Here is a 144,179-nt window from a genome sequence, read left to right as displayed (position 1 = left end):
CTGTTACCAAACCAAACTTGGGGCCACTTGCCCAATGCACTCAATCTACTGATACCAGGTTGTGGTAAAGAAAAGTACAAAGTTTATTGCAAGGCACCAAAGCAAGGAGTATAGGAATCTAAATGTTCAAAAGATCTTAAATCGCCCATGGCTTATAGAAGGTATTTTAAGGCAACATTAGGAGTGGGGCTTGCAGAGCGTATGATCAGCTCATGGAATTTCATCTCATTGGTAGGCAGTGAGGCAAACCATGATGTATCAGAATCTTAATCACCAACCTTCTGGTTCCAACTGGTATGGGATCTACAAGCTTGCGGTCAGTATGCAGTTAATTTCTTCCATCAGTTGGGATTGTAGTACATTCAAAACAACTCAAAAATATGGCTCAGGATATTATCTATAGCCCTAGAAGAGGAACTAAAGGTACTTGATTTTGTTTTATAGCTGAACTATCATTATTTTGTCATGATTCACCACTTTCCTTAGTTTTTGCAGTTTCTCACTTTTATGAATAAATTTTCTGTTTGAAACTCAGGCAAGGCCTAGGAGGCTAAAGCTTTTCTACAAATGACTGGCAGGGGACATAGAGTGTCTGACCCTGGGAAGGTCCCACAGGGTCCTTCTTGGTTTCAAGGCAAAAGAAACAAACATAAACAAAGGGGCATCACAAAGCACCAGGCTGGGCTCCTTGTGTTATAAAGCAAATTTCCACTCAAGAGAGAGGGTGTTTATATATAATTATGACTGAATTGCATTGTTGTATGATAGAAAACAACATGACATTGTAAAGCAATTTTCCCCCAACTAAAAAATAAATTTAAAAAAATTAGCAAAAATGTTATAAAAAATAAAAAAGTAATAATCACAGAAAAAATAAACAAAGGGGACTACATCAAATTAAAAAGCACTTGGACAGCAAAAATACTACCAACAAAAGTAAAAGACCATTTGATGAATGGGAGAGGATATTTGTATGCAATATATTTGATAAGGGATTAATACCCAACATATAAAGATATATAAATAAGTCAGATATAAATAAGTACACAGATATATAAATAAGTATACAAATTATAAATAAGTCACACAACTCAGCATCAAAATATTGAATAACTCAATTAAAACTGTCCAGGGGATTTCCTCTCTGATCTACCTCTTAGAGCAATGGAAATGAAAAAATAAATAAACAAGTGGGACCTATTAAACTTAAAAGCTTTTTAACAGCAAAGTAAACTGTAAACCAAGTAAAAGACAACCCTCAGAATGGGAGAAAATAATAGCAAATGAAACAACTGACAAAGGATTAATTTCCAAAATATACAAGCAGCTCATACAACTCAATATCAGAAAGCAAACAACTCAATCAAAAAGTAAGGAAAAGACCTAAACAGACATTTCTCCAAAGAAGACATACAAATGGCTAGCAAACACATGAAAAGATGCTCAACATCGCTTATTAGTAGAGAAATGCAAATCAAAACAACAGTGAGATACAAAACCACAAACCACATCACACTGGACAGAATGGCCATCATCAAAAAGTTTACAAACAATAAATGCTGGAGAGGGTGTGGAGTAAAGGGAATCCTGTTACACTGTTGGTGGGATTGAAATTGACACAGCCACAGTGGAAGATGGTATGGAGATTCCTTAAAAAAAATAAAGCTAGGAAGAAAACCAACCTATGGCCCAGCAATCTCATTCCTAGACTTATACCCTAAGGAAACCAAAGCTGATATATATATATATATATATATATATATATATATATATATATATATCCCAATGTTCATTATAGCACTATTTACAACAGGTAGATCATGGAAGTAACCTAGATGTCCATTGACAGATGAATGGATAAATAAGCTGTGGTGTGTGTGTGTGTGTGTGTGTGTGTGTGTGTGTGTGTTCCTTTTTATTGCTGAGTAATATTCCATTTTATGTGTGTATTCACTATGGAATATTACTCAGACATAAAAAGGAATGCGTTTGGGTCAGTTCTAATGAGGTGCATGAACCCAGAGCCTATTATACAGAGTGAAGCAAGTCAGAAGGAGAAAGTTAAATATCATATACAAACACATACATATGGAATCTAGAAAGATGGTGCAAGCTACTTTATTTGCAGGGCAGCCATGGAGAAACCACTACACCATTCAGATATAACATAAATCAAATCCCTTATGATTATACAGTGGAAGTGACAATAGATTCAAGGGATTAGATCTGATAGAGTGCCTGAAGAACTATGGATGGAGGTTTGTAACTTTGTACAGGAAGTGGTGATCAAATAATCCCCAAGAAGAAATGCAAAACAGCAAAACGATTGTCTGAGGAGGTCTTACAAATAGATAAGAAAAGAAGAGAAGCCAAAGACAAAGGAGAAAAAGAACGATATATCCATCTGAATGCCGAGTTCTGAAGAATAGCAAGGAGAGATAAGAAAGCCTTCCTAAGTGATCAGCGCAAAGAAACAGAGGAAAACAATAGAATGGGAATGACTAGAGAGCTCTTCAAGAAAATTAGAGATACCAAGGGAACATTTCATGGACAAATGTGCACAATAAAGGATGGGAACAATATGAACCTAACAGAAACAGAAGATATTAAGAAGAAGTGGCAAGAATACAAAGAAGACTATACAAAAAAGACTCAATGGGCACGAGTTTGAGCAAACTCAGAGAGCTAGTGAAGGACGGGAAAGCCTGGCATTCTATAGTTCATGGGGTTACAATTAGACACGACTGAACAGCTGAATTGACCTACTGAATGGAGAAATAGACATATAGAACTGTCTTATGGACATGGGGGTTGAGGGGAGGAGATGGTAAGATTTATGGAGAGAGTAACATGGAAACTTACATTACTGTATGCAAAATAGATAGCCAATGGAAATTTGCTGTAGGACTCAGGGAACTCAAACAGGGGCTGTTTCAATGTAGAGGGATGGGATGCAGAGGGAGATGGGAAGGAGGGAACATATGTATACCTATGCTGATTCATGTTGATGTTTGACAGAAAACAACAAAATTCTGTAAAGCAATTATCCTTTAGTTAAATAAATAAAATTTTAAAACGTACTGGAGATCTGAATAGACATTTTTCCAAAAGAACACGGACATATGGCCAATAGTCACATGAAAAAGTGCTCAGCATCACTAACCATCAGAGAAATGCAAGTCAAAACCATAATGAGCTATCACATCACACCTGTCAGAGTGACTGTTATAAAAAAGACAACAAATAACAAGGATTGGAAAGGATGTGAAGAAAAGTGAATCCTTCTACACTGTTGGTGGGACTATAAACTGGTATAGCAACTACAGAAAACAGTGTGGTAATTCCTCAAAAAATTAAACATAGAACTCTAACATGATCCAGTCATCCATATTATTAGATATTTCATGTGTGGATCAATACTTCTACTATTTTTATTTTCAAGTAATATTGCATTGTGTGGATATACCACTATCTATTCACCCATTCATCAGTTGATGGAGATAAGTTGTTTTCCAGTTTTTTGCTATTATGAATAGCACTTCAAAGAACATTCACATGAAAATCTTTGGGTAAACACATAAGAGTGGAATTGCTAAATCATATGGCAAATTATGTTCAACTTTTAGAAAGCACCAAATTGTTTTCCAAAGCAGTTATATATATCATTTCACATTTATTTCTACCAGAAATATGTGAGAGCTTTCCTTTCCACATTCATTGTCAATATTTGTTATTGTCCGTCTTTTTTATTACAACCATTTGAGGTTTGATTTTTTTTTCATTAAATTAAGGAGAAAAAATGGGCAGAATGTTTAAATATTGTATTATATAATATGTAAATAAAGTGAAGGAAGAGGTTGTTGGCATATTTAGGTTATTTGACCTAAGTGTTTTAAATCTTCTTATGCTATTTGACTGCTAAGTATGCAACAGCCTATATAATTTGAACTGTGGGAAACATTTTGAATTAATATTTTCCTGTGTTGATATTTCTTAGAAAAGACTGAAATGTCAATTCAGGAAATACTTATAAGCGAAGATTCCCTGGCCATTGGCTAGTATTTGATCATGCCAGATTTCCAAGAACTAATGACAAAAGAATTCTTTGGACAGTAAATTAAATATATTTCTTTGGAGTTAGTGTCATCTCCTTCTCAGGACAATGATCCAATGTTTTTTTTTTTTTAAATTTATTTATTATAATTGGAGGCTAATTACTTTACAATATTGTAGTGGGTTTTGCCATATATTGACATAAATCAGCCATGGGTGTACATGTGTTCCCCATCCTGAACCCCCCTCCCACCTCCCTCCCCATCCCATCCCTCGGGGTCATCCCAGTGCACCAGCCCTGAGCACCCTGTCTCATGCATCGAACCTGGACTGGTGATCTATTCCACATATGATAATATACTTGTTTCAATGCTATTCTCCCAAATCATCCCACCCTTGTCTTCTCCCACATTTTGATAGAAGACAAATCAGACACTCAGTGTAACACTACAATGGACAGACATATAATCTGTTCCTTCTCTAATCTAGAGGGTTCTCCACTTGTTTTTGAGAAAAATGTGTACCTTTTAAGTATTTTTATGGCCTTGAAATTATTTTGGATAGGCAAAAGGTAGGATATATCAACAGTAGCTAACAGAGTCCTTGAGGAGTTCCTCCACCCATTATTTCCTTTTTCTTTCTGAGAAGCCCAGGGACATTACTTAGAATAGTGGTGGGGACTTGGAAATCCAAATCTATAGCTAGTGACCTTAAAATCTAGCTGAATGTAGCATAATTTTATGCTATACTTATTGTTGTTAAGTTGAATATTGACCTTACACTCTCTTTGAAACCTTTCCAATAAAACTTTTTAGAGAAAAAAAAAAAAACTAAATTATGCTTAGTGTCTTAAACCAGGAATTAGCTCTGATGTATAACTTGTGTTTCTGAGGAAATTTGGATGATGATTTTCAGATGCTTATTCCTCTGGGATTAGAAAATTACCAGTTAACCCAGAGAGTAATATTATAGAGAGGAAAGCAAGACCTGATTAAGGAAATATTTTCCTTACACCTTCACTCCCAAACGTTATCATTCTCATAGACCACAAATACTTGCCTTTATTCTCCCTCTGTGGTCTTCTGAAAATGAGAGCCAAAAGTAAGCTCTTTAAGTAGGGTGAAACCTCCTGTTGGCACAGAACTGCAGGGAGAAAAAAGAGAGAGCGAGAAATGCCTTCATTTCCTGAAACTAGGAGGGTTTGTGTGCTTCAGCAGAAATATTACTAAATTAGAGCCACAAAGGCACTATCTTCAGCAAATCTGTACCCATGAAAACCCTGAGTGGCACGAGGAGGAAGGGAGTTTGCCTTAGTTTCACCTACATCAGCAGTGTTTACATTTGTCTGTTTACATGCTTTATCATTTTATATTTATACTATTCCTTGTTTTTCTTGCCCACTCCCAAAGATACAAATGTCAGATTTGAGTCTTGATAGATCTTTTCACATAAACATCTTCCTGAGAAACACATCCAAAAAGGAGCCCTGTGAACTGTCTCAACCTGGTCCCAAACTTCACTGCAGACCATGACCTTGGATCTATATCAAAATGCACTAATATAGTTAATGAAATAATCTTTATACTTCAGGGAACTGAAGCTTCTCAGAACCTTAAATGATCATAGCAACCGTCAGTTATGATTATCCTGAATAATTTTAACATTAAATGCCAGAGTTGGATACCCACCAAAGCTGATTTCACATTCTGTTAGATTGAAAATGCTATGGGGAAGGCCAAAGGCTTCCTTTGTTACTGGGCTATAAAAATCTACTGGCATCTGAGCCTCTTGAAATAAGGATCAATAGTAGTAGTTGTCAGTAATACCATAAATGACTTTCAAAGCACCTGATTTTTCCTAATGAATGGAACCATAAATTAAAGTCAATAGCTGTTCCATAGGGTAAAGTCAAAATATGCAACTTTTTTTTGTTTACTGACACCTGATATATGTCTTCTTCCTGCAAAACTTGACATTCCTATCTAGTGATGAGATTAAGACTGAATGTCATTCCATGGGAGGAATAGTCATTTTAAATCCAAAATTGCGTGTGTGTAGATTCTTATAGAGAGGAAGACCCTAGAAGTTGTTTGGATTAGCCAGCTACAATGTTGCAGTCCCTTGTACCTCAATGTGTTCTGATAAGAGATATTTTGGAATGATTTTATTTTCTTGCCTGACACCACATGAACAAAAGCACATCCTTTGTGCTGAAAGCTTCCCTGGGTTGAAGAGTAATTCATATAGGATTCATAGGATCTAATCCAGACTATGTTGTTTTTTTTTTTCCTTTCCCCTTCAATCCTTCTTTTCTAGGATTCTTCAGACTACAAACAATGGTTAGAGACTTGAAAGAGGCTTACTCTGCCTGAATTATAACCAATGAATTATGCACTAAAATCTTATGAATAACACTAGGCTTTATTGTCAGGAAGTAAAATATATGTAACTAGAAAATGCCATATGGTTTGTGGTTTCTTGATTAAGGATGACATCATCTGTTAAATGTATTACATTTGGGGTAGTTTATCAAAGACGAAATCTCATATTCATCTTGAGGTTATGTGTCTCCTGGCTGTTAAATTATTTTTTTTTTCCATTTTTCTTGCTAACAGAACTTATTGACTCCTCACTCCTCCACTTGTCATTTAAGGGATGAGATGCTCATGTAATGTATTGGATCTAAAGCAGTGAAGAAAAAGTCTTTGCTATCAGAAAGAAAATGAATTTTGAGCTTGATTGTATCAATGAGGTAAGCATATGAATTAATTTTTAATATTTTATTGCATTATGAAGGTGCTTTAACAAAAATAGATAATGAAATATGAAAATTGACACTAAGGATAATATTAGGCCTGAGATTCAAGAATATTTTAATTCTTATCTTGGCTTTTTCAGTGATTTATTGTATATGATTTTTGTGTCTTTATTTTCTAAACTGGAAAATAAAAAAAGCTATTATAGTCTCTCTTCTCCAATACTATTAACAAAACTTATTTGATATTATGTGGTGTTTATACTTTCTTCAATAACATATTATATATATATATGTATATAACATATATAACAAAATAATGAAGGTAGCCATTGTGCAGAATTGTGATTATTTAATAACAGCTTTTCATTTATGTAAAGTCCTCTTCTTGTCATATTATTCTTTGCTATTGTGTAAGTTACTTTTCCCCATAACTAAAGTTTTGAAACTTCAGTTCAGTTCAGTCACTCAGTCATGTCCGAGTCTGCGACTCCATGTATCGAAGCATGCCAGGCCTCCCTGTCCATCACCAACTCCCAGAGTTACTGTATTTAGAAAATCTTGTTTATAATGTTTTTTTTTTCTTCAGTCAGTCAGTCCTGAACTTCCCACTTTGATGATTAATGAAACTGAAACTTTATTCAATAGGGATGTAAAGGCAGAAATAACTAAGATTCATTCCTCTTTTTTTAAATTGATTTTTATATACCACCCAGCTGCAAGAACCTGAGTTGTACCCATACTGAAGAACACCATGATAGCTGGTTATTAGCAAGAAAGCTTTTCAGTTAATTAAATAAAACAGGATGGCTTAAAGCACACCATATATATCCTCCCACTGCCTTACACATACTTTTTCTCTTCTGCCTTAATATATTGACTAATTACCAAAAAGTCCAATTTAAATTAGTTTTTTTTAAGTATTTTGTTACTTTTATACACACACAAGATACATAAGAGATAGGTAGTGAAGTAGAAATTCTTTACAAATGGCTATTGATCAAGTTAATTGACAATTTTTCCTAAGTAAACCATTGCTTTTATTAATTGTTTACTTTATGAATTATACAAAGAGGAATTTTATTCTGTCTCTGCCTTTATGATCAAAACCTGGAAATATGTCTAATTCAATGGACTTTTATTCTAATAAAATGTTAAATAACAGAAATTTCTTAAGTATTTGCCACGTGTAGCTAAGGAGATTGTGGAGCATAATTAAGGAAGTATTTTTCAGAGGGAGAGGGAGAGGGTGGGATGATTTGGGAGAATGACATTCTAACATGTATACTATCATATGAATTGAATCGCCAGTCTATGTCTGACGCAGGATGCAGCATGCTTGGGGATGGTGCATGGGGATGACCCAGAAAGATGTTATGGGGAGGGAGGTGGGAGGGGGGTTCATGTTTGGGAATGCATGTAAGAATTAAAGATTTTAAAATTAAAAAAAAAAATAAAAAACGTAGAAAATGAAAAAAAAAGAAACAAGAACATAAAAAAAAAAGTATTTTGTCAGTCAGAAAAAAATAATATATATGTGTATATGTATATACCGACACACACACACACACAAATAAATACAGCTTAATTGCTAATATTGCCACATTATTAACTTGCTTTATTTTTTAACATTGCCTCATGTCCAAGGCTACTTACTTCATCTTTTATAATTTTGTAATATTTTAATAAGAATGTATGATAAAGGGTAAATCTGTGCATTTTAGACTGTGTCATGGTTAAATATCTAAATGTTAAATACATTACTGCACCAATATTGAATAAGTAACCAAATTTAAGCTATACAAAAAAAATCCATTTCAACCAGACAGAGTTAAGTAATGAAAGGTCATAATTATAACTGAAAATTACCTTTGTTAGTTCTTCCTCAACTTCCTAGGAATAGCAAGGAAACTTAATACCTGGCAGATAATTGTCTTTAATGCTGCTCTTACAGGTTTCCTTTTTTAGTTTAAGAAGGTCTTATTGTTGCTGTTATTAAAAAAAAAAAAAAAAAAACTTGCTTTCCCCACAATAGTATTTCTTCAGCTAAGAAAGATTGTGTGTGTGTGTGTGTGTGTGTGTGTGTGTGTGTGTGTGTGTGTGTGAGAGAGAGAGAGAGTCAGTTGTGTCTGACTCTTTGTGACCCCATGGACTATAGCCCACGAGGCTCCTCTGTCCATGGAATGCTCCAGACAAGAATACTGAAGAGGGTAGTCATTTCCGTCTCCAGGGGATATTCCCAACACAGGGATTGAACCCTGGTCTCCTGCATTGCCGGCAGATTCGTTACCATCTGAGCGACCAGGGAAGCATGGGAAGATCTCTAGATGCAAACTATTTTTTTTTGGTCATTGACCAAAAATTAATGAAACTAAATAAACCCTGATACCCATTGGTTCTTGCTATATTATTTAGCCAAGATGACTTGAAAGAAATTTTCTTTCTGCCAGACAGACTAGATATATTTGATGAGCCTTATTATTCGGGTTCAAAAATTCAGGTTCAAATTTGATATTTTCTATATTAATTTCTGTCTTGGCAGATAAATATGGGTCAATATTCGTTCAAAGACTTGGGCCTACATCATGCAGTTGACTCTTACTGCACCATCAATTGATTTTCTCCCTTCTATCTAAAGAACAGTTAGTGAAGAAAACTATAATCTTTACAAAATAAATGGAAACATCTTTGCCTCAGTTTTGTTAATCTGTCAATGTATTAACATCATTTCTAAAGACTGGTTGTTAAATATGCCAGTGCTTTTTCTTTCTATCTAGAGATTAGGTTTAATGAAAAATTAAGGAAGGATAAGTCCACATGGAGTTAATTGAAAAAAGAAAATGAAATCATGTTTGTAGAAGGATTAGAAAACTTATGTTTTGGTCTTAAGACTGTTTAGATGACTCCGGGAAAATCACTTAATTCTTTGAATTTGAGTTTACTCTTGTGTAAAGAAAAGTTAATAACTTACATTTCTTGCTTCATAAGTTCTTGTGAATATCAAATGAAAAATCTATATGAAAGAACTGCTTTATGAACTTAACAGAAAATATATTATGATGTTTCTGATCTGACAGCAAAGCAATGAAAACAATATTATCAAAGGGATGCACTATTACTTTGCATGATTTCCAAGAAATTCTTTTGTAGAAATAATGCTGGAAATTAGACAAGAATCCCTTTATCTTTGGCTATCTAATGTTTGTTTTATTATCTCTTAACTACAGTAATTATAAAATGTAGTTAAAATTGTTATCTCTTGGTACTTCACTGTTGTTCAGTCGTTCAGTCATGTCTGGTTCTTTATGACTCCATGGACTGCAACATTCCAGTCATCTCTGTCCTTCATTTACTCCCCGAGTTTGCAAACTCATGTCCACTGTGTTGATGATTCCATCCAACCATCTCATTCTCTGTTGCCCTCTTCTCCTGTTCTCAATATTTCCCAGTATTGGAGTCTCTTCCAATGAGTCAGCTCTTCACATCATGTAGCCAAACTATTGGAGCTTCAGTTGCAGCATCAGTACTTCCAATGAATATTAGGGATAGATATAATTTAGGATTTACTGGTTTTATATCCTTGCTGTTCAAGAGACTCTCAAGAGCCTTCTTCAACACCACAGTTCAAAAGCATCAATTCTTCAACACTCAGCTTTCTTTATGGTCCAACTCTCACATCCATACAAGACTACTGGAAAAACCATAGCTTTGACTATAAGAAACTTGGTTAGAAAAGTGATATCTCTGCTTTTTAACATGCCATCTAGGCTTGTCATAGCTTTTCTTCCAAAGAGCAAGCGTCTTTTAATTTCACGGCTGCAGTGACAGTCCACAGTGATCTTTGAGCCCAAGAAAATAAAGTCTGTCACTGTTTCCATTTTTTCCCCCATCTATTTGCCATGAAGTGATGGGACCGAATGTCATGATCTTAGTTTTTTGACTGTTCTGTTTTAAGCTAGCTTTTTAACTCTCCTCTTTCACTGTCATCAAGAGGATCTTTAGTTCCTCTTCACTTTCTGCAATGAGAGTGGTGTCCTCTGTATATCTGAGATTATTGATATTTCTCCCAGCAGTCTTAACTCCAGCTGGTGGTTCATCTAGCCCAGCACTTCACATGATGTACTCTGCACAGAAGTTAAAGAAGCAGGGTGACATTATGCACCCTTGAAGTATTCCTTTTCCAATTTTGAACCAGTCTGTTGTTCTTTGTCCAGTTCTAACTATTGCTTCTTGACCTGCACAAAGGTTTCTCAGGAGGCAGGTTAGGTGTTCTGGCATTCCCAGTCCTTTAAGTATTTTCCAAACTTTGTTGTGATCTACAGAGTCAAAGGTTATAGTGTAGTCAATGAAGCAGAAGTATTTTTTTTTCTGGAATTTCCTTGCTTTTCCTATGATCCAATGGATATTGGCAACTTGGTCTCTTGTGTCTTTGCCTTTTCCAAACCAAGTTTGTGCATCTGGAAATTATTGATTCATGTATTATTGAAGAATAGCTCAGAGGGTTTGAGCATCACCTTGCTAGCAAGTGAAATGAGCACAGTTATATGGTACTTTGAACAGTCTTTGTCATTGCCCTTCTTTGGGATTGGAATGAAAATTGACCTTTTCCAGTCCTGTGGCCACTGCTGAATTTTCCAAATTTGCTGGCATATTGAGTGCAGCACTTTAACAGTATCATCGTTAAGGGTTATAAATAGCTCAGCTGGAATCCCATCACCTCTACTAGCTTTGTTCATAGTAATGCTTCCTAAGGCCCATTTGAATTCACACTCCAGTACGTCTGGCTCTAGGTGAGTGATTACACGACTGAGGTTATCTGGGTCATTGAGAATTTTTTTGTATAGTTCTTTTGTGTATTCTTGCCACCTCTTTTTAATATCTTCTGCTTCTGTTATACCCTTAATTTTTCTATCCTTTATTGTGCCCATGTTTGCATGAAGTGTTTCCTTTGTATCTCTCTCTTGAAGAGAACTTTAGGCTTTCCCATTCTATTGCTTTCCTCTATTTCTTTCCAGTGATCACCTAGGAAGGCTTTCTTATCTCTCCTTGCTATTTTTTGGAACTCTGCATTCAGATGGATATATCTTTCCTTTTCTCCTTTGCCTTTTGCTTCTCTTCTTTCCTCAGCTATTTGTAAGGCCCCCTCAGACAACCATTTTGCCTTCTTGCATTTAGTTTTCTTGGGGATGGTTTTGGTCACCACATCCTGTACAATGTTATGAACTTCTATCCATAGTTCTTCAGGCACACTATCATATCTAATCCCTTTATTTGTCACTTCCATTGTATAATCATAAGGGATTTGATTTAGGTTATACCTGAATGGCTTGGTGGTTTTCCCTACTGTTTTCAATTTAAGCCTGGACTTTGCAACACGAAGCTCATGATATGAGCCACAGTCAGCTCCCAGTCTTGTTTTTGCTAACTGGATAGATCTTCTCCATCTTCGGGAATTCATGATCTGAGCCACAGTCAGTTCCCGGTCTTCTTTTTGCTGACTGTATAGAACTTCTCCATCTTTGGCTGCAAATAATATAATCAATCTGATTTATGTATTGACCATCTGGTGATGTCCAAGTGTAGAGCCATCTCTTGTGTTGTTGGAAGAGGGTTTTTGCTATGACCAGTGAATTTTCTTGGCCAAACTCTGTTAGCCTTTGCCCTGCTTCATTTTGTGCACCAAGGCCAAACTTGCCTGTTACTCCATGTATCTCTCGACTTCCTACTTTTGTGTTTCAGTTCCCTGTGATGAAAAGAGCACATTTTTTCTTAGGGGGGGAGTGTTAGTTCTAGAAGGTCTTGTAGGTATTCAAATAACTGTTTAGCTTCATCTTCTTCAGCATTAGTGGTTGGGGCCAAGACTTGGATTAGTGTGATGTTAATGTTTGTCTTGGAAACGAGCTGAAATCATTCTGTCATTTTTGAGATTGCACCCAGGTACTGCATTTCAAACTCTTGTTGATTATGAGAACTACTCCATTTCTTTTAAGGGATTCTTGGCCACAGTAGTAAATATGATGGTTATGTAAATTAAATTTGCCCATTCCCTTCCATTTTAGTTCACTGGTTCACTCTTGTCATCTCCTGTTTGAACACTTCCAATTTACCTTGAGTCATGGACCTAACATTCCAGGTTCCTATGCAATATTTTTTTTTTTTTATAGCATTGGACTTTAGTCTTACCACCAGACACACCCACAACTGAATGCTGTTTCCACTTTGACTCAGCTTCTTCATTCCTTGTGTAACTCGTTTTCTGTTCTTTCCTGGTAACTTATTGGACACCTATTCATCTGGGGCTTCATCTTTCAGTGTCATATATTTTTGCCTTTTCATACTATTCTTGGGGTTCTCAAGATTTAATATCTAGAAAGATATTCAGACCACACAGAAAAGATACAGACTACATCAAAGTCAGAGGGGAACTGATAACAAAATTTATTTTTTAGATTCCCAACATTCTTCCAAACATATTATTTTCTAGAATAGAAACTTTAAATAACACAAAGTATGGCAATTTTCTAAATAACTAACAAATCTATGTAGTTTTATCTTATTTATAGCAAATGAATTGTGTCATTCCAGGGTTTCCTGGGGCAATTAGAACTATTTTTGTGAGCACGATTTTAAAAAATATTATTAAAAGATGGAAATATTGATTAAAAACAGAGTAGAATGAACAAAGTAGTAAAGCTCACTGATTAAAAGCTGTTAACCACTACTTTCTTTCCTATTGCTATGAGTCTTTTCATTTAACAAATTTTTATTGAATGCTTACTCTGTACCAAGTCCTGGGGATATAGTGGTGAGCAAGACAGAACCCCAGCCCTCTTGGAGCCTAGTCCATTAGGGCAGTCACACTAATCACACATATGACTGGATAATATATGTGACTGGGTTTTATACACACACACACACACACACACACACATATATATATATATATATATAAAATTTTCTTTGCTCATTCATCTCTTGATGTTCAGTTAGATTGCTTCTGTATCTTCGCCATTGTAAATAATGCTGCTATAAACATTGTATCTTTCTGAATTAATGTTTTTTTTTTCCTGATGTATACCCAGGAGTGGAATTGCTGGATAATATGGTATTTCTATTTTCAGCTTTTTAAAAGAAACTTCCATATGGTTTTGCTAAGTAAATGCACCAATTTACACTGTCACTAACAGTATATAAGTTTCTTTTTCTCTCCATCCTTACCAATATTTATTATTTGTACACTTTTTGATGATAGCCTTTCTGACAGATGTAAGATGGCATCTCATTCTGTTTTTGATTTTCATTTCTCTAATGATTAGTGATGTTGAGCATCTTTTTTTAATATAAATTTATTTATTTTAATTGGAGGTTAATTACTTTACAATATTGTATTGGTTTTGCCATACATCAACATGAATCCACCACAGGTATACATGTGTTCCCCATCCTGAACCACCCTCCCTCCTCCCTCCGCATACCATCCCTCTGGGTTGTCCCAGTGCACAAGCCCCAAGCATCCAGTATCATGTATCGAACCTGGATTGGTGATTCATTTCACTTATGATATTTTACATGTTTCAATGCCATTCTTCCAAATCATCCCACCCTCGCTCTCTCCCACAGAGTCCAAAAGACTGTTCTATACATCTGTGTCTCTTTTGCTGTCTTGCATACAGGGTTATCGTTACCATCTTTCTAAATTCCATATATATGCATTAGTATACTGTATTGGTGTTTTTCTTTCTGGCTTACTTCACTCTGTATAATAGGCTCCAGTTTCATCCACCTCATTAGAACTGACTCAAATGCATTCTTTTTAATGGCTGAGTAATACTCCATTGTGTATATGTACCACAGCTTTCTTATCCATTCATCTACTGATGGACATCTAGGTTGCTTCCATGTCCTGGCTATTATAAACAGTGCTGCAATGAACATTGGGGTACATGTGTATCTTTCAATTCTGATTTCCTCGGTGTGCATGCCCAGCAGTGGGACTGCTGGGTCATAAGGCAGTTCTATTTCCAGTTTTCTAAGGAATGTCCACACTGTTCTCCATAGTGGCTGTACTAGTTTGCATTACCACCAACAGTGTAAGAGGGTTCCCTTTTCTCCACACCCTCTCCAGCGTTTATTGCTTGTAGACTTTTGGATCGCAGCCATTCTGACTGGCATGAAATGGTACCTCACTGTGGTTTTGATTTGCATTTCTTTGATAATGAGTGATGTTGAACATCTTTTCTAGTGTTTGTTAGCCATCTGTATGTCTTCTTCAGGGAAATGTCTATTTAGTTCTTTGGCACAGATCATGAACTCCTTATTACCAAATTCAGACTTAAATTGAAGAAAGTAGGGAAAACCACTAGATCATACAGGTACAATCTAAGTTAAATCCCTTATGATTATACACTGGAAGTGACAAATAAATTCAGGGGATTATATCTGATACAATGCCTGAAGAATTATGGATGGAGGTTCATAACATTGTACAGGAGGTTTTGATGAAAGCCATCCCCAAGAAAACGAAATGCAGAAAGGTAAAATGGTTGTTTGAGGAGGGCTTACAAATAGCTGAGAAAATAAGAAAAGCGAAAGGCAAAGAAGAAAAGGAAAGATAGATCCATCTGAATGCAGAGTTTCAAAGAATAGCAAGGAGAGTTAAGAAAGCCTTCCTAAGTGATCAATGCAAAGAAACGGGGGGGGGGGGGAATAAAATGGGAAAGACTGGCAATATCTTCAAGAAAATTAGAGATACCAAGGGAACATTTCAGGCAAAAACGTGCACAGTAAAGGACAGAAACTGTATGGACCTAACAGAAGCAGAAGATATTAAGAAAAGGTGGTAATACACAGAAGAACTATACAAAAAAGATCTTAATGACCCAGATAACTACCATGGTGTGATCACTCACCTAGAGCCAAACATCCTGGAGTGCAAAGTCAAGTAGGCCTTAGGAAGCATCATTACAAACAAAGCTAGTGGAAGTGATAGTATTCCAGTTGAGCTATTTCACATCCTAAAAGATGATGGTGTAAAAGTGCTGTACTCATTATGCCAACAAATTTGGAAAACTCAGCAGTGGCCACAGGACTGGAAAAGGTCAATTTTCATTTCAATTCCAAAGAAAGGCAAAGCCAAAGAATGTACAGACTACTTCACTATTCCATTCATCTCACATGCCAGCAAAGTAATGCTCAATATTCTCCAAGGTAGGTTTCAACATTACATGAACTGAGAATTTCCAGATGTTCAAGCTGGATTTAGAAAAAGTAGAAGAACCAGAGCTCAAATTACCAACATCCATTGCAACATAGAAAAAGCAAGTGAATTCCGGAAAAACATCTATTTCTTCTTTAACTATGCTAAAGCCTTTGACTGTGTGGATCACAACAAACTGTGGAAAATTCTTCATGACATGGAAATACCGGAACACCTTACCTGCCTCCTGAGAAATCTGTATGCAGGTCAAGAAGCAACAGTTAAAACCAGACATGGAGCAACGGACTGGTTACAAATTGGGAAAAGATTATATCAAGGCTGTATATTGTCACCCTGCTAATTTAACTTATATACAAAGTACATTATGCAAAATATGGGTCCAATGAAGCATAAGATGGGATCAAGATTGCCGAGAGAAATAGCCATAACCTCAGATATGCAGATAACACCATCCTTATGTCAGAGAGTGAAGAGGAACTAAAGAGCCTCTTGATGAAACTGAAAGAGGAAAGTGAAAAAGCTGCATTAAAACCAAACATTCAGAAAACTAAGATCTTGATATTCCATCACCTAATGGCAAATAGATGGGGAAACAATGGAAATAGTGACAGCCTTTATTTTCTTGGGCTCCAAAATTACTGCAGATGGTGACTGCAGCCATAAAATTAAAATACACTTGCTGCATGGAAGAAAAGCTATTACAAACCTAGACAGCATATTAAAAAGCAGAGACATTACTTTATTGACGATAGTCCATATAGTCAAAGCTATGGTTTTTCTGGTAGTCATGTACAGATGTAAGAGTTGGACCATAAAGAAAGCTGAGCACCAAGGAATTGATTTTTTTGAACTGTAGTGTTGGAGAAGACTGTTGGGAGTCCCTTGGACTGCAAGGAGATCCAATCAGTCAATCCTAAATGAAATCAATCCTGAATATTCATTGGAAGGACTCATACTGAATCTGAAGCTCCAATATTTTGGAGCTTCACATCCACCTGATGTGAAGAACTGACTAATTTGAAAAGGCCCTGGTGCTGGGTAAGATTGAAGGCAAGAGAAGAAGGGGATGATGGAGGATGAGATGGTTAGATATCATCACTGATTTGATGGACATGAGTTTGAGCAAGTCCTGGGAGTTGGTGATGGACAGGGAAGCCTGGTGTGCTGCAATTCATGGGGTCCCAAAGAGTTGGACATGACTGAGCAACTGAACTGAACTAGACTTCCAGTTGGTCTTTGTGTCTATGTCTCATTTTATATTCTCTGTTTCCTGAAAACATGAATACTTTTTACTCACTTTTGCAATTCTGTCACCAGCTTAGTTTCAGGCACATGGTAAGTACTCAAGAACTGAATGAGTACATGGACAGAAGAACAAAATCCAGCAGTGAGTAGTTTTTGAGAAAAATATAGAGTCTTATTCCTTAGACTATATAGCCTCTGTGGGCTTCCCTGGTGGCTCAGTGCTAAAGAATCCACTTGCCAGTGCAGGAGATGCAAGAGACCCAGTTTCAGTCCCTGGGTCAGAAAGATCAACTTGAGAAAGAAATGGCAAGCCACTCCAGTATTCTTGTCTGGGAGATCCCATGAACAGAAGAACTTGGCAGGCTACAGTCCATGGGGTCACAAAAGAGTCAGACATGACTTAGTGACTAAACAACAACAAATGCTTTAGATACAGGTTTGATTGATGTTTGAGCCAGGAAGAGAATGGAACAAGATCTTAGAATATTCATACATTTACTCACTCAACAGATATTTATTAACCCTGAGTGTTTCTGTTCTAGGAACTCATGACATCAGTAAACATAATACACAATATACCTGCCTCAGGGAGTTCACATTCTAGCAGAAAATAAAATTTAGAATCTACCCATCAATGCAGGAGACACAAGAGATCCTGATTCAGTCCCTGGGTCAGGAAGATACCCTAGAAAAGGGAATGGCAACACACTCCAGTATTCTTTCCTGGTGAATTCTATAGACCTAGGAGCTTGGCAGACTATAGTCCATGGGGTTGCAAAGAGTCGACATGACTGAGTGTCTAACACCTGCCTTCTGCTCAAATATGTGGGATAATTAAATTTAGACTTAAGGACATGGATAATAAAAAGCCAGATGAGGAGGAGAAATTGGTGAGGAGCTTTGAAGACTGAGAAAAGATAGAAAAAAGTTTTTTTCTTGTAGATTTAAAGATAAATTTGAGGTTGCTATGTCCATGAGGAGAAACTGTTAAGAGACTAACAGTGAGCTACACAGAACCTCAATAAGAAATTTGATCATAAGAATAAAAGGGTGAGAACAGCACAATGAGGCACCTGGAAAAGGAGAGGAAAGAAAAAGGAAGAGTACATACTACCTCTAAGATTAAGGATAAAATACTAAGTATAAGTATTGGAAAACAATTGTTTAGAACATTTCTGTTGATCATGTTCATGAGGGCATGTTATTTTTGTCCATTTCAACATCCGTGCTCCAGCTGAGCTTTGTCAGCTTTTGCCATTTCTGCTTTGCTTTCAAACCAGTGAGACAGAAGAAACTGATTTGCTCAAGAGTTCTCAACTTTTGTGGTCAGTGAAAGCCCATGACCTAGTAGGACACACTCTTGGCTCAGTTCAGAAATATCCCCAAACAGAACATAGGGAGTTCTACTTCCACCTTCTAGTCCCTAAAGTGAAGAAATATTCTTGGTGTGTGAAAGTTAATGGCTGTGCAAGGGACTAAGGGGATACACCAGGGAAAGTTTACTTGCTCTCCACTTGAACTAATCTGGAGAATGTCATATGATACGAAAAAGCACAAACTTGGAAGCACAAAGAACAGGTTTAGATTCCTGGTTCCACTATGTTTGACCCTGACCAAGTTACTAAAGTTAAGAGCCTCTGTATCATATAAAGTGATAATAACAACAGATAGAGTTTGGATAATGATGTAAAAATATTTCAGTTTCAAATAATCCTTAAGAATAGAGATCTAAGGCTTTTCCATCTAGTATGCACTTTTGTAGGTCACCAGATACTCTTCCTCATAGGGAGGTTTTTTAATTTCTACTGACTTTACTGGCTACTCTGATAAAGCCACCAAACCATTATATGAATGTAGGTTGTCTATTTTTTTCTTCACCGTTTTCTCTGATATCAGAAAAATGCATGAAATTGTTAAAAATCAGAATAATACAAAGCAGAAATAGCTGATATTTATTGAGCATTTATATTCATTTTCCATTTTACCTTCAACACAGCCTTATGAAATATGCACAAAGTTTAGCTCTCTATTACATATGTGAAAACTTAGCTTAGAGAGATGAAGTGATTTACATAAGGTCCTAGGCCTTAGTAAGTAGCATATCTAGGATTAAAAATCAATCCTCCTCCTTTGTACAAAGTGAAAGTCTCCTGTAAATCCACCCTATAGATTACAGTTTAAAATTTGCCCCCCATGTATATACATATATGTAATATATAAAAGAACTCATGCATTCTCTTTTAAAATTTGCTCTTTATTCAGTTAAAAATATATTGTAGACTTCTTTCTGTATCTATGAATATAGGTTGACCCCTTTCATTTTATTATTTTTTTAGTTATTAGGTGGGGGGAACTTAATAAGATGGCATCAGTCAGGCTCTCTTTCCCCACATTCTCACACCCTCTAGCTCCGTGTTCTGTAAACAATGACTTTGCAACAGGTGAGATCACATATAGCACTGCACATGTACATCACAAGATACTCACTTGGTCGTGGGCTTCTTTGTACAGTACATTTATATATGGGCTACTTTGTGTGGTACACTTATATGGGCACCATCTGGGAAGGTTTTGCTGCTGCATTGGGGCTACATTAGAGTGACATCATGGTTATGTTATGTGAGGTTATGCAATGGCTACATTATGGTTATGTTATGATTGCTGCTACAGCTACTGCATCAGCAAGGAAAGAGGCTGTGTTATGGCTGCCATGCCAGCCAAGAGTGAATAAATGTCTCTGCATTTCCTACGGTTCCTTGCTTTGTCTTCCAGCCTCTTAGCTTGAGCCTTACCTACCCTGTGTTCAGCAGACTGTGTGAATAGTATGTTTTTGTTGTTTGAAATTTAGATCCCTAGATATTTGCTTTCGAAATGTAAATATGAGCAAATAAGCATTGTGTCCATTATTAAATATTAAACACTGCTATGTGGAGATAACTTTATCTCCCCCTTTCTTTATATATGCTCATGTATTCTTTATTATAGTGATAAACTGCAATTTATTTAAATTATATTAAATTATTTAAATAATTTTAAATTATAGTTTGTATCAATGGACATATTCACTTTTATATTAATTTGCTCCTTCTAATTTTCCCTATTATAAGGAATGATGCAATAAACATCTTTTTTGTATTTCATTGTATCATGTCTAAATGTTTCTGTACAATGCCTTAAAATTAATATCTTAAATTAATGTCTTAGTGATGTCTTAAAATTAATTCTAAAAATTCAATAGCTCAGTAAATATGCTTATTTCATACTGATAGATATTGCCCATATTGTCTTCCAAAATGGTGGCACATGTCTACACTCTGGCCATCCTCATGGGAGACTGCCTCTTTCCCCACACCTCCACCAACAATGGGCAATAACAACTGTTTTTATCTTCTGTCTATTACAGGTGACGTTTAGCATATTTCCTTGTGTTAGCTAATCAAATGTATTACTTCTTGTGAATTTGTCATCTAACTATTGCTAAAATTTTCATTGGTTCATATCAGTTCAATTACTCAATTATGTCCAACACTTTGCAACCTCATGGACTGCAGCATGCCAAGCTTCTCTGTCTATCACCAGCTCCTGAAGTTTGCTTAAACTCATGTTGATCGAATCAGTGATGCCATTCAACCATCTCATCCTCTGTTATCCCCTTCTCCTCCTGCCTTCAATCTTTCCCAGCATCAGGGTCTTTTCCAAGGAGTCAGTTCTTCACATCAGGTGGCTGAAGTATTGGAGCTTCAGCTTTAGCATCAGTCTTTCCAATGAATATTCAGAACTGATTTCCTTTAGGATTGACTGGTTTGACCTCCTTGCAGTCCAAGGGACTCTCAAGAGTCTTCTCCAACACCACAGTTCAAAACCATCAATTCTTCAGCCCTCAGCTTTCTTTATGGTCCAGCTCTTACATCCATACATAACTACTGGAAAAACAATAGCTGAGCATAGGCCGCAGGGGTCAGACTCTCAAAGAAATCAGGACTAAAGGTGGCTGGGGGTCCAGACACAAGCTACCATCCTAATTACACCTGAGGAACCCTGTGTATTAATAACTGCGGGGGGAGGGACAATCAGTCGATTTCCTTTTGGACACTGAGGCAACATTTTCTGTGATCAGTGAAGCGCCTGGTCCACTTTTCTCCTGACCCACTACCATAATGTGGCTGTTTGGATAGGCCAAGCATTATTATTTCAGTTTTCCTCTAAGCTGCAACTTGGACTCTGTGCTGTTTTCTCACGAGGTTCTCATCTTGCCAGAGTCTCCCTCACTCCTTCTGGGGATGGATACACTGAGCAAGGTTTAGGCCTCTCTTTTCATGAATATGGAGCCTACCCTTTCTCCCATTAATTGAACAAAATGTAAATCCTAGAGCATAGACTGATGGGAAAACTATGGGTTGAGCACAAAATGCTGTTCCTGTGGTTATCAAGTTCAAAGACCCTCACCTATTTTCACATCAAAAGCAGTATCCACTAAAGCCTGAGGTTTAGGAAGGGTTAAAACTCATCATTGAAAATTTGAAAGAACAAGGGCTATTAATTCCCTGAACAGTCCTAGTTCCAAATAGGAAAAGGAGTACATCAAGGCTGTATATTGTCACCCTGCTTATTTAAATTCTACGCAGAGTACATCATATGAAATACAAGACTAGATAAAGCACAAGCTGGAATCAAGATTGCTGGGAGAAATATCAATAACCTCAGATATGCAGATGACACCATCCTTATGGCAGAAAGTGAAGAGGAACTAAAAAGCCTCTTGATGAAAGTGAAAGTGGAGAGTGAAAAAGGTGGCTTAAAGCTCAACATTCAGAAAACGAAGATCATGGCATCTGGTCCCATCACTTCATGGCAAATAGAAGGGGAAACTGTGGAAACAGTGTCAGACTTTATTTTGGGGGGCTCCATCACTGGAGATGGTGACTACAGCCATGAAATTAAAAGGTGCTTATTCCTTGGAAGGAAAGTTATGACCAACCTAGATAGCATATTCAAAAGCAGAGACATTTAGTTTTCCAGCAAAGGTCCATCTAGTCAAGGCTGTGGTTTTTCCAGTAGTCATGTATGGATGTGAGAGTTGGACTGTGAAGAAAGCTGAGTGCCTAAGAATAGAGTTGGACTGTGAAGAAAGCTGAGTGCCTAAGAATAGATGTTTTCGAACTGTGGTGTTGGAGAAGACTCTTGAGAGTCCCTTGGACTGCAAGGAGATCCAACCGGTCAATTCTGAAGGAGATCAGCCCTGGGATTTCTTTGGAAAGAATGATGCTAAAGCTGAAACTCCAGTACTTTGGCCACCTCATGCAAAGAATTGACTCATTGGAAAAGACTCTGATGCTGGGAGGGATTGGGAGCAGGAGGAGAAGGGGACGACAGAGAATGAGATGGCTGGATGACATCGCTGACTCGATGGACGTGAGTCTCAGTGAACTCCGGGAGTTGGTGATGGACAGGGAGGCCTGGCATGCTGTGATTCATGGGTTCACAAAGAGTTGGATACTACAGAGCAACTGAACTGAACTGACTGAACAGTCCATGCAACACTCCTACTTTGGGTGTAAAAATGTCAAGCGCTAAGTGAAGACTTGTTCAAGATATATGAATCATAGGTACCTAATCCTTATACTTTACTGTCTGAAATTTCTGAATGAACCAAATATTTTTCAGTCATTGATTTGAAGGATGCTTTCTAGAGTTAAGCCTATACTAAATAATCCTCTACCTATGACTTCAAGACTACTAATAGGATTCTTGGACTTTACAGTCTATTGCCGCATTTGGATTCCAGATTATGGGGAACTTCTCTTGTTTTTATATACACTTCTAACTGAAACTCAGCAGGCCAAGACTGATAAACTGGTTTTGTCACCAAAGACTCAAAAGGCTTTTAAGACTCTTCAAGCTGCTCTCTTACAAGCTCCTGCTTTAAGCACCCACAGGGTTAAAGGTTAATCTGTTTGTTACTGAACAAAAAAGGTATGGCCTTGGGAATGATGACACAATCCCAAGGGCCTCACCTGCAGCCTGTAGCTTCTATTGGTTTGCTAGTGCCTGAAGCTCTTAAGTTTACTAATGGGTGAAAACTTACTGTACTAACTTCTTATGATATGAGCAGAATCTTAAACTCTAAAGTTCAGAGTGACAGTGGCTCCAACTTTAAAGCTGCTGTAACTCAAAAGATTTTTATTTATTGATATATATTATTATATACAATGGGTATCTTATAGTTTTTTAAATGCTTTTAAAAATCTGTTTATTAAAATAATGCATTTTAATTTCAGAAAATTATGAAAAGTAACAAGTACAAAAGAAAATATTTCAGCCTGCCAACGAAAAGAAAATATTAATATTTGATGCTTATTTTCCACTTAGTATAATTACAAAATATAAATTATTAAAGAAAATATATGATCATTGAGAAAAATGGGAAAATTAAAAAAAAACTTTAAAGTTGTTTTGAAACATTATAGGCATGTACATCATATATTTAATCAATTAGATCATAGCATGTATAGTTTCATACTATACTTCATTGCTTAATATTAGATTATAAGTTTTTTCCTAAACCTTTAAAAATTTCTCCAAAATTTACAGCTTTATTGATATATATTTCACAAACTATAAAGTTTACTTATTCAGAGTATACAATTTAATCATTTTAATATATTCACAGAGTAGTATAATCATGATAATAATCAATTTTAGAATATTTCATAACTCCCAAAAGAAAACTTTAGCTATTAGCAGTCGCTCCTTATCCCTTCCCCTATCTCCGAGTCCTAGGCAACAACTAAATCTATCTTCTGACTCTGTATATTGTCCTATTTGCTAATGAAAACTTAATAATGACTTATTTGTTTCTACCTACCAATATGGGTACAGATATTTTCTTAAAATCCTCCAGATGATATGTACTTAGGGAATGTAAACTTATGCTTGGCACAGTAGAAATGTTATCACATGGTGTGCAATTATGTAGCTTTTGGTGTGTCACAGGTCAAATCCTGTCTGAAGGCAAAATAGTATCTCATATCTGAAGGCTAAAATCTAGCATATTAGTCAAGTGCTGAAGAGGAAGTCATCCATCCATGCAAAAGAGGCCCTGTTCCACCCTGAACTTGAGCTTGAAGAAACCACCATTCCCCCCAATTCTTCCTATAGAAGATCCATCACGTCTTCAAAGTTCATTTCAAATGTCACCACATTCTGTTCAAAAGCTTTCATAATCTTTGGGGAATTTAATTATTCACTCTGCTATGACTTTATAGTATTTTAAACTCTTAGCTATATCACCTTCTAAGTTCAATTTTGTTAAACCTATCAGACACTAAGCATCTGGTACATACCAGGTCCTTGGCTGGGCCCAGAATTATATAGATTCAAGAGGGAGGACACATATGTACACCTGTGCTTCATTCATGTTAAAATACAGCAGAAATCAACACAATATTGTAAAACTATTATCTTTCAGTTAAAAATAAACTTAAAAAAAAACTCATAGTACAAGACACAGTATTGATAGGAGTAACGCAAAATATGGACTCTGACTACAGACTGCATAGGTTCAATTCCCAACTCTGATTCAAATTAGCTATAAAACCTCAAGAAAGCCATCTACATTCCACAATGTAGATATTTTACCCTGATCACCTCTAAAATATGAATAAAATTAGTACCTTCCTCATAACCTTAAGGTTTAAGTGTTAAATAAGGGACATAATCCATATAAGGAACCTAAGACAGACCTGACACAAGTCAGTAATCAATCATCTTAGTGAAATGAATTGGGGTTAAATTGAAAGTCCATTCACAAGAGGGATGAAACTCCAGTACTTTGGCCACCTGATGCGAAGAGTTGACTCATTTGAAAAGACCCTGATGCTGAGAAAGATTGAGGGCAGTAGCAGAAGGGGATGACAGAGGATGAGATGGTTGGATGACATCACTGACTCAATGGACATAGATTTGGGTGGACTCTGGGAGCTGGTGATAGACAGGGAGGCCTGGTGTGCTGCAGTTCATGGGGTCTCAAAGAATTGGACATGACTGAGCGACTGAACTGAACTGAACTGAAGGGAAAGATTGGCAGGCCCAGACTGTCAGGGATCTTCCTAGACAATAGGATGTCAGGGTTTCTTACTCAACTCTACAAGTCAGTGGGTAAAATGAAATGTGGACAGTGTGTATGCATCACATCCACCCACTTAGCCAGCACAAATGTCTCACTTCCCTTTTTCTGTCACTATAAGAATCAGAGTAAGAGGAACTTTGCTTTTTATTGCTCAGTCAAAAAAAAAAAAAAAACCTGGTGGCATATATTAATGCTTGCTTCATTTTTAATTTTTTTTGTTTTGCATTCTTTGAACATACATGCAACCAATGAATCTAGTCTTGTGTGTGTGTTTATAACATCCCCACACTTAAGGTACAGATATATCAACTCCAAAACTGTTTTTCCCTCTTGAACTTCGGATTTTTCCTACTTAGCTCCAAAAGACGTCTGACAATTCTTCTGTGCTTTTCAGAAATATTTTGCTTGGCTTCTTATTTTTTTACATACCCTTGTCCTTTCTATTATAAGTGTTCAGTCATAGAAAGAGCTTTGGAATCAAGCGCAGTTGAAATTGTAGCTCAAATTTGCTTTGTTCCAAAGCTCTTTCTATGACTGAAGTCAATATGCATACATATATGGGACTTCCCATGTGGTGCTAGCTGCGTGGTGTGCTACTGCTACCGCTAAGTCACTTCTCCATCCTCTTTGCCTAGCTAGTGCTAACAAAATTTCAGGTTCCAGTCCACATTTCAGCTACTCTCAGAAGTCTTCTTAAACCAGTGAAGTCCATAGGAATTTTTACCATCTCTGGGTACCCACTGTACAAATAAATTTCTATCATTCTGTTATCATTTAGTATGTGAGGCCTGTTGTTAGTTTACTTTTAAATGGATCTCCCTCTTTTTCATGTTTCTTTGGTTAATGCTTGGGTTATGTTTTATATGTGTGTGCGAGTGTTTGCACATGCATACACATGCTTCTACTGTTGTCTTCTGTTTTGCTTGGATATATGGGTCTGTGTTTCAACGCTTGTTTTTGAAAGGGTTGAAAGTATTTAGGTTGTCCTATGGTTTATGGCTTCCCTGGTAGCTCAGTGGTAAAGAATATGCCTGCAACAGAGAAGTTGCAGGAGACACGGGTACAATCCTTGTGTGGGAAAGATCCCCTGGAGGAGGACATGGCAACCCACTCCAGTATTCTTGCCTGGAGAATCTCCATGGACAGAGAAGCCTGGTAGGCTACAATCCATACAGTCACAAACTGTTGGACATGACTGACAAAAGTTAGCACAGCACATGGTTCTGTGTTTCAACCCTTGTTTTTGTGTCCATGTGTATGTCTGTGTATATTTGTGTGTCTATAAGACTGTTTTATGTGTCTGTATTTTGTTTTTTTCTGCATGTATATTTCATCTATTTGTGAAGAAGGAAATGGCAAACCACTCCAGTATTCTTGCCTGGAGAATCCCATGGAGGGAGGAACCTGATAGGCTACAGTCCATGGGGCTGCAAAGAGTCGGACACGACTGAGTGACTTAATGACACAATGACAATTAATATTTATGCTTATGGTCATTATATACACATATGTATACATACATATGCATACATATATGGGACTTCCCATGTGGTGCTAGCTGCGTGGTGTGCTACTGCTACTGCTAAGTCATTTCAGTCATGTCCGACTCTGTGCGACCCCATAGATGGCAGCCCACCAGGCTCCCCCGTCCCTGGGATTCTCCAAGGAAGAACAATGGAGTGGGCTGCCATTTCCTTCTCCAATGTATGAAAGTGAAAAGTGAAAGTGAAGTCGCTCAGTCGTGTCTGACTCTTGGCGACCCCATGGACTGCAGCCTACCAGGCTCTTCTGTCCATGGGATTTTCCAGGCAAGAGTACTGACGTGGAGTGCCATTGCCTTCTCCATGCATGGTGTGGGAGTGACTTTGAAGAGATACCCCACGTCCAAGGGCAGAAAAGTCCCAGCAAGACAGTAGGTGTGGAGTGGTGGCTGCACAGTGCTCAATCAACTGTGAAGAGATACTTCATGTCCAAGAACAAAGGAGAAGCCCCAGCAAGACAGTAGGAGGGGCAAAATCATATTTAGAATCAAATCCCATGCCTGTCAGAAACACTCAGAGAACTCAAACAAACCTTGTGTGCACCAAGACCCAGAGAGCCCACAGAGACTCTACGGGTCAGCAGCAGACTCCTGCAGGGGCAGGGGATCTGAGTGTAGCAGGCCTGGGTGAGGCATAAGCCTTCTTGGAGGAGGTTGCCATTAACCCCATCATAGAGCCACCAGAACTTACACAGGACTGGGAAACAAACTTTTGGAGGGCACAAACAGAAACTTGTGTGCACCAGTACCCCACAAGAGACTGACCCAAACTTGCCCAAGAATGTCCAGGAGTCTCTGGCAGAGGTGTAGGTCAGTGGTGGCCTGCTGCAGGGCCGGGGGCACTGAGTGTAGCAATGCATGCATGGGACCTTTTGAAAGAGGTCACCATTACCTTCATTTACCTCCACCATAGTTTGGCGCAGGTCAAATAACAGGGAGGGAACACAGCCCCACCCATCTATAGAAAATTGAATTAAAGATTTACTGAATATGGCCCTACCCATCAGGAAAAAAAAAACCAATTTCCTTCTCAGTCAGTCTCTCCCATCAGGGAGCTTCCATAAGCCTCTTACCCTTCTGCATCAAAGGGCAGACAGATTGAAAGCCACAATAACAGGTAACTAACCAATCTGATCACTTGGACCACAGCCTTGTCTAACTCAGTGAAAGTATGAGTCATGCCGTGTAGGGCCACCCAAGATGGACGGGTCATGCTGGGGAGTTCTGACAAAATGTGGTCCACTGGAGAAGGGAATGGCAAACCACTTCAGTATTATTGCCTTGAGAAACCCCTTACACAGTAGGAAAAGGCAAAAAGATAGGACACTGAAAGATGAATTGGTAGGTGCCCAATATGCTATGGGAGAAGAGTGGAGAAACAACACCAGAAAGAATGAAACAGATAGATACAAAGAGAAACAAAACCCAATTGTGGATGTGACTGGTGATGGAAGTAAAGTCTGATACTATAAAGACTAATATTGCATAGGAACCTGGAATGTTAGCTCCATGAATCAATGCAAATTGGAAGTGGTCAAACAGGAGGTGGTAAGAGTGAGCATTGACATTTTAGGAATCAGCGAACTAAAATGGACTGGAATGGGTGAATTTAACTCAGATGACCATTATATCTACTACTGTAGGCAAGAATCCCTTAGAAGAAATGGAGTAGCCATGATAGTCAACAAAAGAGTCCAAAATGCAGTACTTGGGTGAAATCTAAAAAACGACAGAATGATCTCTATTCATTTCCAAGGCAAACCATTCAACATGACAGTAATCCAAGTCTATGCCCTCACCAGTAATGCTGAAGAAATTGAAGTCGAATGGTTCTATGAATACCTACAAGACCTTCTAGAACTAACTCCAAAAAAAAAAAGAAAGAAAGAAAGAAAGAAAAAAGAAAAATGTCCTTTTCATTATAAGGGACTGGAATGCAAAAGTAGGAAGTCAAGACATACCTGAAGTAATAGGCAAATTTGGCCTTGGAAGACAGAATGAAGCAGGGCAAAGGCTAATAGAGTTCTGCCAAGAGAAAGCACTGGTCACACCCTCTTCCCACAACACAAGAGACAATTCTACACATGGACATCCCCAGATGTTCAGTATAAAAATCAGATTGATTATTTTATTTGCAGCCAAAGATGGGGAAGTTCTATACAGTCAGCAAAAAGAAGACCAGGAACTGACTGTGGCTCAGATCATGAATTCCTTATTGCCAAATTCAGACTTATATTGAAGAAAGTAGGGAAAACCACTAGATCATTCAGGTATGTACTAAATCAAATCCCTTATGATTATACAGTGGAAGTGACAAATAGATTTAAGGGATTAGATCTGATAGATAGAGTGCCTGATGAACTATGGGTGGAGGTTCATGACATTGTACAGGAGTCAGGGATCAAGACCATCCCCAAGGAAAAGAAATGCAAAAAGGTCAAGTGGTTGTCTGTGGATGCCTTACAAATAGTTGTGAATAGAAGAGAAGCAAAAGGCAAAGGAGAAAAGGAAAAACATATCTATTTGAATGCAGAGTTCCAAAGAATAGCAGAGACAAAAAAGCCTTCCTCAGCGATCAATGCAATGAAATAGAGGAAAATAATAGACTGGGAAAGACCAGAGATCTCTTCAAGAAAATTAGATATATCAAGGGAATATTTCATGCAAACATGGGCACAATAAAAGACAGAAATGTCATGGACCTAACAGAAGCAGAAGATATTGAGAAAAGGTGACAAGAATACACAGACGAACTATAGAAAAACTATTTTCACGACCCAGAAAATCACGATGGTGTGATCACCAACCTAGAGCCAGACATCCTGGAATGCAAAGTCAAATGGGCCTTAGGAAGCATCACTATGAATGAAGCTAGTGGAGGTGATGGAATTCCAGTTGGGCTATTTCAAATCCTGAAAGATGATGCTATAAAAGTGCTGCTCTCAATATGCCAGCAAATTTGGAAAGCTCAGCAGTATCCACAGGACTTGAAAAGGTCAGTTTTAAGTCCAACCCCAAAGAAAGTCAATGCCAAAGAATGCTCAAACTAGCACACAATTGCACTCATTTCACACGCTAGTAAAGTAATGCTCAAAATTCTCCAAGCCAGGCTTTAACAGTACATGAACCATGAAGCTCCAGATGTTCAAGGTGGATTTAGAAAAGTCAGAGGAACCAGAGATTAAATTGCCAACGTCCACTGGATCATCGAAAAAGCAAGAGAGTTCCAGAAAATCATCTATTTCTGCTTTATTGACTATGCCAAAGCCTTTGACTGTGTGGACCACAACAAACTCTGGAAAATTCTGAAAGAGATAGGAATACCCGACCACCTGACCTGCCTCTTGAGAAATCTGTATGCATGTCAAGAAGCAATAGTTAGAACTGGACATGGAACGACAGACTGGTTCCAAATCAGGAAAGGAGTACGTCATGGCTGTATACTGTCACCCTGCTTATTTAACTTATATGCAGAGTACATCATGAGAAAAGCTGGGCTGGATGAAGCATAAGCTGCAATCAAGATTGCCAGGAGAAATATTAATAACCTCAGATATGCAGATGACACAACCCTTATGGCAGAAACCAAAGAACTAAAGAGCCTCTTGATGAAAGTGAAAGAAGAGACTGAAAATTTTGCCTTAAAACTCAAAATTCAGAAAACTAAGATCGTGTCATCTGGTTCCATCTCTACATGGCAAATAGATGGGGAAACAGTGGAAACAGTGTCAGACTTTATTTCCTTGGGCTCCAAAATCACTGCAGATGGTGACTGCAGCCATGAAATTAAAAGATGCTTACTCCTTAAAAGAAAAGTTATGATCAACCTAGACAGCATGTTCAAAAGCAGAGACATTACTTTGCCAACAAAGGTCCGTCTGGTAAAGGCTATGGTTTTTTCAGTAGTGATGTATGGATGTGAGAGTTGGCCTATAAAGAAAGCTGAGTGCTGAAGATGATGCTTTTGAACTGTGGTGTTGGGGAAGACTCTTGAGAGTCCCTTGGACTGTAAGGAGATCCAACCAGTCCATCCTAAAGGAAATCAGTCCTGAATATTCCTTGGAAGAACTGATCCTGAAGCTAAAACTCCAATACTTTGGCCACCTGATGTGAGGAACTGACTCATTTGAGAAGACCCTGATGCTGGGAAAGTTTGAAGGTGAAAGGAGAAGGGGATGACAGAAGATGAGATGGTTGGATGGCATCACCAACTCATGGGCATGAGTTTGAGTAAACCCCAGGAGTTGGTGATAGACAGGGTGGCCTGGTGTGCTGCAATCCATGGGGTCTCAAAGAGCTGAACATGACTGAGTGACTGAACTGAAGTGAATTGATGTGGTACTAGTGGTAAAGAACCCATCTGCCAATGCAGGAAACATAAGAGTTGCCAGTTTGATCCCTGGCTGAAGAAGATCACCTGAACGAGGGCATGGAAAACCACTTCAGTATTCTTGTCTGGAGAATCCCCATGGACAGAGGAGCTTGGTGGGCTACAGACCATAGTTCCACAAAGAGTTGGTCACAACTGAAGCAGCTTAGCACACACACATATATACACATGCACATATGTATTTGTCCTTATGTATATGCATCTATGTTTGTATATGATATTTATGGGTTTATGGGTTTATATGTATGCATGTTCTTGAGCAGGACCTGTGTGGATTTCTTTTTTGCACCACTGCTTCCTTCCAGCTCAGTAAAACCCAAGGTACTTGTACACACTGTGGTTAACAATAACATTTTTGGAGACATACAGATATGTGTTTGAATCTTGTCTAGGTAGCTCTATACAGGTAACTGATTTCAGTATTCTGGGCTTCTGTCTCATTTTTAAAATGGTGACTTGTGGAATTCATTCATGAAAAATCTTTATTGAGTATCTATCATATGTTAGCCACTTTTCTAGGCACTGGGGATATCGTATCAAACATGTCTTCATAGTATTTACATTCTAGAGTGGACAGACAACAAACAAATAAACCAGTAAATATACAATCTGCCAAGTAGTGACAAGTTCTAGAAAGAAAAAAGAATAATAGCATAAGGAAGAATAGAATGACAAAAGATACACAAGAGTACAATAATACCATAATACCTACCTAGGAGACTGTAGATACCAAATGAAATAATCTGCACTAAGTGCTTAGTACAGTGCCTGGAAAAGCAAATGATTAAGAAATAGTATCTGTCATTGTTATTCTTGTTATTGTAAGTATATTATAGTTTGATTTTTAAAGATCAGAAAAGATACGAATATCAAGTTTAGAAATGCTCATGTTACAATTGGGGAAGTTGAGGCACAGAAATATTTAACTTGTCTAAAGTCTCAGAAAGATGCAAAGTCAGGTCTGTCTCTATGATTTCTAACTTCACCTTCAATGGAATTTCTAACTTTCCCTTCAATGTTCTTCTTTCTCAGCAGTTACTGAGCCTACTGCAGGGCTGTAAGTCTTCCCTAGAGAAATGCTGTGCATGCTCTCAAGGACATTTATTTATTGCCAGATCTAGAAGATCCTAACAAGAGGCAAGAGGCAGTTCAATAATGCAATCACCAGGCAAGACAGAAATTGACACCAGTCCAGGGGGGCATGGGGTTCTAGCTCTTCATCAGGAAAAGATTGTGTAGGTGAAGAGGTGTGTGTGTGTGTGTGTGTGTGTGTGTGTGTGTGTGTGTGTGTGTGTGTGTGTGTGTGTGTGTGTGTGGATGGTGGTGATGGTAATAGGATGTTGGTTGGGAAATACAAAAGCAGGGTTTTCCAAAGTTCAGCGTTCCCTGAGTGATGACCTGATGGGAAAGAATCACTAAAAGTTCCAGTGAGGTAGACTAAATGAAGTGACCAAAAAGCAAGGGACAGCCAAGGAGAGACTGAATTTGGAAGCCAAAGGGGCTTAACAGAATCCCATGTGATAATGGCAGAATCTGAAATGCTAGAGTCTCCTCAGCCCTTGTCAAGCCTCAAATCATCTGTATGTAATCACTCCTTGACAGGCAATAGGAGTGGTTACACACAGGAGTGGAGGAGACAATGTCTCTCTTTGGAGACCCACTTCAGTGTGAATTCGTTGGGTGTATTTTCCCTCTTGGAAGTGTTTATATTTTCAAAGATTAGTGAATTGTTAGCAGTGCCAAACCTAGAGGTAGACATCTAGTGGACTTAAAGTCACACTGAGACCTGTGAAGAGAAGTAATTAAGCTTCTCATAAGGCCTAATATCACTCTTATGGGTCAGGTGTATGTATCAATGTAAAACCATTTAAAAGGTCAATCTGATAGAGCATACCACTGTCAAATCAATTGCCAAGTACACTGGATGTCAGACCTAACTTTCCAACTAAAGAAATAAATAAAAGATTCCTTGTGAGCAGTAACAGAAACTTTACCCTTACCACCAAAGAGGTAGAGGTATCAGAGAAAGTTTCCCCTATAGGAGATGTGGGGGTATATCCCCCCATAACAGCATTATTCATGAGCTTACAAATTATTTAAGCACTAATATATAAAAATATCTTTCATAAACTTAATCTCTTGCATTCTGAGGCCCATAGACACCCATTCCCAACTCTTTGTTTTTTTTACATAGACTGAATAGACAGGGGTTAACAGTACGACTGCTGAATATTGCATAGGCCGGCAAAGTTGATCTATTCTTCCTGGGCACACCAGTAAGGAAAATACTCCCATAGTGGAGGAAGCACACTCATCCCAAACGTTATTCCTCAACCTCATCTTGTTGAGGAAACACAATAAACACAGCTTAATCAAAGACCAGAAACTCCTATTGGCTGCAAGGAAAGTCAAGTCAATATTTTAGCAACGGGAAGAATTGCTTCACTCACAGTTAAAACTCCAACCCCAGGCAGGGTAGGGAGGGGGAGCTCATGTGACTTGTACTGAAATAGGGAAGGAAGGGGAATGTTAGATGCGACTGGGAGTCCATGTGAGAGATATAAGGAAGAAAAGGAAGTAAGCAAGCACAGACTCTGGAAGCCATCAGGAGTTCATCTTTTTAATATCAGGAGGCAAGAAGAAAGGACAGAAGTGGCTCTGGCTGTGATGGGGCTCTTACTGGGCCTGCTGCTCCTGAGCCACCTACTGGTGGTCATCTATGGTAAAGTAGTAAAAGGGGGTCTGGCTGCCACTTTTGGCACAGGCAAAAATGGGGGAGTGGGGAGAGGTGGGATTGAATGCCTACTGAGGAAAGCCTACACCTGCTAAATGAGTCACTGTTCTCAGCCAATGCTCCAAATTCTGTCAGCTTTGGGCAGAAGGGAGGGAAGTGGTTGAAGCTTATTGAGGAAGCCAGGAGATAAGTTTGGGTAGAAACTGGAAAGGATCGTCCCCTGTAAAACATACACATTATTTTCTAGTATTTATTATATCTCAGGGACATTACAAAATGTTCCCAACATCATTTAATTCCCTTCCCCACTTATTGCCCTTCACCTAAAATTCTACCACTATATGTTTACCTCTATGCTCCCCGGTTTGGATCTTTGTTAAGATATACAGGCTCTGAATAAGTAATGTTGTTAGGAGCTAGATGGGACCTTAGAAGTAACTTAGATCCACCATTCAGTGTTATGGACAAGTGCTCAGAATATTTGTTCACATACTTGCAGTGACTGAGAATCCACTATCTGTCCAGACCATCTAGTCTATCCAATCAACTGTTGGAAAATTCTTCCTTGTGTTGAACTAAATCAATTCCCTTGTGTCTTCTTTCAAAGGATCCCAGCCTTATTTCTTGGAGACACAAAGAATATATCTTCTCCATGTTCTGACAGGTCTTTAGAATGCTGTGGACAGAAACAATATTCCTTTGGTTCATCTCTTCTCTAAGTTGAACAGCTTTAGCTTCTTCAAGTGTTCTTCACAAGACTTGGTTTCTTATCACTTCCTGGGATGACTCACTTCCCTGTGGACATGCCACAGTTTGTCTGGGGTAATTTGTCCAACTTAATGCTGAACTTATATATCAAAAGAGGATTGACTATCTCATAGCAGCATTATTTTCTGAAATCCTACTGTATCTTCATTTATATCCTTGAGAACTGAAATAGCCTTTTAGGAAACTGCTGCTGCTGCTGCTAAGTCACTTCAGTCGTGTCTGACTCTGTGTGACCCCATAGATGGCAGCCCACCAGACTTCTCTGTCCCTGGTATTCTCCAGGCAAGAATGGAATGGGTTGTCATTTCCCTCTCCAATACATGCATGTGTGCTAAGTCACTTCAGTCGTGCCTGACTCTGCAATCCCATGGACAGCAGCCCTCCAGGCTCCTCTGTCCATAGGATTCTCTTGACAAGAATACTGCAGTGGGTTGCCATTTCCTTCTCCCTTTAGGAAACTAAGCCTGAGCAATAGCTAAGTGAAATTCGCTATAGGGTAAAAGGATCCTTGATTCATCCCTGCTTATTCCATATCCTTAGAGGGATAGACTAGATGGGTGCTAACTTGGTGCTATTTAGGTGGTTAGAAAGAATCCAACTTCCCATAACTGACTCAGATCAAGTCACCTTGTCCTGGAGCTCTGTCATCCATCAAATTCTACAACCTCAGAGTTAGAAGAGACACTGAATTAAGTCACCCAAGAAGGAAAATAATTTGTTCCAGGCCACAGAGCATTAGCAACAAAGTTAATGCTCCCTAAAAATGAGTGTTCTTTCTACAACTACAATGTTTTCACTCTCTAATACATTTTAGAGTGCACCTCTCTACTTTCTCCAAATCAGTTGATTTGAGCTTGGAATTAAAGAGAAAGGACTGGAGCTCAGAGGACCATTTTGTAAATGTTAAATTCAAATCACGTGTGTGTGTGTGTGTGTGTGTGTGTGTGTGTGTGTGTGTGTGTGTGTGTATTGTTCCCTCTATAGCCTGTGGAGGTCATTTAGACCTAGAAGCAGGTCTATCATTTGTGTGGAGAGTCTTACACCACAGACCTGAGACTGAGAAAAAACTGGCCTATAGCACCTTCCTTCTCCCTTAATCTCAGTGTCCCCAGCTCATCTGTATAGTGAAGAGATCAGTTTGGCTGATCTCAAAACACCCTGCCAGGTGGACAACTCTGGAGGACTGTGGTTTCACTTCTAAAAAGCCTCTCGATTTAAGACATATGTTGAAATAATAAAAATAAATCCTAATATTTGCATTTTATAAATACTATCAACATTTTTCAAATATCTATTATGTACGCTAATTCTCTATTGTGTGGGCATTATGATAGGGGGAGAGAGGCCAGACAGAGATGTTCAGGGTCATCAGAAGATCTCACTGCCTGTTTGATAATATGAGGATGAAAATTTTAAGTGGAGCCCATAATAGATCTCATAACCACCCAAACCAGGCCTTTCCTTGCTTTAGGATCATCACACAAGCCACAGTTATCTTTACTTTTTAAAGTCCAGGTCCCAGGACTAGTGTGGGCCCCAGTACTAGCCCTTCTTTCTCAAGTCGAAACACTTTCCAACAAAACCCTTTGAGTCAATGCCCAGCCCTTTTCTTTCTTCTGAAGGGATGAAATAGTTGAATAATATTCAATCTCCTGAGGGAGGATAGCTAAGCTCTGAAGTTGTGAGAAAGATTTCTCAGAAAGCAGTTGGCAGATGAGAGAATCACTTTTTAGGCTGTCAAGAGGATATTTTCTAGTCCTAGGATAGCACTATTAAGCCATATCAAATAGATCCAGATAAGAAGGTGCTTGTTTCAGTTGTAGTTGGTAGATTAATCAGTTTAAAAAGTAAGGAGGCAGTGTGGCATCTGAAAGACTTCATTCTAGTCTTCCAGGCTTGGCTGTGCCCCTACTTTCTGTATGACTTTGAGTAAGCATCTTTCTTTCACTGAGCCTCAGCTTGTCCATATGTACCATGAGGGAATGTGACTAAGTGGATTCTATAAGCCCTTCTAGCTATGCCATACTGGAAGTCTCCAAATTCCATCCTGCCTGGTACTTCAAACCCTGTTGTACCAAGTACCTCACCATTTGGTGGTTTGCAAGGATCCATAATGGGCAAAGTGTGTCCCCAAGAGTTGGGAATTTCCTGAAATAGATCTTCCCCTACCCAACTTTCCAGGAAAGTGATTAGTATTTCTTAATTTGACCTACATTTCACATTGACTGCCAAGCTGCCTTGTTACTAAAGTGTCCTCTCTAGTTTTCCTACAACCAAGGGATGACCTATGACCTGTCCATAACTCGATAGGTCCCAGCTGGTTGTAAAGAAGTTTTACTAGAGTCTCTGTTGAGGGCACAGGCCAAAGGCTAGACTTTAGCATTCCCATTGATAGAAGCCCCGGTATTTGGCAATACATTCTGGGAGCCAGAACACATTCCCCCACTCTATCTTTTGTCTGTTTGATTAAAGCCTGGGAATTTTAGGCTATATAAAAATCTTTATTTGATAAGGGTTTCCCTGGTGGCTCAGTTGGTAAAGAATCTATCTACAATGCAGGATACTTGGGTTTGATCCCTGGGTCAGGAGCATCCCCTGGAAAAGAGAATGGCTACCCACTCCAGGATCCTTATTTGGAGAATTCTATGGACAGAGGGGCATGGTGGGCTACAGTCCATGGAGTTGCAAAGAGTCAGATATAACTGAGCGACTAACACTTTTAGTTTCTACACTTTGAAACTACCTCTCCTAAGAGAGATATAAAGACATATCTAAATACAATCCTTCGCTCCTGACTCCAGTTAAGTAAAACACAAAATCCTCAAGATAGAAGCTTATGGATGGAAATTGTTAATGGAAGGTGGTATCTCTCTCAACACCCCCAACTTTTCCCCCTTAGTTTCCTTTCTCAGCAAGCCAAGAAACAATCACCCTTTGGCCCTACCACCATTCCTACCAGGCAGCTCTAGGATTATACTCAGAGCCTTTGCTCGTCCAGATATTTTCCTCTCCATTCCTCCTCAAGATGAAATTTTCCAATGTACTTTTGCTGAGAACTCAGAGAAACCAAAAGGAAGATAAAGAAAGGATAGAAATCAGAAAAAAATATCAAGCTTACAAATTGCATGTTTTCAACATTTAACAATAACTAATGATTTTGCTAAACAGAAATGCATCTTATACAAGTTTCCACCCTGAGAATTGTCCTTTGCCTGCCTCTTTCTTCCCTTCCAGAAAATAATTTTACTGCAAGGACCCAATCACGGAGCCTTTCTGAGGGAGCAGTGACGAATAAGCAGGGTAGATAGTCCTTTCTTTCTGAATCCTAAAGCCACTGCATTTCTCCAAGTACATAATTACATGCAGTAAAATAGCTCAGACCCGATTGCTCAGTGTTTGCTCCCATACTTCTTTTGGAAAGTGTTGAAAGGGTTTTTTTTTTTTTCATGGATTTGCAGAATATTAGACTTTGTAGGATCCTTAGAGTTCATTCCATTCAGAATTTCTATATAATATATGAAATAAATAGGTCCACCATGGTGTAAATGGACTTACACATGGTCACTTCAAAGCAAGGAAGTAACAGGAAAAGAACCTGAAACTCACAAGTGCTAAAAACAAACAAACAAACGAACAAAAAAACTTTAGGGCTTTCCTTCTAAGGACTGGTTCTGATTGATGAGAGAGCTGGCAGAGAACAAAAGATCATGGGAAATCCGAACCTATGAGTTAAGGGTGTGTTTCTCAGATCCCTCTTGCAGCCTGCCACTGCCATCTTTGATCTCAGATGAGTGTACCATCTGTGTCTTCTTCCTTCTTCTGTTCCCCCCTCTTCAGGACATCCCATCCTGGAAGTGCCTGAGAGTGTGACAGGGCCTTGGAAAGGGGATGTAAATATTCCCTGTACCTATGGTCCTCTGCAAGGCTATACACAAATCTTAGTAAAGTGGCTGGTAGAACGTGGATCTGACTCAGTCACGATTTTTCTACGTGACCCCTCCGGAGACCATATTCAGCAAGCAAAGTACCGGGGCCGCCTGCATGTAAATCATGAGGTTCCAGGAGATGTGTCCCTCCAACTGAATACCCTGGAGATGGATGACCGGAGCCACTACACATGTGAAGTCACTTGGCAGACCCCTGATGGCAACCAAGTTGTGAGAGATAAGATCGTTGAACTCCGAGTCCAGAAACGTGAGTTACTATGGGTGTTAAGAAAGTACTGGTAAGCAAAGACCCAATAAAGGACTGCAATCCTAGCAAGTCCTGAGAAACCCATAGACCTTAGTTTACCTCTACATAGTCTCTCTTCAGCTATATGTGCTAATCAGAAGTAGTGAACAGGATAGTTTCAGGGTTATCACTCTAGTGGCAGAATTTAATAAATGTTGGGAAGGTTTTCTGGCCTTCAAATCTCTACTCCTTCAAGTGTTCCAGAAATTCCAGCACCCATAGCCTGATTGTATCCTTGGACTCTCTTAAAACTCATAAAAATAAGTATATCTGATCAGGTTATCAGAGAATGTATAAATATTAGCAGAGAAACTCTGGGGAAGGGTATGCATGGATTAGTCAAGATAAGCTAAGCTAGCTTGACAATTTTACAAAAATCTGACCCCTGGTCATCCAAAACCTCAGATAAACCAAAAACTCTGAACAAAAACAAGCAAACAAAGCAAAATGAAAAATGAACCCAAAACAAAAAAGTTGTTTGGGCTTTGTTTTAATCAGTTTATTTTTTTAACTACAGATAGCAAAAATCCCCAAATAATACAAAATGATAACTTTTTCCAAGGTAATTCTTTTCATTTAAGTTGTCTTATTCCCTTTTATTCCCCACATCAGCAGCCCTTTATAGTTCCCTTTGCAGAGATATTCATAACCCTAGACTCAACATGGATGACAGCCTTGTGTTCTCATATCCTTGCAACTTCCCAGAGCCTCCTCTTTTGTCTTCCCTTTTCAATACCTGTTTCTAAACACACAGTGATGTCTGACAGTGGCTGTGGCTTCACAGTACCCAAAGGAATGAGGATTAGCCTTCAATGCCAGGCTTGGGGTTCTCCCCCCATTAATTATGTTTGATACAAGGAATAGACTAACAACCAAGTACCCATCAAAGTAGGAATCTTCAGCATCTTACTTTTGAAGTCTGCAGTGGTAGATACTCAGGTTTCTATTTCTGTACTGTCAAGGGCTGGTTAGGCTCTGAGCACCGCAGTCACACTGTGAAATTTGTGATCAAAGGTGAGCAACATTCTTTCTTGGTGAGAATCTCAGTGGACTACCTTGCTCCAGAGATATATCAACATAATGCCCTTATCCCGGAGAAAATCGATTGGGGCAGAGTGGGGAGGGAAGGTTGTTCATTTACTAAAGAAAAATTCTAGACTGGTGCAATAACACTGGAGACATTGCCTGTCATGTTGTAGGTTAAGTAGATGAAAATGGTAAAGGGAAAAGTAATAGTTACTAAGTACCCTTATTTGCCATATACAATGCACAAGAAGTTTGCACATGTTTTCTAAATGAATCCCACAATTATCTCATGAGATAGCTATCACTACTCTTATTTTACAGAAGAAGAAACTACAGGTCAGAAAGGGAAATCTACTTGTCCAGGGGCTTACTGCTTGGAAGTTCAAGGCAGGATTTATACTCAGATTTCATGTTCTTCCACTATGTCTGATTGCCTCTCGTGATTGAACCTATACCAGTTTCTGGGCACCTTTTGGGATACTTTTTATTGGTTTGTTTTTGTTGTGCTTTGTTTTTGTTTTTTGTTTGTTTGTTTGTTTGTTTGCTGCTGTTGTTTTTATTTTGTTGCTTGATTGTTCAGTTTTGCTTTATGAAATAAAGCCCAGATCTCTGCACAGTTTCTTTAAATCTCCCCTCTTTTTCCCTAAAGCCAAATGCAAATTCTGGTTGAAGTCTAATCAAGGTCTGAATGTTTATTACAGAATTATTTGGAAACACTGCAAATTGTGTACATAAAGATTGTAGACTGGAATTTAAATGAACAGCCCAGCACTGATATGGCCAAATGAATCTTGTTGCCCTTCAAGAAATCTCCTTGGAAGGGAAGATACTTATTCCAAGATGGTTTTTATTTCCCAAAACAAGTTGAGGGCTAACTTCCTTTAGGAGATTATCCTCAGAGCCTCCTGAAAATTATTATCCTCAGAGGATATCTGTGTGTAACAAAAAGTAAGAAACTGTCTCCTTCCATTTGGGTTCAGTTCAGTTCAGTCACTCAGTCGTGTCCGACTCTTTGCGACCCCATGAATCACAACACGCCAGGCCTCCCTGTCCATCACCAACTCCTGGAGTTCACTCAGACTCATGTTCATCGAGTCGGTGATGCCATCCAGCCATCTCATCCTCTATCGTCCCCTTCTCCTCCTGCCCCCAATCCCCGCCAGCATTAGAGTCTTTTCCAATGAGTCAACTCTTCACATGAGGTGGCCAAAATATTGGAGTTTCAGCTTTAGCATCACTCCTTCCAATGAACATCCAGGACTGATCTCCTTTAGAATGGACTGGTTGGATCTCCTTGCAATCCAAGGAACTCTCAAGATTCTTCTCCAACACCACAGTTCAAAAGCATCAATTCTTAGGTTCTCAGCCTTCTTCACAGTCCAATTCTCACATCCATACATGACCACAGGAAAAACCATAGCCTTGACTAGATGGAACTTTGTTGGCAAAGTAATGTCTCTGCTTTTGAATATGCTATCTAGGTTGGTCATAACTTTCCTTCCAAGGAGTAAGCGTCTTTTAATTTCCTGGCTGCAGTCACCATCTGCAGTGATTTTGGAGCCCAAAAAGATAAAGTCTGACACTGCTTCCACTGTTTCCCCATCTACTTCCCATTAAGTGGCTGATATTGGTTTGAGACTCCTGTTTGGCTTTGGCCTGCAGGGATTTGTTTGCCAAAGTTTAGATGTAGTGAGAATGTGTGTGCTGTAAGTTTTGGTCTGTTAGTTTAGGAAGGAATAAAGGCAGTCTCATCCTGAGAGAAATTTTTGGACACTGGTCCAGTTATTTGAGAGATGACAGTCTGGTCAAGCAGAGAAAGACATGGCCAGAAAGTTAAAAAAAAAATGTGTACTTCATAAAAAGACAAGTTGAACATTCTCATCTTTCTATATTTCTAGCCCATTTAGGCATGACATTGCTCACAACCAATCAGCCTGTCTATTCCTTTTCCAGTCCATGTTTACAGGCAATAAAACTGTTAGGCAGTGCTCACAACTGACCTCTACTGATGGATAAGGAAATTGAGGCCCAGAGAAATTAAATCCTTTCCTGCTCTCTGATCCAAGTTACTTTCTCTTGGCTTCCTTACCTACCTTCTCTTCCACCTCAACATGGTTCCTTAAGCCTGGTCACCTGATTCATCTCTGTCCTACATATACTTCACACTCTGTGTTATTCCCCAATTCTGGAAAAAGTACAGAGATGCATTGGCCTCACTTTAGTTTCATACTCTGTCATCTACTGCTTGTCCCTGTGCTATATGTCAGTCAATTTCCTCATCTATGTCCCATTTCTTATAGCAGCTATTCAGAACAATTTCTGCCTTATTTCATATTTTAACCTTGCTCCCAGAAAATGAGGTCACCTTCTCCTTACTTGAGAAGATCCAGATCCCCACCCTCAAATGTGAATTCTTTCAAGCACCCTCTCTGCTTCAACATTCCCTTGCTCATTCCCTCTTGGCTCAGAGTAAGATATATCTTTTTCTCCACAGAAAAATCCTTTACCTCAGCTCTTAACCTCAAGTACTCTAACTCCCTGCTTCATCCATTATCCTCTACCTAAACCTTTATATATATATATATATATATATATATATACATACACACATACACACACACACACACACACATATATATATATATAATAGATGTATATGTGTATTATGTGAGCTTAATGTACATATATATGTAAATAACATCCACAATGGCTCAGATGGTGAAGAATCTGACAGAGAGACATGGGTTCAATCCCTGGGTTGGGAAGATCCCCTGAAAGAGGGCATGACAACCCACTCCAGTATTCTTGCCTGGAAAATCTCATGGACGGAGGAGCCTGGCTGGCTATAATCCACGGGGTTACAAAGAGTTGGACACGACTGAGTGACTAACACCTTCATTTCAACATATGTGTCATTAAATAAAATTTTACATCTGCCACCCCATCTCTCACTCGTGGCCACTACCAATCTACTAAAACAAGTAGCTTTTATTCTGTCCCACCTTATTTAGTCCAATATAACTTTGTAAACTGGAGTCATCAGTTACTTCCAAATCTCCAATTTCACATCTTTGCTCCTCCTCTCTATTCACATCTTTGCTCCTTTGTCATGAATTAAATGTCCATGTAAGTGTGAGCTTATTTTTAGGCTCTCAATTTTGTTTCATTGATCTGTGTGTCTGTTCTTGTGCCATTATCATACAGCTTTGATTACTATAGTTTTGAAGTATAGTTTGAAATCAGGGAACACGATGCCTCCAGGTTTATTCTTCTTTCTCAAGTTTGTTTTAGGTTATTCTGCATTTTGGGGGGGTTCCACATAAATTTTAGACTTGTTTGTTTCAGTTCTTTGAAATGTACCATTGGAATTTGGGCAAGGATAGTACTTAATCTGTAGATTATTTTGTGTAGTATAGATATTTTAAAAATATTAATTTTTCCAATCCAGAAAAATGGGATATCTTCTTATTAAGTTGTGTTTTCAATTTCTTCTGTCAGTGTCTTACAGTTTTCTTTGTACATGTCTTTTAACATCTTGGCTAAATTTATTGCCAAGTATTTTAATTTTGATACAATTATAAATTGGACTATTTTTTTCACTTATCTTTCTGAGAGTTATATAGAAATGCCACAAATTTCTGTATATTGATTCTGTATTTTATTATTTTACTGAATTCATTTATTAATTTTATTTATTTCTTTTTTGACTTTATGTTTTTATTTTTATTTATTTTTTAATATAAATATTTTCATTTTAATTGGAGGTTAATTACTTTACAATATTGTATATGCTTTGCCATACATCAACATGAATCGGCCACAGGTATACACGTGTTCCCCATCCTGAACCCCCCCTCCTTCCTCCCTCCCCGTACCATCCGTCTGGGTCTTCTCAGTGCACCAGCCCCAAGCATCCAGTATCATGCATCAAATCTGGACTGGCGATTCGTTTCATATATGATATTACACCACTGCTGGGCATACACACTGAGGAAACCAGAATCCAAAGACACACGTGTACCCAAGTGTTCATCATAGCAGGACATGGAAGCAACCTAGATGTCCATCAGCAGATGAATGGATAAGAAAGCAGTGGTACATATACACAATGGAGTATTACTCAGCCATTAAAAAGAATACATTTGAATCGGTTCTAATGAGGTGGGTGAAACTGGAGCCTGTTATACAGAGTGAAGTACACCAATACAGTATACTAATGCATATATATGGAATTTAGAAAGATGGTAATGATAAACCTGTATGCAAGACAGCAAAAGAGACACAGATGTATAGAACAGTCTTGGACTCTGTGGGGAAGGGAGATGGTGGGATGATTTGGGAGAATGGCATTGAAACATTTATTAATTTTAAAAGATTTTTGGTGGTCTTTAGGATTGTCTTTATACAGTATCATGTCTCTTTTCAAATAGTAAGAATTTTACTTCTTCCTTTCCAATTTGGGTACCTTTTTGTTTTCAAAATTGTTTCCTTAATTTTATTTTTGGGGTTTTCATTGCTAGGGTGCAGAAGTACAACTGATATTTGTATATTGATCTTATATCCTACAATTTTGCTAAACATTTATTCACTCTAATCATTGTTTTGTGGATTCTTTAGGTTTTTCTTTATATGATTTTGTCATCTGAAAATAGAAATAATTTTATTCCTTTCTTTCCAATTTGGATGCCTTTCATTTGTTATTCTGGCACAATTTCTCTGGCTAGTACCTACAGTTCAATGGTGAAAAAAGCATGGCAAGAATGGGAATCATTGCCTTCGTTGTGATCTTACAAGAAAATATTCTTTATTTCAACATTAAATATGATGACAGATGCCTTTATTTTGGTAAATGTTGCTTGGGTTGAGAACATTTTCTTATTCATAGCTTTTAGAGTGCTTTTATAATCAAAAGGTATTGAATCGTGTCATGTTCTGTGTCTATTGAAATGATTGTGTATTTCTTTTCTTCTTTATTTTATTAAGAGAGTGTATTATCTTGACTCATTTTCAAATGTTGAAGCAATCTTGCATTCCTGGATAAATTGATCATGGTACAGAATCCCTTTAATATCCTGCTAGATTTGGTTTGCTAGTATTTTGTTATGGAATTTTGCATCTATATTCATAAGGAATATTGGTTCTTAGTTTTCTTTTGTTTTTATGTCATTATGCAATTCCATGTGATATGATAAAAATGATCTCATATACTGAGCTAGGAGGTGCTACCATACCCATTCTTTGAAAGAATTAGTGAAGAGTTGGCATTATTAAAAAAAAAAATGGTTTGTAGAATTCACCAGTGAAACCACACCTGGGCTTAATCTTTACTTTATATGAAGTTGTTTGATTAGCAATCCAATCTTTTCACTCATTAAAAATCTGCTTTTTTGATTTCCTATTTCTTCTGTATTCAGTTTCAGTAGATTGTGAATTTCTAGGAATTCACTGTTTGTATCTTAGTTAATCTATTGTCATACAGTTATTCATGGTATTCTCTTGTCATTCTTTTTACTTCTACAAAGTAGATATATCCCCATTTTCATCAAACATTTTAATAATTTGAGCCTTCTTTCTTTCTTTCCTTTCAGTTTGGTCTTGCTAAAGGCTTGCCAATTATTTTGATCTTTTTCAACAATCAAACTTTGGTTTTGTTGGTTCTCTTTATTTCAATTTTCTATTTCATTTATCTCTGCTAAATATTTGATTTCTTCAATATGCTTATTTTCTGCTTAGTTTTCTCTTCTATTTTTAATTTTCTTTTGAAGGTGAAAAATTAAGTTATTAATCAGAATTTTTTTTTAATTTTTTGGTGTAGGTATTTATGGTTAAGTACTATTAGCTATAGTACCTAAGTAGTACCAAAATACTATTTTCACTGTGTCCAATAAGTTTTGATATGCTGTGTTTTTATCTTCAATAATTTGCAGGTATTTTCTAATTTCCTAATGATTTCTTATTTAATCCATTGATTATTTAGAAGTGTTTAACTTGCACATATGTTTACATCTCCCTAATTTCCTTCTGCTCTCTTTTCTAATTTTATTGTATTATGATACATTATTATAATTGCTTCAAATTTATTGAGACTTATTTTATGGCTTAACATATATGGTCTATTTTGGATAATGTTCCATATGCACTTAAACAGGATGTGTATTCTGCTGTTGTATTGTGGAGTGTCCTGTAAATGTCTTTGGGTCTGTTGGGTAACAGTATTTTTCAAGTCTTTGATGTCCTTGCTGATCTTTTAGCTCGGTATTCTATCCATAGCTGAAAATGTGGTATTCAAATCTCAAGCTGTCACTTTTAACCAACTACTTCTCCTTAAATTGCACTCACTGTTTGATTCATGTGTTTGGGGGCTTTGTTGTTAAGAGCAAACATGTTTATAATTGCTGTGTCATTGATTGACTGATCCTTTCATAATTATAAAATGCACATTTTATAATTATGAAAGGATCAGTCAATCAATGACACAGTGAGTGCAAGAAGCACAAGCTGAAATCAGGATTGTCGGGAGAAATATCAATAACTTCAGATATGCAGATGACACCACCCTTATGGCAGAAAGTGAAGATGAACTAAAAAGCCTCTCGATGAAAGTGAAAGAAGAGAGTGAAAAAGTTGGCTTAAAGCTCAACATTCAGAAAACGAAGATCACGGCATCTGGTCCCATCACTTCATGGGAAATAGATGGGGAGACAGTGGAAACAGTGTCAGACTTTATTTTTTGGGGCTCCAAAATCACTGCAGATGGTGACTGCAGCCATGAAATTAAAAGACACTTACTCCTTGAACTGTGGTGTTGGAGAAGACTATTGAGAGTCCCTTGGACTGCAAGAAGATCCAACTGGTCCATTGTGAAGGAGATCAGCCCTGGGATTTCTTTGGAAAGAATGATGCTAAAGCTGAAACTCCAGTACTTTGGCCACCTCATGCGAAGAGTTGACTCATTGGAAAAGACTCTGATGCTGGGAAGGATAGGGGGCAGGAGGAGAAGGGGACGACAGAGAATGAGATGGCTGGATGGCATCACTGACTTGATGGATGTGAGTCTGAGTGAACTCCAGGAGTTGGTGATGGACAGGGAGGCCTGGTGTGCTGCGATTCATGGGGTCGCAGAGAGTCAGACACGACTGAACTGAATTGAACTGACTGAATAGTATAGCTACTCTGGCTCTATTTTGTTTGCTGTTTACATGGCATATTGTTTTTGCATTTTTTAAAATAACAAATCACTTGTGTATTTTGAATCCTAAATATGCATAGCTTGTAGTTGAATTATGTTCCTTATCCATTGTTCAAATCTCTGCCTTTAAATTTGAGAATTTAATGTTTACATTTAATGTAAGTGCTGATAAGATAGGGTTTTTGTTTGCCAATGTGCTATATATCTTGTCTTTTCTCATCCCTTTATTCCTTCATTACTTCTGTTTTGGGTATTAAATAGATATAATATAGTGTACTATGCAATTCCTTTTGTTGTTTCTCCCATATATATTTTGTAACTTTCTTGGTGGTTGTCATGGGGATTATTATTAATTCTTAATTTACTACAATCTAGTTTGAATTCTTGCCAACTTAATTTTAATAGCATCTACAGCTTCATTTCTACATAATTCCATTCTCCCTCTTTATACTGTTATTGTAACAAATTACATATTTATGTATTATAACAATATCAGCATAGGCTTTTAATTATTGTTCCTGTATTTGTCTTTTAAATCAGATAGAATAAAGGGGTTACAAATAAAAAAAATACATTTATACTCTTTCTACATTTACTTAGATTAATTACCTTTATTTGTGTTTTATTTCCAGAGAAGGCGGTGGCACCCCACTCCAGTACTCTTGCCTGGAAAATCCCATGGACAGAGGAGGCTGGTAGGCTGCAGTCCATGGGGTCGCAAAGAGTCGGACATGACTGAGCGACTTCCCTTTCACTTTTTTTTTTTAATTTTTATTTTTACTTTATTTTACTTTAAAATACTGTATTGGTTTTGCCATACATTGACATGAATCCTCCAAGGGTGTACATGCATTCTCAAACATGAACCCCCCTCCCATCTCCCTCTCCATAACATCTCTCTGGGTCATCCCCGTGTACCAGCCCCAGCATCCTGTATCCTGCGTCGGACATAGACTGACCGACTGAAATGAACTGAACTGAACTGAACTGATTACCATCTTTCTAAATTCCATATATATGTGTTAGTATACTGTATTGGTGTTTTTCTTTCTGGTTTACTTCACTCTGTATAATCGGCTCCAGTTTCATCCACCTCATTAGAACTGATTCAAATGTATTCCCTTTAATGACTGAGTAATATTCTATTGTGTATATGTACCACACTTTTCTTATCCATTCATCTGCTGATGGACATCTAGGCTGCTTCCATGTCCTGGCTATTATAAACAGTGCTGCGATGAACATTGGGGTACACGTGTCTCTTCCGATTCTGGTTTCCTCAGTGTGTATACCCAGCAGTGGGATTGCTGGGTCATATGACAGTTCTATTTCCAGTTTTTTAAGGAATCTCCACACTGTTCTCCAAAGTGGCTGTACTAGTTTGCATTCCCACCAACAATGTAAGAGGGTTCCCTTTTCTCCACACCCTCTCCAGCATTTATTGCTTATAGACTTGAACCCAAAGATAGCAGCCATTCTGACTGGTCTGAAATAGTACCTCATTGTGGTTTTGATTTGCATTCCTCTGATAATAAGTGATGAGCATCTTTTCAAGTGTTTGTTAGCCATCTGTATGTCTTCTTTGGAGAAATATCTGTTTAGTTCTTAGACCCACTTTTTGTTTGGGTCTTTCATTTTTCTAGAATTGAGCTGCAGGAGTTGCTTGTATAGTTTTAAGATTAATTCTTTGTCCGTTGCTCTGTTTGCTATTATTTTCTCCCATTCTGAAGACTGTTTTTTCACCTAGAATCAGTGAACTAAAATGGACTGGAATGGGTGAATTTAACTCAGATGACCATTATATCTACTACTGCAGGCAAGAATCCCTTAGAAGAAATGGAGTAGCCATGACAGTCTGAAATGCAGTACTTGGAAGCAATCTCAAAAATGACAGAATGATCTCTTTTCATTTCCAACGCAATTCATTCAGTGTCACAGTAATCCAAGTCTATGCTCTGACTAGTAATGCTGAAGAAGCTGAAGTTGAAAGGATCTATGAAGACTTACAAGACATTCTAGAACTAATACCCAAAAAAGATGTCCTTTTCTTTATAGGGGACTGGAATGCAACAGTAGGAAATCAAGACATACCTGGAGTAATAGGAAAATCTGGCCTTGGAGGACAGAATGAAGCAAGGCAAAGGCTAATAGAGTTTTACCAAAAGAACACACTGGTCATAGCAAACTCCCTCTTCAAACAACACAAGAGAAGACTCTACACATGGACATCCCCAGATGGTCAATACCGAAATCAGATTGATTATATTCTTTGCTTCCAAAGATGGAGAAGTTCTATACAGCCAGCAAAAACAAGACCAGGAGTTTACTGTGGCTAAGACCATGTGCTCTTTATTGGCAAATTCAGACGTATATTGAAGAAAGTAGAAAAAGCCATTGGACTATTCAAGTATGACCTAAATAAAATCCCTTACGAGTATTCAGTGGAAGTGACAAATAGATTCAATGGATTAGATCTACTAGATGGAGTGCCTGAAGAACTATGGACGGAGGTTCATGACATTGTACAGGAGGCAATGATCAAGACCAACCCCTAGGAATAGAAATACAAAAAGGCAAAACCGTTGTCTGAGGAGGCCTTACAAATAGCTATGTAAAGAAGAGAAGTTAAAGGTAAAGGAGAAAAGGGAACATATACCCATTTGAATACAGAGTTGCAAAGAATAGCAGGGAAAGATAAGAAAGACTTCCTCAGTGATCAGTTCAGTGAAAAGAAATAGAGGAAAAGAATAGAATGGGAAAGACTAGAGATCTTTTCAAGAAAATTAGAAATTTCAAGGGAACATTTCATACAACGATGGGCACAATAAAAGATAGAAATTGTATGGACCTAACAGAAGCAGAAGATATTAAGAAGAAGTGGCAAGTATGCACAGAAGAACTATATAAAAAAGATCTTCACATCCCAGATAATCATGATGATGTGATCACTCACCTACAGCCAGACATCCTGGAATGTGAAGTCAAGTGGGCCTTAAGAAGCATCACTATGGACAAAGCTAGTGGAGTTGATGGAAAAAAAACAGTTGAGCTGTTCCAAATCCTGGAATATGATGCTGTGAAAGTGCTTCCACTCAATATGCCAGCAAATTTGGAAAACTCAGAAGTGGCCACAGGACTGGAAAATGTCAGTTTTCATTCCAATCCCAAAGAAAGGCAATGCCAAAGAATGCTCAAACTACCACACAATTGCACTCATTTCACATCCTAGTAAAGTAATGCTCAAAATTCTCCAAGCCAGGCTTTAACAGTACATGAACCATGAAGCTCCAGATGTTCAAGGTGGATTTAGAAAAGTCAGAGAAACCAGAGATCAAATTGTGAACATCTGCTGGATCATCAAAAAAGCAAGAGAGTTCCAGAAAAACATCTATTTCTGCTTTATTGACTATGCCAAAGCCTTTGACTGTATGGATCACAACAAACTCTGGAAAATTCTGAAAGAGATAGGAATACAAGACCTCTTGTCCTGCCTCTTGAGAAATTTGTATGCAGGTCGGGAAGCAATAGTTAGAACTGGACATGGAATGACAGACTGATTCCAAATCGGGAAAGGAGTATGTCAAGGCTGTATATTGTCACCCTGCTCATTTAACTTATATGCAGAGTACATCATAAGAAATGCTGGGCTGGATGAAGCAAAGCTGGGGTCAAGATTGCCTGCAGAATATCAATAAGCTCTGATATGTAAATGGAACCACCCATATGGCAGAAAGTGAAGAAGAACTAAAGACCCTCTCTATGAAAGTGAAAGAGGAGAGTGAAAAAGTTGGCTTAAAGCTCAACATTCGAAAACAAAGATCATGGCGTCTGGTCCCATCACTTCATGGCAAACAGTTTGTGAAACAGTGGAAACTGTGAGAGACTTTACTTTTGTGGGCTCCAAAATCACTGCAGATGGTGACTGAAGTCATGAAATTAAAAGATGCTTGCTCTTTGGAAGAAAAGTTATGACCAACCTAGACAGCATATTAAAAAGCAGAGACATTACTTTGCCAACAAAGTTCCATCTAGTCAAAGGTATGGTTTTTCCAGTAGACATGTATGGATAAGAAAATTTGACTACAAAGAAAGCTGAGCACCAAATAATTGATGCTTTTGAAATGTGTTGAAGAAGACTCGAGAGAATCCCTGGACTTCAAGGAGTTCCAACCAGTCCCTCCTAAAGGAAATCAGTCCTGAATATTCATTGGAGGGACTGATCCTGAAGCTGAAACTCCAATCCTTTGGCCACCTTATTTGAAGAACTGACTCATTTGAAAAGACCCTGATGCTGGGAGAGATTGAAAGTGGAAGGATAAGGGGACGACAGAAGATGAGATGGTTGGATGGCATCACTGACACAAAGTAGATGAGTTTGAGCTAACTCCAGGGATTGGTGATGGACAGGGAGCCCTGGCTTACTGTAGCATATGGGGTTGCACAGAGTTGGACATGACTGAGCGACTGAACTGAACTGACCATTTTCTAATCAAGTTACTTTCTTGTTGTTGTTATATTGAATTATATGAGCTCTCTATATGTTGGGCATTAACACTTTATCTTTTTTTTTTTTAATTTTTACTTTTACTTTATTTTGCTTTACAATACTGTATTGGTTTTGGCATACATTGACATGAACCCGCCACGGTTGTACATGAGCTCCCAAACATGAACCCCCCTCCCGCCTCCCACCCCACATCATCCCTCCGGATCATCCCTGTGCACCAGCCCCAAGCATCCTGCATCCTGCATCGAACATAGACTGGCCATTCTTTCCTTACATGATAGTATACATGTTTCAATGCCATTCTCCAAAATCATCCCACCCTCTCCCTCTCCCTCAGATTCCAAAAGCCTGCTATACACATCTGTGTCTCTTTTGCTGTCTTGCATACAGGGTCATCATTACCATCTTTCTAAATTCCATATAAATGTGTTAGTATACTGTATTGGTGTTTTTCTTTCTGGCTTACTTCACTCTGTATAATCGGCTCCAGTTTCATCCATCTCATTAGAACTGATTCAAATGTATTCTTTTTAATGGCTGAGTAATACTCCATTGTGTATATGTACCACAGCTTTCTTATCCATTCATCTGCTGATGGACATCTAGGTTGTTTCCATGTCCTGGCTATTATAAACAGTGCTGCGATGAACATTGGGGTACATGTGTCTCTTTCAATTCTGGTTTCCTCGGTGTGTATGCCCAGCAGTGGGATTGCTGGGTCATAAGGCAGTTCTATTTGCAATTTTTTAAGGAATCTCCACACTGTTCTCCAAAGTGGCTGTACTAGTTTGCATTCCCACCAACACTGTAGGACGGTTCCCTTTTCTCCACACCCTCTCCAGCATTTATTGCTTGCAGACTTTTGGATCACAGCCATTCTGACTGGTGTGAAGTGATACCTCATTATGGCCTTGATTTGCATTTCTCTAATGATGAGTGATGTTGAGCATCTTTTCATGTGTTTGTTAGCCATCTGTATGTCTTCTTGGAGAAATGTCTATTTAGTTCTTTGGCCCATTTTTTGATTGGATCGTTTATTTTTCTGGAATTGAGCTTCATAAGTTGCTTGTGTATTTTGGAGATTAGTTTTTTGTCAGTTGCTTCATTTCCTATTATTTTCTCCCATTCAGAAGGCTGTCTTTTCACCTTGCTCACAGTTTCCTTTGTTGTGCAGAAGCTTTTAATTTTAATTAGATCCCATTTGTTTATTTTTGCTTTTATTTCCAGTATTCTGGGAGGTGGAACATAGAGGATCCTGCTGTGATTTATGTCGATGAGTGTTTTGCCTATGTTCTCCTCTAGGAGTTTTATAATTTCTGGTCTTACATTTAGATCTTTAATCCATTTTGGGTTTATTTTTGTGTGTGTTGTTAGAAAGTGATCTAGTTTCATTCTTTTACAAGTGGTTGACCAGTTTTCCCAGCACCACTTGTTAAAGAGATTGTCTTTACTCCATTGTATATTCTTGCCTCCTTTATCAAAGATAAGGTGTCCATATGTGTGTGGATTTATGTCTGGGCTTTCTATTTTGTTCCATTGATCTATATGTCTGTGTTTGTGCCAGTACCATACTGTCTTGATGACTGTGGCTTTGTAGTAGAGCCTGAAGTCAGGCAAGCTGATTCCTCCTGTTCCATTCTTCTTTCTCAAGATTGCTTTGGCTATTCGAGGTTTTTTGTATTTCCATACAAATCTTGAAATTATTTGTTCTAGTTCTGTGAAAAATACTGCTGGTAGCTTGATAGGGATTGCATTGAATCTGTAGATTGCTTTGGGTAGTATACTCATTTTCACCATTTATCATTCTTAGTTACAAATATTTTATCTCATTCAGTAAGCAGTCTTTTGTTTCATTGATGTTTTTATTTTTTTTTTTGTACAAAAGGAATTAATTAGGTCCCATTTGTTTATTTTTGCTTCTTTTGTTTTAGGGGACAGATGGAAAATAATACTGCTATGTTGTTTTTCAGTTGCTAAGTCATGTCTGAACCTTTGCGATGAGACCCCATGAACTGCATAATACCAATCTCCCCGGTTCTTCACTATCACCTGGAGTTTTCTCAAACTCATGTCCATTTGGTCGGTGATGCTATCTAACCATCTCACCCTCAGCCTCTCTCTTCTCTTTTTGCCTTCAATCTTTCCCAGCGTCAGAGTCTTTTCCAATGAGTTGTCTTTTCACATGGGTTGGGCAAAGTATTGGAGCTTCAGTTTAAGCATCAGGCATTCCAATGAATATTCAGAGCCGATTTCCTTTAAGATTGACTGGTTTGATCACTGTGCAGTCCTAGGGACTCTCAAGAGTCTTCTCCAATACCACAATTTGAAAGCATCGATTTTTCAGCACTCAACATTCTTTATAGTTCAACTTTCATATTTGTACATGACTATGGGAAAAACAATAGTTTTGACTGTACAGAACTTTGTCGGCAAACTTGTGTCTCTACTTTTTAATATGCTCTCTAGGTTTTTCATAGCTTTCCTTCCAAGGAGCTAGTGTCTTCTAATTTCATGGCTGCAGTCACCATCATCAGTAATTTTGGAAACCAAGAAAATAAAATCTGCAACTGCTTCTTCTTTTTTTTCCCTTCTAATTGCCATGAAGCATGGGACCAGATGCCATGATCTTTGTTTTTTGAATGTTGAGTATTAAGCCAGCTTTTTTATTCTTCTCTTTAACCTTCATCAAGAGGCTTTTTAGTCTCTCTTTGCTTTCTGCCATTACAGTGGTATCATCTTTGTAAGTATAGTGATGTCTCTGCATTTTAACACATTGTATGTGTATTTATTTAACTACTATGCAGAGTACATCATGTGAAATGCCGGGCTGGATGAATAACAAACTGGAATCAAGATTGCCAGGAGAAATATCAACAACCTCAAGTATGCAGGCAATATCACCCTAATGCCAGACACCAAAGAGGAAATAAAGAGCCTCTTGATGAAGATGAAAGAGGAAAGTGACAGAGCTAGGGTAAAATTCAGTATTTAAAAAAAATGAAAATCATGACATCCAGTCCCACTACTTCATGGCAAATAGATGGGCAAGCAATGGAAACAGTGACAGATTTTATTTTCTTGGGCTCCAAAATCACTGTGGATGGTGACTGCTGTCATGAAATTAAGACATTCTCTCCTTTGAAGGAAAGCTCTGACAAACCTAGACAGTATTAAAAAGCAGAGAGATTACTTTGCCTACAAAAGTATTTTTAGTCAAAGCTATCATTTTTCCAATAGTCATATACAAATGTGAGAGTTGGACCATAAAGAAGACTGAGCACCAAAGAATTGATGCTTTTGAATGGTTGTGTTGTAAAAGGCTCTTGAGAATTCTTTAAACAGCAAGGAGATCAAACCAGCCAATCCCAAAGGAAATCCGTCCCAAATATTCATTGGAAAGACTGGTGCTGAAGCTGAAGCCCCAATACTTTGGCCAAAAAGACTCATTGGAAAAGACCGTTATACTGAGAAAGGTTGAGAGCAGGAGAAAGGGATGACAGAGGGTGAGATGTTTGGACGACATCATGGACTTAATGGATATGAGTTTGAGCAAGCTCAGGGAGATAGTGAAGGACAGGGAAGCCTTGTGTGCTACAGTCAATGGGGTTGCAAAGAGTCAGATGGGGCTGCAGTCAATGGAGTTGCAAAGAGTCAGACACAGCTGAACAAGAATAAAAAAGTAATAAAAATAAAAATGTCAATAAAAAATAAAAATGTCAAAAGTTTTTTGACATTACATAGCATTTTAAAATATTTTGTCTATGCTTTTCTATCCTCTTCAGTAACTTCCATTATGTGTATATTGGTACATTTGATAGTGCCCTGCAGTTCTCTGAGGTGCTGGTCATTTTTCTTCATTCACTTTCCTTTCTGTTTCTCTAATCCGCTAATTTCGATTGTCACCAGTTTTACTGATTCTGTCTTCTGCCTGTTTAAATCTGTTTTAGTGAATTCTTCTTTTTAGTGGGTTTTATTCTTTCAGTTGGGCCTTCCCAGGTGTCAGAAGTGGTAAAGAACCCAACTGTCAATGCAGGAAACATAAGAGATGCCAGTTTGATTCCTGAATTAGGAAGAGCCCTTGGAGGAGGGCATGCCTACCCACTCCAGTATTCTTGCCTGGAAAATCTCATGGAGGGAGGAACCTGACAGGTTACAGTCCATAAGATTGCAAAGAGTCATACATGACTGAAGCAACTTAGCATGCATGCATTTTTTCAGTTATTGTATCTTTCACCTCCAGGATTTCTAGTTTGTTCCTGTTTTATAATTTTTGTTTAATGACATTTTATACTTGGTTTGAAGTTTGTAACATTGCAAAGGAGGACATGACCAAAACTATCCCAAAGAAAAAGAAATGCAAGAAGGCAAAATGTTTGTCTGAGGAGGCTTTCCAAATAGCTGAGGGAAGAAGAGAACTGAAAGGCATGGGAGAAAGGGAAAGATATACCCAACTGAATGCAGAGTTCCAGAGAATAGCAAGGAGAGATAAGAAGGTCTTCTTAAATGAACAATGCAAAGAAGTTTAAGATGACAATAGAATGGGAAAGACGAGGTTTCTTCAAGAAAATCAGAGAGATCAAGGGAAATTTTCATGCAAGTTTTGGCATGATAGATGACATAAACGGTAGGGAGTTAACAGAAGCAGAAAAAATTAAGAAGTGGCAGAACTCTGCAAAAGAGGTCTTAATGACCCAGATAACTATGATGGTGTGTTCACACACCTAGAGCCAGACATTCTGGAGTGTGAAGTCAAGTTGCCTTAAGAACATGACCACAACAGACACAGCTAATGAATATGATGGGATTCTAGCTGAGTTGTTTAAAATCCTAAAAGATGATTCTGTAAAAGTTCACACTTAATATGTCAGCAAATATAGAAAACTCAGCAGTGGCCACAGGACAGGAAAGGCCAGTTTTCATTCCAATCCCAAAGAAGGGCAATACCAAAGAATGTTCAAACTACCATACAGTTGCACTCATTTCACATGCTAGTAAGGTTATGCTCAAAATCCTTCAAGCTTGACTTCAGCAGTACTTGAATTGATAATATCCAGATGTACAAGCTGGGTTTAGAAAAGGCAGAGTAACCAGAGATCAAATTGTCAACATTTGGTGGATCACAGAGAAAGCAAAGGAATTCCATGAAAATATCTACTTCTGCTTCATTGACTATACTAAAGCCTTTGACTGTGTGCATCACCACAAAGTGTGGAAAATTCTAAAAATAATGGGAATATTCATTGGAAGGACTGATGCTGAAGCTCCAGTTCTTTGGCTATCTGATACAAAGAGCAGAGTCATTGGAAAAGACCCTGATGCTGGGGAAAATTTGAAGAGAAAAGAAGAGCATTTCAGCAGATGAGATGGTTAGATAGCATCACTGACTCAATGGACATGAATTTGAGCAAACCCTGGGAGATAGTGAAGGACAGGGAAATCTGGTGTGCTGCAGCCCATGGGGTCACAAAGAGTCAGACACAACTGAGTTACAGAACAACAACTTGGTTTGAATTTCCCTCATTATTTTAGTTTTTTGGACATAGTTTCCTTTATTTCATTTTTTTAAATAACAAATTTAGTTGATTTAAAGTATTTTTTTCTAATGAGTCCAGTATCTATACTTCCTCAGAGAAAGTTTCTATTCATTGCTTTTTTTTTTTAACATGTTTATGGACTATATTTTCTAGTTTCTTTTTTTTTAATTTTAATAAATTTATTTATTTTTAAATTAAACAAAGATGAATATTTTTAAAGATAAAAAGTACAACTCACAAAAATAGATATCATAAACCATGAGATACCTAACAGCAAAAAAACAAAAATACATAAAGCAAAAACCTCAGAAGAAATATAAGGGAAAAGAAAAAATATGTAATCATAGTGAGACATATTAACATTTCTCTGAGAATATTTTATCAAATGCAGAAAAAATAAAAAAAAGGAGCATCTTGATGATGTAGTCAATAATTTAAATACAATTGATTTCTATTTATATAAATTTACAATAATTTTATATCTTACAAAATGTATTTAAAATTTTATCTCATATGTTGCTATTAGATATCCATAGGACATTTAGAAAAACTGGTAAACAATACTAAATTTCAAAATGTAGAAATTTTTGTGTGATTCCCTTATACATATATGCATATATTATCTTTGAGATTATTTTCCATTATAGGATAATATAAGATATTGACTATATTTCCCTCTGCGACACAGTAAACCTTTGCTGCTTATTGATTATCTATTTTCTTAAATTATAAATCTAGCATTCTATTCATACTAAATCAAATAAGTGGAATCAAACTGTCACAAAATTTTTTTAGTTAGGCAGAAGTTCATAAGTTTTCTAATATATATATATATATATATATATATATATATTATACATATTATTTACAGTTGTCTAAGCCTCCTGATGGGAGGGACTGGTGGTGGGAAAAACTGAATACTCTACTCGGCAAGACTCTCTCCTTAAGATTTGATGGAGAAATCAAAAGCTTTCCAAACAAGCAAAAGTTAAGAGAATTCAGCACCACCAAACCAGCTTTACAACAAATGCTAAAAGAACTTCTCCAAGCAGGAAGCAAGAGAAGGAAAAGATCTACCTACAGTAAATGAACCCATATGAAAAGACTCTGGGCATTGATGAGATATAACTGGGGTTCGAATATTTCCAGAACCAATAAAAAACTTTTTTCTCATCACAAAAAAAAAAAAAAAGAAAAGAAAAGAAAATGAACCCAGAACACAAAAACTGTAGTTTTGCACTTAAATGCAAATGAGTTAAATGCACCAAACAAAAGACATAGACTAGCTGAGTAGATGAAAATATGTGCTTCCACTTATCACTCTGCTTGATCCTCCCCCCTGAGTTGTATGTAATTGTTTTATATTATTAGGCTAATCATGTTCCCATTATGGCTTGCAATTGCAGTTATTTATTTATTTATTTATTTTGGTCCATCTATCTTCATTTCTTTTCATTCTTTTCTCTATATTCTGTTCTGCTGCAGTGATTTTCACCTTTCTGTCCTCCAGGTCAGTTATCTGTTCTTCTGCCTCAGTTCGTCTGCTATGGATTTCTTCTAGTGTATTATTCACCTGTTTGTTCTTCAGTTCTTATAGGTCTTTGGTAAACATTTCTTGCATCTTCTCAATCTTTTCCTCCATTCTTTTTCTGAGATCCTGAATCATCTTCACTATCATTACTTTGAATTATTTTCCTGGAAGTTTGCCTATCTCCACTTCATTTAGCTGTTTTTCTGGGGTCTTCTCTTGTTCCTTCATCTGAGACATAACTTTTTATTTTTTTCATGATGATTAACTTTCTGTAATTTGGTAGCCATCAGACTGTGCATCTTCTCTCTTCTCTGTTTGCCCTCTGATGGAGGAGTATAAGAGGCTTGTGTAAGCCTCCTGATGGGAGGGACTGGTGGTGGGAAAAACTGGATCTTGCTCTGGTGAGCAGAGCCTTGCTCAGTAAAATTTTAATCCAATTATCTGCTGATGAGTGTGGTTGCACTCCCTTCCTGGTAGTTTTTTGTCCAGAGGTGACCCAGCCCTTGGGTCTACAGGCTCAGTAGTCTGGCTAATGGCAACCTAGGAGGATTTACACCAAGGAGGACCTTCCCAGACTGATGTTGCAAGTGCCCCCATTCCTGTGGTGATCCCCTGCAGACCCACACCTCCACAGGAGACTCTCCAACACTAGCAAGTAGTTTTGATTCAGTCTCCTGTGGGGTCACTACTCCCTTCCTCTGAGGCTTAGTGCACACAAGCTTTTGTTTATGCCCTTAAGACTGGAGTCTCTGTTTCTCCCAGTCCTGTGGAAGTCTTATGATCAAATACTGCTGGCCTTCAAGGTCAGATTCCCTGCATTTTCCCAGTCTGTTTGTTGGGTCCCCAGGCTGGGGAGCCTGACATGGGGTTCAGAATCTTAACAACAGTGGGAAAACTTCTCTGGTATAATTTCTTTCCAGATTGTGGGTCACCCACCCGATGGGTAAGATATTTGATTTTATTGTGATTGTACCCCTCCTCCCATTTTGCTATGGCTTCTTTGTCTTTGGATGTGGGGTGTCTTTTTTTGATAGGTTCCAGCATCCTCCTGTTGATGATTGTTCAACAGCTAGCTTCGATTTTGGTTCTCTTTCAGAAGGAGATGGTGCTCTACTCTGCCATCTTTAACCAGAAGCTCCATACTTTCTAGTTTCTTTGTATGTCTCATATTTTGTTGGAAATTTGACTTTTTAAATAATATAATGTGACAAATTTAGAATTATGAGTCTCTGTCTCTCTCCAGGGCTTGCTTTTGTTGCTGCTTTCTGTACTAATTGCTATTTGTTTGTTCAATAACTGTCTGAGCCAATTCTATGTAGTCTCTTATATTCTTTGTCATGGATTGCCACTGAAGTCTCTGATCAATTTAGTGGTCAACTATTGACTGGACAGATATTTCTTTAAATACTTAGAATCAATAAAACTCCAAGGGTTCTGTTGCCTGTTTAACTGTTTTCAATGCTTACCCAGGAAGTTTATAACTGTGCTGTAGCCTTCATTTCCTGCTAATGCAGAGCCTCAAGACTAGTCAGAGATAAGAACATATGACATTCTCATGTCTTTCCTGAGCATGCACACAATCCTATGCATGTCTTGGCTTTCCAGATTTCATGAATGTGTCAGAGATTTTCAAAGTCTCTGAACATTTAATTACTTTGTTGTTGTTGTTATTTTTTTTTCTTTTAAGCTTCTTTGCAAGTCTCTTGCTTATCTAAATTGTTGTCTAATGCTCCAGGCGTCTGTCTGACAAATACATCCCTTCCCCGGCAAGAGTTTTAGCACTGGATAATCAATGAAGACAAGCCTTTTGAATCAGGTCTTTCAGGGAACTTCCACAGAAGTCAAATAATGACAATTTGGGGGGGGGGGGTTAAATCTGTTCTCTTCAGTCTAGCACCTTGAACAAGGCTTATTTTCAAGGCTACTACTGGCTTGGGACAGGGTAATAGAGCTGGGGTAAATTAAAATGCAACAATACTTGCTGTGCTTAACAAGATTGGAGTGTTTTTCTTCCATAAATGCTACCTGGGTTGATTCAAATCTTTGGCTATTTTTCCAAAATCTTAAAGAAAAAAAGTTATGAAAAATTTTTGTCAGTCATTTTACTGCTTTTGTGAAGAAGTAAGTGTTTGGAGGTTATTACTCTATTATCTTTACTAACTCACCACAACCACCTTCTTTGTAATACTTCTAAGACCCTCTCAAGACAATAAGTAGCTAAATATCAACCGAGAGTTAGTTAAAACAAAATATGTTCCCCATCCAGATTAATTAAGTATCTGACTGGCCATTACTTATTTCCCATTTTTTCCTAAAACATTCAACTGTTCACTCAGGGGTGCCAGGGCCCTTGAGTGGACTCCCTTTTCCTTGCAGATTCCTCAAAGCCACTTGAGACCAGGACTAAGTCACTTCCAACCATGCAAACCCCCTTGGAAGGTGAGTTTTACTGGGATTTTGTGGGAATAGGGAAGGTCTGAAATGGTGTCATGGAAGCCAAGGGAGGAGACTCAATGCCATTAGACAGGTAATAAGAAGTCACTGGGTTCTTCAAAAGGAACATAGTAATAAAGACATGGAAATTAAAAGGCCTAAGGGTCATGAAGAAGTGAATCATCTATATATATATATATATCTGTAAAAATGTCTGAGGCAAAAAGAAGGAGAGAATTTGAATAATCCTAAAGGAAAACTGGAAAAAGAAAACTGACTTCTGCTCTGCTCCTAGTCTGAATTGCTATGGGACTTCAGGTATATTTTCTCTCCTCTATGGGCCTTCTTCCTACCAACAGTAAAAAAAAAAAAAAAAAAAAAAAAGCTATCACATTATTGTATTGAATTGGCCAAAAAGTTCAATCAAGTTTTTCTGTAAGATACTATGGAAAAACTCAAATGAACTTTTTGGCTAACCCAATAATAGTGGTCAATGACATGGCCAAAATGGAAATCTTAGCACAGATACCCATAGAAGAACTGCAATCTTGAAAGTTCCATCTTGAAAGTTTCACCTTCCATCTTGAAAGTTCCTATCTGGAATAGAGGCTTCTGACGCTAATAATCCTGTTTTTATAGCAATATCCACAGTGAATACATCCTGGGGCAGAATAACTGAAGTGGATGGTGATATTGGAAAGACAAGTGCTGGACCAGGTAAGGGAAATGTTAACACTTCTGTTCTTCCTTTTTGGCTCTTAACTTTGCAACAAAAACTTTCCACTATACACACTATTCTATGTCATTCTACTCTGTAAACTGTTACCTCCTATGTACCAGGCTATGATCAAAAGTCCTAGAGACAGATAAGATGGATAGAATGGAGAAAGGAGAGGGAAAGATACAGATATGGTGATGTTCAAAGTCAGAATGGGTTTAAGGATAGTGATATATGTGTTCTTAGTTCTTTTTTTAAATTTTTTATTTTTACTTTATTTTAGTTTACAATACTATATTGGTTTTGCCATACATTGACATGAATCCACCACAGGTGTACCTGCAATCCCAAACATGAAACCCCTCCCACCTCCCTCCCCACAACGTCCCTCTGGGTCATCCCCGTGCACCAGCCCCAAGCATGCTGTATCCTGCATTGGACATAGACTGGTGATTCGATTGTTACATGACAGCATACATGTTTCAATACCATTCTCCCAAATCATCCCACCCTCTCCCTCTCCCTCTGAGTCCAAAAGCCCGCTATACACATCTGTGTCTTTTTTGCTGTCTTGCATACAGGGTCATCATTGCCATCTTTCTAAATTCCATATATATGTGTTAGTATACTGTATTGGTGTTTTTCTTTCTGGCTTGCTTCACTCTGTATAATCGGCTCCAGTTTCATCCATCTCATCAGAACTGATTCAAATGTATTCTTTTTAACTGCTGAGTAATACTCCTTTGTGTATATGTACCACAGTTTTCTTATCCATTCATCTGCTGATGGACATCTAGGTTGTTTCCATGTCCTGGCTATTATAAACAGTGCTGCAATGAACATTGGGGTACATGTGTCTCTTTCCATTCTGGTTTCCTTGGTGTGTATGCCCAGCAGGGGGATTGCTGGGTCATATGGCAGTTCTATTTGCAATTTTTTAAGGAATCGCCACACTGTTTTCCATAGCGGTTGTACTAGTTTGCATTCCCACCAACAGTGTAAGAGGGTTCCCTTTTCTCCACACCCTCTCCAGCATTTATTGCTTGTGGATTTTTGGATTGCAGACATTCTGACTGGTGTGAAGTGGTACCTCATTGTGGTCTTGATTTGCATTTCTCTAATAATGAGTCATGTTGAGCATCTTTTCATGTGTTTGTTAGCCATCCATATGTCTTCTTGGGAGAAATGTCTATTTAGTTCTATGGCCCATTTTTTGATTGGGTCGTTTATTTTTCTGGATTTGAGTTGCCTAAAGTTGCTTGTATATTTTTGAGATTAGTTGTTTGTCACTTGTTCCATTTGCTTTTATTTTCTCCCATTCAGAAGGCTGTCTTTTCACCTTGCTTGTAGTTTCCTTTGTTGTGCAGAAGCTTTGGATTTTAATTAGATCCCATTTGTTTATTTTTGCTCTTATTTCCAGAATTCTGGGAGGTGGATCACAGAGGATCCTGCTGTGATTTATGTCGGAGAGTGTTTTGCCTATGTTCTCCTCTAGGAGTTTTATAATTTCTGGTCTTACATTTAGACCTTTAATCCATTTCGAGTTTATTTTCATGTGCGGTGTTAGAAAGTGATCTAGTTTCATTCTTTTACAAGTGGTTGACCAGTTTTCCCAGCACCACTTGTTAAAGAGATTGTCTTTACTCCATTGTATATTCTTGCCTCCTTTGTCAAAGATAAGGTGTCCATATGTGTGTGGATTTATCTCTGGGCTTTCTATTTTGTTCCATTGATCTATATGTCTGTGTCTGTGCCAGTACCATACTGTCTTGATGACTGTGGCTTTGTAGTAGAGCCTGAAGTCAGGCAAGTTGATTCCTCCTGTTCCATTCTTCTCTCTCAAGATTGCTTTGGCTATTCGAGGTTTTTTGTATTTCCATACAAATCTTGAAATTATTTGTTCTAGTTCTGTGAAAAATATGGCTGGTAGCTTGATAGGGATTGCATTGAATTTGTAAGTTGCCTTGGGTAGTATACTCATTTTCACTATATTGATTCTTCCTATCCATGAACAAGGTATATTTCTCCATCTATTAGTGTCCTCTTTGATTTCTTTCACCAGTGTTTTATAGTTTTCTATATATAGGTCTTTAGTTTCTTTAGGTAGATATATTCCTAAGTATTTTATTCTTTTTCTTGCAATGGTGAATGGAATTGTTTTCTTAATTTCTTTTTCTACTTTCTCATTATTAGTGTATAGGAATGCAAGTGATTTCTGTGTGTTGATTTTATATCCTGCAATTTTACTATATTTATTGATTACCTCTGATAATTTTCTTGTGGAGTCTTTAGGGTTTTCTATGTAGAGGTTCATGTCATCTGCAAACAGTGAGAGTTTTACTTCTTCTTTTCCAATTTGGATTCCTTTTCTTTCTTTTTCTGCTCTGATTGCTGTGGCCAAAGCCTCCAGAACTATGCTGAATAGTAGCAGTGAAAGTGGGCACCCTTGTCTTGTTCCTGACTTTAGGGGAAATGCTTTCAATTTTTCACCATTGAGGATAAAGTTTGCTGTGGGTCTGTCATATATAGCTTTTATTATGTTGAGGTATGTTCCTTCTATTCCTGCTTTCCGGAGAGTTTTTATCATAAATGGATGTTGAATTTTGTCAAAGGCCTTCTCTGCATCTATTGAGATAATCATATGGCTTTTATTTTTTAATTTGTTAATGTGGTGAATTACATTCATTGATTTGCGGATATTGAAGAATCCTTGCATCCCTGGGATAAAGCCCACTTGGTCATGGTGTATGATAGTTTTAATGTGTTGTTGGATTCTGATTGCTAGGATTTTATTGAGGATTTTTGCATCTATGTTCATCAGTGATATTGGCCTGTAGTTTTCTTTTTTTGTATTATCTTTGTCAGGTTTTGTATTAGGGTGATGGTGGCCTCATAGAATGAGTTTGGAAGTTTACCTTCTTCTGCAATTTTCTGGAAGAGTTTCAGTAGAATAGGTGTTACCTCTTCTCAAAATTTTTGGTAGAAATCAGCTGTGAAGCCTTCTGGACCTGGGCTTTTGTTTGCTGGAAGACTTCTGATTACAGTTTCAATTTCTGTGCTTGTGATGGGTCTGTTAAGATTTTCTATTTCTTCCTGGTTCAGTTTTGGAATATTGTACTTTTCTAAGAATTTGTCCATTTCTTCCACGTCCATCTTATTGGCATATAATTGCTGATAGTAGTCTCTTATGATCCTTTGTATTTCTGTGTTGTCTGTTGTGATCTCTCCATTTTCATTTCTACTTTTATTGATTTGATTTTTCTCTATTTGCTTCTTGATGAGTCTGGCTAATGGTTTGTCAATTTTATTTATCCTTTCAAAGAACCAGCTTTTGGCTTTGTTGATTTTTGCTATGGTCTCTTTTGTTTCTTTTGCATTTATTTCTGCCCTAATTTTTAAGATTTCTTTCCTTCTACTAACTCTGGGGTTCTCCAATTCTTCCCTTTTCTAGTTGTTTTAGGTGTAGAGTTAGGTTATTTATTTGACTTTTTTCTTGTTTCTTGCAGTATGCCTGTAGTGCTATGAACTTTCCTCTTAGCACTGCTTTTATAGTGTCCCACAGGTTTTGGGTTGTTGTGTTTTCATTTTCATTGTTTCTATGCATATTTTGATTTCTTTTTTGATTTCTTCTCAGATTTGTTGGTTATTCAGAAGTGTGTTGTTCAGCCTCCATATGTTGGAATTTTTAATAATTTTTCTTCTGTAATTGAGATCTAATCTTAATGCATTATGGTTAGAAAAGATGGTTGAAATGATTTTAATTTTTTTTTTAATTTATCAAGGTTAGATTTATGGTGCAGGATGTGATCTATCCTGGAGAAGGTTCCATGAGCACTTGAGAAAAAGGTGAAATTCATTGTTTTGGGGTGAAATGTCTTATAGATATCAATTAGGTCTAACTGGTCTAATGTATCATTTAAAGTTTGCGTTTCTTTCTTAATTTTCTGTTTAGTTGATCTCTCCATACATGTGAGTGGGGTATTAAAGTCTCCTGCTATTATTGTGTTATTGTTGATTTCCCCTTTCATACTTGTTAGCATTTGTCTTACATATTGCGGTGCTCCTATATTGGGTGTATATATATTTATAATTGTTATATCTTCTTTTTAGATTGATCCTTTGATCATTATGTAGTGGCCTTCTTTATCTCTTTTCACAGCCTTCGTTTTAAAGTCTATTTTATCAGATATGAGTATTGCCACTCCTGCTTTCTTTTCGTCTCTATTTGCGTGGAATATCTTTTCCAGCCCTTCACTTTCAGTCTGTATGCGTCCCTTGTTTTGAGGTGGGTCTCTTGTAAGCAGCATATAGAGGGGTCTTGTTTTTGTATCCATTCGGCCAATCATTGTCTTTTGGTTGGGGCATTCAACCCATTTATGTTTAAGGTAATTATTGATAAGTATGATCCCGTTACCATTTACTTTATTGTTTTGGGTTCGGGTTAATACACCCTTTTTGTGTTTCCTGCCTAGAGAATATCTTTTAGAATTTGTTGGAGAGCTGGTTTGGTGGTACTGAATTCTCTCAGCTTTTGTTTGTCTGTAAAGCTTTTGATTTATCCTTCGTATTTGAATGAGATCCTTGCTGGGTACAGTCATCTGGGCTGTAGGTTATTGTCTTTCATCACTTTAAGTATGTCTTGCCATTCCTTCCTGGCCTGAAGAGTTTCTATTGAAAGATCAGCTGTTATCCTTATGGGAATCCCCTTGTGTGTTATTTGTTGTTTTTCCCTTGCTGCTTTTAATATTTGTTCTTTGTGTTTGATCTTTGTTAATTTGATGAATATGTGTCTTGGGGTGTTTCGCCTTGGGTTTATCCTATTTGGAACTCTCTGTGTTTCTTGGACTTGGGTGATTATTTCCTTCCACATTTTAGGGAAGTTTTCAACTATTATCTCCTCAAGGATTTTCTCATGGTCTTTCTTTTTGTCTTCTTCTTCTGGGACTCCTATAAACCGAATGTTGGAGTGTTTCATATTGTCCTGGAGGTCCCTGAGATTGTCCTCATTTCTTTTAATTCGTTTTTTTTCTTTTTTCCTCTCTGATTCATTTATTTCTACCATTCTGTCTTCTATTTCACTAATCCTATCTTCTGCCTCCATTATTCTACTATTTGTTGAGTCCAGAGTGTTTCTGATCTCATTTATTGCATTATTCATTATGTATTGACTCTTTTTTATTTCTTCTAGGTCCCTGTTAAACCTTTCTTGCATCTTCTCAATCCTTGTCTCTAGGCTATGTATCTGTGATTCCATTTTGATTTCAAGATTTTGGATCATTTTCAGTATCAATATTTGAAATTCTTTCTCAGGTAGATTCCCTATGTCTTCCTCTTTTGTTTGGTTTGGTGGGCATTTCTCCTGTTCCTTAACCTGCTGAGTATTCCTCTGTCTCTTCATCTTGGTTATATTGCTGCGTTTGGGGTGGTCTTTTAATATTCTGGTAATTTGTGGAGTTCTCTTTATTATGGAGCTTCCTCACTGTGGGTGGGGTTGTATCAGTGGCTTGTCAAGGTTTCCTGGTTAGGGAGGCTTGTGTTGGAGTTCTGGTGGGTGGAGCTGGGTTTCTTCTCTCTGGAGTACAGTGGAGTGACCAGTAATGGGTTATGAGACGTCAAAGGTTTTGGAGTAGCTTTGAGCTGCCTGTATATTGAAGCTCAGGGCTGTGTTCCTGTGTTGCTGGAGAATTTGCATGGTGTGTCTTGCTCTGGATCTTGTTGGCTCTTGGGTGGAGCTTGGTTTCAGTGTAGGTATGGAGGCGTTTGATGAGCTCCTATTGCTTAATGTTCCCTGAATTCAGGAGTTCTTTGATGTTCTCAGGCTTTGAACTTAAGCCTCCTGCTTCTGGTTTCAGTTTTATTTTTACAGTAGCCTCTGGATTTCTCCATCTATACAGCACTGATGATAAAACACCTAGGTTAAAGATGAAAAGTTTCTCCACATTGAGGGACTCCCAGAGAGGTTCACTGTTTTCAAAGACAATGATCTGCTTTTCTGGTTGCCTGATGTCCTCTGCCAGCACTCAGAAGTTGTTTTGTGGAGTTTGCTCAGCGTTGAAATGTTCTTTTGAGGAATTTATGAGGGTGAAAGTGGTCTTCCCATCCTATTCCTCCACCATCTTAGGACCACCCTCCATGTTCTTAGTTCTCTGTTGGCATAATAATGTACTTCCTAAATGTTCTGTGTAAGAATTGGAGTGGGACTATGACTTCAGCCAGCTCTCCCAGGGAGACAGGCATTGGACCAGGTAAGGGTAGTGGCAAGGCTTCATTACTTGAGTTATTCTTCAGAGGTCACCAAGCAGCTTGTAGCTGATTTCTGATTCCTTCAAAGTTTCAAGAATCCCTAAGTCAAAGTCTCAGAGATGCAAACCCCAAAGATAAGTTCTTTGGGTTTTCACCTGGAGCTAATAGCTGGTATGCAGTGGTTTGACTACATTGATTATTAAAACAATGAAATACTTCTATTTTATATCATTTTATTTCATCAACAATACCAGTTGATGCTAGATGTTTCCCTTAACCACTGTTTCCCATTATCACCTTGGCTGCCTTGGCCCATCCCTCAGAACTCTCTAGACCACCCCCATGGTCCTGCAACAAAAGTATTGATGCCTGGAGACCTCTAAGACTCCAGGTCTACAGTAGGTATCTGTTTCAATTGATAGGTACATAAAAGTTTGATGACTATCACTCCTGGTCTTATCCTCTGGTTGTGTGTCATTGATGGTGGACTTCTTAATGCCTCTGTACTTCTGCCCTCCTGGTTGCAGAGTTTCTTGGTTGTCTCAGGTCACAGCTTAAACTTGTTTTGTGTTCCATTTTTGTGTTGTCACTTTTGGCTTGAAGACTTCCATAGTCCCATGTCTCTCCTATGGCAATATCCATAGAAGAATGGGGGCAAGAAGATACTTCTTAAGACAGTTGATTTGAGAAGATGAGAAAATAACTTTTGGAGGAATGGATACTCTAAGATTTGGAGTTTATGCCCTACATCCTCTATTAATTATTTTACAACTTGACTTTCTCCAATGAGGAACCTTCCCTTGATCTGTATCATTTTATACCTTGGGTTCTCTCAACTCCAATCAGAGCTCTAAGGACCACAAATACCAGCTTTCTAAGATATAATATTTTGGGATCTAGAGAAAACAAAGTCAGTTGCAGCAGTAAATCCTAAGAACACTGAGATTCCTTTCCCTCTCCATCCATATCCCCTGACCTCATTCCCTAGATTCAGAATATTATAGCTACAAGTGCATTAGACATCATCCAATCTTTTCATTGAACTTATGGGGAAACTAAGGTATTAGTCAGAAATCTGATTAAAGTCACTGTATTTATTCTTCTATGACTTCTATGTATTTAGCCTTCTAGGACTCCTGAAAAAGTACCCCATACTTAGCATCTTAAAATAACACAAATGTATTATCCTATACTTCTGGACATCAGAAGTCTGACACACTGGGCTAAAATTTTGGGCTATGTTATTTTTGGAGACTGTGGACAATCAGTTTCTTTGTCTTCCTTTCAGTTCCTAGAGGTTACCTTCTTTCTTTGGCTTCTGGTTACCTTCCACCATTTTCAAAACTAGCAATGTAGCATCTTCTAATATCTCACTATCATTCCCTCTTCTGTTTCCTTCTTCCACTTTTGGGAGACCCTTGAGATTCCATTGAGCCCACTCAGATATTTCAAGATAATCTCCCCACTTCAAAGTCAATGAATTAACAACCTTAAATATATCTGCAATCTTAATTCTTCCCTACAGTGTAAACTAACATACTGGGGATATGAATATGAACATCTTTGGAGGACCTTTATTCTGCCTACCACAGTCATGCAGCAAATCAATAACAGATCCAGGAACAGAAACCTAATCCAGGGGTTTCCTTCATGATTTAGATAGGTAACCCAGGAGATTCAGTGGAAATATGTTTTGAGGATTAAGAAACCTGAATGCTTGGACAGAGTGTTTGAATAAAAGAATCATTATGACTAGAAGTAATTGATCATAATCTCAATACACTAGTATTTCTGTGAAGCTAGGAAACACTTTCTCCTAAGAAAATGTGAAAAACCTCTTGTCTTGGCCCCATGGAAAGCATGGAGTACTAGTTCAAATGCCCAGGCCAATCAGCCATCAATGAGTGGATCTGAAATAGCTTGCATATACATTGAGTCTCTAGCTTCTCTCAAGTCTTTCTCATGGATCCAGGGTTTTGTTTGTCTCTCTGGCTAGCTAAATAAGTTAGGAGAAGATGGAAAAGAAAGAACTGTGAACTAGTCTGGACTGATCCTTGGAGTCTCTGTTTCTGGACTGTTTTCAACCAGATACCACTTGGTCTTGTTTTGCCTCCTAGGTAAAGGCCTGTCTATCTTCGCCATAATTCTCATCATCTCCTTGTGCTGTATAGTGTTTATCACCATGACTTATATCATGGTCTGCCAGAAGACATCCCAACAGGGTGAGTGATGAATATGAATGGGTGGCTTTTGCTTATTTGTTCATTCAGCAGCACAGTTGAGCATAAACTCTGTATCAAGCACTATGTTAGGCACTTCAAAGAGTCCCCAGCCTATCCTGAAAGTGAGGATAGGGAATTCATGGAGACAGACATGCAATAAAAGTACAACATATGAAATTTAATTCACAAATTTTTTTACTCAACCTGGCACAGCATCTATATAATGGATTTTTAATGAGGATGCAAGAGAAGGAGAAGTAACAATTACTTGCCTCAAGTTATTTACAGTTCAATTAATGTAATCAAGGTAGAGTCATGGAGTTTATCAATAACAATACATAGCTATAAAGGTTATGAACTCAAAGCTTGGAGAAGACAATCAGTGCTAAAGGGATCCAAAGGATAGGCTAATCAGTTAGGGGTAGAATAATTATCAAGGGCTTTCAGGAGGAGGCAGGACTTAGACCATACATTGGGGGATGAAAGCCATTGAAAGGGGACAATATTCTACAAATACAAGAAATTACATGAATAAAGGGGTGAAATTGTAAAAGATAAATGTGAGAGGAGGCATCAATAGAGAAAATTCATGTAGCCAAGCAATAGGGAAATACTAAGGAAAAGATAAGTTCATTCCTGATTCTAGAAAGTCTTGAATGACAGGTTAAGGAATTTGGAATTTCTTGTCTAAGTCTTGCATTAAAAATCACTTAAAAAATTTAAGCCAGGCAGTGACATGATTGCAGTGTAGTTGTCAGAGTCATTTAACATCTGTTTGCCAACAGAAGAAAAGGAGACTCTTAATGTTTACTTCTAAGTAAGCCTAACTACACCTCAATTCCTTTTGCACTAGTCATTACTAGCATTTATGTGTCTCTTCCTTTGAAGCAGCTCCTACTCCCTAATAGTCTGATTTCTACCACAGGTCTCTCCAACCCCAAAAGAGGAGGAAGCCTTGAGTTTCTCCTTGTCCTGGGTTTGAAGTAAAAACTCTTGTCTTGGCCAATTACCATGGCTATGATCCATGAGGCTAAACTTGGAAGTGGAGATATCTTAAGTTGCCACAAATCCTAGGAGTACTAAAACTAAAACATTCATCATAGTCTCAATAAGACTGAGTACAAACTGTAACCATATTAGAATATTTCTCTTTCAAAAACAGTCCAGTGTTCCCCATGACTCAGAGGACAGAGGTCAAAATGTAGCATACCATTGAAGGCCCTCTATAATGTGGCTCTGGCCTATCTTGTCAACCCCCACCATTCTCTTGGACCTAATTTCATTCCCAGTCACTGGAGTCAAACAGGAAAATATGTGACACACCTCATGTCTTTATACTTTTTCCTCCCTGGAATGCCTTTCCAGAATTCCTGCATTCTATCTCTCTATAAGGGAGATAGCCTCAGGCATCTTCTCAATTTAACATGTAGCTTCTGAGTACCTACTATGTACCATGCACTAGGCATATAAAAATGAAAAATATCATACAGTATGAAAGCTGCAGGGCCAATCAGGGAGGTAAGACATGGAAATGTAAGTCTTTATCACAAAACAAAAACCTGCAGCATTCTGTTTTTGCTTTGTTGTGGTTTAATGTTTACATTCCCAGTTGCATCTCTGAAAGATTATAAGCACCTAGAGGGCAGTACTAAGAGACATTCATCTTTGTACCAGACTATAGAGCTTCCCTGGTGGCTCAGAAGTTAAAGTGTCTGCCTGCAATTCAGGAGACCCAGGTTCGATCCCTGGGTCGGGAAGATCCCCTGGAGAAGGAAATGGCAACCCACTTCAGGATTCTTGCCTGGAGTATCTCATGGACAGAGAAGCCTGGTAGGCTACAGTCCATGGGGTTGCAAAGAGTCGGACACGACTGAGCAACTTCACTTACTTACTTATAGAACTTCTAAACCTATGTAGAATGGAGAAGGCAATGGCATCCCACTCCAGTACTCTTGCCTGGAAAATCCCATGGACGGAGGAGCCTGGCAGGCTGCAGTCCATGGGGTCGCGAAGAGTCGGTCACGACTGAACGACTTCACTTTCACTTTTCACGTATTGGAGAAGGAAATGGCAACCCACTCCAGTGTTCTTGCCTGGAGAACCCTAGGGACGGGGGAGCCTGGTGGGCTGCCGTCTATGGGGTCGCACAGAGTTGGACACGACTGAAGCGACTTAGCAGCAGTAGCAGCAGCAGAATGTAGATATTTCTCCTCCATAGACACTAGGGGGCAATGGTGACTTATTCCAAGATCTTCCCTGGATGCAAGATGGGGAGAAATGCACTTGAGAATGACTCAAGCTAGTCTCAGGCATCCGACTGATAATTCAGACCCTTTTGTCTGGGCTCTGAATGGCTGCCAAGTTTTTCATAAGGACTCCCTGAAGGATAGTTGGCAAGACTCCTGGGTGGAGAGTGGATCCAGTCCCAGTGTCCCTCCCCTCATCACACCAAGCTCTAGCCCAATGTCCAGAGTCAGATTGTGCCAAAGAAGACAGATCAATGTGCTTCCTATTCCTTTTCCGGATAAATCTGCATCTGTTGAAAAACAGGTAAATCTGTATTTCAAACCACCTTCCTAACAGCTCCTAATGATTGGAAGGCTGAGACATATTGAGATCCCCTTTCTGTCTCCTCTTCCCTTTTCTTTTCACAAGAACTTGCGTTTGGCCCTTACCCATTCCATATGGAGACTTCTGACCTGATTCTTCTTTTTTTTTTTTTTTTTCCTAGATCATGTCTATGAAGTGGCCAGGTAAGATAGCTTCTCATCATCTATCTTCTGACCTGTTCCTTGTCCTCAAGTTTGTTGATTATTGGCATAGAGGCAAGTGGGTTTGGTACAGGCCCAATATTAAGCCCAGAGGCCTTCAAGGTCAGGGCACAACTTTCTTCCCTCTCAGAAGCACCACCTATGGTACTGTCCTAACCCAGTGAATACACAAAATAATCCAAGTCCACTATCCCTCTGTTCCAAGAATCCTTGGGTGGCAGATGCTTGATGGTCAGTTGTCAATAACTGGGGCAGAAAAGTGGGAAACCAAGGTACCAGATTCAAGTTTCTTCTCATGGGTGGTGGGCTCTTGAACCACAGGTTTCATGCCAGGGAGGCCAGTGACTCTGGTGAAACAATGAGGGTGGCCCTCTTCACAAGTGGCTGCTCCAATGAAGAGCCAGATTCCCAGACTCTGGGCAATGACTACTCTGACGAGCCTTGCCTGGGCCAGGAGTACCAGATCATCACCCAGATCAACAGTGACTATGCTCGTCTGCTGTATACAGATCCCCTGGACTATGAGCTTCTAGCGACCAAGGGCAAGAATGTCTGCTAAAAATGTCTTACTGGGCCATTCTACATGGCCCCTTTCCCTGCTGTTTCTTCCTGGTTAGTCCAACATGTCTTCCTTGCCAACAATGGGGTTGCTAAGAGTAACTGGTTTTGCCTAAGAAGTTTCCATATGTACCTCAAGCAAGCCTGCCTCTGGGTCATGCCCTAGACCCTTCTAGTATTCCTGCCTACAGCTTCCATTGCTTTTCTCCAAACATCAGAAGAACGTGCCCATAGCACTAGGACTTGGTCACTATACCTCCAGATGCCATTCAACTTTGGCCTCTTACCACTGAACGGCCAGAGGGAGGCTCAGCTCCACCAGCTCAGAGGATGAGTTGGGTTCAGGTCACTTCCCTTTCTCTAGTGCCAGATAGCTTTGAATCAAGATTATCATGAAACAGAGCAGGGTTCAGATCTGCTCCTGTCCTAAGAGCCTAGTGCTCTGGTATTCTTTTGATGCTCAATAAATATCTAAGCATAATAACAACACTGGTCATTTTGGTCCTCTCTCAAGTATCTACCAAGAGTGATTAAAGTGAGATTAGTTGAGATGGTTGAGGTCCTGGGAGTATGCATAGAACCTTTTCTTTTTTGGTTTTTCTTCCCTCACACCCATGCTATCTTTACTTCATTTCAGCAGTGAGCTCACTGAAACACAATAAATCTTTGGTAAAAGAGTACTCAACTGCCTTCTGCTGCTGCTGCTGCTGCTGCTGCTGCTGCTGCTGCTGCTGCTAAGTCGCTTCCGTCGTGTCCAACTCTTTGCGACCCCATAGACGGCAGCACACCAGGCTCCCCCATCCCTGGGATTCTCCAGGCAAGAACACTGGAGTGAGTTGCCATTTCCTTCTCCAATGCATGAAAGTGAAATGTGAAAGGGAAGTCGCTCACTCATGTCTGACTCTTCGCGACCCCATGGACTGCAGCCTGCCAGGCTCCTCCATCCATGGGATTTTCCAGGCAAGAGTACAGGAGTGGGGTGCCATTTCCTTCTCCCAACTGCCTTCTATTCTCCTCTTAATTATCCTGCCAGCTCCACCTGGGTGACTCTTCCCAGGTTAACTGGAAACCATAAAAAAAGGAGTCTTTCTTTTGTCTTAGGGACTGTGGGTGCACAGATAAAGAGCTCTCCTTTCCAAACTATGGATGCATCACCCTCAGGGATTTTTACTTCCTAGATTTCTGAAATCTTTGGAAAAGTTATAATTTTCATAGATCATCTTTATCTCCTGATCCCTTCTTACAATGTGGGGTGAAGATCACAGCATGGAAGTCTTTCTTCTCAAGCAGGAATAAACACTAGGTCCTGGGGATGGAAGTGCCTGAGCATGTGTATGTGTGTGTGTGTGTTTGTTTATCTTTCTGAATATGTGCACACACAATGTACTTTTTAAATCATTCTCCTCAGTGAAGACCTGTTCTGGGCAAGTTCAACTTTTCTCAGGGAATTCATGTCAAATCGACTTCTTAACCCTCTATGGAAGCTGACATGCACCACTTTTGATTACAATGCAACCCAAGGTCATTTCAGATTTAACTAACAGCTGCCCCCCATAAACAGATTACAAAAGTCAAAATTATACACAAAAGTGAACAAGGAGCCCTTTGTTTTACATGAATGAAAGTAATGAATCAAAGAACACTTCCATCCCCCAGGCCTGTATGCCTTTTGTTGTTGCTACATAAATTGTTCCAGAGTAGAAAAAATTGAAAGCAAACATCTAAATCATTTTAATGATCCCAGTTAACATGGATGCCAATTTGATTAAATGTCACACAAAAGATAAAATTACAGACCCGGATCATATATATATTACAGCAGGAAACTTTCAGAGATCGTCTCTGTCCAAAACCTGATAAATTTTTACATATAAAATAAGTCAGTAAGAAAGCCTTAGGTATAGACCTAGTCCAAATATACAGTATAGACTAAATAAAGATGATGTGATAACATTGGATCTGTCTTAGGCAACTAGCTGGTTGGGAAAAAGACAAGATCTCCAGAAGAGAGGAAACATATAAAGCTCCTCTAAGGTAGTTTCTCAAATTTTGTTCCATGAAATACAAGACCCAGGAAATGGCCCACAGAAAAAAATTCCATAATCAAATAGGCATGGGGAATGTTTCACTCCATAGCTCTTTCTTAGAGACTTCCAAAGCAATATTTCAATATTAAAGTCTCTGAAAAATCCTGCAATAAAGTATCTATATAACCTTTTGCTACCAAGTGATTACAAAACTTACTTTCTCTCTGGGTCTACTTTTCTGCCCTGATCCTCTGACTTTTGACCCTATTTCTCAGGGATAAAACCCTCCATGTTCGCAGTAACCTCACACACCCTATAGCATTGTAGTTACCAAAATTTAATTGCTTTTTCACAAAGTTCCTGGGTAGCATTTGACCCAAAGCCCCAAAGCTAAGGGACTAGTGGAAAGTATTTCAATCAATAAGCATTTTTAAAGTATTTTGTGTAACTAGAGTACTGTGCTGAGGTTGGGGTAGGGATGGAATGGGGAGAGAGCAATCACGGAAAGAGTACTGTTCTCTAGGAGTTCACAATCTAGTGGGGAATTAAAAAATACCTCCCTTAGAAGTTCACTAACAATTCAAAAGGTATCATTGGGCAGTAAGAAATAAATGGGTACATACAAGCACCCAGGCAAGGAGTGTGTTGAAGAACGAAGCAGGAAAGAATATAAGTTAACTTTCAAAAGTCTTTGGAGATGCTGGACTTTGGCTGGCTCAGGAAGTATGGCAAAGAACTGGATGAGACGAGAGAAATAAAGAAGGTATTCCCAAGAGGAGAAAGAGCATAAGGAAAAGGAGAGAGATAAGTAAGGTCAAAGTGTTTAGAAGTCAAGATTAAGTGTCAAGAAATTGGGTGCCTAAGTCCTCATGTCCTTGCTAGGTGACTCTGGGAAGGGAGTGTGAAGGAAGAAAGTATGAATCAAAGAACATTTACATACCTTGAAAGTGCCCAAATGCCTTTTCAAGACTACTGTGTCCCCCTAGGGCTCCCACTGTGTGTAGCAGAGCTGCTTCATCTTTCCCCCACACCTTCACATATAATGGTTTATTTCCCTCAAAGTCACCAAAAATAACTTCTGAGAACTTAGTTGGTATTTGCTGAGTGTTCTTGTATCCAACTGTCTCTCTTCTGTTGTATCTCAAGTGTCCCAGCCTGGAGCTGCTAGGCATATGCCGCACTTGGGGTATTTGACAAACTGACACTACTACATGGAGTGTCCAACTCAGCTTGTCAAATACACAGAGCATGGCACTGCAGAAGGCTGGGCCAGGGGCTTCAGTAGGGAGGCGAGATCTTCCTGGAAGATGTGACCTTGGAGGGAAAGAGAGAGAAAGGAGTCACACCCTGAGCACCAGGGAAACTGCAGAGGCTGTAGGGACTAGGTGAATCACCAGAATAAGGAAAATGAGCAAAATAGGCAATAAGGCTTTTAACCAGTAGAAGGATCTTTATGGTATATGTGGTAGGCTCAGTTGATAATGCAGGTGAAGTCCCAGTGCCCAGTTGAGGGTTTCTCAGGCCTGAGTCCTATAGCTATGGCATTTCTAGGGGTCCTTAGTAACAGTGAGGTTCTCTGTGCAGGAAAGGACTAGGTCCCAGAGTTAAAGTCCATGTCTCACCTTCCTATGGTTCTCACAGTATTCTCAGTGTTCTCACATTTCGCACAGTGTTCTATGCTATGTGTGCTATGTGTGCTACTCAGTGTGTTATGTTCTCACAGTGTTATGGCTATGAACAAAGGCTTTTAGGATAAGTGTGAGCATGAATTCTGGCTCTTCCATTAAGTAGTTGAGAAATCTTGGATAAATCATTCCATTTCTCTGAACTCTAGTTTTCCACATCCACAAAATGGGTGTAAGTATTGTTGGCAGTGGACTTGGCAGTCAGGTACTGGGATCATTCAATGCAGTCATATGAAAAATAAAGAAGCTACCAGGAGCATGATCATGCATGCTTGGAACTTCTGAGGGAATTCGTTAGCAATGCCCAAATCCTGTTGTTAAAAGTTCCGGGTGGTCTGTGTCAAATTCTTCCCCTCCCCAGGTGTGATAGTTGATCTATGAGAAAGTAACTGGTTTATATTAAATACTGGCATAAAAATCGCAAACATTCCCAGGAATATAAAAATGCCCCATGAGGCGAGAAGGTCTTATCACAGATAAGAAAAGGCAGAGGGACTTCTCTGTCAATGAAACAGCAGAGTGTATTTTTGTAAATAAATAAATAAATAAACTTTAACTCTTTCAGTTGAATATATGTTGGTAAGGGGATGATGTGTGTGCATGCGTGCTATGTTGCTTCAGTTGAGTCTGACTCTTTGCAACCTTGTGGACTGTAACCCACCAGGCTCCTCTGTCCATGGGATTCTCCAGGCAAGAATAGTGGAGCGGGTTGCCATACCCTCCTCCAGGGGATCATGCCACCCCATGGATCGAACCCACATTTCATGTCTCCTGCATTGGCAGGCAGGTTCTTTACCACTAGCACCACCAAGAAGTCTCAAAGGGGTGACATGTTCCTCCAATTTGATATCTGAAGGTAACTTCAAACTTAAAGCTCTAAACAGTATTTTCCACCTTCTACCTCTCTACCTATCCAATCATTTCCCTCTCTACCTACCCAATCCATTCCAAGCGACCCAGAAGTGTGGCTTTTTCAGCCAAAGCAACAATCATGATCACCAGATATGCCATAGTGGAAAGAATCAGACAAACTTTGATTCTAATGCTGCTGTGGGCACCAATTAGCCAACCTTGGCTTTGGGAAAGTTTTCCCTTAGGTTTCAGTTGTCCTTTGATCTTCAGTTATCTCCCCTGGAAATGGTAACAAGAAAACTTACCTGGAAAAATTGTTGTAAAAGTGTCTGATGACCTTTCCAGAGCCTTTTGTATGGGAGCTCACGGACAGCTTAGCTCAGTCCCTGGAGAAACCAGCCAAGGAAGCTGATTAATAGAGTTTGAGTTCAGGGTGGCTGGAGAGAGAGAACTGTACTGATGCCTTTCTTCGATTATCATCCTTATTGACTAGTAGTCAACAAGGATAAACTGGAGATGCCCACAGCCTTCTGAACACATTTTCTGACTTCATCAAAAAGGAAGAGAGATATGAAGAGGTTAAAGATTCTTTTTTAGTACATAAAACTTAAGAGCCTTATAGACCATTTTGTCCCAGTATTAATGGAAAGAGTCAGCAGTTGAGCTGAAACTATATTGGTTTTATTTCCACTTTTGATGTTCTAGTCCATGCCTCTCTCGTAGAGTATAATGAAAGCAAGTTTAGCTGAGAAAAGCTGGCCAAACCCATAGAAAGAAGAGGTGGATATCTATATGGAGTGGTATTGAGGGACACTGAAAACTTTTCTCTTGGTCTGTTACACTACATAAAATATCATCTGTTCTCTGCCTACCCTGGGAGGTCTAACACACCAAGTAGTAAGATTTGCCCTGCAACTGACCCAGTTGGGCCTCCTCACACTGGGAGCAGTATGAATTTTTTTTTTCAGGCATAGTTAAACCCCCTGCTCATCCTCACTGAAAGATATTTACTCAGCATCATTTCCATATCCCTTCTCAACAGAGGGCTGACAACCTTCAAAATAAGAAATATAAAAACTAAAAGAGTCTCTGGACACAATTCATCTAATCCTCCCCCTCCTATTTTTTTGCAGAAGAGGCCAAAAATATGTGTCCTAGAATAGAGAAAGGACTTGTTCAAAGATACATAATAGGTAAACAGCAAAACCAAAACTGCTATTTAAATATCCTGACTTCTGGTTACAGAGAACTTTCCACTCCCATTTGACTGTCTTCTAAACTGTCTGTTATTACCATTTTAGATTTCAGGACATAAGGGGACCAATGGGACCCTTCTTTTCCCCCACCCTTGATCCAGGATTCATGACAAGTGTCCAAAGAGAATGAGATGAGTAGATCCAAGCCACCTTTAGTAGCCATGGACACTGTCCCAGTTTGGGAACCCAAACAGAGAAGGCAAGTGGATACTATACCTGTTACTGAATTGGTGCCTTCATCTTGTAGAAGGCATAGGTTCCCTGGTGATGAGCCATCCTGCAGAAGTCAGAGGGAACTGGACTTTATGCGTTGAGCAGGAAGGTCCTATGTTTTGAAGGGCCTTTGGTGTCTTCAAGAGGAAACAGAAATGAGGAAGATAAGGCTGAGGTTAGCCAACGGAAATCTGAGTGCAAAATGACAAAACAGTGCCGTTGTGAAAGGGTCTCCTACTGCAGCAACAGCCCCCACTGCTATGCCCTTGCCCACTGCCACTGAACTCCACCAGGTACTAATTTCCCAAGCTTAAGAATGTCGGAGTAGAGAGCTCTGGCTGCCCTAGGTTCTGCCTATGGCCAGAGAGGTTTCCTCAAAATTATTGAAGGAGTCCTGAAATGTCAAAGCTAAGACATTGTCAAATGAAAATTGTCAAAATTTAGAAACTGATCCTCTGAAGGATAAAAGGAAATGCCTGATATAAAAAAGCAAATTAGTGGCATACATAGAACTTGAATCTATTTCTGTCAACTCCACATTCATGTGTTCTCTCACCCTGTCTAAATTTTTCCTGTTCCTGAAACATTCATTTGAACTATATTGGCACAAAACAATTTACAGGGGTAAATTTGCAGGTGCAAAATGAAGAGCTCCTTGTAAAAAAAAAGAAAAAGAAAAGAAAATCAAGATGGTGACAGCAGAATATTAAGCTAAGTTTGGGGTCTTTTATAAACATGAAGCCCTGTGAAACTTTACAGATCACATACCTTTGAAGCTGGCCTTGCCAGCAGAGTTCTGCCCACAGGTTGCATTTTGGCATCTAGGGAACTTAAGACAGAATGAAAAAAGAAACTTCACACTTACAAAGCATTTATTATATGTTTTTGCATAATGCTTTTATTATGTGTTTTGCATGTGTTATTTAATCAACAACCATTTAGTATGGTATTATCATTATTCCTATTTATAGGTGAGGAAACTGAGACACATAGAAGTAAAGTGCCTTGCTTAAAGAAACAAAACTGGGAAATAATTGAGAAGGCAGAATTTGCATTCAGGTCTTTATGATTCCAAATATTAGGCTTTTTCTACTCTCTCATGTTGATTACAAAGAAAGTAATTGACCTTGAGAAGGAAAATTTAAGGTCAGACCCTTAAATTCAACTGTGACCTTCAGGATTCATGAGGAACATGATAGTCATGAGAAGAAAGCAAATGATTTCCTAGATCCTCTTGTTTGCAATCCTTGGGCAGTTCCCATCCACAGCCAGGAAGACTGAATTCCCAATATGCAGGACAATACATCATGAAACCTGATGACATGGCAGATGGCATGTCATAGAGACAAGTCCTGCTATGCTTTCAGGCTATATTTGCATGATCACTCTCAATGATTACAGTGCCCAAGTCTCAGTCCTTAGTCTATAGAGCAGAAATACTCTGCTCTTGAGTACTTGCAATACTCAAGACTCAGTGAATAATCTATCCAAGCCACATACAGTAGTATAAATTCAGGTTCAAGAGAAAAAAAAAAAAAACATCCTAGGAGCCAGGAGTTTTGTGTCCTACTCCCAGATCTGTCAACTCTGTTCCCTCCCTTAATCTTAGTTTCCCATTTAACCAAGAGATTGAACTAGATGATCTTGGTGGCCTCTCCAACTCAAACATTCCCTGGTTCCTTTATAACTCTTCCATTGCTGCCCCTCTCTTACTATGGTCTTTTCTGCATATGCAGGGCCTAGAGGCTCTAGGGGATAGCTTGAATAGGGATTCACTCACATTTACACTGCTCTGTAGAAAACTTTCTTCTACCAGAATAATTTATTGACTTAGTCCTTGAGACTAGTTTCCCCAGATCTATCTTCTAGAAAGATTTAGTTCCTTTTTTTGTTGTTGTTGTTTCTTACTAAAACTTGGGGTGGAGTCAGGGTTGTCCCTTGAGCACTATCCTAAGGAGGGACCCTTCCTCTCTACTTGTATCCTAGAGATCGAGTAATTTCAGCTACCCACTCTTTTCTCTCTCTCTCTCTCTCTCTCTCTCTCTCTCTCTCTCTCTCTCTCTCTCTCTCTCTCTCTCATTTATCAGTTAAGGTACTGTCCTAGATTTTTAACAGAGACCCTCTGGAAACAACATCTTCAGTTAAAGCAGCAATTGCTGTTATTGAGTTGCTAACTCATGTTTGACTCTTTTCTTTCCAATGGACTGCAGCATGACAGGCTTTCCTGCCCTTCACTATCTTGTAGTTTGCTCAGATTCATGTCCATTGAGTCGGTGATGCTATCTAACCATTTCATCCTATACTTCCCCCTTCTTTTGCCTTCATTCTTTCCCATCAGAGACTTTTCCAATGAGTCAGCTCTTCACATCAGGTGGTCAAAGTATTAGAGCTGAAGCTTCAGCATCAGCCTTTCCAATGAATATTCAGGGTTGATTTTCTTTATGATTGACTGGTTTGATCTCCTTGATTCCCAAGGGACTCTAGAGAGTCTTCTCCAGCACCACAATTTGAAAACATTAGTTCTTCAGCACTCAACCTTCCTTATGGTCCAACTCTCACTTCCATATATGACTACTGGGAAAACCAGAGCTTTGACTACACAGACTTTTGTTGGCAAAGAGCTGTCTGCTTTTTAATGCTGTCTAGGTTTGTCATAGCTTTCTTTCCAAGGAGCAAATGTCTTTTAATTTCCTGGTTGTAGTCACCATCCACAGTAATTTTGGAGGCTAAGAAAATAAAATCTGTCACAGCTTCCACTTTTATCCTTTATATTTGCTATGAAGTGATAGGACTGTATGCCATAATGTTAGTTTTTTGAATGTTGAGTTTTAAGCCAACTTTTTCACTCTCCTCTTTCACTCTCATCAAGAAGTCCTTTGGGTCCTCTTCACTTTCTGCCATTACAGTGATATCATCTACATGTCTGAGGTTGTTGATATTTCTCCCAGCAGTCTTGATTCCAGCTTTTGATTCATCCAGCCTGGAATTTCATACTCTGCATGATGGCAAATTTGAGCTTCAAAGTAGGTCCATGAAAAAAGAGTGTTCAGAGTCAGGAGGATCTACAACTCGTTCCTACTGTGCAAAAGGTGTGAATTACAGTAAATATCATGGGGCTCCTCAGAGCCTCTTTTTACCTCAAAAACACAAAGTATGTTGGGAAGGGCCAAATTTGCAGAATAAACAAAAGGGACTTTTCCTTTAGGTCTGTTGTCCAACCAAAAGACACAGAATTCTTTCATTTTGGATATTCTTTGGCTTGACTGTACTTATGAGACAAGATATAGGGGAAGAGAGGTGGATAAGGGGAGCAGGCAGACGGTGCTGGAGTCTCACACTGTAGATGCATTCATTTATTCACTCAGTGCTGGAATGAAAAAATAAAAAGCACTGAATTTTGAGTCAGAATTCCTATGTCTTAAATGCTGTGTTATAGCCCCTGGGTTATAGATCCAACTCTGAAACTCATTAATTGTATGTCTTTGAAAAATCATGCACAGCTTGTTTAAGCACCAACCACCACATTATATCAAGGAATTCTCAAGCTAGAGAGGAAAAGGATGAAGGCATGTATCCAAGGAAATAAATATTTCTATAGTGTGAGACAAGTGATTTGATGAAGGTACAAAGTGCTATCAGAAAACTGAGTGAGAAAGCCATGATTCTTCCAGGGCAGGGAGTAAGAAGGCAGTGGTGATTAGAAAGGTTCTTTTTTTAAAAAAAAAAATTATTTTTACTTTATTTTCTTTACAATACTGTATTGGTTTTTCCATACATTGACATGAATCAGCCATGGGTGTACATGAGTTCCCAATCCTGAACCCGCCTCCCACCTCTCTCCCCATATCACCCCTCTGGATCATCCCCGTGCACCAGCCCCAAGCATCTTGTATCCTGTATCGAACATAAACTGGTGATTCGTTTCTTACCTGATAGTATACAGGTTTCAATGCCATTCTCCCAAATCACCCCATCCTCTCTCTCTCCCACAGAGTCTAAAAGTCTGCTCTATACATCTGTGTCTCTTTTGCTGTCCTGCATAGAGGGTTATCATTACCATCTTTCTAAATTCCATATACATGTGTTAGTATACTGTATTGGTGTTTTTCTTTCTGGCTTACTTCACTCTGTATAATAGGCTCCAGGTTTATCCACCTCGTTAGAACGGATTCAAATGTATTCTTTTTAATGGCTGAGTAATACTCCATTGTGTATATGTACCACAGCTTTCTTATCCATTCATCTGCTGATGGACATCTAGTTTATTTCCATGTCTTGGCTATTATAAACAGTGCTGCGATGAACATTGGGGTACACGTGTCTCCTTCAATTCTGGTTTCCTCAGTGTGTATGCCCAGCAGTGGGATTGCTGGGTCATAAGGCAGTTCTAAGGTTGTTAGAAAAAGAAGGATTTTACCTATATTTCTAAAGATGCTTAGAGAAAGTAATGATGATTACTGTGACCACCCACTCTTGACAAAATTAATTGCTCCTGGCTTTGCCTGCCTCTTTGCCAGACCAAAAACTGCTAAATAGAGACTGTATCTGATCCCTTCCTTTCTTCACAGGACCAAGAATGAAATAGTTGCTCTATAACTGTAAGTTGAATAAGTAAATGCATCAGTGCATAAGCAAATGAAGGAGCACAAGATCCCCACATTCTTTAGCCTACCTCACCCTCATAAAAAAAATGAGAAGCCCCTCTCAACACTGAGTTCAACTTCTTGCTCATTCACCCCCATCCACTATAGGAAGGCTGTCAAGAAAAGGCCCCAGGGACAATTGCAATGCTAAGGCCACTTCCTGTGCAAGAAGCCAGTGTCCACACACTCCACCTCAACCTTGGTGATTGTTGTGTATATGATTGCACTGGGGCTTCCTCAGAAAGGAAACCCAAAGGCTGATGCAATGCATGGGGCACCCTCAGGCCAAGATCGAAGAACTTCATGTACTCATAAGCTTGAGGGCAGATGGTTCACTGTGAGGTTCCCCAAAACCCAGTGAGAGTAACAAGAAACATGGCAGCAATTAATATACCAACTATAGCTCAAGCTTATTCAACATGTGTGTGCCAAGTACTTATCAGCTGTGAAGCTCTATAGTTGGTACCAAGGGTAAAATACATATATATACAACAAAGCAGTAGTATACATCCGATAGAAATATAACATAAGCCACAAAGTTTCTAAGAGCCACATTAGAAATTTAAAAAAAACTAAATAGATGAAAGCAATTTTGATAGTATATTTTATTTAACCCAATGCATCCAAGATGTTTTCTAAACCAGTAAGCAATGAAAACATGTTTTAATGAGGTAGTCTACACTCTAAAATGTTGTGTGCATTTTAAACTTACAGTTCATGACAATATTCAATCACCACATGTAGCTAGTAGCTACCACAATTGGACAGCAAAAGTACAAGATGTAGTCCCTGCTCTCAAGGAATTTACAGCCTATCCTAGAACCCAGATTAATACAAAGAACAAGTACTATAGTGGAGTGAATATAAGGAAAAGAGCACTACACCTAAAGTCAGGAGATGTAGACTACAGTCTTCTCTGCCACTGACTCTTTATGTGACCTTGAGTAAAACCCTCTCCCTCTATGAGCCATATCTAAAATGAGGCTGGACTAGATTCATTCACTCAACAATTTTTTTTTTTTAATATCAGGCATGATGTGAGGCACTTGGAATACAGAGAACAAGACGCATAAGATGCCTCCCTTCTTGGCACTTTCAGTGTGGTGAAAAATAGTTGTTGAACAAATAGTTACAAGTAAATATGACATGAAAGGAGGAATCTCAGAAAATTAGGACACAGGGAACCTAATCCACAAGGCTTGGATAGGTCAAGAAAACCTCTCAGAGGAAGTAACTTTTGAAGTGAGACTGATGAATAAGAAGGAATGAGCCAAGCAAGTAATTGTGAAAAGCTATTCTAGACAGAAGAAACAGCTTATGTAAAATCTCTAAGGTGGGAAAATATGGGGCATATTCCAAGAAGATAAGGAGGCTGATGTAGTCTAAAATAGAGTAAGAAAAGGAAAGAATAGCTCAAAGCAATGTAAGAGAAGTAAAGAGGATATCAAACTGAAGAAGCCCTTGTATACTGTTGAGAGTTTGAAACTTATCCAATGAGACATGAGAAACCAGAGAAGGAACAGGTGGTTCAGTACTCTTTCAAGACAAGGAACTCTGGAGGCAAGGGTGTGGAAAAAAAATTAATTCAAACTGCTTGGAGACTTCACAGAAGAGGCAGCATTTATTTTATTTATATTTTTTCTTACCAGTATATTATATTTTATTATTTTTTAAATATAAATTTATTTATTTTAATAGGTTAAGTACTTTACAATATTGTATTGGTTTTTCCATACATCAACATGAATCCTAAAAAGAGCCTTGAAAGATTATTAAGATCAATAGTCAGAAAAGGACATTCCAGGCAGAAAGAAGAACACAAGTAAAATTGCAGAGGTAAAAAAGAACATGGTGAGCTTGTATGAATGGAGGGACCACTGATATAACAAGGTAAATATAGCCCAAGAATATCTTTAAATATCTATAGATATACTAGAGTAAGAGCAGCCCCAAAGCCTGTCTAACTCATCAAACGTGTTCTGGGAGAAACAAGGCAAAGGCCTTGTACTTAACCAAGAAAATTTACTAAGTGCCAGACACTGTCTAAAGCCCTTTGTATGTATTAGTTTATGCAATATCCTCACAACAACCTTATGAGGAAGATACTAAAATTAACCTCGTATGACATATGAAGAGCTGAAGTTCAAGGAGGTCATGTCATTTGCCCAAAGGCTATGCAACAATTTATGAAAGGTGAGATTTTTAAAGCAATCTACAAAAATATTTAATATGACTCTGGTTAACAAACAGCAAACTCAAGTCAGTTATCATCTCACTCTACAAGGGTAGTCTTATCTAGAAAAATCTCAATTAATTTCCAATTTATGACAATTTCTGAGCTAACCTTTGCTTAGTTTCTTGGAAAGAAAAAACTAAATGTATGAATGGGAATTCCCTGGTGGTTTGGTGGTTAGGATTCCATGCTTTCCCTGACTAGGGTGAAGGTTTGATGCCTGAAAAGGAAACTAAGACTCCACAAGTCAAGCAGTGCAGTCAAAAAAAATAGTAAATAACAGGAGTTCTAGAGAGTTGTTTAAGACTTAGAAAAGCAAGTTGGTTGTACTCTTCACTTCTTTTTAAAATTTATTTAATTGGTCAATAATTATTTTACATTATTGTGATGGTACCTTACCACCAGTCAGAGTTCTTTAGAAGCTTCCATTTATGACAGAACTAACTGAAGAAACTAGTCAAATACTCCTACAATGGTTCACCTAAAGGTAAAAACCCATAGACAACAGTTGTGGACAGTGAAGGAAGGAGGAAAAACTTGTCATAGCCCATTGCATATATTTGGAAGGAATAAAATTGCATTTCTTTTCTTATTTTTATTTTTATTTTTACTTTATTTTGCTTTACAATTCTGTATTGGTTTTGCCATACATTGACATGAATCCACCACAGGTGTATATGCGTTCCCAAACATGAAACCCCCTCCCACCTCCCTCCCCATAACATCTCTCTGGGTCATCCCCGTGTACCAGCCCCAAGCATGCTGTATCCTGCATCGGACATAGACTGGCAATTAGATTCTTATATGATATTATACATGTTTCAATGCCATTCTCCCAAATCATCTCACCCTCTCCCTCTCCCTCTGAGTCCAAAAGTCTGCTATACACATCTGTGTCTTTTTTGCTGTCTTGCATACAGGGTCATCATTGCCATCTTTCTAAATTCCATATATATATGTGTTAGTATATTGTATTGGTGTTTTGAAATATGTAGTCTCTAAATTCAGACTGGGATGGTTGCTCCTGGTATCACTGACTTGGCGTGCAAACCATGTTCATCCCATTTTCATCTTCCTAGTGTTTCCTCTGACTAAACAAATGGCAAGAATGGTGCATTTATGGGGACAAAAAAAGAATTTTGGCCAAACCTTTGTGCTTACACCACAGCTAATAATCACCATGAACTCTTTTCATTAATGTTCCTGTTCTGTATCGGCATGTTAGTTTCCACAGGCTTATCTAAGGAGTGTCAGCAATTAGTATAATAGGTAGTTCAGAATCTCTAATTAATATCCTGAACTTTTCTAACCCCTAAGAAGGTGTTATAATGTAGATGGTCAAATGTCTCTTGCTAATAGTGTTACAGTTAGATTAAGTGACAAATAACAAAGATGCTAAAAGTGGGCACTCGATTGGTGGCAGGCATTGAAGATTGTCACCTAAAGCCTTGTACTATAGTGACAAAAGCATTGAATTTGAAGTTCAAAGACCTGAATTTGAACTGCAGTTTGCCACTTTACAGCTGTAGGTAAGTTACTAATGTTTCTGACTATGCATTTCCCTATCTCAAAATGGAACTAATAAATAGGTACTTCATGGGACTCAGCAGAATGACATAGCTGAGAATTCCTTCAAGGCCAGACATTACAAGGTAAGAAGGAAAGGAAGCTAAATATTCGTGGAAGAAAAGGCACTGCTCCTTTATTCTCAGTTCTAGGCAGAATGAGATGTGGGAAACGGAAGGGAAAAAAAGTATTATTGAGTGCTTATTATATACTTCATACTCTCACATCTATTTTATCATTCCTCTCAATAAACTTGCAGAATTAGAATTATTCTCTGTTCACAAAATGAGGACACAGAAGCTCAAAAAAATTAAGCAATTTCCCTAAGAGTCACATATTTAGTGAGTGACAGAGCTGGGATTTAGACTTGTATTAGCGGTGCACCTAAGAAAGCATAAGAAGAACTACTCAAAGCTCACCATCTCCTTTGGTCTCTTAAAACCATGTTGTCCAGCCACTCTCCCTAGCCTTTGAGAAAAGGGGGTTCTCCCACTACATTACAAGTATCATGAGGTCAAGAACCATCTCTGTAATATCCACTTTTCTATAAAGTTGCTGATTTATTTTTCCTGTGATTGAGAGTTATTTATATATTAGATAGATTTCTCCTTTTGTAAGTAATAAGAATTGCAAATGTCAATAGTTTAGCATTTGTCTTTTGACCTTGCTTCTAACATTTTATATTTTTTTCATTGTATGTGTCTTCTACCAAACTCCAGGAAGGCAGTGATTTTAGCTTATTCACAGCTATAACTCTAGTGCCTTGCTTATAGTAAAAGTTCAATAAATATTTGTTAATGAAAAATAATTAATCTTGTTGTACAGGCCTGAAAATGAGATGACATGTAGATACTGAATGCCTTGACCATCCCTTGACCCTGGTTCCTAATGACCTGGGATCTTAATTAATCAAGATTAAAGATTCACTGAAGAAAGCCCAGGACACAGTGGCAGGAGAGCTGAGTTCCATGCTCAACTATGCCATGGCTTATAGTATGAACTTGGGGAATTCCATTCTTTGCTCTTGTTTATAATTTATAGATTATCTTCAGGTCTTCCCTGATGGCTCAGTCAGTTAGGAATCTGCCTGCCATGCTGGAGACCTGGGTTTGATCCCTGGGTTGGGACGATCCCCTGGAGGAGGGCATGACAACCCACTCCAGTATTCTTGCTTGGAGAATTCCCATGAACAGAAGAGCCTGACGGGCTACAGTCCACAGTCCACAGGGTCGCAAAACGTCTGGCATGACTGAGCAACTAAGCACAGATGGTCTTCAAGAACCCTCTTTTCTCATTTATGAATTTTTGAAATGGTCTGAGTGATAGAGATACCAAAGATAATACAATTGACCAGGACACTACATTCCCAGATTTCTTGCTCTAGTGAGAGAAAAAGGCACTCACCAAACAATCTCACAGTAAAAAATTAAGATTTATGTAAGATAAATATAGAGCCTTATAAGAGAAAATAATAGTAAATCTAATTTTGCATGAGTTTAGGTAAGTCTTCCTTCCAAACTGTCTAAAACTGAGATCTCGAGGATGACCCAGACTAAGTAAAGTTCTCTGGGTTTTGTTTATTTAATATATATGTGTGTATGTGTTCAGCTGTTCAGTCATATCTGACTCTTTGCAACCCTGTGGACTGTAGCCTGCCAGACTCCTCTGTCCATGAGATTCTTCAGGCAAGAATACTGGAATGGATTGCCATTTCCTCCGCTAGGGGATCTTCCTGATCCAGGGATCAAATTGGCATCTCTTGCGTCTCCTGCATTGACAGGAGGATTCTTTTACCACTGAGCCCCCTGGGAAGTTCTTATTTAATATACACATATACATTAAAATTAATTATTTTGTGTTTATATTGTATTCTTTATATATTTATTATATAATTTACAATTTTATTATAAACAATATTTATATTAAACACAAACATAAACACATAAATCCTAACCTAACATGAAATAAGTTTTCTAAACTGTAAAATGATACTATGAATGTGAAGGATGACATTTTTCATGTGGCTGGGGATTTCTCTGGACCTGTTTTGGGACTTTACTCTAGGACCCTTTGAGGCTGAGCCTGAGTCTGAATCTGAGTCTCCCTGAGACTTGTAGGGGCATCTTCTGTTACTTTTAGTAGTATAAAGCAACTGCCATCTGTCTGATAGGCGAAGACATATTTAGAAGCCTGAGAGTCTCTAACTACTAATTAGGTCCACTTCTCTGACCCACTGATACTATTGGACATCTTGGAAAGCTGCCTCGTTTGTCTCAGTGCTTGGTAAAGAGGTGGGTTGAGGGATACTCTGTGGGCTCCTCTGGATAGTTTGACTTTATCCAAGACATCCTCAGCTCTTGTACATTGTGGCATGGATTCCCAGCATCCACAAGTTTTCTCACATTTTCATTATCTATTAAGTATAAACAGGGAGAAGAAAGGGGGAGCAGGATCTGGAGACTCCAGCATTGTGTCGATAGGACTAGGGAAACAAAGGAAGTGGGGGAAGGGAGCTAACAGTTGGCTAATGGCTATTACATCTGAGGCGCTGTGCTGGATGCTTTATGCACATCCTCTCATGTAACCTTCACAGTCATTCTAGGAGGTAGGAGTTGTTCTTCCTTTTCCACAAACAAGAAAAATGAAGTTCAGAGTGCTCAAAATGATTCATGTCAAGTCATTCATTAGCAGCTGAATACTTGAAGATCAAACCAATTCTCTTACTTTCTTCTATACCAAATGCCACTTGGAAGAGTCATTTTAGTAACTTCTGTAACTTCCACTGCCTCCAGGATGGCTAGTAACAATTTTTATTGCAAAGTATAGGGAGTATTATTTATAAATTTGGGGAGGGGATTGGAAATATAGAGTTTCTCTCACTTCTCTTGCCGTGAGCTATGCTCTACTGGCAGGAAGTTGATCCTCTCATCTCATTTGAACCATGCCTATTGTGGTTTAAGTCAACTTCCTCTCCTCTTATCCTACTTCTCCTCCAAATATTTGTCCCTGTGTTGCAAGCCTCCAAATTCTTATGCCCTTTTGAACCTCCCACTTTTACTCGTAAGCCAAACAAAGTGGTTTCTGAACTCAGGTTAAGGCCACACTCACTTCACCTGCTTCCATTACTCTGCTGGCTCTGCTTACACAAAGCTTACCAACCCAATGGCCTCTTCTCAGATGTCATTCTATTTGGTGTTTTATATGTTGATCACGGTCAACTTTTAAAAAATGCTCACCTCATCATTCTTCACTTTACACAAAGTGTTTTTTTAAGTAGTTTTAAAAAATTGTCTCATTGTTTATCTTCCTAATTTACCATAACTTAGCTTTTTCTTTTCTATCCCCATCTCTGCACTGACCCTGTTATCTGGTGTCACCAAATTACCATGAATTCTTTCTCGACAAAGCCAAAACCCTCCCTACTAGCTCCCATTCCCTTCAATGTCTCTGCAATTGATGATGCTGTCAGCCATTCCTTTCTTCTCAAATTCCTGTGGTTTATAAGTTAACCTACCTCTTTGAAATGAATTCTGTCATCAAAGTCACACAAGCACGGTTCAGATGAGATATAAAAATCAACTTTTTGCCAGAAGATCATAACTTATGGCAGGAACTGTCCTCTTCATTTGTTTCCCTACTGCCTAACACAGCACCCAATCCAGAGTAGTATTCAATGAGTAGTTGAATTGGCATGCCTACTTTTCTCTGATTTGTTTATCTTCCTGACCACTCTTTTTGGTTTTCTTTGTGAATTCCTTCTTTTTCCTGCTCCTTATTACATGTTAAGTGTTTCCTTGAATGCTGTATCTTTCTCTGTGTGTATGTGCTTGTGTCTACAGCTTGCTCACTCTATTTTTCCCCCACTTCCACATTAATAGATTCAATTGAATATTGAACATATCACTTTGAATGTTAAAGTCCTCATATCCCTGACCCTATACCTCAAACCTTTTAATAATCCTGAAGGGAATCCGTATCCCTATGAAAGGGAATCCAAGATAGACAGATCAGTCATCTTTGACTACAATTGTAAATTTTTATTAATACTCATTAGAGCACTTTTTTTATCATGACATTTCATGCCCCTGCCTTTCTCCTATTATAGCCTGGAGTTCCCTCACTGACAAGAGTCTCTTGGATAATTTCTATATCCTCAGTTAGAGGCACAAAATAAGTTACTATTTAGGAAATGTTACCTGGTAATGAGGTTAGCTCCCATAGTGCCTGTTTAAGGGGGAGGATAATCTTGTTCTTAATGATTAAGATGAAAATGAAAATATACATATAAATATGATGCTTATTTTCAGTCAATGATGTGTTTCTCCTTAAAGTTTGGAATTTATTGTCAGGATGGTCTTTTACTCTAGTGCTTAAAAGGATCAGTGGCTCTCCATTGCCTAAAGCTAAAAGTTGAAAATTACTCAACCACTTAGCCAGGAACCTTCACACCGTGTCCATAACCTATGTCTTCATCCTTATCCACCTATCCTGTATTCCAACTACAACATCACATCCCCTATACTCTAGTAGTACATCTCTGACCTTTCTATATGCTTCTCTATAGACCTGGAAAGTTTCCTGGCCCCCTCACATATATCCTGAAAGGTGGCTTTGTGTTTGTTCTTCAGGCTCAGCTCAATTATCATCTTTAGGAAACCACTCTTAGCTCCATAGACAAAGTGTCCTATACTACATATTGCTGTTCAGTCACTAAGTCATGTCTGACTCTTTGCAACCCCATGAACTGCATTACACCAGACTCTCCTGTCCTTCATTATCTCCCAGAGTTTGCCTGCTGCCTCTTCTCCTTTTGCCTTCAAACTTTCCCAGCATCAGTTTTTTGTTTTTGTTTTTGATTTTGTTTTTGTTTTTGTTTTTTCCAGTGAGTCATCTCTTTGCATCTTGTGGCCATGGTATTGGAGCTTCAACCTCAGCATCAGTCCTTCCAAAGAATATTAATGGCTGTTTTCCTTTAGGATTGACTGGTTTGATCTTGCAATTATTGCCTGATCACATTTCATTTAAGTTATCTATTAACATACCTAGGATGAAGTCAGGCAGGGACCTTGATTTATTTGCTTTGAGATTCCCAGAACCTTAGGGTAAGTCTGCATGAAGCAGACCTTCTGTAAATTCTTGTTAAATCTGATTAAAATACCTATTGAAAGATCCTTTCCACACATGTTCAGTTGCCAACTCCAATCCTACTCCAGTCAAAAATCTCTTCAGATAGCAGTGTTATCTCTTTTCTTAGGCTCCACACCTAGCACACAGTAGGCTCTTAATGAAAGACCTAGAATCAGATTCTGGCTGAAGGTGAAGATAAGATTGTACAGCAATTGGGTTTTCTTGCAAATCTCTACTTTCTTTCTATGGACATATTTGAAATGAAATGAACAAAGTTTCAATCAGGGTTACATTTCTGTCACCTTAAGTAAGGAAGATAAGGAAGTTAAAATCCAAAAGAAAGGGAAACCCTATTGGAGAGGAGAAGGAAAAGATCTATCATATAAAGATAAAAGGAGAAAATCTATAAATAGACTTCTCTCTCTTGGCCACTTAATAGAAAAGTAACTAGGTTCAATTGATTCAATGATTACTTTTCTGAGATTTCACAGAACTCCTGATTCTTATTTACAGGGTAAGAGAGAGAATGTACAGAATGGGCATATAGGGTACAGAATGCAGACATAGACTGTTATAGGACAAGAGCCTAGGTAGAACAAGGTTATGACCTAAGCCTAGATCCTGGCTGTGTATTTGACCCACTTGGGCAAGATTTTTACCCTCTCTGGGCTCCATTTTCCTTATCTGCAAAACAAATAAATTGGTTTCTTGACATTATAGAATGAGGCAAAAATGCTCTCCAAGGATAAGGTCTTTCTTCCTGTTAGATTACACCCCACAGGTCTACAAGCCTCTGTGCTTGTTCGGTTTCAAGACCAAAGAAAGAGCCCAGAGTCAACGACAGAGACATCAATGGTTTAATAGATGAAGGATCTTACATGTCTGAAGTAAGGTGCTGGAGCAGCACCCCACCACATGGAGTGGAAAGTAGGCAGGTCAGAGTCTCAGGCTCACTCCTAATGGGGGGGAGAGACTGTCAGTTATAGGGGGCATTTATGTCAGGTTCGCTCATCATTTACCACGGAAACTATAACAGGGGCACATCCCTCACTGTCCCTTTGATAAGAATAATCACTAGTTTGGACCTGGGGCAAGTATATAGGAAGGCCAATCATATGAGTAGGGTGTAGGTAAAGCAGGCAGTGGTCAAGCTGCGGATGTACAGAGCAAGAGAACAGCCACATACACTTCTCAAGCAGAGATCTCTCATCTTGGGGCACAAGGTTCCATTTTGCCTGACCTCTAAATACCATTTTCGAGAAAACATCTGGAGTTGACCTGACTATAGTCTATAACCACCTCATGCAAGCCAAACTCACAGAGAATGGATGTATTAACAAGGGGGTTGTGTTTGCTTGTTTGCTATATTTTTAATTCTAGAGAAAATATAATCCCCAAATAGTGGATTTTCCCCCTCATCAACAAGATTAACTCATCTGTAGAAATAACCCAGAGAGGTAATTGGAGATTCTGTATGAACATTGGCGGGGGGGGGGGGGGGGGGGGGGACAAGAACCAAGAGCTTAAAGTGGTCATTTTATCCATAGTAATGTCTAAGGGACAGAGAAAAGAAATGAGTAACCCTGATCCTCCTTTTAATATTCCATCAGACCTCTTAGGGCTTCCCTGATAGCTCAGTTTGTACAGAATCCATTTGCAATGCAAGAGACCCCTGTTCAATTCCTGAGTTGGGAAGATCTGTTAGAGAAGGGATAGGCTACCCATTCCAGCAGTTTTGGGGCTTCCCTTGTAGTTCAGCTGATAAAGAATCCACCTGCAATGCAGGAGACCTGGGTTTGATCCCTGGGTTGGGAAGATCCCATGGAGAAAGGAAAGGCTACCCACTCTAGCATTCTGGTCTGGAGAATTCCATGGACTGAAAGGGGTCCATGGGATCACAAAGTGTAGGACACGACTGAGCGACTTTCACTTTTCTGACCTCTTAAGATTCCACCTTAGTTAGGTTTCTGATTTCTGTTAGGCACTGTTCTTTCCTACATGGATTAGTGAGGGTCTCTCTTCCCTTAAAGACTTTTCTGTGAAATCTATTACATGCTGACTTTACTGTGATCTATTACATGCTGATTTTACTGGGCAAAATCTCAGAGGAGCAGAGATCTTCCCTTTGGGCAGAGGGAAAGAGGAATAGGATCTCACTTTGCCCGTATTCCTATGCACAAAGTGATACACCCTCTCCTATGATAGAAATTGGAGTGAGTTCAAGGGACTCTGGAAGAAATAATTTTCAGATGTACTTTATTTCTGTTGAAGTTATTGATTTGAGAAGTTTGTAACCAAAGTGTTGCATTGTTATCAAGTTTGTTGCTCAGTCACTCAGTCATGTCTCACTCTTTTGCAACCCATGGACCCATGGACTGTAGCCTGGAAGTCTCCTCTATTCATGGGATTTTCCAGGCAAGAATATTGGAGTGCATTGCCATTTCCTTCTTCAGGGGATCTTCCCGACCCAGGGAATGAACCTATGTCTACTGCAAGTCTCCTGTATTGCAGGCAGATTCTTTACCACCAGGGAAGCCCATTGTTATCAAGATGAAATACTATTTCATGGGGAAAGCCCTAGGCTTCACTGAAGTTACTTTCATGGTGAGACAGGATTGGTGGGCATACTAGTCAAAGAGAAGAAGTTATCCTCTCCTTCTTTCCCCTGCACTCCTCTCCTCTACATAATTTTTTTTATTTCTACTCATTTATCTTCCATCTTCTCATCCTTCTTTTTTTTTTTTTTTTTCATTTTTTCTTCGCTCTTCTCCTTTATCTTCTTCTATCCTCTCCCTCAAGCTGGGAGTTGGGATAAATATTAGGACCAGTGCTAATGTAAAATGGAGCCTGAGGTTATAATTGGGTATTTGACTTCCAGACAGAAGAAAAGGGGGAGGGGAAGGAGAGAAGAAGGAGAAGAAGAAGGATGAGGGGGAGGAGGAGAAGGAGGCAAAAGCAGAGGAGGAGAAAGAAGAAAAGAGAGCTATAGAAAAGATGAAAATAGATTTGAAATTTTCATCAGATCTCTTTTCACGAAAGCATAAAGATTTTGGACTTAATATTTAACCTTCTTCCAATATATCTGCCACAACCAGGATAAGTTTTATCTACACAAAACACTGAACTTCAGTTTCTGCTCTTCCTGGAAATATCTGACACTACAAAAAGCCTTGCTGTCATCCAAAGGTAAAACCATACTGTAAATGGGAGCACAGATGAACTCCTCCCTCTACATCCAAGTTGGAGTTCCCCCATGCACATATTCTTCCTGGGCAGTGTCAAGAGTCTGAAGTGCCCTTTTAGATTTTAGTTCACATAAGACTGTCTCAGCCCAAGTTGATCAGACCTAGAGTTGAAGAATGATGTACTTATATATCGGACAAGCTGAGGCAAACTGGTCCATATCCACAGGCTTCACTTTCTAACAAAAAGATGAGATCATGGACTAGTTAATATCTCCAATCTTTAAGAGCCCTTAGAGGACAAATATCTTCACTTCCTTTTTATACAGATGAGAATACTGAGACTGAACAATTTTTTTAAAAAAAGCATATGGAAAAGAGATTAGCTCCTGTCTGACGCATAGTAGACACTTAGCAAATGCCAGTTCCTTTCTGTGCCATTTAAAAGGGATTCCTTGGGTTGCATCCAGTGCCATTCCTGCATATTATTTTGCCTCCAGATGGCGATTAACCCTAGTCAGATGGACTATATACACCTTTGGCTCTAAGGTCTTAACTTCAAATATCCTCTTCGTGGAATGTTTTCCCTTCCAATCCAAGCTAAAGTAGCTGTCCTTACACTTTTGCTTTCACACCTTAAAAATCCTACTGCTTTCCTTCATAGTGTCTGCATGCATGCTAAATTGCTTCACTTCTGTCTGATTTTTTTCTGACACTATGAACTGTAGCCTGCCTGGTTCCGCTGTCCATTTGATTCTCCAGGCAGGAATACTGGAGTGCTTTACCATCCCCTTCTCCAGGAGATCTTCCCCACTCAGGGATCAAACTGGCATCTCCTGTCTCTCCTGCATTGACAGGAGGATTCTTTACCACTAGAGCCATTTGGAAACCCTTCCTTCACAGTTGTTGCTGTTGCTGTTGCTACTCAGTTTATCAGTCATGTCCAACTCTTTGCAACCCCATGGACTGCAGCCTGCCAGGCTTTTCTGTCCACCACCATCTCCCTGAGTTTGCTCAAATTCATGTCCATTGAGTGGGTGATGCCATCCAACCATATCATCTTCTGTCATCCCCATCTTCTCATGCCTTCAATCTTTCCCAACATCAGGGTCTTTTGCAGTGAGTGGGCTCTTCACATGAGGTGGGGAAAATATTGGAACTTCAGCTCAAGCATCAGTTCTTCCAATGAATATTCAGAGTTGATTGACTTTAGGATTGATTAGTTTGATCTCTTGCCATCCAAGAGACTCTCAAGACTCTTCTCCAGCACCACAGTTTGAAGACACCAATTCTTCAGTGCTCAACTTTATTTATGGTCCAGCTCACACATCCATACATGACTATTGGAAAAACCATAGTTTTGACCATATGGACCTTTTTAGGCAAAGTAATTTCTTTGCTTTTCAATACACTGTCTAGGTTTGTCATAGCTTTTCTTCCAAGAAGCAAGTGTCTTTTAATTTCCTGACTGCAATCACCATCTGAAATGATTTTGGAGCCACAAAAATAAAGTCTTTCACTGTTTCCATTGTTTCCCATCTATTTTCCAGGAGGTGATGGGACTGGAAGCCATGATATCCATTTTTTGAATGTTGAGTCTTAAGCGACCTTTTTCACTCTCCTCTTTCATCTTCATCAAAAGGCTTTTTAGTTCCCCTTCACTTTCTACCATAAGGGTAGGGTCATCTTCATATCTGAGGTTATTGATATTTCTTCCAGCAATGTTGACTCCAGCCTGTGCTTCATCCAGCCCAACACTTTGCATAGTGTACTCTGCATATAAGTTTAATAAGCAGGGTAACAATATAAAGACTTGACGTATCCCTTTCCAAATTTGGAACCAGTCCAGTGTTTCATATCCAGCTCTAACTGTTGCTTCTTGACTTGCATATAGGTTTCACAGGAGGCAGGTGAGGTAGTCTGTAATTCCCATCTTTTGAAGAATTTTCAACAGTTTGTTGTGATCCACACAGTCAAAGGTTTTAGCATAGTCAATGAAGCAGAAATAGATTTTTTTTTTTCTGGAATTCTCTTGCCTTTTCTATGATCCAACGGATGTTGGAAATTTGATCTCTGGTTTCCCCGTCTTTTTTAAATCCAGCTGGTGCATCTGGCAGTTCTTGGTTCACACAGTGTTGAAGCCTAGTTTGGAGTATTTTAAACATTATTTTGTTAGCATGTGAAATGAGTGAAATTGTGCGGTAGTTTGAACATTATTTGGCATTGCCCTTCTTTGAAATTAAAATGAAAATTGACATTTCCCGTCCTGTGGCCACTGTTGTGTTTTCCAAATTTGCTGGCATATTGAATGCAGCACTTTAACAGCATCATCTTTAGCATTTGAAATAGTTCAGCTGGATTTCAATCACTCCCACTAGCTTTGTTCATAGTGATGCTTCCTAAGGTCCCCTTGACTTCACACTCCAGCATGTCTGGCTCTAGGTGACTCATTTGGAATAATTTAATATTTGGTCAATTTACATGCTTACTGTTGATCATCTCCCTGGTTTTGGATACTGAATTTTGTGACTATAAGCTCTGCGATAAAAAGGAAACAGTGTTGTATTCACTAATATATAAACTAGTGCTTAGTACCTGGCTTATGGTGTGTGTGCTTAGTCACACAGTTGTGTCCGACTCTTTGTGACCACATAGACTGCATGTTACCAGGCTCCTTTTTCTGTGAGGGTTCTCCAGGCAACAATACTGGAATGGTTTGCCATGCCCTTCTGCAGAGGATCTTCCCAACATAGGGATCAAACCCAGGTCTCTCGCATTGCAGGCAGATTCTTTACTGATGGAGTCACCAGAAAAGTCCTGGCATATGGTCAGTCAGCTCAGTTGCTGAGTTGTGCCCAACACTTTGTGACTCCATAGACTGAAGAACGTCAGGCTTCCCTGTCTATCACCAACTCCCAAAGCTTGCTCAAACTCATGTTCTTCTCATCAATAATGCCATCCAACCATCTCATCCTCTGTCGTTTCCTTCTCCCACCTTCAATCTTTCCCAGCATCAGGATCTTTTCAAATGAGTCCATTCTTCACATCAGGTGGCCAAAGTACTGGAGCTTCAGCTTCAGCACCAATCTTTCCAATGAATATTCAGGACTGATTTCCTTTAGGATGGACTGGTTGCATCTCCTTGCAGTCCAAGGGACTCTCAAGAGTCTTCTCCAACACCACAGTTCAAAAGCATCAATTCTTTGGCGTTCAGCTTTCTTTATGGTCTAACTCTCACATCCATACTTGACTACTGTAAAAATCATAGCTTTGACTAGATGGACCTTGTCACATAAGTTATGTCTCTGCTTTTTAATATCCTGGCTAGGTTGGTCATAGCTTTTCTGAAAGGAGCAAGCATCTTTTAATTTCATGACTTCAGTCACCTTCTTCAGTGATTTTGGAGTGCAAGAAAATAAAGTTTGTCACTGTTTCCATAGTTTCCCCATCTATTTGCCATGAAGTGATGAGACTGGAAGCCATTATCTTAGTTTTTTGAATGTTGAACTTTAAGACAGCTTTTTCACTCCCTTCTTTCACTTTAATGAAGAAGCTCTTTAGTTCCTCTTCACTTTCTGCCATAAGGATGGTGTAATCTGCATACCTGAGGTTATTGAAATTTCTCCCAGCAGTCTTGACTCCAGCTTGTGCTTTATCCTTCCCAGTATTTCCTATAATGTACTCTGCATATAATAAGTTAAATAAGCAGGGTGACAATATATAACCTTGATGTACTCCTTTCCCAATTTGGAACCAGGCCATTGTTCCACGTCCGGTTCTAACTGTTACTTCTTGACCTGCATACATTTTTCTCAGGAGTCAGGTAAGGTGGTCTGGTTTTCCCATCTCTTGAAGAATTTCCAACTGTTTGTTGTGATCCACACAGTCAAAGGCTTTAATGTAGTCAGTGAAGAAGTAGATGTTTTTCTGGAATTATCTTGCTTTTTCTATGATCCAGTATATGTTGGCAATTTGATCTCTAGTTCCTCTGCCTTTTCTGAGTCCAGCTTGAATATCTGGAATTTCTTGGTTCACATACTTTTGAAGCCTAATTTGGAGGATTTTAAGCATTATCTTGCTAGTATGTGAAATGAGGGCAACTGTGTGGTAGTTTGAACATTCTTTGGCATTGCCTTTCTTTGGGATTGGAAAGAAAACTGACTTTTTCCAGTCTTGTGGCCACTGCTGAGTTTTCCAAATTTCCTGGCATATTAAGTGATGCACTTTAACAGCCTCATCTTTTAGGATTTGAAATAGCTCAACTGGAGTTCCATCACATCCAGTATCTTTGTTCATAGTGATGCTTCCTAAGGCCCACTTGACTTCACCCTTCAGGATGTCTGGCTCTTGGTATGTGATCACACCATCATGGTTATCTGGGTATTTAAGCTCTTTTTTGTATCGTTTTTCTGTTTATTCTTGCCACTCTTTCTTATAATTTTCTGCTTATGTTAGGTCCATATAATTTCTGCCCTTCATTGTGCCCATTATGGCATGAATTAGTCCCTTAGTATCTCTAATTTTCTTGAAGAGATCTCTAGTCTTTCTCATTCTAATGTTTTCCTCTATTTCTTTGCATTGATCACTTAGGAGGGCTTCCTTATCTCTCCTTGCTATTCTTTGAAAATTTGCATTCAGATGGATATATCTTTCCTTTTCGCCTTTGTTTTTCACTTCACTTCTTTCCTCAGCTATTTGTAAGGCTTTCTCAGACAACCATTTTGCTTTTTTGCATTTCTTCTTCTTGGGGATGGTTTTGATCACTTTTTTCCTGCACAATGTTACAAATCTCTGTCCATAGTTCTTCAGGCACTCTATCATATTTAATCCCTTGGATGTATTTGTCATTTTCACTGTATAATTGTAAAGGATTTGATTTTGGTCATACCTAAATGGTCTAGTGATTTTCTCTACTTTCTTCAATTTAAGTCTGAATTTGGCAATAAGGAGTTCATGATCTGAGCCACAGCCAGCTCCTGGTCTTGTTTTTGCTGACCATATAGAACTTCTCCATCTTTGTCTGCAAAGAATATAATCAGTCTGATTTTGCTATTGACCATCTGGTGACGTATAGAGCCATCTCTTGTGTTGTTGGAAAAGGGTGTTTTCTGGCATATGGTAGGAGATATCAAATAATACTTGGTGAATAAATGGCTGTTGTCCCTGACACAACATAAGTCAAGATGGGAGAAATTGATATTACTGTGGTTATTGTTATGGTTATGGTGAATTGGAGACTTTGAAGGCCGGAAATTCCAAAGAGCTATTATGCTGGATAGACAGAAGGCTCCAACAAGAGCAGAGCTCAAGCTCTTGGATGGAGGAACCATTAGGTGAGTGTAGTTTAGCAGTTTAATAGGGAAAGAGGCTACCTAATGGACCACTTCTCTGGTCCTCATTAAATCAATATGTATAAGCTATATTAGAGTATGTATAATATAGTAAGTAATATAGTATAAATAAACACCAATGGCAACATCCTCAAATGTAAAACAAAGGTCATAATCTTTGCCTTGCCTACATTTCAGGACTGTTGTCAGATCTGATGTAATAATAGATGTGAAGGAGGAAAGTAGGATGGGGTGGGAACTCAAAAGTGGGTGGCTTATCAGTCACCACCCTTAGTCCAGGCTTTGCCTGAGGTGGCCTCTGTAACTGCCTCTCCACCCCAGCGGTTACTCATTGCAGAGTCATTGTGAAAGGGAAGTCCCAGAAACAACAGTCTGGACTTCTAACCCATACCTCCTCAATTGCTCAAGAATGGCAGTTGGCTTTTGCATCAGTCCCTCTGTACCATTCTTCCTCCACCCTAACCCTTATACTACCTCCCCAAAGCCTATGTGTGGCAATTTCCATGCTAGTATTTCCCCACTACTGTGGCAATATTCTGGTTTCTCAGAGTCTTAGGGACCCTGAGTTGGGGACCTCAGAAGATGGAGGTAGGAGGAATCAGGTTTTCTGAACCCCTCAGCATAACACCTGGTCTGCCAGGGAACATATCTGTCAGGCCATCCTGCTTTCTCCTCAGCTATTTATACCTTTTGGAGTTTAGGTTAATTTGACAACTTGGATTGGTCTTCTTAGGGCCCAACACTGGTAATTCAGCTTAGATCAGAGCAGATCCCATATCTGGTAAACAGGTTAAAAGCCTAAGTTTAGCTATTCCTAGTTCTACCTCACTCCCATATAATTATCTTAATCACAAAAATCATATTGATCATTTTGGAGGTGGGAAAGCAGAGACCTACATCCTTGGCAATGTCCTTTTCATATTTTTTTATTCACTAATTTAACAAACACATGAGTACTTACTCTGAGTCAGGTACTTGTCTAGTGAGAAGGATAACCAAATAAACAAACTGACTCAAATAGACCAAAGTGCTCATCACTATGATATATAGCTAAGTTTTTACATGTAATATAATATGTATGAGCTATACTATAGTATATACAATATAATAAGTAATTTAGTATGTATAAACTACAATGGCAAAACATGAGTGATCAACTTTCTGAGGAAGGCAGAAGCAGCTTCACAGAGAAGAATTTAAATGAGACTTGAAAGATAAATAAGATGATTGCAGGAAGTTTATAGATGGTGGTAGAAAGAAGAGCATCATAGGCATTCTGGAAAAGTATCCTAAAATACATGTGCAGACATATATATAAAACAGATAATTTGGAGTGATTAAAATTCTGTGTGGTTTTATCACAGAATTTATGTTGAGTAATGGCAGGAGATGAAACTCAATAGATGTGCAGGTCCACATCACTGGGTACTTAGCATGTTATGCTGAGTTTAGAATCTTTTCCCCAAATAATGGAAACTTATTGAAGGGAATACAAAAATTTATTTAGCAAGTCTTTGAAGTATATTTTCTGAATGCAGATTCAAACAGTTTAACAAATGAACATGTAATTATGAAAACAATGACTAGAGTTTTAGATCTTAAACTATGCTGGAAAATCTGATATATATGTCTACCACATTTATAATTATCACTAAAATGTCCATTTTTGGATAAAAGGTCTATAAATATAGACCAAATTTTAATTTTGTATACTTGTTTCCAGAAAACCAAGAGCCCAAACTTTCTCAAAGGATCAAATATTAGCCAAAAAAGGGAAAAGAGTTCAGCAAGAAAAATAAGATTCTGCCAGCAAGAGAACAATGAGGGGTTGCCAAGAAACCTTGAAATTCTTGGCCTGGGGTGAAATAGTTGGAACCTGGGAGAATAGATACAGATACTAAATGACAATCAATATCTTGACTCCTCTCACCACACATCCTTCTTCTCAAGAATATCCTATTTATGTGTCACTTTATGCAGCTGTTCTCTATTTATTGAAAACTAAAAGGATAACTAGATTCAGTCCAAGCTCTGAGAAACAGAGTATAATGTCAAAGGCTGAGTTGCGTCCTCCAAAAATTCATATGTTGAACTCACAGCACCTCAGAATGTGATAATTGTATTTGCATATGAGGCCTTTAATGAGGCAATTAACTTAAAATTTGATCATTAGGATGGTCCCTAATCCAATCTGACTGGTGTCCTTATAAGAAGAGGACATTTAGACACTAAAAGAGACACCAGGAATGTGTACATGTGGAGTAAAGACCATGTGAGGACACAGTGAGAAGGTAGCCACTTCCAAGCCAAGAGAGAGGCCCCAGGGAAAAACAAATCTGCTGACATCCTAAAGTTCTAGCTTTCTGAATTGTAAGAAAACACTTTTTTTTTTAGTCACCCAGTCTGTGTTATTATAGCAACCCTAGAAAACTAATCTGCAGAGATGATTTTATTTTATTTTTTTGTGTCCACTGTCCACTGATGCCTTTGTTATGACATTATGAGTCTCTGGAAAAGGAAGTCCTTCTTAGTAGTCTGCTTAGTAGTCTGCCACTTCCTCTTTTAACCACTATGACCAAGTCATCTCATAGGCAGCAGCACCCAAGCAATGAATCCAGTTTCCCATATTTTCTTCAAGTCTGGTCAAGGTACCAAGTGATTTTGTCACTGGTGTATTTTGTCCCCATCTGTGAGGTCCCCAGAAATAGTCAGATACAGGATAGTCATGGCAAGAGTAGCATAGATTGGAGATCCCATCAACTTATACGTAAAGCCAAATGGAAAGGCAGAAGATCCCTGCATTTTTAGTTAAGAGAGTTTCTGTGTTCAGCTCTGCTCATAACTAGTTATGTAACTCTTAAACACAACCTTTAATCTCTCTAAACCTTGGCTTTCTCATCAATAAACAGGTGGCAACATGTATCTTCCTGGACTCTTATAATGACTAAATGAAATGATATGTAAGAGCTGATTATTTTTAAATCTGGAGTAGTTGAAGTTTGGATAGTCATCCTGAAGCTGTGCCACATCTCACAAGGATCACATCCTCCTTCCAACTTCACATCCTCTACTTGTTCATATAGAGGCCAGATTAGACCAAACTTGATTCTATTTGGAAAATGAGCCAAATATAATCAGCAAGAAACATATGAGCTTAGCCTTTTGCAGAAAGAATTGAGCCTAAAAAATAATTTGGACACATACTACTGGCATGAAAGTAAACTGAACGTGTCCCAAGTCTCAATCAAGAGAACAGGTTGTGTTCCAAGTCCAGTGATGAGGAAGATGCAGCAGGAATGGAATTTGGTATATAGAAAACCATAACCTATTCAATTATGTGTAATTTGGCTGAAGTTTCTGTTGTGTTGTGACAACAGAGAGGAGGTTGAGGGGAATTGTCTCCCTAGAGGCTAGAGAACGAGGAGATAAAAACAAATGAATGTGTTGATGTGCTACTGGCACTATCCATGAAGGGCCACTGAGGAGATGTGGTTTAGAAACAGCATGTGTAATACAGCTTTGAGATTTCAGTGGACAGTGAGCTCAATATACATCAATTGTGAAATGTGGTGGCCAAAAACTAAAGCTGTCTTTGGCCGTATTTACAAAAATACAGTGTCCAGAACAAGGGAGGTGACAGTCTTGTTCTACCTAACACTGTTCAGACCACTGAATATTTTCCCTTGACTGAGACAGTTGAGGCCCCAGTATTTCCCTGAAGTAGCTATGGGTTTAAACATTCCCCTGGAGCATCCCTAACCTCCAGGCTTACTATAGCCAAGCCCTGATCACAGACTAACTTCAAGCCATATCATAAAACTTTCATCAGCCAGAGAGCCATAAGTCCTGGAGAATTTGAAGTCTTATATTCATCAGCTTTGTAAGCTTTTGGGTCTTAAAGGCATGAGCCAATTCAACTAAAGATCATTCTATTTTGTTATAAAACTTCATAAATAGAAACTAGTCTGCTGACACCTACCATGACACAAACTGTTTTGTGTGTTAGGAAGACTTTCCTAGGTCCCAAGCCTAGATGGGTTTCTCAGTAAACCATGGAAAGGGTGGAAATGTGGGCACATAGGCCAGATAAAATTGACTACTTTTCCAAACTTCTTGGACTTGCTCATATAACCGTGTCCCTCCAGTGGATCATGGAGTTTGATGGATCACACTCTGGTGACACACTTAATCCTCCATTCCGTGTTTCTTGAGGTTGAAGGTGGTTTCTTACTGCAGAGCATAGAGAAGAGGCAAGCATCCTTGAGCATGATCTTACTGTCTTCTTGAAAGAGTAAGTACAAAAATGTCTGAGGTGCTCTTGTCATTCTCTGTCCTTACACTGCCTGTCGATGTGATTAATGTTGTTCTTGTTGATATTGTTGCACTTGTTTTCATGGATCTGGATATTCTTGCTATTGCTCTGAGTTTTGATGTTGCTACTGTTATTGATTTTGCTCATGTTGATAATGCTATAATAGAGTGCACAGTCCTACTGGATTCCCACAAGTAGGAATTCCTAGTTTCCCTAGTTTCTTTAGAAAATACTTGATCTACCCATCATTTATTTCTGTTGGTTTTCCTAGAAGGATTCTGGTAGTGGACTTGTCCTGGGGATACAGAGGATAGTCTTTGCCTCATTTTTAACCAAAGATTAATAATTAAGTGCTAGATTATCTATTCAGTCAGTGCTTTTATCGGAGAAGGCAATGGCAACCCACTCCAGTACTTTTGCCTGGAGAATCCCATGAACAGAGGAGCCTGGTGGACTGCAGTCCATGGGGTCGCAAAGAGTCGGACACGACTGAGCAACTTTACTTTCACTTTTCACTTTCATGCGTTGGAGAAGGAAATGGCAACCCACTCCAGTGTTCTTGCCTGGAGAATTCCAGGGATGGTGGAACCTGGTATGCTGCCATCTATGGGGTCGCACAGAGTCGGACATGACTGACACAACTTAGCAGCAGCAGCAGTGCTTTTAAAGTTGACTTTATTTAGAAAAGCAATACTTTTCAAGCAGATTGTGATCATAAAGGTAATGAGAAATAGCCTCTAAGGGATGAGAGATCCTTTCCAATTTGTCCTGGCTGCTTGAATGGGAGCACTACTACTCATCATTTCTCTATTGCAGCCTATCCAGTGGCCCACCAGCTTCGATTCCTCAATCCTTTTAATCAAGGTGCTTTTCTTTCAGAGCACTTATAATTATTTGTCACTATTTCTACAATGGTCCATATAGTCAAGCTATGGTTTTTCCAGTAGTCATGTATGGACGTGAGAGTTGGACCATAAAGAAGGCTGAGTGCCAAAGAACTGATGCTTTTGAATTGTGGTGGAGAAGACTTTTGAGAGTCCCTTGGAAAGCAAAGAAATCAAACCAGTCAATCCTAAAGGAAATCAACCCTGAATATTCACTGAAAGAATAGATGCTGAAGCTGAAGCTCCAATACTTTGGCCACCTGATGCTAAGAGCTGACTCATTAGGAAAGCCCCTGATGTTTGGAAACATTGAAAGCAGGAGGAGAAGGGGACGACAGATGGATGGCATCACTGACTCGATGGACATGAATTTGAGCAAACTCTGGGAGATGGTGAAGGACAGGGAAACCTGACATGCTGCAGTTCATGGGGTTGCAAAGAGTCAGACAATGACTTAGGGAACAACAACCATATATATAGCCAGAGCTTCCCTGGTGGCTCAGATGGTAAAGAATCAGCCTGCAATGCAGGAGACCTGGGTTTGATCCCTGGGTTGGGAAGATCCCCTGGAGAAGGGAATGGCAACCCACTCCAGTATTATTGCCTGGAGAATCCCCATGGACACAGGAGCCTGGTGAGCTACAGTCCATGGGATCTCAAAGAGTCAGACATGACTGAGCAACTAAGCACATAAGCACATCGACAGAGGAACCTGGCAGGCTATTGTCCATGGGGTTGCAAAAAGTTGGACACAGCTGAAGCAACTTACCATGCGTGCATGTATGGTCATTTAATTGATTTTTATCTATCCCATTTAACTAATCATAATTTTCACGAGGGCAGGAATTATCTCTTTTGTTGTTGCTGTTCAGTCACTAAGTCTTGTTCAACTCTTTGAAACTCCACAGACTATAGCAGACCAGGCTCCCATGACCTCTTTTGTTCAACATGACATATTCTAGAGACTGGAAGATAACAGGCTCTCAAAAAAATAGCTGAAATAGTTGAAAAAAAGAATAAACAGATGCTAAGAAAATTTCACTTGCCTCTTAACATTCAAAATGTTTACACATTAGCTATTTATTCAGTGGTATTTTATATATAAACCTGAAATGTGATTTAAAAAAAGAAAAAGAAAGAAAAATCCAAGCCGAAATATCAACAAAGGGTTTGAATAGATATTTCACAGAAAGGGGAAAAAAGTGTTTGTTAAATATATAGAATATATAGAAGATCTGCTGGGGCTGCTATGGCTTGGACCTGGGGATGGGTGCCTCTCCAAGGCTGTGACCTTGGTATCAAGATCAGTCTTGACTGCACCCCATGAAGACCCATGATCAACAGGGTGGTGCTGTCCTGGGTAAGAGAGATTAGGTTGGGACACCACTTCTGAGGACAAGATGGTGGAGTAGAAAAACCTGAGCTGACCTTCTCTCACAAAAACATCAAAATCAAAACTACCTGCAGAACAACCTTCAGCAAAAAATATTTGAACCTACCAAAAATGATATTCTACTTTCAAAGACAAAGAAGAAGCCACAATGAGATGGTAGGAGAGGTGCATTTGTGAAACAATCACATCCTATACCCACCGAGTGGGTGACCCACAACCTGGAAAAGAACTTTATTGCAGAAGTTCTCGCACAGGAATTAGTTCTAAGCCCCACATTAGGCTCCCCAACCTGGGAGTCTGAAATCAAAAGGAAGAGCTTCCAGAGCATTTGGCTTTGAAGGTCAGTGAAGCTTGGTAGCAGGAACTCAACAGGACTGGGCAAGTAGAAACTCCACTCTTGGAGAGTGCACGCAATGTCTCATGTGTACTGAAACCCAGGGGAAAAGTAGTGACTTCATAAATCCTTGGCCAGACCTACATGGTAAACTTGGAGGATTTCCTAGGGAGTATGGGGTAGCTGTGGCTCACTGAAGGGACCACGACATTGGTGGCAGAGATAATGCAGAGTACTTGCTTCCATGAGCTATCCTGGAGGCTGCCATTTTGATTCCTACACCTGGTCCCACCCAGTAGCCTATAGGTTCCAGTGCTGAGGGCTTCCCTTGTGGCTCATGTGGTAAAGAATCTGCTTACAATGCAGGAGACCTGGTTCAATCTCTGGGTCAGGGAGATCCACTGGAGAAGGAAATGGCAACCCACTCCAGTATTCTTGCCTGAAGAATCCCATGGACAGAGAAGCCTGGCAGGCTACAGTCCCTGGGGTCACAAAGAGTCAGGCATGAATGAGCAACTAACACTAGACATTAAGCTTCAGTGCTGGGATGTCTCAGGCCAAACAATCAACAGGTCAGGGATATAGCCCCACTCATCGTCAGACAGGCTGCTTAAAGTTTTCCTGAGCCCACAGCTGTCTCCAAACACCACTTGACATGGCTCTGCCCACCAGAAGGACAAGACCCAGCTCCACTCACCAATGGGAAGGCACCAGTCCCTCCCAACGAGGAAGCCTGCACAAGCCTCTTTAGACCAGTCTCATCCACTGGAGTGAAGACACCAGATGCAAGACGAACTATTATCCTGAAGCTTGGGACTGAAAACTCAGAAAGTTAGACAAAATGAGACAGCAGAGGAATATGTTACAGATGAAGGAATAAGATAAAACCCCAAAAGAATATCTAAGTGAAGTAGAGATAGGCAATCTACCTGAAAAAGAATTCAGAGTAATTATAGTAAAGATGATTCAAGATATTGGAAAAAGATGGAGACACAGACTGAGAAGATACAATAAATGTTTAACAAAGAGCTAGAAGACATAAAGAACAAACAAAGAGAGTTGAAGAATACAATAACTAAAATTAAAAAATACCCTAAAAGGAATGATAGCTAAATAAATGAAGAACAAGCTGGAAGACAAAATGGGAGAAATCACTGCAGTGGAACAGAATTTTTTTTAAAAAAAGAGTGTACACGGATGGTTAATTCATGCTGATGTATGACAGAAATCAAACCAATACTGTTAAGCAATCATCAACCAATTAAAAATAAGTAATTTTTTAAAAAGAAAAAAAATTTAAGAAATGATGATAATTCAGAGTCCTCTAGGACAACATTAAATACACCAACAAATATATGAAAATATATTTCATATGAAATTGGGCAATTTTACTACTAATCAGGGAAATACAAATTAAAACAATAATAAAATACTACTTCTAATCACAAGAACTTAAAGTTTGATATTTCAAGTTTGGCAAAGTTGTTGAAAATAATCTCAAGCACTGCTGATGAGAATCTAAATTGGTTCAGTCATTTTGGAGGGAATTTTTCAGCATATACTAAATGTTAAAATAGGCATCCAAATTATATAATTCACTTTAAAATAATCTAATATATATGGGGAAGTGGAGTAAAAATGAAACAAGTTTGGCCATGTGTTAATTATTGAAGCTGAGGGCTATGCATCCCATGACATACTAATTACTCTCCTCATATCTATCCTAAATGAACATTTGTACACACGTGCACAAGAAGTCTTGCCAAGCATATTTATTTCAGTGCTGTTTGTAACAATGAAAGATTGAAAACAACTTAAACTTACACCAATAAGTGACGTAGTTAAATAAATAATGGTGCATCTCTACTACATGATCCCACACATCAGCTTAATGAAATGAGATGTGTTTAGATATTCAAGTCATGATTTTGAGTGAAGAAAGTAAATATAATATATTTTATTATATATATAATAGACTAATATATAACAGACTAATATATACAGTATGTCACAATTTATGTAGATAATAAACACTATGTATATCACCAAAATAATGCCTTACATATAAATCTTTAGAGAACCACCTGTAAGAACATATACATACTATGATAATAGTGGTTATTTCTGAGGGGTGGGGGAGGGGACCAAGATTAAGATAAGATGGGACTGCTGATTAAAGAAGATTTTAATCTTACCTGTAAATTTTATATACTTAAATTTTAAAAAGAAAAATACATTAAAATATCATGTGAGTAGCTAAAAACAATTATTTAAAAGATCCAAAAATAAAAAGAATAACCTGAAAAGTTGTTTGTGTTAAATTGCTAAGTGAAAGACATGGTTACAAAACACATAATTGAATAATAAGGGTAAATATAGACAGAGAAAAATGTCTGGAAGGATGTTTACACGGTTATCTTTAGGTGGTGGTGGTGGTGGTGGTGGTGGTGGTGGAAATTTAGGTAGTTTTATTTTACATCTTCTGTGGATTTGCTTACCTGTATTTTTTATTTGTCTATAATAAATATATAATATTTACATAATAAAAAATAAGCTAAAAAAATAAAGTATGATAGCCACTGAATTTGCCTTTATAAAGATGTAGGCTCCCTTAAAACAAAAGAAGTCAGTGATGTAAAAGAAAAGCCTAGATGGAAATCTTTAGGTAGAAAGGTCTTGATCTCTGCCACTCAAAAGTCCAGTCAAAAAACATTGAAATACTGAGCAGTTTATTCTGTGTCAGGCCTATTACAGGGCCATGGGATGAGGAGTGGGAGTGGAAGGACTAAAACCAAATTCCTGCTGTAAAGTTGAATTTGTACTTGAGATTCCTTCACTGTACTTCCCACTGCTACTGCTCTGCACATGACCCCTCTCCTCCAACTCCCACCATTATAGAACATATTAACATAGAACATTTGCTTCCAATACAGACACTTCAGGTTCTAATTGCCTTGTGAAAACCAAAGGAGCACCAATTCTTCTAAATAGTGAAACCCAGCTTTCAATAGGCTATCCTAACCTTGACTGCATTCCTTCTCTTCTAGGTCCTTGTCCTCCTAGCTGAAAGTACCATTTATCTTATCTCCCATTGGTGTTCTTTTTCCCCACTCCCAAGGAAACATACATATACAAACCTTCTTTTTTGTAAAACACTTTTTCTTTGTTATTATAAAAGTAAAATATGCTCAGAATAGAAAACTTTAAAAGTACAGAGAATTCTATGATCCACCTCCCAGAATTCTGGATATAAAAGCAAAAATAAACAAATGGGATCTAATTAAAATTAAAAGCTTCTGCACAACAAAGGAAAATATAAGCAAGGTGAAAAGACAGCTTTCTGAATGGGAGAAAATAATAGCAAATGAAACAACTGAAAAACAACTAATTTCAAAAATATACAAGCAACTTATGCAGCTCAATTCCAGAAAAATAAACGACCCAATCAAAAAATGGGCCAAAGAACTAAATAGACATTCCTCCCAAGAAGACATACAGATGTCTAACAAACACATGAAAAGATGCTCAACATCACTCATCATTAGAGAAATGCAAATCAAAACCACAGTGAGGTACCACTTCACACCAGTCAGAATGTCTGTGATCCAAAAATCTGCAAGCAATAAATGCTGGAGCGGGTGTGGAGAAAAGGGAACCCTCCTACACTGTTGGTGGGAATGCAAACTAGTACAACCACTATGGAAAACAGTGTGGAGATTCCTTAAAAAATTGCAAATAGAACTGCAATATGACCCGGCAATCCCACTGCTGGGCATACACACCGAGGAAACCAGAATTGAAAGAGACACATGTACCCCAATGTTTATCGCAGCACTGTTTATAATAGCCAGGACATGGAAACAACCTATATATCCATCAGCAGATGAATGGATAAGAAAACTGTGGTACCACGCAAATAGAGACCAAAAGAAAGCAGGAGTGGCAATACTCATATCTGATAAACTAGACTTTAAAACAAAGGCTGTGAAAAGAGACAAAGAAGGCCACTACATAATGATCAAAGGATCAATCCAAGAAGAAGATATTACAATTATAAATATATATGCACCCAACATAGGAGCACCACAATATGTAAGACAAATGCTAACAAGTATGGAAGGGGAAATCAACAATAACACAATAATAGTGGGAGACTTTAATACCCCATTCACACGTACGGAGAGATCAACTAAACAGAAAATTAACAAAGAAACGTAAATTTTAAATGATACATTAGATCAGTTAGACCTAATTGATATCTATAGGACATTTCACCCCAAAACAATGAATTTCACCTTTTTTCAAGTGCTCATGGAACCTTCTCCAGGATAGATCACATCCTGGGCCATAAATCTAAACTTGATAAATTCAAAAAATTGAAATCATTCCAAGCATCTTTTCTGACCATAATGCATTAAGATTAGATCTCAATTACAGGATAAAAACTATTAAAAATTCCAACATAAGCAGGTTGAACAACACACTTCTGAATAACCAACAAATCACAGAAGAAATCAAAAAGAAATTAAAATATGCACAGATACTAATGAAAATGAAAACACAACAACCCAAAACCTGTGGGATACTATAAAAGCAGTACTAAGAGGAAAGTTCATAGCAATACAGGCATACCTCAAGAAATAAGAAAAAAGTCAAATAAATAACCTAACTCTACACCTAAAGCAACTAGAAAAGGAAGAATTGGAGAACCCCAGAGTTAGTAGAAGGAAAGAAATCTTAAAAATTAGGGCAGAAATAAATGCAAAAGAAACAAAAGAGACCATAGCAAAAATCAACAAAGCCAAAAGCTGGTTCTTTGAAAGGATAAATAAAATTGACAAACCATTAGCCAGACTCATCAAGAAACAAAGAGAGAAAAATCAAATCAATAAAATTAGAAATGAAAATGGAGAGATCACAACAGACAACACAGAAATACAAAGGATCATAAGAGACTACTATCAGCAACTATATGCCAATAAAATGGACAACGTGGAAGAAATGGACAAATTCTTAAAAAAGTACAATTTTCTAAAACTGAACCAGGAAGAAATAGAAAATCTTAACAGACCCATCATAAGCACAGAAATTGAAACTGTGATCAGAAATCTTCCAGCAAACAAAAGCCCAGGTCCAGACGGCTTCACAGCTGAATTCTACCAAAAATTTTGAGAAGAGCTAACACCTATCCTACTCAAACTCTTCCAGAAAATTGCAGAGGAAGGTAAACTTCCAAACTCATTCTATGAGGCCACCATCACCCTAATACCAAAACCTGACAAAGATGCCACAAAAAAAGAAAACTACAGGCCAATATCACTGATGAACATAGATGTAAAAATCCTCAATAAAATTGTAGCAATCAGAATCCAACAACACATTAAAAAGATCATACACCATGACCAAGTGGGCTTTATCCCAGGGATGCAAGGATTCTTCAATGTCCGCAAATCAATGAATGTAATTCACCACATTAACAAATTGAAAAATAAAAGCCATATGATTATCTCAATAGATGCAGAGAAGGCCCTTGACAAAATTCAACATCCATTTATGATAAAAACTCTCCAGAAAGCAGGAATAGAAGGAACATACCTCAACATCATAAAAGCTATCTATGACAAACCCACAGCAAACATTATCCTCAATGGTGAAAAATTGAAAGCATTTCCCTAAAGTCAGGAACAAGACAAGGGTGCCCACTTTCACCGCTACTATTCAACATAGTTCTGGAAGCTTTGGCCACAGCAATCAGAGCAGAAAAAGAAATAAAAGGAATCCAAATTGGAAAAGAAGAAGTAAAACTTTCACTGTTTGCAGATGACATGATCCTCTACATGGAAAACCCTAAAGACTCCGCCAGAAAATTACTAGAGCTCATCAATGAATATAGTAAAGTTGCAGGATATAAAATCAACACACAGAAATCCCTTGCATTCCTATACACAAATAATGAGAAAGTAGAAAAAGAAATTAAGGAAACAATTCCATTCACCATTGCAAGAAAAAGAATAAAATACTTAGGAATATATCTACCTAAAGAAACTAAAGACCTATATATAGAAAACTATAAAACACTGGTGAAAGAAATCAAAGAGGACACTAATAGATGGAGAAATATACCTTGTTCATGGATCGGAAGAATCAATATAGTGAAAATGAGTAAACTACCCAAAGCAATTTACAAATTCAATGCAATCCCTATCAAGCTACCAGCCATATTGTTCACAGAACTAGAACAAATAATTTCAAGATTTGTATGGAAATACAAAAAACCTCGAATTGCCAAAGCAATCTTGAGAAAGAAGAATGGAACTGGAGGAATCAAGTTGCCTGACTTCAGGCTCTACTACAAAGCCACAGTCATCAAAACAGTATGGTACTGGCACAAAGACAGACATATAGATCAATGGAACAAAATAGAAAGCCAAAAGATAAATCCACACACATATGGACACCTTATCTTTGATAAAGGAGGCAAGAATATACAATGGAGTAAAGACAATCTCTTTAACAAGTGGTGCTGGGAAAACTGGTCAACCACTTGTAAAAGAATGAAACTAGATCACTTTCTAACACCACACACAAAAATAAACTCAAAATGGATTAAAGATCTAAATGTAAGACCAGAAACTATAAAACTCCTAGAGGAGAACATAGGCAAAACACTCTCAGACATAAATCACAGCAGGATCCTCTATGATTCACCTCCCAGAATTCTGGAAATAAAAGCAAAAATAAACAAATGGGATCTAATTAAAATTAAAAGCTTCTGCACAACAAAGGAAAATATAAGCAAGGTGAAAAGACAGCCTTCTGAATGGGAGAAAATAATAGCAAATGAAGCAACTGACAAACAACTAATCTCAAAAATATACAAGCAACTTATGCAGCTCAAATCCAGAAAAATAAACGACCCAATCAAAAAATAGGCCATAGAACTAAATAGACATTTCTCCAAAGAAGACATAAGGATGGCTAACAAACACATGAAAAGATGCTCAACATCACTCATTATTGCAGAAATGCAAATCAAAACCACAATGAGGTACCACTTCACACCAGTCAGAATGGCTGTGATCCAAAAATCTGCAAGCAATAAATGCTGGAGAGGCTGTGGAGAAAAGGGAACCCTCCTACACTGTTGGTGGGAATGCAAACTAGTACAGCCCCTATGGAGAACAGTGTGGAGATTCCTTAAAAATTGCAAATAGAACTACCTTATGACCCAGCAATCCCACTCCTGGGCATACACACTGAGGAAACCAGAATTGAAAGAGACACATGTACCCCAATGTTCATCACAGCACTGTTTATAATAGCCAGGACATGGAAACAACCTAGATGTCCATCAGCAGATGAATGGATAAGAAAGCTGTGGTACATATACACAAAGGAGTATTACTCAGCCGTTAAAAAAAATTCATTTGAATCAGTTCTGATCTGATGAGATGGATGAAACTGGAGCTGATTATACAGAGTGAAGTAAGCCAGAAATAAAAACACCAATACAGTATACTAACACATATATATGGAATTTAGAAAGATGGCAATGACGACCCTGTATGCAAGACAGGAAAAAAGACACAGATGTGTATAACGGACTTTTGGACTCAGAGGGAGAGGGAAAGGGTGGGATGATTTGGGAGAATGGCATTCTAACATGCATACTATCATGTAAGAATTGAATCGCCAGTCTATGTCTGACGCAGGATACAGCATGCTTGGGGCTGGTGCATGGGGATGACCCACAGAGATGTTATGGGGAGGGAGGTAGGAGGGGGGTTCATGTTTGGGAATGCATGAAAAAAAAAATAATAATTAATAAATAAATAAATAAAATAAATAAAATCTTAAAAAAAATAAAATAAAATAAAATAAAGAACTAAAAAAAAAGAATTAAAGATTTTAAAATTGAAAAAAAATTATATGCATAAAAAAAATAGAAAGCTGTGGTACATATACACAATGGAGTATTGCTCCGCCATTAAAAAGAATACATTTGAATCAGTTCTGATGAGATGGATGAAACTGGAGCTGATTATACAGAGTGATGTAAGCCAGAAAGAAAAACACCAATACAATATACTAACACATATATATGGAATTTAGAAAGATAGCAATGATGACCCTGTATGCAAGACAGCAAAAAAGACACAGATGTGTATAGCAGGCTTTTGGACTCAGAGGGTGAGGGAGAGGGTGGGATGATTTGGGAGAATGGTATTGAAACATGTATACTGTCATGTAACAATCGAATCACCAGTCTACGTCCGATGCAGGTTTCAGCATGCTTGGGGCTGGTGCACGGGGATGACCCAGAGGGACGTTGTGGGGAGGGAGGGTGTTTCATGTTTGGGATCGCATGTACACCTGTGGTGGATTCATGTATGGCAAAACCAATACAGTATTGTAAAGTAAAATAAAGTAAAAATAAAAAGTTAAAAAAATTAATAAAAAATAAATAAATATATGCAAAGGAAAAAAATCCACAATTTTAGAATCAAGAGGTAATCACAGCTAACTTTTTAAAGACATTTTTTACCTGTACTTTCCTGTGTGTGTGCAATAGTTTGTTTTCTTAATTGGGATTATAAGCTTCATATTGTGTTGTGTCTTCTTTTATTCACTTAACATCGAAAAAGTGACATTTTCCCATCTTACTAAATATTCTTTAAAGTCATGATTTTAATGGTTGCATAGCATCTCTTATAGCTATACCATATTTATTTTGACATTCCCTGGAACATTTAATGTGGCCCACTATAAACATTCATCTCTATCTATAGATATCTAGATATAGATATCTACATATCTATTTATAAATCTATCAAGTACCTATTCAAGCATGAATTTCAGTAAATCCACAAATGTGTGTAAGTAGGAAAAATAACTTTATTGTTATAACTGAGTTTCTATTTCCATTCCCCAGTCTGCTGAATTGGCAAAAATATAACCTCTGCAGCAATGAATATTCTGTTACATATATCTTTGTCAGATTAGTTCCTTATGATAGAATCCCAGAAGTGAAAATATAGAGTCAAAGGGTATGAACTTCATGTTTAAGGGTCATCTCTATATAGATATAGCTATAAATATGGATATATATGTAAATGTAGATATATATGACCTTCCTGGTTTCTTCTCTGGTGGCTCAGAGAGTAAAGAATCTGCCTGTAATGCAGGAGCCCTGGGTTCAATAACTGGGTTGGGAAGATCCCCTGGAGAAGGCAATGGTAATCAACTTCAGTGTTCTTATGGAGAATCCCATGGACACAGGAGCCTGGTGAGCTACAGTCCATGGGGTTGCAAAGAGTCAGACATGACTGAGTGACTAACATGCACATAGATATATGTAGTATATATTCTTATATATACATGTATAACTAGCTAATTGACTATAAAACACTTTTGTTAAAAACCCAAGCCCTTTTACTGATTTCACATTAAAGAGATTACCCTAAGGTTCCCTACCTATCTTTGTTCTAATTTATAATAAGGCACTGACTAAGTCTGTAGACCTTTTGGTAGAAAAGGGCACAAAGCCCTGGCACTACATAGAGAATTCAACTCTGCCCTGCTTTGGATATTTTTCATCAAAGATTGATCCTTGGTGAAACCCTCCTCCATGGGAAGTGCTCTGGCATGTAACAATGATTTTGTATGGAAGTCTTAAGGATTATCTCATACTGTGAGTGGGAAATAATTCTCAGGGCTGCTGTGAAAGTTATATGAAAAGGGTATGGGACATTTCCCAGTTCAGTACTTGGCACATGGTATGTACTCAATACCATAGATCAATCTGTTCCAGTGAATTTTAGGTTCTTGCCCTGTCACAAAAATAACTCAGAGACCAGACAGGGAGGTCATGAAAGTAACGTGAGGATTTATCTAAGCAAGAATATGCTTTCAGAGGGAGAACTGGCAGACAGGGAGTAGCTGCCCTGGGTTTCTTTGGTAAGCTTATTGTGTGAGCCTGCGTGTATGCTCAGTCACTGAGTTGTTTCCAACTCTTTGTGCTCCATGGACTGTAGCCCACCAGGCTTCTCTGTGTTGGTGCACAGTTGGTAGGTACTTCTTATCTGCAAGGCTAATTTTATTGTAATGAGAGCATAATGAACAACAGATTACATTCTGACACAGGAGATTCCTGACTTTCTTCTAGAATACTTATCACCCCAAATATATGGTTTCTTGTCAGTACAGAGGTTCCCGCTTCTGTCTGCCCATGGATCCCTGTTGTATACAAAATGCATGCTTTCTTGCTACCTGTCCCCTGACCCCCTTTCTCTGCTCATATCTAGCTACCTGCCTACCATAACAGATCTGCTAATATTCTGATAAACATGAGATGATTACCTGATAAGGCAATTGATTATTTAATTGACCATCGATTCAATTATTTATTCCACAAGTTAAAGTCTACCTTGTGGGCTGGCATCATTCATTCCAGATTCAAGTAATTTGACCTGTTGTCAAGCAGGTATTTGCTTAGATTTGGAAAATCAGTTCACTAGAAGTGTATATCTAAGTGTTCTGCTAAAACTGTGTGACTACCACTGGAGAAGTGTATCTGCTCTTGAAAAGAGTTAAGATATAATTGAAAAGATATCTATCTCTGAATACTAAATGATCAGTGAAAAGACATTCTAAGATTCCATGCTAACTGCAATCATGTTTTTCAGTATCCTGGAGTGCTTAAGGAAGGCTTTGTGGAGAACACTGGACTTCAAATCAATCTTCCAAATACCTGTATAGGTGCAGAGAAATGAAAAGAGGATGGTGTTAGTAGCGGGGGGAGCAGCTTAAACCAAGATATCGTCGACATTAAAAAACATATAATGTGAGAATTGCGAGTTAAGTTTTATTTGAGGCAAAATGAGGGCTTCAGCCTGGGAGATAGTACTTCAGATTGCTCTGACAAACTGCTACAAAGAGGTAGGGAGAAAGGTCAGCATATATGTGATTTTGGTGAAGAGGGCATACATGCAATCAAGCACATATTTTTCCAGAAGGTTTCTACTAGTCTCATGAAACTTTACTAATCACAAGGAACAGTGTCACCATGAAGGATTTTAGTGCTTTCCTAGATATGAGAAGATATAAGAACCTAGCTCATAAAATCAGCTCCTGAAAATATCTAACTATCTAAAGACCCATCCTGCCAGTTTACTGGAGCACAGAGTGCCTCATTTGATCTCCTGTGGCCTCAGCCTGCAATGGCTTGGAGAGGGGCTTGGGTTGCCAGCCAGGGATTGGGCTGGGTGGCAGCAGTGAAAGCACCAGATCCTAGCCACTAGACCAGTGGTCAGTGACAAAGGCCTTGGCCCTTTGGCTTTGTAGAAAAGAATTTCCACAAAGATGGAAATAGTGAAGATAGTAAAGTACTTAATAAGAGGGGAAAAAAAGTACAGTACATGTGGATAGGCACATGGGTGAATTCAGTGAGAGAAAGTCACTGAGTTGTGCCCTTGTGGCAGTTTCAATTACTTCTACGAAGCATATCTTCTTGGTTTCATTTGGCCAATCATTTTGATTTCCCTGAGTCACAGTCCATATTTGGTATATCTTAGTGTCAACTAAAAAATATAGTCACAACCTGAAATTAGGGAGTTATTTTATTTGGTGGGAACGCTTAAGACTCTGAGCCCAGAAAACTGCTCCAAAGAGGAAGGAGGGGGTGTCAAGTTAGTTTGTAACAGAGGGGGCAGGCAGTCTGGACATCAAAGATCAGGTATCAAGTTAAGGAATTTAGCATTCTATGTATGGGAAGATACAAGTCTCTGGGCTCACTAAATTCATTCTTTTCATATGCACCTCAGCTATATGGGGCCAAACCTGTTTCCTTGTTCACCCTGCTTCTTGCATCTCCCCAGCTCCTCAGCAATCACCATGAGGTGGGGGTAGTGACAGCATTTGCTGGATCAGTTTTGGGAGCCCTCATTCACATTTGGAGACCAGAAACCACTGATGGCTGTGACATCTCTTGTTTATTAATATGGCAGGAGATATTTTCATTTCACATCAGGACCTCTCATCTGTGTGCATGCATCTCTTAACCATGGTGGATTTTACTGAAAAGGCATCTGGGTAGAACATCCCTTGACATAATTTCCCTTTGGCTTCCAAAGAGCCTTTCTGTGTATGTGTGGTCAAGGAGGTCTCCTGACTTCAAGAACAAGAAATATGTGATCTGGGCAGGGCCTAGCCTCCTCTCATAATTATCCTGCTATTCAGAGTTTTGGTCCATAAGGAATGAATTTCCAATTGCTTTACTGGGGGGTGGGGGGCCTTCTGTCTCCTACCTCAATTTCTGTTCTCCACACTGAACTCCTTTCAGGGGTACTGAATGTCAGGAGCTTCATCAGCACGTGAGTTAATCCTTATGCAAGAAGTTGAGGGTAAGTGTCCATTGCAAGTGACAAGCTGTATTTGACAAGATAAAGATTAACCTGGGATAACATACTGGGACAAGGGGTGAAAGTAAGAGGCAAGAGGCCCCAAATGCTGAAATTAAAATCAAAATGGCATGGATAGTACTTTAGTATGCAGCCTCTATCTACTAATTGAATGCAAATCTTGTATTTTTTAACAATTTGACTTTTGGAAAAATAACCTTAGTATTTTGTAAGTATTTATAAGAAATGTATAAATGTTTATAGCTTGGTACCACCTGAGGATATGTGGGAGTCTCAGCAGAGCGGGGAGATCACTCTTAGAGACAGAAACACACATAGAGTGATAGAGATGCAAGACACAAAAAGAACGAACATTTAGAGAAGAACAGTAGCAGATCCCTAAGTCTATGCCTAAGGTCAAGAAGTACAAACAGATAAAGTCTGTTATCAAAGAGAAGCATCTAAAAGCAGAAGAATGCCTTAAGGTAGCTGAACAAGGAACTCTTTCAAACATATTCTATGAGACCACCATCACCCTGATACCAAAACCAGACAAAGACAAGAGAAAAAAGAAAATTATAGGCCAATATCACTGATGAACATAGATGCAAAAATCCTCAACAAAATTTTAGCAAATAGAATTCAGTAACACATCAAAAAGCTCATACACCATGATCAAGTTGGGTTTATACCAGGAATGCAAAGATTCTTCAATATATGTAAATCAAACAATGTGATACACCATATTAACAAACTGAAAGATAAAAATCATATGATCATATCAATAGATGCAGAAAAAGCCTTTGACAAAATTCAGCACCCATTTATGAGTAAAACCTCAAAAATGGGCATGGAAGGAACCTACCTCAACATACTAAAGGCAATGTATGAGAAGCCTACAGCAAACATTATTCTCAATGATGAAAACATTGAAAGTGTGCTCCCTAACATCAGGAATAAGACAAGGGTGTCCACTTTCATCACTATTACTCAATATAGTTCTGAACGTCCTAGCTACATCAATCACAGAAGAAAAAAATAAAAAAAAAATCCAGATCAGAAAAGAAGAAGTAAAGCTCTCACTATTTGCAGGTGACATGATGCTATACATAGAAAACCCTAAAGATGCTATCAGAAAATTACTAGAGCTAATCAGTAAATTTAGCAGAGTTGAAGGATAGAAAACCAATACACAGAAATCAAGTGCATTTCTATATACTAACAATGAAAAATGACAAAGAGAAATTAAGGAATGAATCACATTCACCGTTACAACAAAAAGAATTAAATATCTAGGAATAAACTTACCTACGGAGACAAAAGAACTGTGCACAGAAAATCATAAGACATTAATGAAAGAAATCACAGATGACATAAACAGATGGAGAGATATTCCATGTTCTTTGGCAGGAAGAATCAATATTTTGAAAATGACTCTGCTACCAAAGGCAATCTACAGATTCAATGTGACCCCTGAAAATTACTAATGGCATTTTTCACAGAATTGGAACAAAATATTTCACAATTCATATGGAAACACAAAAGATCGTGAATAGTCAAATCAATGTTGAGAAAGAAGAATGGAGCTGGAGAAGCCAACCTTCCTGATTCAGATAATAATACAAAGCCACAGTCATCGAGAGTGTATAGCACTGCCAAAAAAAAAAAAAAAAAACAGAAATATAGATCAAAGGAACAAAATAGAAAGGCCAGAAATAAACCCATGCACCTATGGTTGCCTTATTGTTGACAAAGGAGGCAACAATACACAATGGGGCAAAGACAGCTTCTTCAATAAATGGTGCTAGGAAAACTGGACAGCTACATGTAAAAGAATGACATTGGAACATTCCCTAATATCATACACAAAGATAAGCTTAAAATGGATTAAAAACCAAAATGTAAGATGATAAACTATAAAACTCTTAGAGGAAAACATAGGCAGAACACTCGATGACATAAATCAAAGCAAGATCCTCTATCACCCATCTCCTCAGTTCAGTTTAGTTCAGTTCAGTCGCTCAGTCATGTTTGACTCTGTGACCCCATGAATCGCAGTATGCCAGGCCTCTCATCACCAACTCCCGGAGTTCACTCAGACTCACGTCCATTGAGTCAGTGATGCCATCCAGCCATCTCATCCTCGGTTGTCCCCTTCTCCTCCTGCCCCCTATCCCTCCCAGCATCAGAGTCTTTTCCAATGAGTCAACTCTTCGCATGAGGTGGCCAAAGTACTGGAGGTTCAGCTTTAGCATCATTCCTTCCAAAGAAATTCCAGGGCTGATCTCCTTCAGAATGGACTGGTTGGATCTCCTTGCAGTCCAAGGAACTCTCAAGAGTCTTCTCCAACACCACAGTTCAAAAGCATCAATTCTTCGGTGCTCAGCCTTCTTCACAGTCCAACTCTCACATCCATACATGACAACAGGAAAAACCATAGCCTTGACTAGACGGACCTTAGTCGGCGAAGTAATGTCTCTGCTTTTAAATATACTATCTAGGTTGGTCATAACTTTTCTTCCAAGGAGTAAATATCTTTTAATTTCATGACTGCAGTCACCATCTGCAGTGATTTTGGAGCCCCCAAAAAATAAATAAATAAATAAAGTCTGACACTGTTTCTTCTGTTTCCCCTTCTATTTGCCATGAAGTGATGGGACCAGAGGCCATGATCTTAGTTTTCTGAATGTTGAGCTTTAAGCCAACTTTTTCACTCTCCTCTTTCACTTTCATCAAGAGGCTTTTTAGCTCCTCTTCACTTTCTTCCATAAGGGTGGTGTCATCTGCATATCTGAGGTTATTGATATTTCTCCTGGCAATCTTGATTCCAGCTTGTGTTTCTTCCAACCCAGCGTTTCTCATGATGTACTCTGCATAGAAGTTAAATAAGCAGGGTGACAATATACAGCCTTGATGTACTCCTTTTCCTATTTGGAACCATTCTGTTGTTCCATGTCCAGTTCTCACTGTTGCTTCCTGACCTGCATACAGATTTCTCAAGAGGCAGGTTAGGTGGTCTGGTATTCCCATCTCTTTCAGAATTTTCCACAGTTTATTGTGATCCACACAGTCAAAGGCTTTGGCATAGTCAATAAAGCGGAAATGGATTTTTTTTTTTTCTGGAACTCTCTTGCTTTTTCCATGATCCAGCGGATGTTGGCAATTTGCTCTCTGGTTCCTCTGCCTTTTCTAAAACCAGCTTGAACCTCCTAGAGTAATGGAAATAAAAGCAAAAGTAAACAATTGAGACCTGATTAAATTTAAAAGCTTTTTCACAGCAAAGAAAACTATAAACAAGGTAAAAAGCCCTCAGAATGGGAGAAAATAATAGCAAATGAAACAACTGACAAAGGATTAATTTCCAAAATACACAGGCAGTTCATACAACTCAATGCCAGAAACACAAACAACCCAATCAACAAGTGTTAAAAAGACCTAAACAGACATTTATCCAAAGAACACATACAGATGGCTAATGAACACATGAAAAGATGCTAATCATTGCTCATTATTAAAAAATGCAAATCACGGGGCAGACATAAGATGGCGGAGGAATAGGACGGGGAGACCAATTTCTCCCCAGCAAATTCATCAAAAGAGCATTTGAGTGCTGAGCAAATTCCACAAAACAATTTCTGAACCCTGGCAGAGGACACCAAGCACCCAGAAAAACAACCCATTCTCTTCAAAAGGAGGAAGGACAAAATATAAAAGATAAAAAGAGAGGCAAAAGAGTTAAGGACAGAGACCTGGTCCTGGGAGGGAGTCATGAAAGAGGATAATTTTCCAAACACCAGGAAACCCTCTCACCGGCAGGTGTGTGGAGAGTTTTGGAATCTCCAAGGGCAACATAGGACTTCCCTGATAGCTCAGCTGGTAAAGAATCCGCCTGCAATGCAGGAGACACCGGTTTGATTCCTGGGTCAGGAAGATCCCCTGGAGAAGGAATAGGCTACCCACTCCAGTATTCTGGCCTGGAGAATCCCATGGTCTGTACAGTCTGTGGGGTTGCAAAGAGTCGGACATGACTGAGCGACTTTCACTTCACTTCAAGGGCAACAAAACCAGGAGAAAAAAACAAACAAACAAACAAACAAAACACATATTACATGCCTAGCCAAAACTCCCAGTGGAGAGGTAGCCCAGACTGGAGTCTGCCAGCAGTGATTTAAGGCTGAACAGGGAGGTGTGGGCTGCATACTTAGGATGGGGACCGGGCCTGAATGCCCTGAGGACAATCTGAGGGAGCTAAGGTGAGATAGCAACCCAAACTGTGGGATAGCCAGAGGGAAAAAGAGAGAGAGAGAGAGAGAGAGAGAGAGAGAGAGAGAGAACTTTCCCACAACAGCCTGGCCTGCTCACAAAACAAAGGATTGAGCAAACACCAGAGGAGAGCTAGTAGAATGTGAACCAGCCCATTCCCCCACTGGAGGCAGAGAGGCAGGTGGGCTTCAGCCAGAGCCAGAAGGTGAGAGACAATCTTGGCCCCAGAGATGGCATCCTCCACCAAACTGTGAGCAGGCTCCCAGTTACTAACTAGTCTTCTTGGGATCCTGAATGGTTGACATCCTCCAGGATGGTGGCAATCAGAGATCAGCCCTCCAAAGGAGACACACGGCACACCTGAGACCATGCTCTCATGGTGCACCCAGGAAACCGAGTGCCTGGGACTGGGGAGGAGATAAGAGGCACTACCAAATTGGGAGTGTGCTCTCCAAGCACCTGGTCACCTGTGCTGCTCGGACCTTGGAAGGGCACAAAAGGCAGGCCTAACCGAGTCTGTGCCTTTGTGGAGTACCTGAAAACCTGAACCTGAGTGGCTTAGGACTGGGAAGTTCACCCAACCCAGGGCCCACTTTAGACAGTTCCAGTGCAGAGCAGTCTGGAGCCTGAGCAGTGTAGACTGGGAAAGCACACATGCTGAGAGAGGGGGGCAAACCCAGTGTGGCCCAGACATTGTGAGAACTCCCCACACATGCCAGTGATATTTGTTTGCAGTGTTTCACCCTCCCCACAGAACAACTAAACAAGTGAGCCTAAATAAGTGACCACCTTCGCCCCCTTGTGTCAGGGTGGAATTTAGACACTGAAGAGACTTGCAAACAGAGGAAGTCAAAATAAACAAAGAAGAGGGAACTGCTCTGGAAGTGACAGGTGCAACAGATTAAAACCCTGTAGTTAGCACTGACTACACTGGAAGGGGCCTATAGACTTTGAGAAGTATAAACTGGATCAAGGAACTATCTGAAACTAAAACTGACACCACACTGCCCTCAACAGCTCCAGAGAAATTCCAAAATATATTTTACTGTTATCATTTGTTAATTTTTAAATTCTTTATTACTCCTTTAATTTTCATTTTTATAACCTACTATTACCTTGCAAAAAAGACCCTATTTTTAAAGCAAATTTCACATATATATTTTTTATAATTTTGTGATTGATTTTGTTTTGTACTTTTAATATAATATTTTTGAGAGTCTGACCTCTAATCTAGATTTTTAATCTTTGCTTTTTGTTTTTGTTATCAATTTTGTACCTTTAGGAATCCAATCTTTCAGTTCAGTTCAGTTCTGTCTCTCAGTTGTGTCCGACTCTTTGCGACCCCATGAATTGCAGCACACCAGGCCTCCCTGTCCATCACCAACTTCCAGAGTTCACTCAGACTCAGGTCCATTGAGTCAGTGATGCCACCCAGCCATCTCATCCTCTGTCGTCCCCTTCTTCTACTGCCCCCAATCCCTCCCAGCATCAGAGTCTTTTCCAATAAATCAGCTCTTTGCATGAGGTGGCCAATCTTTAGTACCTATTTTTATGTAGGAGTGTGATTACTAGCTTAATTTCTTTCTAACTGTTGACTCTCCTTTTTCTCACCCAGGTCACCTATATCTTCTCCTTCCCCCTTCTCTTCTCTACACAACTCTGTGAATCTCTTTGGGTCTTCTGGGCTGTGGAGAATACTTAGGGAACTGATTACTGGCTAGATCTGTCTCTCTCCTTTTGACTCCCCCTCTTCTCCTCCTGATCACCTCTATTTCCTTCCTCCTTCTTCTCTTCTCTATGTAACTCCGTGAACCTCTCTGAGTGTTCCAGGAGGTGGAGAACATATAAAGAATTGATTATTGGCTAGATTGCTCTCTCCCTGCTTGATTCCCTGTCTTCTCCTCCTGGTCACTTTTATCTCCCTCCTCCCTCTTCTCTTCCCAATGTAACTCTGGGTGTCTCTCATTGTAGAGAATCTCTTTCCCATTTACCTAGATGTTTTATCATAGGTGCTGTATGGATGGAGAAGTCTTGAGGCTACTGTAAGAATAAGACAAAGCTAGAGGTAGGAGGCTTAAATCCCAAACTTGAGAACTCCAGAAAACTCTTGACTCCAGGGAACATTAATTGGTGAGAGCTCATCCAAAAGCCCTCATACCTACACTGAAACCAAGCTGTACCCAAGAACCAACAAGTTTCAGAGCAAGACATATCGAGCTAATTCTCCAACATCGCAGGAACATAAACCTGAGCATTAAAATACAGGCAGCCAAAAGTCACATCAAACCCATGGACACCTCAAAACCCACTACTGGACACTTCATTGCACTCCAGAGAGAGGAGATCCAGCTCCACCCACCAGAACACCAACGTAAGCTTCCCTAGCCAAGAAACCTTGACAAGCCACTTGTCCAATTCCACCCACAGGGAGCAACCTCCACAATAAAGAAAAACCAAAAAGTACCAGCATACAGAAAGGCCACACAAACACAGCAATCTAAACAAGATGAAAAGGCAGAGAAATATTCAGCAGGTAAAGGAACATGATAACTGCCTACCAAACCTAACAAAAGAGGAGGAGATAGGGAATTTACCTGAAAAAGAATTCAAAATAATGATAGTAAAAATGACCCAAAATTTTGAAAGCAAAATGAAGTTACAGATAAATAGTCTGGTGACAAGAACTGAGAATATGTAAGAAATGTTTAACAAGGATCTAGAAAAAAATAAAGAGTCAATCAATAATAAATAATACAATAACTGAGATTTAAAAAATAAAAACAACAAACAAACAAACAAAAAAACCACCTCTGGACAGAACAAAGAGTAGAAAAACTGAGGCAGAAGATAAGATAAGTGAGGTCGAACATAGAATGGTAGAAATAAATGAAGAAGGGAGGAAAAAAAGAAAAAAGAATTTTAAAAAATGAGTACAACATCAGAAACCTCTGGGAAAATGTCAAATGCCCCAAAATTCAAATTATAGGAGTCCCAGAAGAAGAGGACAAAAAGAAAGGCCATGAGAAAATAGTTGAGGACATAATTGTTGACAATTTCCCTAAAATGAGGAAGGAAATAGCCACTCAAGTACAAGAAACACAGAGAAACCCAAATAGGATAAACCCAAGGTGAAACACCACAAGACACATATTAATCAAATTAACAAATATCAAACACGGAGCAAATATTAAAAGCAGCAAGGGAAAAACAACAAATAACACACAAAGGGATTCCCATAAGGATAACAGCTGATCTTTCAATAGAAACTCTTCAGGCCAGAAGGGAATGGCAGGACATACTTAAAGTGATGAAAGAGAAAAACCTACAACCCAGATTACTGTACTCAGAAAGGATCTTATTCAAATATGAAGGAAAAATCAAAAGCTTTACAGACAAGCAAAAGCTGAGAGAATTCAGCACCACCAAACCAGCTCTTCAACAAGTGCTGAAGGATCTTCTGTAGACAGGAAACACAAAAAAGGTTTAAAAACTCAAACCCAAAACAACAAAGTAAATGGCAACAGGATCATATTTAACATTAATTACCTTAAACATAAATGGGTTGAATGCCCCGACCAAAAGACAAAGCCTGGCTGAATGGATACAAAAACAAGACCCTATATATGCTGTCTACAAGAGACCCACCTCAAAACAAGCGACACATACAGACTGAAAATGAAGGGCTGGGAAATGATATTTTGCACAAATGGAGACCAAAAGAAAGCAGAAGTAGCAATACTCATATCAGATAAAAAAGACTTTGAAATAAAGGCTGTGAAAAGAGACAAAGAAGGATAGTACATAATGATCAAAGGATTAATCCAAGAAGAAGATATAACAATTGCAGATATATATGCACCCAACTTAGGAGCACCGCAATATGTAAGGCAAATCCTAACAAATATGAAAGGGGAAATTAACAGTAACACAATAATACTGGAAAACTTTAATGCCCCGTTCACAACTATGGATAGATCAACTAAACAGAAAATTAGCAAAGAAACACAAACTTTAAATGATACAATGGACCATTTAGATCTAATTGATATCTATAGGACATTTCACCCCAAAACAGAGAATTTCACCTTTTTCTACAGTTCATATGGAAACTTCTCCAGGATAGATCACATCCTAGCCACAAATCTAGCCTTGGTAAATTCAAAAAACATTGAAATCATTCCAAGCATCTTTTCTGATCACATTTTGGTCAGATTAGATGTCAATTATGAGAAAAACTATTAAAAATACAAACATATGGAGGCTAAACAACATGCTTCTGAATAACCAACAAACCACAGAAGTCAAAAAAGAAACCAAAATATGCATAGAAATGAATGAAAATGAAAACACTACACAAAATCTGTGGGATGGAGTAAAAGCAGTGCTAAGGGGAAAATTCAAAACAATACAAGCTTACCTCAAGAAACAAGAGAAAAATCAAAGAAATAACCTAACTTTACATGTAAAGCAACTAGAAAAACAAGAAATTAAGCACCCCAGGTTTAGTAGAAGGAAAGAAATCATAAAAATTAGGGCAGAAATAAATGAAAAGCAAACAAAGGAGACCATGGCAAAAAAATCAACAAAACTAAAAGCTGGTTGTTTGAGAAGATAAATAAAATAGACAAACCATTAGCCAGATTCCTCAAGAAACAAAGGAAGAAAAATAAAATCAACCAAATTAGAAATGAATATGGAGTAATCACAACAGACAATACAGAAATATACATGATCATAAAAGACTACTATCAGCAGCTATATGCCTGTCAAATGGAAAACTTGGAAGAAATGGACAAATTCTTAGAAAAGTATACTTTTCCAAAACCAAACCAGGAAGAAACAGAAAATCTTAACAGATCCATCACAAACATGGAAATCGAAACTGTAATCAGAACTCTTCCAACAAACAAAAACCCAGGTCCAGACCACTTCAGAGCTGAATTCTACCAAAAATTTAGAGAAGAGCTAACACCTATCGTACTCAAACTCTTCCAGAAAATTGCAGAGGAAGGTAAGCTTCCAAACTCATTCTATGATGCGACCATAACCCTAATACCAATACCAGACAAAGATGCCAAAGAACAAAGAAAACTACAGGCCAATATTACTGATGAACACAGATGTTAAAATCCTTAACAAAATTCTAACAAACAGAATCCAACAACATATTAAAAAGATCATACATCATGACCAAGTTGCCTTTATCCCAGGGATGCAACAATTCTTCAACATTTGCAAATCAATGTGAGACAGCACATTAACCAATTGAAAGATAAAACTTATGGATATCTCAATAGATGCAGAGAAAGCTTTGACAAAATTCAACATTCATTAATGATAAAAGCTCTTCAGAAAGCAGGCACAGAATGAACATACCTCAACAAAATAAAAACCATATATAATAAACCCACAGCAAACATTATCCTCAATGGTGAAAAACTGAAAGCATTTCCCCTAAAATCAGGAACAAGACAAGGATGCCCACTCTCACCCCTACTATTCAACATAGTTTTGGAAGTTTTAGCCATAGCAATCAGAGAAGAAAAAGAAATAAATGGAATCTAGATTGGAAAAGAAATAAAACTCTCACTGTCTGTAGATAACATGATCCTCTGCCTTGAAAACCCTAAAGACCCCATCACAAAATTGCTAGAGCTAATCAATGAATATAGTAAAGTTACAGGAGATAAAATTTACACACAGAAATTCTTTGAATTCCTATACACTAACAATAAGAAAACAGAAAGCAGAATTCAAGAAACAATTTCATTCACCATTGTGGTACATGGAATAAAATACGTAGGAATAAATCTATGTAAAAAAAAACCTATATAAAGAAAACCATAAAACACTGATAAAAGAAATCAAAGATGACACAAATAGTTGGAGATATATACCATGTTCATGGAGTGAAAGAATCAATATAGTGAAAATGAGCATACTACCCAAAGCAATCTATAGATTCAATGCAATCCCTGTCAAGCTACCAACGGTAGTTTTCAGAGAACTAGAATAAATAATTTTGCAATTTGTATGGAAATACAAAAAAAACCTCGAATAACCAAAGCAATCTTGAGAAAGAAGAATGGAACTGGAGAAATCAACCTGCCTGACTTCAGACTATGCTACAAAGTTATAGTCATCAAGACAGTATAGTACTGGCACAAAGACAAAAAAAAAAAAAAGATCAATGGAACAAAATAGAAAGCCCATAGATAAATCTATGCACCTATGGACACCTTATCTTTGACAAATGAGGCAAAAATATACAATGGAAGAAAGATCATCTCTTTAACAACTGGTGCTGGGAAAAGTGGTCAGCCACCTATAAAAAAATGAAACTAGATCACTTTCTAACACCATACACAAAAATAAACTCAAAATGCATTAAAGATCTAAATGTAAGACCAGAAACTATAAAACTCCTAGAGGAAAACAGACAAAACATTCTCTGACATAAACCCCAGCAGGATCCTCCATGACCCACCTCCTAGAGTAATGGAAATAAAAGCAAAAATAAACAAATGGGACCTAATTAAGCTTAAAAGCTTTAGCACAACAAAGGGAACTATAAGCAAGGTGAAAAGATAGCTTTCAGAATGGGAATAAAGAATAGCAAGTGAATCAACTGACAGACAAATCATTAATACAAGCAATTCCTGCAGCTCAATTCCAGAAAAATAAATGACCCAATCAAAAAATGGGCCAAAGAACTAAACAGACATTTCTTCAAAGAAGACATACAGATGGCTAACAAACATATGAAAAGATGCTTAACATCATGCATTATCAGAGAAATGCAAATCAAACTCACAATGAGGTACCATCTCATGCCAGTCATAATGGCTGCTATCAAAAAGTCTACAAACAATAAATGCTGGAGAGGGTGTGGAGAAAAGGGAACACTCTTACACTGTTGGTGGGAATGCAAACTAATACAGCCACTATGGAGAACAGTGTCGAGATTCCTTCAGAAACTGGAAATAGAACTGCCATATGACACAGCAACCCCACCGCTGGGCATACACACCAAGGAAACCAGAATTGAAAGGGACACATATACTCCAATGTTCATCACAGTGCTACTTACAATAGCCAGGAGATGGAAGCAACCTAGATGTCCACTGACAGAGGAATGGATAAGAAAGCTGTGGTACATATACACAAGGGAATATTATTCAGCCATTAAATATAATGCATTTGAATCAGTTCTAATGAGGTGGATGAAAATGGAGCCTATTATACAGAGTGAAGTAAGTCAGAAAGAAAAACACCAATACAGTATATTAACACTTATATATGGAAATTAGAAAGATGGTAACGATGACCTCATATGTGAGACAGCAAAAGAGACACAAATGTAAAGAACAGACTTTTAGGTTGTGCAAGAAGGCGAGGGTGGGATGATTTGAGAGAATAGCATTGAAACATGTATATTGTCATATGTAAATTAAATGGCCAGTGAAAGTTCCATGTGTGAAGCAGAGCACTCAAAGCCAGTACTCTGGGACAACCCAGAGAGATAGAGTGGGGAGGGAGGTGGAAGGGGGAGGTTCAGGATGGAGAAACACAAATACACCTATGGCTGATTCATATCGATGTATGGCAAAAACCATCAAATATTGTAAATTAGTCATTGTCCGATTAATATAAATTAATTTTAAGAAATCATTATAAAGCAATTATCCTCAATTAAATATAAGTTTAAAAAGAAAAAAGATAATCTCAATGAGTGGGGGAAAAAAAAAAAAAAGAAAGAAAGCCATTAGACTGCAGTGGTTTGAGTTACTTAGGAATCTGTGTAAACAGATCAAAGCCTAAGCCTGTAAAGTCTCAAGGATAACAAACTAAAACCTAAGGACAATGCATCACAAATAGTCACATAATGCAACTGCTTAAACTATAGCCAAGTTATCTTTTTCTTTACTTATGCCTGCCTCTTCTCTATAAAAGTCTTTCCTTTAGCTCCTATTGGTGGAGCACTCAACCATTTTCAGTCCAGTCCTGCCCGATTCCAGCTAAGTTTTGCTCAAATAAACTCAAAGTGTGTAATATGCCTCAGTTTATCTTTTAATACTTCTGTACTTCGAAAGCTCCAATTTTTCCCATTGTGATTAATGTAAACTCTGAACTTCTCACCTATAATAATAGGGTTCTTGCCTACCTCTCCAGTTTTGTTTTCTATGACACTCTCCTTCATACACTTTGCTATAATAAAAATGTCCTCTTTACATCTCTTGAAAATTTTAAGCTTGCTTCTGTCCCAGTGCCTTTGCAGGCTATTTCTTCTACCTGAAGTGTTTTTTGCTCAGAATTTTGCATGGTTGGCAACTTTGCTCCATTCAGGTCTCAGCTCAAATATTATTTCTTGTGGTAGTTATTCTCCAAACATGATTCCCCAAGGAATCACACTCTTTCATTATTCTTATTCTTGTATATCTCATCTCTTTAAATCTGGGATGGTCCTTTACCTTCCTTGCAACTAATAGAATGCGACAGAAGTGATGCTATATAACTTGTGAGGCTGTATCAGAATATTCATAGCAAGTGTATGGGGCAGTGCTTTGCAGAGTAGGTCCTCAGTATCTGTTCAACTAATAAGTTGCCACACTGGTCTATTGGAATGCTTATTTTAGGTGAAGCTAACCACTATGTTAAGATGGCTGATTACCCTAAGATCACCATGCTATGAAGAGGCCCATGCTAGTCATATGGAGAAGTCACAGAAAGAGAGAGAGAGACCTGTGATGCCAGTGTGTCTAGCCATCCCATTTGAGTCCTTTTAGTTTATCTATGGCCCCAGATTTAATACCATCCATGCAAGTAAAGAAGCCACCCTGGACATTTTACTTTCTTCATAATATGTATCACCACTGAAACTACTCTTGTTTACTAATCATTTTTCATTTCTATTGTATATCTTGTCCTACTAGTATGTAACATTTATGAGAACAAAATCTTTGTATACTATTATATCCCCAGCAACTAAATCACGCATCTCAGACTTTTGTGCGTACAAATCACCTGGTGATCTTTAAATTTGGATTCTGATTCAGAAGGTCTGAAATGGGGCCTAAAATTTCAGAATTTCTAAAAGGCTCTTAGGTGGTACAGATACTGATGGTCTACAGACCATGCATTGAATAGTATGACAATAGAGAGCTCTAGGTAGAAGTCAGTGAATAGGATCCACCTGAAAGAATTTGTTCCCTTCTGTGTGAACCTCTGGCTTTCTAACTTCTCTTGAAAAATCAAAAGATTTAGAATCCCTCGGCTAACATTTCCACCTTGCAATTGTTGACTGGAGCTGGGTGCAGCTGATCTCTTTTAGGGACATAAACCTACCTTGTAGCTCCTTCTTAGCCCCAGCAGACATCTGAATGGTGATTTCTTCTCTTCAGGGCTCTCTGACCTTCATTTTTATACTAACTCTACAATTCCAGGAGATCAAAATCAAAAATGTCTTCTCCTTCAAGCAGATTTTTTTTCTCTAGAAATAATTTGGGGAAGGAAATGGCAACCCACTCCAGTGTCTTTGCCAGGAGAATCCTAGGGACGAGGATCCTGGTGGCCTGCCGTCTATGGGGTTGCACAGAGTCAGACACGACTGAAGTGACTTAGCAAGCAAGGAAGGATTAGGTGTTCCAGGTGAGGGATTAGTGCAGTAAGCAATATGTAGGGAGCTTAGGGTAGTGACTATTTACCAGCTGGTATAGAAACATTTCAATATTTAAGAGATGATATAACTAAATTTCCTGAATATTAGCCCTAAGTGTCAGAAAGTGGAGGGCTTCCCAGGTGTCTCAGTAGTAAAGAATCCTGCTTCCAATGCAGGAGAAACAGATTTGATCCCTGCGTCAGGAAGATCCCCTGAAGTAGGAAATGGTAACCCACTCCAGTATTCTTGCCTGGAAAATTCCATTACAAAGAGTCTCACATGTCTGTGCACATACACATGCAAGATCCGGATTCACCCACAGAGCAAGACCCAGATTTCCCACAGCCAGTCCCTCCCATCAGGAAACTTCCACAAGCCTCTTATCCTTATCTATCAAAGGGCAGAAAGAATGAAAACCACAATTACAGAGAGCTAACCAAACTGATTCATGGGGTCACAAAGAGTCGGACACGACTGAGCGACTGAACTGAACTGAACCAAACTGATCACAGCCTTGTCTAACTCAATTAAACTATGAGGCATGCCATGTAGTCCCACTCAAGATGGATGGGCCATGGTGGAGAGTTTGGGCAAAGTGTGGTCCACTGGAGAAGGGAATGGCAAACCACTTCAATATTCTTGCCTTGAGAAACCCCTTAAACGGTATGAAAAAGCAAAAAGATAGGGCACTAAAAGATGAACTCCCCAGGTCGGTAGGTGCCCAATATGCTACAGGAGAAGAGTGGAGAAACAACTCCAAAAAGAATGAAGAGATGGAGCCAAAGCAAAAACAACATTCAGCTGTGGATGTGACTGGTGATGGAAGTAAAGTCTGATGCTGTAAAGACTAATGTTGCATGAAGTGAAGTGAAGTCGCTCAGTCATGTCTGACTCTTTGTGACCCCATGGACTGTAGCCTACCAGGCTCCTCCGTCCATGGTATTTTCCAGGCAAGAGTACTGAAGTGGGTTGCCATTTCATTCTCAAGGGGATCTTCCCGACCCAGGGATCAAACCCAGGTCTCCCACATTGCAGGCAGACACTTTACCATCTGAGCCACCAGGGAAGCCTAATATTGCATAGGAATCTGGAATGTTGGGTTGATGAATCAAGGTAAATTGGAAGTGGTCAAACAGGAGATGGCAAGAGTGAACACTGACATTTTAGGAATCAGTGAATTAAAATGGACCAGAATGGGTGAATGTACATTATGTCTACTACCATGGGCAAGAATCCTTTAGAAGAAATGGAGTGGCTCTCATGGTCAACAAAGGAGTCCAAAATGCAGTACTTGGGTGCAATCTCAAAAAATGACAGAATGATCTCTGGTCATTTCCAAGGCAAACCATTCAGTATCACAGTAATCCAATTCTATGCCTCAACCACCAATACCAAAGAAGCTTGAGTTGAGCAGTTCTATGAAGACCTACAAAAGGTTCTAGAACTAATTTCAAAAAAAAAAAAAAGATGTCTTTTTCGTCATGGGGACTGGAATGCAAAAGTAGGAAGTCAAGAGATACCTGGAATAACAGGCAAATTTGGCCTTGGAGTACAGAATGAAGCAGGGCAAAGGTTTACACAGTTTTGCCAAGAGAATGCACTGGTTATAGCAAACACCCTCTTCCAACAACACAAGAGATGACTCTACACATGGACATCCCCAGATGGTCCATACCAAAATCAGATTGATCATATTCTTTGTAGCAAAAGATGAAGAAGCTCTATACAGTCAGCAAAACCAAGACCAGGAGCTGACTGTGGCTCAGATCACGATCTCTGTATTGCAAAATTCAGACTTAAATTGAAGGTAGTAGGGAAAACCACAAGACCATTCAGGTATAGCCTAAATCAAATCCCTTATGATTATACAGTGGAAGTGACAGCTTCAAGGGATTAGATCTGATAGACAGAGTGCCTGAAGATCTATGGATGGAGGTTCACAACATTGTACAGGAGGCTGTGATCAAAACCACCCCCAAGGGGAAAAAATGCAAAAAGGCAAAATGTTGTCTAAGGAGGCTTTGCAAATAGCTGAGAAAAGAAGCGAGCCAAAAGACAAGGGAAAAAGGAAACATATATCCATCTGAATGCAAAGTTCCAAAGAATAGCAATGAGAGATAAGAAAACTGTCCTCAGTTATCAATGCAAAGAAATAGAGGAAAACAACAGAATGGGAAAGACTAGAGATTTCTTCAAGAAAATTAGAGATACCAAAGGAACATTTCATGCAAATATAGGCACAACAAAAGACAGAAATGGTATGGACCTAACAGAAGCAGAAGATGTTAAGAAGATGTGTGAAGAACACACAGAAGAACTATACAAAAAATACTCTAGAAGGAATCAATAGTAGAATAACTGAGGCAGAAGAATAAATAAGTTAGCAAGAAGACAGACTAGTGGAAATAACTTTTGAAGAGCAGAATAAAGGGAAAACAGTGGAAAGAACTGAGGATAGTCTCAGAGACACCTGGGATAATGTTAAATGCACCAACATTCAACTTTTAGGAGTCTCAGAAGAAGAGAATAAGAAAGGTCTGAGAAGTTTTGAAGAGATTATAGTAGAAAACCCACCTAATATGGAAAAGGAAATAATCAAGTCCAAGAAGTGCAGAGTCCCATACAGGATAAACCCAAGGAGAAACATGCCAAGACATGGAGTAATTAAACTAACCAAAATTAAAAGCATAAAGTATTAATAGCAGCAAGGGGGAAACATCAACTAACATACAGGGTAATCACAATATTAATACCTCATCTTTCAGCACAAACTTTCTAGGTCAGTAGATAGTGGCAGGATAACTTTAAAATATTGAAAGGGAAAAACCTACAATCAAGATTACTCTACCCAGCAAGGATCTCATTTAAAATTAATTAAAGAAACCAAAACCTTTATAGACAAAAATTAAGAGACTTCAGCATATCCAAACCAGATTTAGAACAAATGCTACAGAAGGAGAAGGAAAACACCTACAAAATCAACTCCAAAACAATTAAGAAAATGTCAATATGAAACACGTGCTAAGAGGAAAGCTCATAGCAATACCGGCATACCTCAAGAAACAAGAAAAAAGTCAAATAAATAACCTAACTCTACACCTAAAGCAACTAGAAAAGGAAGAAATGGAGAACCCCAGAGTTAGTAGAAGGAAAGAAATCTTAAAAATTAGGGCAGAAATAAATGCAAAAGAGACAAAAGAGACCATAGCAAAAATCAACAAGCCAAAAGCTGGTTCTTTGAAAGGATAAATGAAATTGACAAACTATTAGCCAGACTCATCAAGAAACAAAGAGAGAAAAATCAAATCAATAAAATTTGAAATAAAAATTGAGAGATCACAACAGACAACACAGAAATAAAAAGGATCATAAGAGACTACTATCAGCAATTATATGCCAATAAAGTGGACAACATGGAAGAAACGGACAAATTCTTAGAAAAGTACAACTTTCCAAAACTGAACCAGGATGAAATAGAAAATCTTAACAGACCCATCACAAGCACAGAAATTGAAACTGTGATCAGAAATCTTCCAGCAAACAAAAGCCCAGGTCCAGACGGCTTCACAGCTGAATTCTACCAAAAATTAGAGAAGAGCTAACACCTATCCTACTCAAACTCTTCCAGAAAATTGCAGAGGAAGGTAAACTTCCAAACTCATTCTATGAGGCCACCATCACCCTAATTCCAAAACCTGAAAAAGATGCCACAAAAAAAGAAAACTACAGGCCAATATCACTGATGAACATAGATGCAAAAATCCTCAATAAAATTTTGGCAATCAGAATCCAACAACACATTTAAAAGATCACACACCATGACCAAGTGGGCTTTATCCCAGGGATGCAAGGATTCTTCAATATCCGCAAATCAATCAATGTAATTCACCACATTAACAAATTGAAAAATAAAAGCCATATGATTATCTCAATAGATGCAGAGAAGGCCTTTGACAAAATTCAACATCCATTTATGATAAAAACTCTCCAGAAGGCAGGAATAGAAGGAACATACCTCAACATAATAAAAGCTATATATGACAAACCCACAACAAACATTATCCTCAATGGTGAAAAATTGAAAGCATTTCCCCTAAAGTCAGGAACAAGACAAGGGTGCCCACTTTCACTGCTACTATTCAGCATAGTTCTGGAAGTTTTGGCCACAGCAATCAGAGCAGAAAAAGAAAGAAAAGGAATCCAAATTGGAAAAGAAGAAGTAAAACTCTCACTGTTTGCAGATGACATGATCCTCTACATAGAAAACCCTAAAGATTACTTTTAAATTCAATGAATTAAATACTCCAACCAAAAGACATAGACTGAGTGGATACAAAAGCAAGTCCTATGTATATGCTGTTTATAAGAGACTAATTTCAGACCTAGAGACACATACAGATTGAAAGAGAAAGGATGGAGAAAGGTATTCCAGAGAACGAGATGACAGAGGAGTAGGTGGATATTGAGCATATCTCTCTCCATAGATACATCACTAATACACCTTCAGACACATAAGATCTTGTAGAACACCAGCTGAGAGCAGAAAAGGGTACGTGAAAAGAATATATAGAACCAGGAAGAACTTGGTAGGATGAAGGAAGTGGCGCAGGGTGGGGGGTGGGTGGAAGGAGAGTGAGAAGGACTGGACCTGCACCTGGGGAGTGGGGGAACTGAAGCAGGGGTCAGATCCCTACATCGGGGAAAATATTGGGGACAGAGGAGAAGCGTTTGAGGCTGTTGGGCAGTGAAGCAGCTGATCAGTGACAATCTTATTGAAATGAGAATCACAGAGACAGCCGTTGCTGCAATCATACATATCTTGGACAGAGATGCAAGTCCCCTAGAATGCACAGCAGCTGGGAGCTGGAGTGTAAGGACTGGAGAGCAAATCCCAGAGTGAGGTCTGCTGTTGGCTGCAGGGAGATGCCCCAAGGGGACATGAAGGAGGAGATCATGGTTGGAAATGACTGTGGAGGAAAACCAGGCAGCCATGAAGGCAAAATCATACTGTTGAGTCATGTACAGGGTGGGGAGCCAACACTGTAGCCTCTCTCTCCCACATACCAGCACCAGCAACTGAACAATAAAGACCCCAGACAGGCTGACCTTTTAAGCCTCTGATAAGCTGAACAACAGAGAAGGACTCCAGCCAGGAGGGCCTTTTAAGTACCTTATCAGGCCAAGCAAAAAAGAAGGGCCAGCCAAAGATCCCCTCTGATCACCAGCTGCCAGAGGCTAGAAAAAGACTCTGACTGGGTCATAGCTCCTACTGTTGAGGCAGTCAGTGTCCCTACACATTTGATACTTCCAGGGTCCCTGTGATCCAAGCAGCTGTGCCACCTCTATACTCAGCACTTGCTGGGGCAGAGCTGCCAGAAGCTAGAAAAAACCCTAGGGTACATTTCATGCTGCTCTAGCTGCTGGCTCCTGCGTACCTGGTGGTGCTGGGCCCTTGTGATCCAAGCAACTGTGCCACCTGGGTCCTCACTGAGGCAGACCCAGGTGGTCCAGGGCAGACTTAGGAGCAAAGTCCTGTGGATGACTCACATACAGAGGTGGAGATAAAACCACAGTTGAAACACAGGGACAGTGTGGCAAAGGAAGAGGACCCAAATGCTTCCCACCAGCTATACAAGTGGCAGGTTAAATGCAGATGATCAACTGGGCTGACTTTGTGTCTTATGGGATGTATAAAAGGACAATGAAAGCTCCCACAAAAGAAAACGAACTGGCTCTGGCACCTGGAGGTGGACTTTGGAGTCAAGAACACACAGGAGTAAGACCAGATTAGAGTCTGAGCTGCCATCACAGCAGATCTGGAGACCAGTCCAGTATCAGAGGGCATCCTAGGGAGGAGAGGTGGACTGTGACTCACAAAGAGGGAAAAGATACTGACAGCTGAGATTCAAAAACATGTATTTATTATTCTTATATTTTGACTTGTTCTGCAGTTGTTTCTGGATTTTTTTTTCTTCTCCCCCCCCCACTGTTGCTATATTTGTTGATTTTATTAGTACTATTAAATTCACTTAACCTTCTGATAATTTTTTAATCATACTTTTTAATTCTTTTATATCTTTCTCCTCTACAGTGGCTTTTTGCAGTTCTGTGGCATATATTTTTTCTTTTCTTTTTCTTTTTTTTTATTTTTACAAAATTTAAAAGTTTATTTTTATTATTTTACTACATTTATTCTTTTGTTTGCCTTTCTTATTGTTATTTTCCTGTTGTAGTTGCTCTAATATATATAAATCTTTATTTACCTCTTTTAACTATGCTTTTTCTATTCTTTTTCTTACCATATTGGTTAGTTTGTTTTGTTTCTATTGCTTTATTCCCCAGTTGGCACCTTGCTTTGGTTTTGTATTTCAGTTTGTACTTTAGTTTTGTTGTAAAAGGTTGATATTATATTTGGTTTCCTTTACTCACCAGGTCAATCTCTTGAACTTTATTGAGGGGGGCTGTTTTGGTTTTGTTTATGGTTGTATATGTGTATGTGCATATTCCACTATTTTTGTTATTATTTGACTGATTTTGTATTTGCCATTTGTCTGGGTCTCCCCTTTTAATTCTTGTTTTTTGCTTTTGTGTGTTTGTTTTAATCTCCTTTAATGCCATAACAAACAACCTGTGAAATCTGCATTCCCTGGCCATAAATCAGGCCCTGAGCCTTTGAAGTGTGACTGCTGACACCAAGACAGTAGATTGCCAGAGAACTCCTAACCCCAGGGAGTATGAATTACTAAGAACTCCCACAAAGACCTCCACCTGTGTATAAGACCTGGCATCAACAACTGCCAGCAGAACTCTGTGCAGGGCACCTCACCCAAACAACAAGACAAAAACACAGATCCAGTCTTCAGCAGATAGGATTACTACCTCACAGAGCCCCACCCATCAGAGGAAAAAATAAAAACAAAAACTCATGTCCTTCCACTCGAACACAAGCACAAGTCACATTGAATGTGAAGCCTACACAGTTAGACCAACCTTACCCACCAAGCGCAGAAACCAAAAGGAAAAAGGAATTCAACCTCAAAGCCTGGGAAAAAGAAATCTCAAACACAATAAGTTAATAAAAAAGAAAACGCAGAGATATACTGTGCAAATGAAGGAACAAGCAAGAAACACAAAACCAAATAAACAAAAAAGAAATAAGCAAACTATCTTAAAAACAATTCAGAGTAATGATTATAAAGATGAATCAAAACCCCAAAAAAAGAATGGAGAAAATGTAAGAATCAATTAACACATTTAACAAAGACCTAGAAGAAATAAAGAATAAACAGAGACAAACAACACAATCACTGATATTAAAAATACTCTAAAAGAAATCAATAGCACAATATCTGAAGCAGAAGAACAGATAAAAGAGCTGGAAGATAGAATGATAGAAATAACTGCTGCAGAGCAGAATAAAGGAAAAAGAATGGAAGTAATGGAGTATAGTCTCAGAAACTTCTGGGACAATATTAAATGCACCACCATTGAAATTATAAGGGTCCAGAAGAAGAATATAAAGAGAAGAGTTTCAGAAAAAATTTGGAGAGATTATAGACAAAAATTTCTCCAGCTTTGGAAAGGAGACAGTTAGTCAATTTCACGAAGTACAGAGAATCTCATACAGGATAAATCCAAGTTGAAACACAGCTAGACACATACTAAGCAAACTAACAAAGACTAAATACAAAGAGAGAATATTGAAAGGCAGCAAGGGAAAAACAACAAGTAACATACAAGGGAAATCCCATACAATTAACAGCTGATCTTTCAGAAGACACTCTGCAGGCCAGAAGGGAATGGCAGGATATATTTAAAGTATTGAAAAGGAAAAATCTACAAGCAAGATTATTCTACCTGGCAAGGATCTCATTCAAAACTGATGCATAAATCAAAAGCTTTACAGAGAAGCAAAAGTTAAGAGAATTTAGTACTACCAAACCAGCATCACAACAAATGTTAAAGGGACTTATTTAAACAGGAAACACAAGAGAAGGGAAAGACCTATAAAATGACCCAAAATAATTAAGAAAATGCCAATAAAAACATATATATCAACAATTACTTTAAATAAAAATGGATTAAATGCTCCAACAAAAAAATGCAGACTGGCTGAATGGATGCAAAATCAAGACCCAAATATATGGTGCCTTCAGACCTAGAGACACATACAGACTGAAACTTAGAGGATGGAAAAAGATACTTCATGCAAATGGATATCAAAAGAAATCCAGAGTAGCAATCCTCATATCTGACAAAATAGACATTAAAATAAAGAATATTGCAAGAGATAAGGAAGGACACTACATAATAATCAAGGAGTCAATCCAAGAGGAAGATATAACAATTGTAGATATCTATGACCCAACATAGGAGCACCTCAATACATAAGATAAATACTAACACACAAAGAAGGAGAAACTGACAGTAACACAATAATAGCACCTCACACACCTCACCCACATCAATGGACAGATCATCAAAACATCAATCAGGAAACACAAGCCTTAAATGACACATTAGGCCAGATGGTTCTAATTGATATCTTCAGGACATTCCATCCAAATGCAGACATATACACCTTCTGCTCAAATGCACATGGAGCATTCTCCAGAATAGACCACATCACGGGTCACAAATCAAACCTCAGTAAATTTAAGAAAATTGAAATCATATCAAGCATTTTTTCTGACCACAGTGCTATGAGACTAGATATCAATTACAGGAAAAACACTGTACAAACAAACATTTGGAGATTTTAAAATAATGTTTCAAATAACAGATTACTGAAGAAATCAAAAGGAAAAAAATTCTAGAACAAAATGACAATGAAAATAGGACAACTCAAAACCTGTGGGATGCAGCAAAAGCAGTTCTAAGAGGGAGTTTATAGCAATACCCCAGGAAATAAGAAAACCATTGAAGAGGCAACCTAACTTTACTCCTAAAACAACTGGAAAGAGAAGAAGAACAAGAACAAAAAAAAACAAAGTCAACAGGATGAAAG

At 38.6% G+C, this 144,179-nt stretch overlaps 1 protein-coding gene across 14 annotated transcripts; it reads left to right on the top strand.

Moving 5' to 3' along the window:
* The first annotated feature begins 33,915 nt into the window (after positions 1-33,915).
* VSIG4 (V-set and immunoglobulin domain containing 4) lies at positions 33,916-119,703 on the top strand. 14 transcript variants are annotated; one of them, XM_042241642.1, is made up of 9 exons: positions 33,916-34,050; positions 38,668-39,024; positions 47,911-47,973; positions 61,227-61,289; positions 61,923-62,000; positions 70,362-70,466; positions 73,198-73,219; positions 106,076-106,221; positions 119,539-119,703. In XM_042241642.1, exons 1-8 carry the CDS (start codon positions 33,996-33,998, stop codon positions 106,215-106,217), a joined length of 885 nt encoding a protein of 294 aa, XP_042097576.1. In that variant the 5' UTR covers positions 33,916-33,995; the 3' UTR covers positions 106,218-106,221; positions 119,539-119,703. The 14 variants fall into 14 exon arrangements, with proteins under 14 accessions (XP_042097576.1, XP_042097580.1, XP_060263831.1 ...); XM_042241646.2 differs by lacking the exon at positions 119,539-119,703 and adding an exon at positions 107,059-110,148 and having other exon boundaries at positions 106,167-106,221; XM_060407848.1 differs by lacking the exon at positions 119,539-119,703 and adding an exon at positions 107,059-110,148 and having other exon boundaries at positions 106,143-106,221.
* The last annotated feature ends 24,476 nt before the right edge of the window (positions 119,704-144,179 follow it).

The sequence above is a fragment of the Ovis aries genome, chromosome X, assembly GCF_016772045.2.
Source record: "Ovis aries strain OAR_USU_Benz2616 breed Rambouillet chromosome X, ARS-UI_Ramb_v3.0, whole genome shotgun sequence".
Classification (NCBI taxonomy): domain Eukaryota; kingdom Metazoa; phylum Chordata; class Mammalia; order Artiodactyla; family Bovidae; genus Ovis; species Ovis aries.
The sequence above is the reverse complement of the archived record's forward strand: the minus strand, read 5'-3'. Positions and strand labels throughout refer to the sequence as shown.

Coding starts and splice junctions, on each gene's coding strand:
- VSIG4 (XM_012106592.4), top strand. CDS start 33,996: ATGGGGCTCTTACTGGGCCTGCTGCTCCTGAGCCACCTACTGGTGGTC. Junction 47,974..61,226: donor CCCATGGACAGAGGAGGCTG/GTAGGCTGCAGT, acceptor TTTTCCTTGCAG/ATTCCTCAAAGCCACTTGAG. Junction 62,001..70,361: donor AAAGACAAGTGCTGGACCAG/GTAAGGGAAATG, acceptor TTTGCCTCCTAG/GTAAAGGCCTGTCTATCTTC.